General features: G+C 38.1%; 1 protein-coding gene across 1 annotated transcript; it reads left to right on the plus strand.

Annotated features, from left to right (window-relative positions):
• Positions 1-30094: 30094 nt before the first annotated feature.
• FGF10 (fibroblast growth factor 10) lies at positions 30095-105245 on the plus strand (the record flags this gene model as incomplete). The annotated part of the gene is made up of 3 exons (XM_079780648.1): positions 30095-30677; positions 100697-100800; positions 105048-105245. The coding sequence occupies exons 1-3, from the start codon at positions 30293-30295 to the stop codon at positions 105243-105245; spliced, it is 687 nt and encodes a 228-aa protein (XP_079636774.1). The 5' UTR covers positions 30095-30292.
• Between the last annotated feature and the right edge of the window lie 38934 nt (positions 105246-144179).

Below are 144179 nucleotides of genomic sequence, written 5' to 3' on the forward strand. Positions count from 1 at the left end.
TCCTAATTTTTAGGTTAGATGGCTAAGGCCTAACTAGTATAAATAACTTGTCCAAGCTCATGCAGCTTTTTGCTAGATGGAGAAAGATTGGAACCCAGATCGTCTGCCTTCCTGTGAAGTAGTCTTTCTATTCTAGTAAAAAAGTCCAATCACAACAAACTTTAAGAATAAATGTACTATATCCTTGCATCAAACAAAGAACACTCATGCACCACAAATTATTTATTTTACATAAAACTGTAAGCTCCCTATCATATATTCCACTAATCTAAAATCATATTAGCTGTAATATGCAGTGGTTAGAGGTTGGCATATCAACCAAAATAACTTCAAAACACTCACTGTGGAGTATAGATATGTGAAGGCATTATTACAATTTTATGTGCGAGATTTCAAAGATCTACATTATTGGGAAATCTAAAGTTTGTTGCCATTTTCTGTTTCTCTGTGGCTTGTGATCTCAAATATGAACTTGTTTATTCTTAGTATTTCTTTCAGGACAGGAATATTTGTATCCCTTGCAGCTGGAAGGCTCCTACACATACAGTAGCCAGTCTATAAAGATCGGTGTGCCTTAAAAGGTTAACACTGAGGAAAGCACATCAGATCCTTTTTAGATTCAGATAAGGAGTTAATTATAAACACAATTTTAACTAAAAGCTGTTGGCAATTACTGTAGAGACCTCTCTGCCGGTGATTGTACACTTTGACTCCCTAAAGTAATAATGCACACCAGTTCTTATATTTGGGGTATCAATTCTAAGACAGATGTGCTGCAATCTTGCCCACGATAGGGCTCCACATTATGGCCTGTCAAATAATATATCACTGAGTTTGTCTGTTGTTATTTGATTAATATAATTCCCACAGACAATATTCTTAAAGAAATAGATGTTCAAAGTAGTATCGGAATTGGAATTAGGATTCCTGAATTCAGGTTCCAAATCTGTCACTGCCAAACTGCATAACTATAACATTTATTGAGTAATAAACTGTGGGGAACAATCAATAATTTTCCCCAGCCTCTGCCTAGAGCTTCATTCCACATTGATTAGTGATATTTTGATGAGACCCCTTGGCTTCCTAGGTTTGTATGTAATACAAGGAGTCTCATTTTGGTCACTGAGACTCATTTTTCTATTACAAAACATAGTCCCATCCACTTTAAATGTCAATTCTCATCTCACATTCAAATAAAAGTATCTTCCTGCTTGCCAAGTTCAGGCTTGAATCATGCTGCCGAGGAGAGCAGCCAGGTATAATATTTGCTTTTTTACTTTTTCCAAATGTTTCATTCTTTATTTCTGACCCATTCCCCTGCCTCTAGATAATCCATTTTTTACATGAAGTAAAAGGGAAAAAGAATAAAAAGTCTTATATATTCATCTTCTTCATAGGCCGTTGTAGGTGACTCTTACAGGCAAGCACCCAAATTCACGTTCTTTTTTGTGGCATATACTTATGGATTCCTTAGAGGCCTGCACAGGAAATGTGCATGCTATTCTCCCACTGATGCCCTTTCTGGGTGACTATATCTGTCATATTTTGCTAGATTGTGCAGTGGCAACAAGCAATCCCATAACGTGGTGGTTTATATCTATTTTACTAGTACACTGCATGCCCTCTGCTGATTAGTCTCAGAGTTTCTCCCAGCATCTTCATTCAGGGACTCATAAGGAAGAGACAGGCCTAATCTGGGACCTGTTGCTGCCATTACAGAAGAAACACAAGATAACTCGAAGTTTTAATTGAGAAACATAACACACCACTTCTGCTCAAATTCCATTAGCAAAGCGAGTCACGTAGAAAAGCTGGGGCAGGAAGTATGATCCTCCCACAGGTAGGAAAAGAAATGTTTTCAATGAAGAAAACTGCCTTTGCACCTTTACTCCATTTATCTTCAGCCCCAGGTAACATTGCACAACCTTCAACTGTTGATTGAGGTAACACCATGTCACGTCATGCTTTTGGGTGAAATATTTTCAAGATGGCTCCAACATGGCTACCTTTAATTATATCTACTAGCCCCTAATATCTGTTCACAACATCTACTTGGTCCTTGGAATCTGTGATATCTACTTGGCCTTGGAGTCATAGGCTATTTTCATGGCAAATAATGGAAGGCACACTGCTTTGCTGTTGCCATCTCTTCTACCTTGTTATTAGAAGGTGTTTTTAAAATATATATATATATATATATATATATATATATATATATATATATATATATATTATTGTTTTTTTACAGAGAGGAAGGGAGAAGGATAGAGAGTTAGAAACATTTATGAGAGAGAAACATCAATCAACTGCCTCCTGCACATCTCCTACTGGGGATGTGCTTGCAACCAAGGTACATGCCCTTGACCGAAATCAAACCTGGGACCTTTCAGTCCGCAGGCTGACGCTCTATCCACTGAGCCAAACCGGTTAGGGCAGAAGGTGTTTTTTGTTGTTGTTTTTTAAAGCTAATTCACACACCTAAAGTTATCCAGAAATAAACAGGAGCCAGGATATATATTCTCCCTGCATTAAACTCAAAGTGTCAATTTCTCCAAAGTGCTTTCTTATCACGATCTACTCTGGTATACCAGGAGGAAGGCCTAAAAGTTTCTGATGCTCAGCAAACATTCACCTACGACTGAGATGCCCATGTTTCCCTGTTGAGGAAACTCGCAGTTTACTATCATGGATTTTCTTATGGCAGGGAAGCAACCACTCTCCTTTTCTTCAAGAGGAGAAAAGGGAAAATACTTACCACACTCATTACTAGGCTGAAAACTCATGAAATACATAAATCTATTCTTTATTAAGTTCCAGTCTTCTCTTTATTAGCCTGAGATTCATGTTGAGGAGTAGAGTTGAAGGACTCTGTTGGCCATCGCTTCACTAGCCCTGGAGGTGGTGCTTAGCTTCTTGAAACACCTTAGAATATGAATATTTCTAATGCCTATTATCCATAACTTGGGGAATTTAGCTGAAACCCAGAGACAAATACACACACACACACACACCCTACAATATTCTTTTTACATAACCAGGGACAAAAAAATTAGCCTATACAGGACTTAGTCTTCTTGTGGGAAAGAGCACTGTTAACTGTAGGATGCTTCTCTAAGTCATCTCAAAATCAATAGGAAGGGGATTAAGAGGTATAAACTTATAGTTACAAAATAAGTCTCAGGGATGTGATCTACATTGTAGGGACTATAGTCAATAATAGCTCCATAACTCAGTACAGTGACAGATGATTACTCCAGCCTTATCATGATGATCACCTCAGAAAGGATATAAATGTTGAATCACTATGTGGCACACCTGAAACTAATATTGCATGTGAACTATAATTTAGAAGTAATTTTTTTTAAATAGAAAAGGTGGAGAAACACTTTATACAGGAGATGGGACACTTTGATCCTGGACTTATTTACATATTAGCAAGGAACAGTAGAACTTATTTTGTAAAGCACAAAACACATATTGTGAACCATTGAACTTTTGCCTTCTTTTTTCAAATGACACTTCTGACTAAATGAAACACGCTTCCAACATGTAGGTCCCTGTTAGGCCAATTTTAAAGCACTTCCCAGTTTTGGGAAACCATAATGCGTACACTTCAGAATTTTCCATTCTTAACTATTCCTTGCACGTCATAAGATATTTACTTAATTTAAAGTAGAGAAAAGATTTTAAATTAAGTTATAAAAGATTCAGAGAACTCTAAATTCAGTCCAGTTTTTTGAAACCACAACTGATGAAAAAAAAGGTTATTTTGCAAACTTCAGTTTGTGTTACACTCTTAATTTTATTTAAATGTAGGTATTTTGTAATTTCCATTTCCTTTCATATAAGAAAAGAGCTGGTTTGTGCATCATCTTACCCTCTGGGAACAGCATAAGGTGCATCTTAGCTGATGCAGAAATTCTGGGGCGATTGTCTATCCTCAAACTGTGTGGATAGCACATAACTTAAAAGGAATTCACAGCTTACATAGCACAAAGGCCATTATAAAAGAAGAAGAAAAATCAATGTCCCATTGGAAATGCATATAACATTTTTTAGTTTATTTAATGCATTGGGTAATCTTATTTTATGTTTTATAGGAGATTATTTTCCTCTTTTTTAAAACAAAATATTAAAGTAAACTGGTCTCTCAGGAAGCATTGGTTGATTTTAATGCTCCCATGGTACCTTCTATACCATGTGAAATTCTCTTTAAAGAATCAGTTCTAAGTTAGGAATATGTAATTTGCAAACACATAGCAGCTTACGTGGTTCATAAACAGGCACCATACACCATACACTCAATAGCTAGAAGGAATGTTAGGAGTCAACTAAGAGCTCATATCACAGGTACTAGAAAAATAGGAAGAATAAAACAAGAGGAAAGAATTAGTGTTTTTAAAAGTGAATTAACTGATTCTATTTGCTGACCGCACTTAATTTAATAGCTATCAGCTCTGCTGGCATGGCTCAGTGATTGAGTGTCAACCTATGAGCCAGGAGGTCACAGTTCCATTCCTGGTCGGGGCACATGCCCTGGTTGCTTCAATGTAGAGCATGCAGAAGACAGCCAACCAATGATTCTCTCTCATAACTGATGCTTCTATCTCTCTCTCCCTCTCCCTTCTTCTCTGAAATCATTAAAAACATATTTTAAAAAATAAAATAAAAGCTATCATACTAGTGGTAACTATGGATTAAATTCACACAGGAAGTTCAGAAGGTGAGAAGGCACTAGAACCACCTAAAAGACCTCCACATGCCACTCATTTGCTCATATAGCTTTCCTAGGGGTGGAGGAGAGAGGTAATTTGGTATATTCTTCTAGTCTTCTTTCTATAAGTAATAAAAATGTATGTTGGTATCTGCAGGGTGACAAGAAATTAAATTAATGAAATTAAAAGATAAAAGTTAGTGTATTCTTATCCTTTGCTACATTGATTAAAAGAGAAAATTACTTCCTGGATAACAAAAAGAAGCAGTCTCAGCAAGAAGTGGAAAGGGAAGAGGTCTTGAATGGGCACAGGGCAATCCAATTAGATCAAGTCCAATGGAATAATATTACAAAAGGAAGATGGTAGGAGAAGGAAATTTGATCCACGACAGGGACTCTTTGGGGAAGAGATGTATAATTTCTGGAAAGAGAGCAATATGCCATCGTTTTTGAAAAGATAGAAGGGTTTTCTAACATTAGGAAATGGGAATAAATTAGTGGATCTACAAAGAAGAAATAGGGGAATGGAGATAGCCATTTATGTAACTTACATGGGCAAGCAGTAGCTATTTTCTTTTCCTAAAATTAATGTCATTATCTCAGTGTACAGTCCACGGGCACCATATTAATTTGCTAACTAACACTAGAACAAAGATCGGTCATTAAATGTAGTTTGAAGATGATCAATAAATGAATGAATTCTCTGGCTCACCTTAAATTATTTCTAATGTTGAATAGGGATACATGAAATAAATAGAATCAGAGCTCTAAGCAGGAAAGTAAATGATTTATTGATAGCATGATCTTACCCATGCTCCTATTTTAGAAGACTTGGGATTTTTTTGTAGATAGAAAAAAGAATGAAAAAAGAATGGTTAGTTAAATAAATAGAGGTACAGAACAGAATCTGGTCACTGCACCAGAAATCATTCTGAGAGACTAATGAATACCTGGCTATAGAGTATATTAAACTGAGTCATCGAGAAGCCCTCCAGATTTATACTAACTTTGAAATCAAGTCTATGGGGAAGGAGAACGTTATCAGATAACACTATAAAACTGGATATATTGAAGGACATTCACCATTACAATAAAACAAATTATGCAATTGGTACAAACAAAAGAATAAAATGACTAAAAAGAGGGTCAAGAATTCTACTATGTATTCAAAGCCCAGAGTATCAACAACTTTTGGAGTAAAATTCCAATTAGTAAATCAAGATTTTCTGTTTGAAACCATGATTATAGCAATAAAAAGTTACACTCTGTTCTAGTAAAATCTTGGAAGAAGAAGATTTAGATGAGCTGTACATGTCATGAAGATGAAAGGTTGTGTGGAACTAACTCCTCAAGTCATTTGAATGCATGAAAAAAAAATCAGTTGAAGGCACAAGAAGAGAGCAAGAGCAAGGTGAAAATGGTAGAGTGTTCTACAATCTAGTTACTGAAACAAGATCTTGTTCCTACTCTTAGAACTACAGGATTTTGAAAATGTGCTTAGTGATGGCCACAAGGTAGAAGTCCTGGGCTCATCTTATTAGGAACAGTATTTACCTAAGGAATTAAGGGACTTGTAATTGGAAGAAAAACCTGTATCTTATTTGAATGGAAAACAGTATTGAATAGCAGAGTTAAAGATCAAGGCAAGGCAAAAAAAAAAAAAAAAAATAGGAGTGGCCAGAAGCAGGAAGGATTAAGGGTGAGCTAGTATGTTATGGAAAAGTTTGTGACAAGCAAATTCACAATTAAAACAATAGACAGAAAGCAAGGAGCTGTTTGGATTGCCTTCAGAGGGGATGTTTAGTGCATAAAAAGAAGGCGTGGGCAGGAACATGAACAGGTGGCAGAGGCAGCAGCTTGTAAGAGTCAGAGAGCATGAATCTGGAAAGGAAGACAAATATAATTGCGTGGGAAATTTTCCACTTCCGGGAAATCTATTAAAAGGTGAATTCTGTCTGGAGAAAACGCAGTTTGACATGATCATGAAAAACACGGATTTCAACATCACATAAGCTTAATTTGAAACCTAGCTCTTCAGGGCTTTGTGATATTAGGCAAAAAAATGCATCTCCATATTGGCCTCAAACTCCTCACCCTTAAATCAGGTATTATAATAATGGCATCTATATCACTGTGATATCAGGAAGATTAAAGAAGGTGTTACATTTAAAGGGTTGTATTATGAACACAGTAATCTCTATATAAATGTTAATATGCTCTAGTTAATATGTAGCTAAAAGTAAACTATCTGATAAATTCTTTATTTACTTGGAAGTAAATGTTTTCCTACCAGAAGTCTATCAGCCTTGTTAAGGAAGACTAGGTCAGAGGGGTGGAAATGAGTAGACCTTCAATGGAAGTGGTCCTGCCATGTCATCAACAGTAACTCTCTAATTCAATGTAATTATAAGGCACCTGAACATGTTGTTGTTTTTTTAAGTATATTTTTATTGATTTCAGAGAGGACAGGAGAGGGAGAGAAAGATATAAACATCAATGATGAGAGAGAACCATTGATCAGCTGCCTTCTGCATGCCTTCCACTGGGGATCAAGCCTGCCACCTGAGCATGTGACCTCCTAGTTCAAAGGCTGATGCACAACCACTGAGCCACATCAGCCAGGCCTGAATGTTGTGTTTTTTTAAGATGCCCACTTTGATTCAGTTGGCCCTGCATGGGGGCCTGAGACTCTGCATTTCTAATAAGCTCCCAGGTGATGCTAACGCTCCTGGCCCATGTACCACAGTTGGGTTAGAAAGGCCATAGAATGCCTGAAAATGAGTACAGGAAATACAGCAGGAAATCAGACATGCAACATGGACTTCAGGAAGGAAGCCAAATTTCAGAATTAGCGTGATATATTGGTAAGGTGTTTTGGGTCATGGCCTAAAAAAAAGATGACTCAAATCCAAAACCAGTTCTGTAAGATGTAGTTTTCAGAAATGATATTCTGACTTTATAACCTCAAATAATCCTAAAGAGGATCTCTATAGAGCCATAGACATCAATGTAGAAAAAAAACATACAGAAAATAAAAGAAAAATAACTCAGGAATAAGAGAAGTCTAGGCCTGCAAAATTAATATTAGAAAGTTGATGAATTCCAGAATTTAATGAGGTTGACAAAGCCACCTAAAATTAATTTTAAAGGTATTTTTATACGCAGAAGAACACAATGAAATGGGCCCTCTATAAAAAGATTAACCTGTCATCAGATTATGGAAGAAACACCAAACTCGTTTCCAGCTTGCTTCTGATCATGATCTGCTATAAACTCTAGAAAGTAGAGATTACAATTGTTACAAAGGACAAGACGCTAGTACATGATGGGAGTGCCATATTATAGCAAAAAATTTCACTAAAGGAGCTCAAATGTTTCTGTTTGGGTAGATTACATCTTACACTAATTAAAGATTGCTGAACAAAATCTTTGCGAAACCATGAGGAACATAAAAGTTCTAGACAACTCTAAGTTAGCAAACATTGTCCTATTTGTTTTCATAGTGATTTCGGCGAAGTATTGTCTAATCAACATGAGGATAATCCTTGGCTGGATTTGAGACATATTTTTAAAAATATAATTAATAAAGACTAAGTGTTTTTTCCAATATTTTTGGGATTTTTTTTTTTTTGTCCAATGAACTCTTATTCATCCTTCAAGAACTTATCCAAATGTAACTTTTGATGACATAATTTCTCATTCTCTTACATAGGATGAGTTACATTCATTCTTTGTGTCCTCCCTAATCTCAGAATACATTTTTTACTTGACAACTTAACTGTACCTAACAGCATTATATTTTGGTATCTTATTTGCATGTCCATTTTTCAACTTGACAGAGAATAGCTTATTTTTATCCTTAAAATCCTTATGTTCTGCCTTAGCTGGTTTGGCTCAGTGGATGGAGCGTCAGCCTGCAGACTGAAGGGTCCCAGGTTTGATTCCGGTCAAGGGCACATGCCCAGGTTGCGGGCTCGATCCCCAGTGGGGGGGGCATGCAGGAGGTAGCCCATCAATGATTCTCTCTCATCATTGATGTTTCTATCTCTCTCTCCCTCTCCCTTCCTCTCTGAAATCAATAAAAATATATTTTTTAAAATCCTTATGTTCCATTCAGTATGTGATGTATAGATTAATAAAGGTTTCAAAATTGGAGTCTACACACATAGAACACATAGATCTAATTCGATCTTAAGCTGTACTCATAGAAATGCAGAATAAGGGAGCCATAAGCCATAGTCAGTTGGGTGATGCAGAAACTGTTTCAAGTGTAAATTTGTTAAAATGCAGTTTATCCCAGTTATGAAGAGCATGGACTCTGCAGCCCAGATTACCTGAATATAAGACATTTAAGCTGCATCATTTAGTTAGACAAGCTGCAGAATGTCTCTTGCTCTTAGTTAATTGTAGTACTATTGTATAATGCTGCTATGCTGATTGAATGAAATAAAATTAACTGTGTGTGTGTGTGTGTGTGTGTGTGTGTGTGTGTGTGTGTGTGTGTGTGTGTAATCACTTGAAATAGTGGCCAGCACATAACTAGCACTAGGTGTCAGCTGTTGTTTATTTGTTATTTGTCCTGGGTGCTGCCCTCAAATAGCACCACTGCTAAGTAACCCAAACCAGGGACAAGTGACCAAGAGAACAAAAGAGTCATAATAATTTCATAAGGAATGTTAATATATCTCAAGCTCTGAGGCTGGAACTAAGATTTGAGAAAAGTAAAATGAACAAGAGACAGATTAGCCCTCTTCAAAAATGAGACAATGAGCCTGGCTGGCGTAGCTTTGTGGTTGAGTGTTGACCTATGAACCAGGAGGTCACAAATTCCATTCCCGGTCAGGGCACATGCTCGGGTTGTGGGCGAGATCCCCAGTGTGGGCGTGCAGGAGGTAGCTGATCAATGTGTCTCTCTCATCATTGATGTTTCTATCTCTCTTTCCCTCTCCCTCCCTCTATTTTTTTTATGAGACAATTAGTACCCTGGATCTAGGACACTCAAAAGGACAAAAATGGGACCAAATTTGGAAACCACATAGAGAAAGATTTAGATTCAAATAAGGGAAAACTTTTCTCACACATTAAGTAGAATAGAATATTTCTAGAGGTATTCAAGCAGGATTTAGGGAACACGCAGGTAGAGTTGATAAGTGTGAAATTAAATCATCAATTGGCAGGGAGAGCTGGGTTACCTGGTTCATATGGTACTTGAGCTCTATCCCCCTCCCTTTACAGATGATCACCTGAGGTCCAAAAGGATAAAGAAATGTGACAATAGACAGATAAATCCTAGGCTGGAATCCAGTCTGCCAAATTCCCACTCTAGGGCTCTTTTCCAGGAAGTACTCTTGCTCACACAAAGAAAGTATTTTCTAGAACAGGTAGAGGTGTGCTCCCGAGTAGTGTGAGGCAAGTGTACAAGCGAGGCAGAGCACTTGAGAAAGGATGGGTAGAACAAACCATGTGGAGTAAAGCCACCGAGTCTTAGATACATGACACCTGGCGCTTCTCTGGTCACTTTATATAAGTGATTCCCAGACCAGACATGCATTTATGTGTATATATGTGTGATCAGAGAGCATTCTAGCATGCGAAATTTAATGAATATAAACTATATGAATCTGAGACTCTATTTGCCAATTTTGCTTCAGATGTCCCAAATTTTCATCTGAAATAAATGTATGCTAGGCTTCAGTTCAATGATCACATATATCATCTGATTTATATCTATGTATTTAACTATATAGGTGCAGTATTTAAGCTTTATAGGGAAAAATTTTTGAAAAATATGACCCTTAATTATGGAGACTCATTGGGAGAGATGAGAGGTCCTGAGATCCATAGCAATCATGGAGTTGAACCTCTGCCATTCAATTCCTGAATTTAGGGAAACTGCTTACCTTACCTTCTAAAATCTCCGCTTCTACATCTATAAAATGGAGGTAACAATAGTATCTATGTCACAAAGTTGTGAGGATTAATTAAGATGATTTATGCTAAAGTACTGTCTAATTTTCAGTTTTGTTTTATTAGAATTTTTATGTTAATTTTTCATTCAAAGATAAGAATAAGCAACTAGAAAATGTTGTCTTAAGCTAAAAAGAAACAAGCAATTAATCTAATACTATCCTGATGAAGTTTGTTGGTGTTGAGTCCAAGGGAATTCTGTGCACAGATGTTTTTTTCTACAAAAGAGTGTCTCTCTACGTATTACAGAAACTCATGATTGAAAGGAAGCTCATAGGCCATTCCAGCCACCTGCTCTAATCATCTCTGTAACTTCATTCAGGACATCAACTAGCCTATGCTTGAATATCTCGAGACATCACTCATTTCATCTGTATTTAACAGTAATGACAAAATTGAGTGAGGAAAAGGAGAGTAATTCCTTCACATAAAACCCAGTTGGTTTATAGAAGAGTTTATTCCACTTTTTCAGACATCAATCATCTGAAGAATAAAATAAACAACTGGTTAATTAATTGATTAATAAAATGTAAAAATAGATATTTCAAGTTTATTAGTGATAAAATGAATTACAAATTGTAACGGGGCCATAAACTATATATTCCAAGTAGGTTTTGTAATCAGAGATACCTTGTTCAGTGTAGAAAAATGAGAATATTTTGAAATGATCCATATCCCCTAACTTCTCAAAGTCTTCAGTATTATAAATTCTCCCCTTTGTCTTTCCTTTCATAAGAATATGTACCTTATGAGAGCAAAAGCTCTATTTGTTAACAGATATACCCCAACGTGCCTAGAATAATACTTGGCATATAACTGGTACTTGGTAAATGTTAGTTGAATACATGAGTACAAAGTGAATGAATTGACAAGTGGTAGTGGGAAGATAGCTCATGAAAGCTCCTTTAAGTTTGCCAAATTTAACAAATACAAAGGAACTTCTTATAGTAATAAAAATAAATTATTTTTATCTGAAATTCAAATTTAAATGAGCATCCTATATTTTATCTGGCAAGTCTACACTTAGGGGAAAAAAAACTAAGGGCAAATGTATGTGAAATACTAAAGGAATTACTAAAGGAAATACTAAAATACTGAAATACTAAAGGAAATACTAAAGGAATTGTCTTCCAAGATTGTTGATGGATATAAATTAAATATATGTCTTAAATATATGTATTAAAAATAAAACAAAACTTAAAAAGAATTAAAGGGGATTAAGACAAACCTCTTTAAAAACACAGGTTTTTTTAAACCTTGCCAGACTCTAAGAGATGTTATGATGTACACTATCATGAGTGTACGTGGGTGTGTTTTGGGATAAACTTTTAAATGTTTTTAAATGTTCCTTATACTTTGTCCTTTTCTACTTAGAGGTCATTAGGGATGAGTTGTTGCTATGGTTCCAAGCATGGTCTTAAACTTTGGGTTTCATTGCGGCGTCTTAAAAGATTATTATATTAAAAGTAAAATATTGATTCACAGTGCCAAAACCTCAAACAGAATTATTTTATTCACTGACTCTGGGAACTATATACCTGACAATTTCCTACATATTAAGCAAAACCTTGATATCCTAGGCTGGTGACTCTTAAGATCCTTCAAATTTCAATTTAGCAATTAACAAATGTGAAACAATATTAATTATTTGTGACATTACATGTCTCCCTAATAATATCATAACTTCTAGAAATATTAGGAACCATATCTGCATTGTCCACTTTTTATGTACCTGGAGTTTAGCATGGATCCTGATATATAATAGGTACCCAATTTAGGAGAAGATGAAACATAAATATGAGTGTCAGCATCTTTTTGTTTTTTTTTAGTTAACTTCTCATTACTATGTTTTTCTGTTCCTTGATACCTTCTTAGTATTTATTGAATGAATAGTGAAATAATGTCTCAGTTTCTTTATCCGTAAAATGGAGAAAATAGCAAACCTATCCCACAGTGTTATATGAAGACTAAGTTAATTTTGGTAAAGGGCTTAATATAGGCCATAGCACTTAGCACACAGTAAATGTTATTATCCATTATCAGCAGCAGCAATAACACTTACAGTTAGATTTTTTTCCAGTTAGCATTTCAGAGCTCTAAATTCTTTTGTCTTTATAGTCTGATGAGAAGCCGCATCTTGGTCTGAATAGACTCCGCTAGTTTTAACAGAAATGGCATCCCTTCTGGAGGAGTCTAGCCTAAAAGTCTCCTTGAAAAGCAATGTCTCCCATCTACATTTGATTGTTTACCCACCTGGCACCAACCCGCTTCTTTAGCACCCTCCCCTGAACATTGACTAGCACAGTTTAACTCTGCCTGTCTGGTCCCCGAAACTTTCCTCTCTTATTATAAAGGTCTATTGTGATGTAATTGTCTCAGCTGCTTTTCATCAGATTACATCAATGGAAAATGATCCTACAAAATGTCTTTTACAGACCTGTTTAACGCAGGATAGCATGTTTTGTACTATGTTGGCTATTTCACAGAACTTCCTATCATCTATTGTTTGAATAGGCCCAGATTAGCAGACCCAAGTTACATGTTCAGTATATGTTATGGTTTGAAATACCTTGTATACTAAGCTAATGTTCTTTCTGTATGTACACTAGCTCTCAAGCTCTCTTACAACAGTTATATTTATAAATGTAATTAACTTAAAACTCTGCCACAGGAATCTGTGGTTGTTGTAAGAAGTTGTTAAAATCTCTTTCCCCTGTGTTGCCAAAATTGCCCTCCTGATTCACCTGGCATAATGATTAAAGATGTAATACTACTTTTATTGGGCTCTCTTGCTAGAGCAACAGAGCTTTCTGATGAGATCATGTTCCAATCATGTTCCAGTGTTCAATCCCCTCCCTGCTTCCTCCTGAAGTCCAGGAATGGTGAGTCACCCTCAATCGGTCAACTTCATTTAATGCACTTACCCTTCAATCTGTTTCACATAGTGTTATCTCTTGCAATGAATATGTAAACATATGTAATTAACTCTAAAAAATATTTTTCAATGCTAACAAAATTTCATTTTTATAAAAATATGTAACACTACATCTTCCCTTTTTAAAATTATCCTCACCCTACTAGATACTCTAATCCAGCAACTCTCAACTTTGGCTATGCAGAATTTAAAAAATACAGATGTTCTCTACCCGACTCCCAGAAAAGTGAATGAAAATTTTATGGGAGAAAACAGACATTATATTTTCAGATAAGCTTTAAAGGACATTCTGATGATCAGTCATGAGATTCTTCTCATTCAGCCTAGCTCAACAAATTAGTAATATGATAATTTATTAGAGCCTGAAAATAATAATAAAAGTAATAATAAGATAATAAAGATTTAAGGCAAAATCTAGAAATGAAGAAGAAGTATAGACCAACCTTATTTCTTTACATCCTAGCACATCATCTTATAATTGGGAACACCTTGTTCTTGGAAAGTTTTGATCTCCGGTGAGGAATGACGGAATGGTAGAAAATTGCCTGTGGTACTCTTTCAAATACCCTCTAGATGAATGACATTAGTTCTTTGCTCTTCAAATGCCTTTTTTTTTTCTTTTGGAAGTATTCCACTTGATGAAAAGGGACAACTGATATAGAGTTACATTATGTAAATGAAGTTTTTTGAGCCAATTAGTAACAATGTGCAATGTGATTAAAAGATGTATTAATTTGAATTTTAATGATCAGTTTTTTATTTATACACTTTTAAAATAATTTGCAGCTTAAAGGAAAATAGAATATATAACTGCATTTTTTAATCTTTTTCTTAATCCCAAACATATTGCATACATTTTAAACACTTTTAGACAGAGGATACCATATCATGATGGTTCAATTATCCATTTTAATCTTAATAAAGATTCATAGATTTTGTTAATCAATATGCATCATGACTAAATAGACAAATGCCCAAGTAGTTTCAGAGCCAAACTTTCAGAAGAATCTTAGTAGGGGGGAAACATCTTTTCTTGGAAAGGTTGAACTCTTAAATTTAAATAACTGTGACTTAGTCTCTGAGTCATATAATAGACATTAACATCTATGTACCATAATGAGAACTTAAAATGAAATGTACTCTGTTGATTCCTAATATCTATTCAAACATAAGTTATTAACTCAATTATTCAGGGGCCTATTTTCCAGTTTATGAATTATTTATTTCCTTTGTTTTGAAAAGGTTATTACAGCTGTCAGGGCCAATGCAATAGTGAAGATCCAGAACTTGATGGGAATGCTTATGAGATGTTCAAGCCTGGAAGGAAGGCACTGATTATAAGAGCAAACAATTTTCAATTGAATGAAGAACCTAAGCAAAATGCTTCAGAATTGTGAAGGCTCATTCTACATTGAGTTCTGAACAGAGGCATCAAATGAATTGTCCATGAATTCCCATGTTCTTCTGGTTTGAAGTGAAATACAACAGATAGGATTTCTGCCAATATTAAATCCAGGAAAGAAGCTCATATCAAGTATTATAGCCACAACTTTTATTTGATACTATTAGCAAACCAGACCAAAGGTCTGACCATTGATTGGGCTTGGCTGCTCTGAGCCCACTGAATTCCAGGACAATTTAAGTTTTCCCAGAAAGGGAATATTCTATTTGGCTCTTTCCCATGGATTAAAATGGGAAATAAGCAATAGATGTAATGCATTATAGAAAAGGGAATTTTTGAACTTGATGTCAAAATAGGTTTCTAAAATTTGAGAAACTCTTCTCATAACATCAAAAATAATAACCAAGTCACTAACTATATCCACTATTAACTATCATTAAAATAGTATTTGTTGCTTTATCGATACAAGGCAGTATGCTGTGGGTAAATGTTATTAATGACTAGTTCCAACCTGACTCAGGGAAATTACATATGACTCACACTTCTGTGAACAATGTTAGGCTAATCCTACAATTAACTCAGCTTTGAATTTTTTAAGGATTTTGGGTAAATTTTATTACCAAAATGTCAAATACTTGTCTAATGAAGAAGCTGTGACATTTGTAACTACCCAGATTTTATAACTTTTTCTTTAAGCCATTTTATCAATGTCACCTCTAAGTAATTTTAAACATTAAGAAGCGTGATTTAAAACCACACATTTCTAATGGAACTGTATTTCTATTAGATAATATAAGTGACACATTCTCTATTGCAATACAATTCCATCAGACTTAACTTATGTAAACAAATAGCTGACACAATCCTGTTTTGGGACATTCAGCACCTCCTCCATCATCATCAGAATACCAAAATCTTTAAGGCAGTCATTTAAGTATGCTAAATAGCTACTTTAAATTATCTTGCAGTTCCTTATATTTTAGCATATTTCAACTGAGATATCTAACTGGGGAAGGTATAATATTCTTCTACCTCATAGTAGCACTCTTCCATGAAAAACAGCATAATGACAATAACAATAGATTGCTCATGAGATGAAAGAAAGAGCTGAAAAATAGGTCACATACCAGCTATCTATAATAAGTTTTATTGCTGACCAACATAAGCCTAGAAAACATCTGTGATGATTGTCTAATGCATTCTGGATTATGCACAAAGAACTTGATTTTTAAAAAATTCTTTTTCTGGCATTACTTCTTTTAAAGTTCATGGACTGAAACTAGAGATGGGTTTTACTTCTTTTATAGTTCTATTATCCCAACAAAAGTAGATACTTAAAGCCAAGAGTTAGCTACTATTAAAAAAAAAACACAACTTCAGCAATAAAAGGTCAATAACATCATTGCCCAAATCAAACAATTACCAAAATTTTCTGAACATTGTTACTGGAGCATTTAGTAAAATATATTGCGACTAAAAGCTAATGTAATTCTTAACTATCATAACTAGTTCAAGTATCTTCATTTTTATTTGATTCTTCTGTTAACCTGAGACTCTATCATTCCCCCCATCAAAATATGTCTATGTTCACCGTTTTTCAAGATTTGAGAAAAACAGCTGCTACTGTTACATGCACTCCCAAACTTCACATTCTTATTCTCCATCCCTCCACCTCAGTTTGTAATATATATTTGATGATAATACTTTATGGTCTAGAATTCAGGAATCATGAAGTCAAAAGCCATCAGAGACAGGGAAGGTACTGTACATTTTCAAAGCAGGAGTAAGGTAACAGAAAGGAGCAGGACCTGCAGTGAACTGCAAAATCAACTCCTGTTCTAAAACATTCAAATTAAAATTATTTTAAAAATAAACACAGAACTGACCCAGCAAGACAGGTTAAGAATCTGGCTTCACCCCAGTGGCTGCCATGGCACAACTTTTAGTCTAGATCTGTGGTTCTCAAGACTGGCTGCACATTACAGTCACTGCATGAATGAGAACAAATAGCTACACATGCCCAGGCCCCTCCTCCAGAAATCTGGATCAATTGATCTCGGTGGGGAGGAGTGGTAGATATCTCTGGAGCACAAGCTATAACTCACATTAGACCTTCCCAGGGCAAGACAGCTACCTTCAGAGCCCTGCACTGCCCCAGACCAACACTAGCTAAGGGTCACCCTGAACAAACAGCAGGCACTTCTAGCTCTCTTCACGGGCAAATGAATGTAGTCCCACCTTAGAACAGTCATGGGTACAAGCTATTGGAATCAAAAGAGCAACAAACCTTGGGTCAGGACCCGGTGAAGGAGCCAGGGGCATCTGAGGGACTCTGACAGAGACTGATAACAGTGGTGGTATGACAGGTGCTTTTAGTTTATGTGTATTTAAACTTTATTCCATTAAAAATATTTTATATGATAATATGATTAAATATTTTATATGGAAAAAGCAATGTTTCTTATCACAACTGAAGCAGCACAGGATAGAAAACAAAATTGCAATATCCCACTAATTTTCCTCTATTTCTACTCCCTCAAGTCACCAACATTAAAGTTGTTTATTCTTAACATCCTTACCCACATTTATATAAACATTAGAGGCCCGGTGCATGAATTCATGCATGGCGGGGGGGGGGGGGAGGCATGGGAGGTTGGTCGGCTGGCCCCACCCCCAATTGGGCTGGTTGGCCAGCCACAGTGTACATCATAGCAAGTGGTTGTTCTGGTCGTTCTGGTCACTTGGCTTATATATATATATAGATATGACATGCATGTGCAATTTGCTTTTGTTTATTAAAATGGTAACAGTATACACAGTATTTTTTATCTTTATTTGCCCACTTAAAAATATGTTACACAGCCATCCTTCCAGATAAATGATAAATTTGTAAACATTTAACTCATTTTCAAATAAGAGGAAATATTCAATTATATGGAAAACCCAAAATGTATTACATGATTTCCCTATGAATGGTGAACATTAAAGATGATTTTTTTTCTTGTCAAGTATAAATAATGCTACACTATAAAAATCGGGTACCTATGTCCTTATATGCCACTGACTTATTTTATAGTATAAATACTGAAAAGTGGAATTCCTGGGCCCAAGAGCATGTCATTTCTAATTTTAAGAGCTAAAACTTATATGGAGAATTTGGGTCTCCAATTCTCCAGCTCTTCACTTTATAGCATTGCTCCTCACCTTCCAATGGTCAAGGTCATCACTCTGTGTTTTGGTGTTTCAGATCAGAAAGCCTGTGGTTTTTCATCGAAGTTTTAGTCATCCCACCTGGCTGCTCACTGTAGTTTGCTCCTCCCTCTGTAAACACAAGTTCTACCACAGTTCTAGTGACCACACCTACACACGCCTTCAATTTATCAGCAGGTTGCTAGAGGCATTCGTCTAGGCCAGAACAGTGTCACATGTCCATCCTAAAACCAATCGCTAGCAAAGACAATGGTATATTATGTTTGGTTCAGTGAAAAGAGAGTTCAGTATGAGATGGACCTTCCAGTTCCACGATTCCACAATTACTCCATAAAATAATTAAGGTGGTAAGACCAGGCTTTCAGTGTTAAGTACCATTTGTGCCCAAGGGGGGCACCATTCTCTCTGCCATGCTCCTCCCCAAGTTTTCAGCCCCTTCCTCAGGAAACTCACATTTAGCATTGAGAACAGTGCCTCAGCTTCTCTCCACCAAGGAGAAGAGTGTTTGGGTCCAGGCCTGAGTCTTGCAGCTGCTGTGATGAAAGACAGGGACCTGAATAGTGTCCCTCCATTTTCATGCCCGTGGAGCAGCTTGCCTTGCCCAGCTTCCTATTTGGAATCAGCCTACGTAACAAAATATCTTACCTTCCCCTCATCCCCTCTCAACTGTGATGGACCTCCAGCTTCTACCCTTTCCTTGTTGAAGGTGGGAGGTAGAGCTTCCCTTTCCCCTCCACCAGCATGGAGTGAGCCACGAATTTCCCATGTTCCCTGGCAGTCACTCCGTGGAGGATTTGGAAAACGCACTTGGCAATAAAGACAATTCAAACAGGAAAAAAGGGTTCCCTCCAAATGACAGAAACCAGTATTTTTAAGACCAAAAAAATGATGTAAATGAAACTGGCTCCCAGCACTTTATACCATGATTAATTTCTTCCTAAAACGTTCATCCGCTGTCTCGTGGATACAGCCTTGTGTATTTTCAGTAGGCCTAAAAGGGTAGTGTTTATCAATAAAACGTTCCTAAGTACCCAAACTAATTACACTTTATATTGCTAAATCTGGATGTTGCTTTATTTTTCAAAGAATCTGAGTTCCTATCTTTACCAAATATGTGGCTTCCTAGCTGTCTGTATCTCATTTCCCTGTGTATTTACCCAAACACACACCAGTCACTTTTTCCTCCTGACCATGCTGGTTATAATTTTTTTTAAAACCTCTGGACAATTTTATTTTGGTCTTTGATAATGGAAGATGCCGTCCTTGGGCTCACTGTGCTTGTTCTCATTTAAATGTTTACCTGATTTAAAAGTGCATTAACCAAACTCAACTAACAAACTCAGCATGCAGAAACAGGGCTGAAGATGGCAGCAGTTGGTTACCTGAGTGCTAACTCTTCAGCAATGAGTAGAGATTTTGTTTTTGTTTTTGAAGTGAGTTGGCCTCATGTCTCAGGTCTGTAGTGGGCAGACTGGGATCCTGTGTGAAGAATCCTCACCCAAGAAAGTGTCAGAGGTTTCCTGGGAACACCCTCAAGTCGCTTGAAAAGGTTTTCCCTCACTAATTAATGTAGAACCAATGTGCAGCCATCCAGCCTTCGGTTTCTAAGCAAAATAAGCAAATTATTTTTCATCTTGGGACACAAGGCGCTCGGGACTCAGGTCTCCGCCCCTGGGGAAAGGAGGAGAGGGGTGAGGGCACAGAGCATAGCCCCCAAGTTGGAAAGGCTCTCTTCCCCGCCTCTGTGTCCAAAATCAAGCAGAAGACAGTTTAGCAGAACAAATGTCTGCAGTTAGGAAAGGAATTGAAGAAGCCGAGGACATGCTTTTATCTGAGCCCAGAATCCAGAACTTTCCAGAAGAAATAATTAAATCATGCACCTGAAAGAGAAAACTAGAAAAATATATCGCTGAAACGTACCACTGTCCTTAGCCCTTAGATCCTTCTAGCACAGACGCCGTCAAACTCTGCCAGCTGGCTTTGCTGAAGTTCTAAGTACTCAGTGCTGTTCTGGCCACAGGATCGTGTCAGAAGATGAGGGTAAGTCCTGTCTCTGCTATGTGGTCAGGTTACTTCACCTCCCTGGACTTCACCACTTATATCTAAAGTCACTACTCCCCTACCTTGTCTGTCGACGACAAAGGACTCACAGGCCTATTCTTGTAACACTTACATTTTTGGCGTAGGTCAGATATTCATAGCTGCCTTCCCATGACAATGGACTATGCTTCCTGCTCTGCAAAGTAATTTTTACTGGAGTTATTTCTGTATCTAAGAGTTGACTTCTAAATAGACAGCATCTAGCGCTAATTCATATCAATAACATAAATCTGTTGCGAGTAAATAGCGAACTAGTGCAAAAGTTGTATATGTATTTGGAGGAAGGTCGTGAAAAGATACAAACTTAGAGTTATAAGAAATATGAGTACTAGGGGTATAATGTATATATGATGCTAACACAGTTAACACTGCTAGATGAGACATAGGAATGTTGTTAAGAGAGTAGAACATAAGAGGTCTCATCAAAACAAGGTATTTTTTCTTTTTATTGTATCTATGTAAGATAATGGATGTTAACTAAACCTATTGTGGTAACCATTTCAAAAATATGTAAGTCAAACCATCATACGATAGAACTTAAACTTATAGAGTGAGTAATAAATGGCAATTTTTTTCTTAATAAAAGTGGAAAAAATAGTAAAAATTGGTCAACTTAACTATTGCCCATCTTCTCAATACTTTATTTAAAGTTAAAAAACATTTTTCAGTCACTTGCAAATGATCTGACAGGCTTTACTTTTCAATAATTCAAAGTGAGACTAGATGTCTAACAAGGTGTGTGTGTGCATATGGGAATACATATGCATGTGCATGGGTGTGCATGCATTTGTGTGTATCTGTGTGTAATGACAGGAATGAGAGGAGTAAGGTGGTTTCCCACAATTAAGTTTCAAATTTCAGAAAATATGAGATTTAAATATTTCTCATATATTTTCCTATTTTTAGGAAATCTAGATAAAACAATAAAAACAAAATCAGGTAAATAAACAAATCCAGAAAAATATTGCTATTTTGTGTTATAAAGTAGGAAGAATGTGCCCTAATCTTCCCACAAATTAACATGACTTTGGTTAAAGGCAAAACAGTATGTCGTCCTCACAAGTTAGTCAATGAAATATTTCTAAGTCCTTTCTTCCTCTGCCAATAAAATTTAAATATATCAAACCAAAATATCCAAACCTCCGCTGATCACTGAAATAGGAAGATGGAAGCCAGAATGGCATAGACACGAAGGAGCCATTACTGATTCCTGAGCAGAAATTAATTGGAAAATGATTTTTGAGCTGTTATCCTGAGAGCTGTCTCCTTATCCCGTAGCGAGGATCCACGTGATTTACTGAGATGCTCTCCTAAGTTAGGGAGAGCCTAGTACGTTCTCAACCTCGAGGACATGTTTTTCCACAGGCACATGTGGAAATAAACCCTGAGATTTTAACCTGCTAACGGCCCCAGATATTCTGGAATGTTCTCTCTCCCTCCCTGTCCCAGGGCCTCAGAAGGGCCACTGTTGCTTCTGCAAGTAGATGACAATGACACCCTTCAGGTCTGTGGAGGCTGACATTCCCGTGATTTCCTGACTGACTGTACACAATGTAACTCATCTCTACTAACCCTGTCACCCCAAGCCTTTTTTAAATCCCTTCTTCTTTTTTAAAAGTTTATTCTTTTAAATTTCCACCTGTAAAGTAAGGGCAGCAGGACTAAGGAAGTTCAATTCTATTGCAAAATGTTATCATTGTTTAGGGTGACCAGGTGAGAAGATAAAAGAGCTCCAGGAATCCCAGGCTGGATTGATTTCTGTAAGTTACTTGTCTGTAAACTTTGTGGAATTGTCTGGACAACCATCAACCCACAAAATGAGCTGTATCTGTATTTCACCTTAGCCGTTTTGGTACTATTCCCAGCTTGTACGCCTAACTGTAAAATTCAAGTCTGTATGCATCTCCATTTTTTAAAGAATTCTCTTTAGGTAAAAACAAAGCAGGCCAGGAAATAATACTATTAATTTCCCTCCTCCTTTTTAAACTAAACTACAAACAAAGGTTGATATAACAAATTTACTCACAAAAAAATTATTGATTTTAAAGATTAGTAAAAATTTATATTAGGAAACATTTAAAATTTTCATAGTAAAGTGAAAAGGGGAAAGCTAATTTTATTACAGAGCTTGTAATACAGCTTTCTACAAATGTGTCAGTTATGAACATAATTTTGACTTCCTAACTTCTTTTTTGAAAGTTATTTATGTAAAAGTATTTCATGGAATATTTAACAGTCAAAATGGTTTACTTTGATTTTGGACCTCAAAACAATTCACTAAACACAAAAATAATCAAGAATCAATCAAAACTCAATGCTAGATTATATATTTTCGAGGACAAGTGCTGTGTATCATTACCTTTTGTACAGCTCAAAGAACATAGCACATCGAGCAAGCACTCCATGCTTCGTAAGCACTTTGTATGAAATTACACTCCCCTGTCAGCTTGCATATGCACAAAGCCCATATTAATATGCGCTGGTTACTTACTGCGAGAGGTGTGTATGGTAGTTGGTGTCCTAAGACACAGAATGTACCCCAGTTGATTCAGGTGAAGAGGCTCAAACAGAGTCGCCAGTTACAGAGGTGCGGGCAGGTGAAAGGAACAAGCAAGGGAGAGATGACAGCTGATCAGCCACAGAGAGTAACTGTTCCCTCACCTTGAGCTTAAGGGGCAAGGGGAAGAATATTATTGCAGGGACTCCAGTGGGAAGTGTTGATCGGGAGAGGGACAGCCACTGGCAGAATAGGGACACTAAAACAAAGAGGAGGAAGAAATACCCAGAGTTCTCTCTCTTCGCGTGCTCTGGTCTCCTGAAGCTCCCATTTTCCCACGGACCAACCCAACTGCAAGTCATCTGCCCAGGGGACACTGGTGATGCAGAGATGTCAGCACAGAGCGGAGCAGGGAAGGGCGGAAAGTGGATCTGGGGACCAATCCAAGAAAAACCAGCGCCACAAATATTGCCTTCTCCCAACACGATCATATTTCTGTTAACAGTAACACAAAGTCAATAAATCTTCTTTGCCAAAGTCTAACTAACAGAGGCACAATTTGTCAAAGGGGAGAATGTGTACCAGGTCAAATTATATTTGATCACATGTATGTTTTAATAAGAGGCACATAGGACAGCAGATGGATTAGGGAACTCACTGGGAACTGATTAAAATAATAAGCTGGAAAGCATAAAAGATGCATCCCGTACTCTGAGAGCCGAATGAAAGAAGAGCAAGACTGGTTGAGTTGGTAGAAAGGGCCAGCCCGAATGCCCAGACTGGAACGGAGAGGGATTGTGCCAGGGACACAAAACAGAAAGACCCAGTCTTGCTCCATCGGGAAGCCAGAGGACAGATGTTGCCGTTTCCTTCAGCTCTTTTTGGACAGACTAGGAAAACCAGAAAGAAGCCTCAGGGTCTCTCCTTTCTCCTCCCAAATCTCTCCGTGTGCTTTCTGAGTCCTAAGATAGCCCTGTTAAGTTCCTCATTAATAATGATGAATGATTGAATAATAATTCATTCAATTCATTCATTCATGCTCATCACAAGGTAAGTTGCTCTGTCAAACTTATTGGTAAAATTATGCACCATGCACAATGCCTACCTGGCACATTATAGGTGTCAATAAACATTAGTTGAATAAAAATCAATTAAGTGAATGGATAAAGAAAGGAACACGCTCTCAATGCTTGTGGCTGTAAGACACTGCAAGTTTAAAGAAAACATTATGACCTGCCAAGTAAATCACAAACATAAATATTGTGACTGATATCAGGATGTTAAACATTTTTTTAAACATTTTTATTGATTTTTCACAGAGAGGAAGGGAGATGGACAGAGAGCTAGAAACATCAATGAGAGAGAAACATCGATCAGCTGTCCCTTGCACATCCCCCACTGGAGATGCGCCCACAACCAAGGCAAATGCCCTTGACCAAAATCAAACCCGGGACTCCAGTCCACAGGCCGACACTGAGCCAAACCGGCTCGGGCAGGATGTTAAACAGTTTGATCTAGAACACAGGACTAAGGAACCCAGAAGGCTGGGAGAGAAAGGAAGCATAGCTCCTCAGAGAGCACAGGAAACAAATAGAACTCTTCGGAAACTCTGCAGCTTTGTCGGGAGAAGGTTCTGTTTACCATCCGTTGGGAGGAGACGAACAGCAGCTTGGTGGAAATATGTTTGTGTTTGGTGCCAAGATGCAGAGTTCAGTTTCCAGGAATTTTTGGTGATTTAGTATATGATTTAAACATTCTTATATAGAGTTCTTTTTTCCATCAAATGATCTTTTTCACCATGGTGGCCTTTTTTTTTTTTTTTTTTTTTCCTTCTCAAAAAGACCAAGTCTGTCTGAAGGCTAGGGAATACAAAATTTAGCTTAGCCCTAGTACACTGCTGGTGGGAATGCAGACTGGTGCAGCCACTATGGACAACAGTATGGGGTCTCCTCAAAACATTAAAAATGGCCGAAACTGGTTTGGCTCAGTGGATAGAGCGTCAGCCTGCGGACTGAAGGGTCCCGGGTTCGATTCCGGTTAAGGGCATGTGCCTCGGTTGCGGGCACATCCCCAGTAGGGGGTGTGCAGGAGGCAGCTGATGGGTGTTTCTCTCTCATCGATGTTTATAACTCTCTATTCCCTCCCCCTTCCTCTCTGTAAAAAATCAATTAAAAAAAAAAAGCTATCATCTTAAGTTCTTCCTTATAAAAAATAATTTATTTCAACTCATAATTACTGTATCACATAATAAAAACAAAAATTAAAAAAAAAAACATTAAAAATGGAACTGCCATTGACTCAGTAATCCTACTTCTGAGAATGTATCCTAAGAAACCTGAAACACCAATCAGAAAAAAATGCATGCACCCTACGTCCACAGCAGAGTTATTTATAAAGCTAAGATCTGGAAACAGACCAAGTGCCCATCAGTAGATGAGTGGATAGTTTTAAAATTTGCAAATAAAATATTTAAGCCCATTTCTATTCTTTGAAATATCATCCTACCTTATGGGAATTTAATATGCAAATACAAAAAGTAGAATCAAATGATAAATCTACTTTTCTAGAAGATGCCATACATTTTCTGGAGGAGAACTTACAAATTGACATTACTAGTATATAGAAAAAAAATCCTTGAATATTCTGAAAATGTGTGCTATGTCTTGCTTTCTAATTGTTTCCATTTCACAAGCTTTGATAAAATATGTGTCTTTTCCAAATATGTGTCACTGGTACTTAATAATTCAATACTAAATTATTGTATTACTTTTCTCTGTTAATTTATTGCAGAAAAGATATATTGTTTTCTTTTCTATAAGTAAAACCTTCTAACCTTTCTATCACTTCTACCCCAGCATCTACTAGTAAGATATGTTGAGGTGATGAGTGGTCCGTGATAATGGGAAGAGCAGCAGACAGGGTGAAGAGAGGAAATAGAACAGCAGAACAGGTGCTTAATAAAATTAGGAGAACAGCCTAGAGCCCAGCCCCTGAGCTCTAAACTCGTTCTAACACTGACTGACAAGGGTATCCGTTCATTCACCTCTAAAATGAATGAGATGAATTCAGTCATTTCTAATACTCCATGACTTTGAGATATTGCACTAGTTAATCTCTGTGAGGTAAGACCTCTTGTCCTTGCACTAGAAATGCCTAACTAAAAAAAATAATAAGCTATCACTATTTAATTTAATCCCAATGTCACTGGCTCTAAACATCATCTCCATTTGCATCCTGGGAAGACCACAAGCCCCAGAGATGCTTTAAAACCGGCATCTTCCACATCCAAAGAGATTGTGGGCTGCGCACTCATACTCACATCCCTGTAAGGGATGCACTGCAGGTTTCACCAATGAGGCCTGCACATGTCTACGTCGTAGCACAGCCCGGCTGGCTTTTGACCTGACTTGGTTATTATTTGAATCAGTTTATTGACACCGTCAATAACATCACACGTAACCGGACATGCGTCTGTCACTGAGCCACAGACAGTGCCCAGGAGCAGAAAGAATCCAGGACATACAGACTTAAAATGTAAACGGCTCCAACAGAGTCACTGCCGCAGGATCTGCAAGTAGAGATGCAAAGGGCTTGTCTGAGGCTCCGTAGCCACATTTTAAGATTCTTCAATGGCTGGTGCCACGGCCTCACTTTTAAAAGCCTCAGTCATTTCTCAAGGAATCACACTGAACAAAAGGCCACATCTAGTTCCCCCCACATCAAGATTTAGCCTAATATTACCGAATCTGTTTAGGGCATAGAAATCAAGCAGGCCTTCCAGAGGTTGGGGCAAAAAAAGAGAAAAACAGCCTTTTAGCATGAGTAGGTCCCACTCTCATCTGAAGCTTGTACTGTCCTTTTCAATTGCTGCAGAGAAACAATTAATAAAGGAACCCATTAAGAGCTGATTATTGCTGCGAAAAAAGGAAGGTAGGGTTTCAGCCCTTTGAAGTAATTGAGAATGATTCAGGCCTCATTACAGAGATATAATCTACATTCATACATTTATGTTAGTGATTCAAATCTATTGGGAGAGATTGAGTTCCGTTAAATAGAGCATCTTTCCTGCCGGACTTTTCTCAGGCTTTCTCTGGCTAACCTAAGAGGTGACCTAACAATGCCGGCCGCGGAGTAGTTAGGGATTCGGCTGTGCTAGGAAAGAAAGGCTGCACAGAAAAGAAAAAGAAGAATGAGATATAATCTAAAAAGCTGTGTCAGCTTTTCCTTTGGGCTGTTTTGTAAATGCCCCTCCTGTCATCTCGCTGCACAGAACGGCGGAGAAAGGGCTCTAGAAGTTTTAAACGGTGCACCTGCTGGAAACAGCTTTTAGTATGGAAGTTCTGAGGGCGTGCGTTTCCCCATTTCAGACAGAATGAAATCAGGAAAGATCTGAATAGCTTCTTCCAATGGTGCAGAAATTGGTAGGAGAAAGAGAGAGAGAGAGAGAGAGAGAGAGAGAGAGAGAGAGAGAGAGAGACTGACTCCCTTTGGGGTGGGGGTGGGTGTCTCTTGTAAATAAATAAATAAATAAATAAGATCTCAAGTGGCATCAATAATGTTGATGCCCAGTGTAGAGAAACCTCAGAATAATGACTTCTTGTGTTTTGTAACTTTTCACGACAGAATTTTTATTGTATGTTTTCATCAAACGCAATTTTTTTTTTTAGAAAACATGAAGTTTTAATTAGTTGTCAATTCAAACATTTGGATTCTGCAGAACAATTGGGCTGAGACTCCAGTCCCTTAGAAACACTACCCTCTCTCTCAGGCATTTGTCAGCTCAAGTACAAAACTGTGAACTAGAGAATTGAAATTAGCACCCAGTTCATTTTTAAATATCCGTGCTGTCCTGAAGGAACATGATTTGTTTGACGTATGCCCTTTATTTGCCTAACTCCCCAATTCAAAGCTACTGAAATCAGAGCTAATTATATTAAATTTAAAAAATTAAAATGTGGTGTTCACCATATTGTCAAAATCTTCTGAATATGCGTTGCAATGGGCTGCAAATAATGAAATTAGCATCTCTGATCCCGGTATTCAGTGGTGCTCTTTCAAAGGCTCTGTGCACAGGGAACTATAAGGGCATGCATGTAAAGGCACTTTTCAGGCCACTAAACAACATAATTGGCAATCAGTCCCGATGCCCATCTCAAAAGCAAGATTTTTTAACTTCTGTCTCTTCTGTTCACAATGAAGACTGAGGCCAACTCCACATTACAGGGATTCAGGCTCACTGTACAAACATAAGCTCTTCTGGCTAGTTCCCTCCAAATCATAGTGGTAGAGGTCAAACTCTCAAGTTCAGCTTGAAGTTATGCTTCTTCCTAGAATAGCAGTTTAAATATTACGTGGAACCATATGAAATTGCCAGTTTGGGAGGTGGAAACCCATAAAAATTGGCAATTTCATGTGTTTCAACCCGATGCTAATGTCCAACTGCTTTACGTAATATGAATAGATGATACCAATACGTCTTTAGCCACTCCTTCCAGGCATACTGTCCATAGTTTAAAGTAATCCTTAAGGCAGTGATCCTGTAGGAACTGTCTCTTACTCAGACTGGGACAGAGGATCAGAGTATTTCTTTTTGTGACTCTTAATTCTTGGCCAAGACTTGCTCACTGTGGACTTGGTTATAGCACGTTTCCCTGGGTTTCATGCAAGTTTCTGTTAGCGATGAGGGAGTTGTGGGGCGGTGGGTGTGAGAAAGACAGAGACTGGTCGTGCCTGTCACATTGTAAAACAGAGCCCTTTAAAACGTAGATAGAGGCAAGAAAACGCCCCTTTATGGCAAAGTGCGGAGGAAATTGCGTGGAAAAGAGAACAGCGGAACAGTGGCCAACTTGTGTGGTTCAACCTTCGCAATCTCAATAAAGTGCGTCTGCTTTGAAGTGTAAACGGGATTCAGCAATTACAGGTCCCCGTCACTGGGGTCCCCGACTTCATTTGCGCCCAGAGAGGAGACTGTTAAGGGGGGCGATAAATCTCCCTGAGCTTAAAAGGCGGGGAGGGCCAACGTGTGAACTCTGTACTTCGCCAACGGAAGGGAGAAATCAGAGCTTCATTAAAGCGGAGACCTCCTTGGACGCTGGCGGAGAGGAGGACAGGAAGCTAATTAGGTCTCCCTGTTCCCTGCTCGCTGCGACCCGTTTATAATCCGCTGCTGGTCGGGAGGGCTTGTCCTCAGCATCTTCTTTCTCCCCCAGCCCTCCCCTCCTCCTGGGAGCCCGAGGGGGAGGGAGAAAAAGGCAGCCAAGCACCAGGCTCCAGGTGGCTCTCAAGTACTTCGCTGCCAAAAGGGAAAAAAAAAAAAATCCTACGCTGGAAAACAAGTGAGAAAGGGGCTCCCTGCAGGGGATTGGTTCAGGCTGGAAGGCAGCAGAATTGGGAAAGCCCGAGGGAGGACCCGGCCGGGCTGGTGGCCCGCGCAGGGAGCACAGGGGCGCAGTTCGCCGGAGCTGGAGGCGCAGCGGGCGGAGGCTGCACGGCCGGGACGCGGGGAGAGGACCCCCAGCCCCCCCAGACCCCCAGCCCGCGGAGGCGGCTGCTCCCTTCTCCTCGCGGCCCTGCTCCCCACTCTCGGCCCCCTCCCTCCGCCCTCTCCCTGGCGCTCCCAGCAGCCCGGGGTTTCAGATGTCCCACCGCAGCTTGACCCCCTCCCCCTGCCTCTCCACCCTGCAAATGAGGTTTGACCAGCAGAGGCAGAGCCCACCTCTGGCTCAGAATCCCTGACATTTCGACTCGGCTTCAACCTGTTTACAAGCCGGCTTTCCAGAGGAGGGGGGAGGGCCACGGGGCTCAACAAAACACCACCGCCGTCCCCCCCGACAAGAAGTGACTTTCTGCGGGGGCTTCCCATCCACAGGCGCCACCAAAAAAGAGAACGCGAGAGGGAGAAGCGCACGGTGCGAGCGGGCGACGGGCCTCCAGCCCTGACACCCCGGAGGCGCGCGTGGGGCTGCCGTCCAGGGGCTGGGCTCCGCGGAGAGGGGCCGAGGGCGCGTCCCCAGGCGCGCAGGCTCTCCCCAGCCTCCCACCCGGCCCTGTGGGTTTTGTTCACCGGCTGTCATCTGGTTTTTTTAGACTGTTTTGTTTTTTTTTTCTTTCCATCTAACATGGTGAAGCAAGGAGTGAAGAAGAGAACAAAGTAACTCCTGGGGGAGTGAAGGTCGCTGGTGACCGAGAGCGCCCGCGCGGCTGCGGCCACCCACAGCCACCCTTCCCCCGGGACGGCAGGGGCGCACGGCGGCGGCGGAGCAGCCGGAGGGCACGGGGGCGAGGAGAGGCGGCGGCCCTTGCGAGGAGTTATGGATGGTGGTGCCTTCAGCTCTGGCCAGATCCGCTCCTGGAGGAAGCTGAGCGGCGGCCGCCACCTCCAGCTGTCTCCCTGCCTCGCCCCGGGTCTCACCCTTCCAGCATGTTCCTTGTGATAAGCCCATTCCCAGCGCTGCGAGTTCCAGTACAATGTGGAAATGGGGACTGACACAGGGTGCCTCCGCCTCGCCCCACCTGCCCGGCTGCTGCTGCTGCTGCTTCCTGCTGCTCTTCTTGGTGTCTTCCGTCCCCGCCACCTGCCAAGCCCTTGGGCAGGACATGGTGCCACCGGAGGCCACCAACTCGTCTTCTTCGTCCTCCTCCTTCTCCTCCTCTTCCTCCTCCTCCTCCTCCTCGTCGTCGTCGTCGTCGTCCTCCTCCTTCTCTCCTCCCAGTGCGGGGAGGCATGTGCGGAGCTACAACCACCTCCAAGGCGATGTGCGCTGGAGGAAGCTCTTCTCCTTCACCAAGTACTTCCTCAAGATCGAGAAGAACGGCGAGGTCAGCGGCACCAAGAAGGAGAATTGCCCCTACAGTAAGTCACCCGGCGCGCGGTCCCCCCTCCGCCACCCACCCCCACCCGCGAGGGGGAAATCTGTTCCAGATGTGGCCGGCTAAATATTTACGTCCCCAACCCCTGTAAAATGATTAAGTGGGATCCTTTCACCCTAAATCACACCCCCAGCCCCGTGTATACATTGTGCCGCCGCACCCCTCCCCGCGGGGGTCCCTCCACGCACACAGCCCCCCCCACCCCCCTCCACCACGCCTGGTCCCCCTATGCGCCCTGTCTCTGGGCTTGTCACTGGACAGACACCCGGGAGTTGTTGCTGCGCACGGATGCCCCTCTCTGTCTCCATCGCCCTGCCCTACCTCACCCCAAGGTCCCCTTCCCCTCCCTTCTGGAAATGGCTCCAGTAAACACTGTGTTTCTTTTCGCTGGCAATCTTAGGAAGGGCTTTGGGACAGTTTCCTCAAGCTGAAAAGAATTAGCTGCTGTCAATTACCCGGGCTTTATGGAAACTTTATTTAAGAAAGAAGAGCCCATTCCACTTGCTCCCACCCCCATCCCGTTACCCCACTCACTACCTCGCCAGATAGGAGCGATAGTGTTTTTCTGGTTTTGATTTTTTTTTTTGGGGGGGGGGGGCAGGGGGGAGGTTGGCGGGGGGTGTCGCCCATGTTGCCTTGAGTGATTGCATGCAGTCCATGAAGTTGGCTTTCCCGGCACTACCGCTCTTAGTCCTGGGCCTGCCTTCTCTCTGGGTAACATGATGCTCACGTCTGCGTTGTCCACAGCATATGCGCTGCTTTGTGGTGTCCTGTTGTACAGTTTCTTCTGAAACCTCTCATATTGCAGAGCCCGACTACTACAGCGCTGCGAACATCTGGGGCTGGATTCGCACAGACCTCACACAAATTCCATTGTCATCCTTCTGTTTTCAAAGTAAAAGTCATAAGTCCGTTTCCATGGCTGTCGTTTATCCCCTAGGATGAGGTTTTCTCCTTAGTGCAAATTATGCCCTGGATGTCTGGATTTCTTTCCCCCCCCTTTTTTTTTTCTCCTTTCTTTCTTTCCTCCCCTAGCTCTTGTTCTTCTTTCTTGCAGGGGTGTGGGCTGGGAGGGGGCGGGAGAACTAGAAGAGCCCAGTGGATATTGTGTCTCTTCTTGAATCCGTCCAGCAAAGCAGATTACTCTGTTGGCTTCCTTTCCTAGTTACTTTCAAGTGGTGAGACTTATTCATCCTCTATTGATGGCCTTTTGAAAGGATCCGTAGGCTACGTAATGGCACACTGAAGATAGTAGACAAAGACATTTGAACATCTTTAATGACCATTTAGCATTATCTCAGTGGTACTCTCAAGTCACCTTTTTAAAGGGACCTTTTTGTGTCCGTTGTTTGGGAATTTGAAACATTATTTGCCAGCTAACTTAAATGCATTTCAAGATTCCTTGGCCCAGAAAGTATCTGGTAGGAATGGGGAAGACAGTTAACCAGAACTTGGCATTTTCTTTTTAAACAAAGATTGACAAGGATGAAGACTTAGTTTTCTTGTCTGGGGACTCACATACATTCAACACTAACTTCTATTCCGCCACAGCTGCTGCTTCCATTTACTAAAATTAGCGATATGTTTGCAAGTAATGATATTTGTAGAAGGATTCTTAAGTGTTCCATTTCATGTTTAACACTAAAGATGCTAAAAGCCCATTGCCTATATATTTTTTTTTCATTCTGATTTACAGAGAGTGGTTGGAATAATGCCATTTATGATAGAAGATGTTTTTTCAATTGTTACCTGAATTAACTAGAAACTATATGGACATGTTTTAGTTGATGAGAATTTAATTCCTTTGTTGACTTCTAAAACAATAGTTGTGGTGTCATCTAGGTAAGACCAGGGGGGAGAAGTGGTCCAAACAGTTACTGAGGAGTGAGCTGACAGGTTAAAATAAACAATATTCATGGCCTGAAATTCCTCTTCATATTTTTACCTCATGAAGTAACTCAAAGAAATATCATATCATTGTAGAGTTCTACCCTTGAGCAAACTTTCTTCTTCTTTTTTTTTTTTGACACTAACTTGATTTTGCTATTGCTATATTTTAAGTGTCTTTATGATGTGATGCAAGGACCAATCCACACTAGTTTAGTTTTGCAACTTAAATGACTATTTTATGAAATAATGATCACTGTGTGATTAATGGTTTAGTAAAATGATATCCAGAGTACAGGTGGAATTATATTTTTATAGTAAAGAATTATCTGCAAAGAGAAAAGTATACAACTTCATTGCATAGAAACGAGTGTGGAAGGAAACGTTGTATTCTAACTGTCCAAATATATTAATATCTCTTCCAAATGATAAAGTATACTCATAGTCCTTGTTAAAATTAAAGTATCTTACATCATAATGCAGTCTTAATCAGTGGTTGAAAATGGAAGGGGGTGGGCCTAACTCTGTTGAATAAAGCCATAAATAATTTAGGCTTTCCAAGAACATCTGTATGAAGACCTAGCACGTGAAAAGTAGAGGTTGGGAAAGCCTTAATTTCACATGTGGCCAGGTAATCAGAATGCTGCTACGAATCCCAGCTGGACTGATTCAGATGAACTACATGGTATCATTAAGATATTGTCTAAATGTTGCATAATTATATGTGAACAAACTTTTGCAATGCCTACAGGGTAACCAGCCAGCCAGCCCAGCAAATGGTAGCCTGTTAAATATTAGGGTATCTAACCTCTGAAGAGTGTCAGTTCCTTGTCCAAAAACCACATTTCAGTAACATTTTCCTAAGCAAGTTATTAATTATTCTCAATACACAAAGCTGTTCTTCTGAGGGTTTTTTTTTTTTTATTTGAAGCTTAATTTTCTTTGTTACTTTTTACCCTAATGTTAAGGCTGCTAAAATACAGTAACAGCTTATCTAAGAGGTTACATGTTTGTGATGTCCTGGATAATTAAACAACCGTTTTATTGGCTTTTTGCCAGCAAAATGCTAACAAAAGGGAAGTAAGGAAATCACCCTGAAGCATTGCAAAATCAATTTTAGCTTCTACCTCCAAAGCTGGTTCCCAGAAATTAGATGGTTCTAAAAATATTACATGTGCTAAAGAAACGCTTCTCAATTTGAGTGATAATTGTAATTCTTTTTTTTTGGGGGGGGGGGCGTATTTTATTTTCTTTTTGGCCACTTAGGATAGCAGAATGGAGAGCAGAGATGAATTATGTTTCTCCTGTTAGAAGTCTGAGAAAGCTTGAATAATTTAGAATAGCTGTGGTGTATCTGTCACTAGACATGCTCAGGCTCATTTAGGTTTGTTTTATCAGTCTTTACATCTAGAGCTTTGCCCTTGAAACATTACCACTCGGCTCCAGTTCTGGCCTCCTGGAAAGGCTGGATACAGCTGTTAGGTACCCTTGCAACTGGGACTGGTGGACTTACTTCTGGACATAAATAAAACAGCTGTGGCCTGCTCCCATGGTTGTCACTTGTAGAAAAGGGGAGTCTAGTGTAAAGAAAATGAACCCTAGATATGAGACAGTGAATGATGGATATTCTCAAAATGGAATATGAGCCCTTCCAGAAAAGAAGGATGGGATACAATAGAAAAATCAGTATGTACTGGCTATGTAGTATGTGCCCTATTTCTTTAAATCTACATATCATTTAACACTCATAATAGTCCTATGATTTAAATATAACTACACACATTTTTTGACTATGAAAACTAAGCCTGAATAAAAGTAAATTACCCAGGTCACCACTTGAAATTGGCAGAGCTGGGATTCAAGCCTATTGGGTTATATTCCTCCTCCTTGTTTTTTTCTACCTCTCTGCTACTAGAAACACTGATAACAATATATTAGAATTAGACACCCCAAAACCCTAAAAAACAAATTATCCAAAAACATAATTGCTATGAATACCTACAGTTCTCTAGATTGAAATGGGAACAGTAGTAAAATGATGGTGGAACCGAAATGAACTACATCAAAGGCATCACTGAAGGTGGCCCCCTGGAATCGGACTCTGTTAGGGCATCCTCCAGGTGAAATGCCTTTTTTTTATATTGTTTGGGAATATAATTGCTCTGGGTACACAAAATACACATACATCAATCTCACTCATTTCAACAGAGGGCATTAGAAATACATGACTACTTAAGAAAACTCCATGAATGTCATTGTATGGAGTAATTGTTTACAGCTGAGGGCCAAATGTTTAATTGCTTCCATGTGTAATAAAATAATTTGATTGTAAATACCAGTGTAAAATTGGGCTGTTGCAGAAACGTTGGGTATATGACCCTAAAGGGAGCAAAATCTTAGAGTCCTGAAGATAGATAGACAGAAAAATAGATGATAGATAGATAGATGATAGATAGATAGATAGATAGATAGATAGATAGATAGATAGATAATAGATAGATAATAGATGATAGATAGATAGATAGATAGATAGATAGATAGATAGATAGATAGATAGATGATAGATAGATAGATGATAGTTAGAGCTTTAAAATAAGTGTGCAAATAAAAAAAGGCACTTTACTACATAAGAATGAAAGATTACTGTCTAGGATTAAAGGCTTGTATCATTACTTTTTAATCAAGATGGGAGCTTATTATAGGAAGTTCAATAAAGTGAGAAGATAATTGTTGAGGAAAATCTGGACTCGAATATTATTTCCTAAAAATAATACAACAGTTCCCTGGGAAGAAAGCCAGTCTCCAACTTAAGGCTTCTACTGGTGTCTTATTTAAGATGTAGTTGTTTCTAGAGTTTGGCTGCATGATTTATAACCAGGAGCATTTAATCACAGCACCCAGGATTTATGAAGGTGGAAGGCACTGTATTTAATGTTTACGTGACACTGGTCCTGTTACCTTTACTGCATTCCTACCATATGGACCCTCCACTTTGATGGCTTTATCATAAATCCATTAAAAATACACAATTACAGAGAGTTTCCTCTTCATAAACCTGATTTATAACCATCTACCAGGAAAAAAAAAGAAAACAGCAGAAATCACATGCCAGGGTTGGAGGGTGAGAATTCAGAGACACCAGTCCCTAGGTCTGGGGTAATCTATTACCCAAACTTATGGACCACTCTTTCCAACAGGCTTTTCAAAATGATGTTTAAGCACAGAATTTAACAGAATCATGTCTTATACAACAAAGGAAACCCCGGTGTATGTGTATTTCTTATACATTTTTACTACACAGTTTAGAACAAAAAGTCTTATTCCAGATCATTCTTTTTAGTGTTTAATGAACTTATAGCATAACATGAAGGAGCACTTTAAATTCCTGCACAATTACCTTAATGTTCAGAGGCAAACCTCATTTGTTATCCAAAAGTCTGACTTTCCACAAGCCAAAATGTTGGGAAAAAAGTTGACAGCTCATTTGAAATGGAGCTAATGTTCCTCACATTTATGAGCTGCCTATGAATATCTATATCTTTCCTAAGCCTTAAACGTCTATATGCTTATCCAAAATTGTAGTACAAATGATATTTCTTTATTATGCTTCAGAAGGAAGATTAATGCATGTGTATTAGTTCAAAGTGATTTTAATCTCTCTTAACATTAATTCTGTGAACTTTGCAATGAAGAGTAATTCAGATGACGTTTTTAGTATTACTTCTCCAACATTTGTCAGCATTAATAGTTGATGTTTGCTTAATGTAAGTCAGTAAAATATTAGCATTCCCCTCCCAGAAATTAAAGTTCTCTTTTAATTTTCCAGTATGATGGTGCATGAGATTCATGTTTATATAATTTTAATGCAGCTTTATTTGTCTAGAAAAGTAATGAGCCTCATTTTGTTTCAAGTCCTTTCTGCAGAAGCACCATCATTTTCATGGTATATTGCAATGACTTAAGGTCATTTGCGTTTGCCTTTTGACCAATGGTGCTTGTTGCTTGGGCTTGCAGATTAAAAATGTTTACTTTTCATAATTGGCACTCTTTTTTTTTTCACTGCCTATTACTTTTACCCCTGTCTGTCCGTCAGTCTAACAAGGAATGACCTAGAAATGTGCCTTTAATATTCACGAAAGAAAATATAGCTACATCTTAGGAAGCCACCCGTGATACTCTGATACTGAATTAACGAATACAAAATGTTGATGCTTTACAGAATCCGTTTCAAACCAAGTGTTTAATTAGTATGGATTTTACACAAATAGAAAGTTTCAAGATATCTAAAAGGGAGCCAGGTTATCACAAAATAATGGTCTTCAAGGCTCCCTGGCTTTTAAATCAGGTCGGTTGTGTTCTTTCTTTGAACATTGTGTTCTAATTGGAACAATAAATCAAAGACGACACACAGAGTAGATTCCCATGTAAGGTGGACAACTGGACAGTGACTTTTTACTGCTGCTCACACGTGCATCCAATTACCATCTGATAGATCCATAGTGCCGGCACTAGAGCATGGCCTCGTTTTATAGCTCGCCTAATAATTCTTCACCCTAAATCTGTCCAACTTCACCTATATCTAATCTGTCAGTGCATGTGTTATCATTAATGAGGAATTTTTGAATGTCTGGCATGCTTCCTACAATGAGTAATGACATGGAGATATTAATGAATCATTTAGTTCATCAGAATAGAGGAGGTAAAGTATTAAGTCGTATATATCCCCAACTTCAAGTAATTCTCAACAACAAAAAAAACCCAACAATTAAACTACATCTGTAACTTAATTATGAACAGTCTGGTTTAACTGCAACTTAGATCTAAATAGTAATAGGTAACCCTACAAAATTAAGAACATTTTTAAAACGGTATTTTTCCATAATCATTATTTTCATTCAAGGTCCTTGAGTTTACATGCTTTACTGAAAAATATTCATATTAGTTCACCCTTAACATTTTTTATGTGTTTTTATTTATCTTTAATCCTCACCCTAGGTTATGTTTTCATTGATGAGAGAGAGAGAGAGAGAGAGAGAGAGAGAGAGAGAGAGAGAGAGAGAGAAACATCAATGTGAGAGAGAAACATCCATCGGTTGCCTCCCATATGAGCCCCAGACCAGAGATGAACCCACAACCTGGGTATGTGTGCTGACGGGGAATCAAACCCATGATGGTTAGGTGCACAGGACAAAGCTCTAACCAACTGAGCCACACCAGCCAGGGCCACCCTTAAACTTTTTTTGAGGCATTGCCCTGTTTGAGGATAACTTGACATATTCAAGACCCACCAACTTACGTCTGATAGTTCTGTCTCAAGGCAGTTTTACTTTTGAAATATTGACCATCTGTGACAACCCTGACTCCAAGGCATCCTGAATTCCTGACACTTTATCACCCCTTCACCACTCCATTCTTTGTCTTCTCCTTTTCTCCCCCACCCCTCTTTTCCCTGACTTCTAACCCACTGCGGCCAGGAAAAGTTATCATTATCATTGCTTGGCATCCCATGTTACAGTGAGAGCCAGTGGCCTAGCTGTGTTTGGATGTGCATCAACATAGTTAATATTCAAGCCTAACAGTCTTCAGCAAAGTAAGTTCAAGAGATGCCAACAGGAGCCTCTGTTCATTTTGAATCTCCGTGACTTCTCCCTTCTCCCAGCGCACAGGCCAATGTCTTACAGCCAGCATTGCCCTTCAGAGAAGTCCACAGCCCACAGCAAGAACCTTCTGAGAATGGATGCTGGCTGGCTGGTTACTAAGTCATCACTCTGCATTTTTCCTCCAGGTTAACTATTCCGTTCCCATAATAACTCTCCCTGCAGGTCCATGGATCTTTCTTTCAAGTTGTTTTAGTACAGGCAACACTTACCAGCTACTTTGTCAATGTCCTTATCTTTTCGCCTTTGCCTGGACTCCTATAAGAGAGAGAAAGTGAAGATGGTTTAGGAAATCAGACAGTTATTCCTCTTCTATGTTAGTCATCATGTATTTCACAGAAGATGAATGCTAATTTAGAGGTCTTTAATATTTCCAACTTCCGGAATTTCACGTAGATTATAAAGCTTTTCTGTACAACCCTGCTAAAAAGAGAAAAGATGAAAAGATACATTCATGGACACTCCGGGCTGACCCAATACAGAAATGTACATATCTTTATTAGAAAGGTATCGAGACACCGACAGCAGTTAGAATTTGAATTAATCACCTACCTGTGTTCACATCTTTCAAGGAAGAACTCTTGGCACTGACTGATGAATTATTTGTATTATATGTAGGAGCTGACTATTTACATATGTTACATTGGTTGTTATGGTGATAATAATTAAAAGCCACGCTTCTTTCTACCCTTGGTTTCAAATTAGATAAAGCTATTGATAGCTTTGGTTTATCGATAGAATTATTTAAAAAAATAGTATTCTGAGACTTGGAGAAAATGGTAACACATGGACATTAAGTTACATACTATTTATGATCTCTAGTGAAATCTATTTACAATGTTATGAGTAACAGCCATCGCTGTTGCAGTAAATCGGATTTTAGGGCCTTTGGGGATACCTCTGTGGAAGGATAGGATTCCACAAATATGGGGGGAAAGTGCTAGGGATGTGAGTCAGATTACGGTGTAAAAACTTGATGAACAAATCTACTGAAGTGCTTTAAAGCTGAAGCAAGAGAGATGGAGAAGGGCATGTTATTAGAATGTTGGGAGCCAGAGGCAGAGCAGAAGAGGCCCGGAGCATGTAGACAGGCTGTGGAGGAGGAGAGGCTGGGCGGGAGTGATGGAGACAAGGGTTTTGAACTCCCAGGAAAGAACTCAAGCTAATGAGTAGCACTGCTCCAGGGCTGACATGACAAGAAAGGTGTGAGGGAAATATAACCCAAGCCCTGGCGTGTGAGTGGCTGTTAAATGAACTGAAATGAGAACCTGTGATCTAAAAGGAGTCCCGCTTGAGGGATTTCGGAGTAAGGACAGTGAAGTCCCAGCTCCTGCCAGAGGTGGGCGGGTGGAGGAGCTGGAAGTATGGATTTTCATCAAAAGGGATCACAAGTCTGGACCTGGGTTGAAAGGGAGCTTTGAAGACACAAAAGTGGGTGCATCTGAGGCTCCAAACTGCCAGACAGTTGTGTATTATTTGGGCAAAGTGTCATTGATAAAACAAGGATATGCATGGTCCCTACCTCTTTCCTACGTGGAAAAGATTGAGTAAGGCCATTCATTCATTCAACAGAGATGTACTGAGTGCCTGCTTCATGTCAGATACTGTGACACTTACATGCAGTGCTGAGAGCAATGCTGGCTTTGCCCTCACAGAGCTTTCCTACAGTGTCAAAAAGCAGCAAGTACACAAAAAGATGCATGATGAGAATGGGGGATAAATGCTATGGAGAAACAGGTAGAGTTCCCTAAGAAAACAACTGGGAACTGCTCCAAACTGCATGGCTAGAGAAACCTTTGGAGGGGGGAGATGGGAGGTGGGAACTGCATGGGGCAAGTTTGATGCCTCCCCCAAAGGTACAGAAGAGGGAGACTAAGCCTGGGGCTGGGGGAAAGTTTGAAGGAGTCGAGTTAATGCATGTAATAGCTTAATGGTGCCCGGTGCATAATAAGCTCCCATTAAGCGGCTGCTATATAAAAAAAGTAACTACTAAGGAAAGCACCAGAAAAGCAACTGGATGACTTGATGAAGCGGGGATTAAACATATTGGAACTGAAGAAAGCGGCAGGAATGACGTGCACACCTGGCATTTTTTAGAAAGGGAACTATTAGAACTTCTGAAATTATTTAAGATTTGGAATTGCAGTGCTTATAACATTCTGAAGTTTTGAGGAAAGAGAAGTCTGGTTCATTAAGAGGCTGGTAGAAGATGTTTGAATATTGAAAGTCACATGAGGGGAGAATGAAGAGCTGGAAATAAACAAGATACAAATGTGTTCAAAGACTCAGCTATAAAAGAAAACAAAAGAACAGAAAAAAAAACAAAAATAAGGGCAAAGCAGGTAACTGTGGAGGTTGGGAGACGACGGATTATTGCATAAAAGGAAAAGTGGTTCCATTTTAAAATATTGCAGAAGAAATCTAATATTTCAAGTTACAATATGGTTTTGAAGCAGGATTATCACAGTTGCTCAGCTTTCAGTAAATGCAGCAGTTAAGTGTCCTATTTCTCATTTCAGCCCAGGCCCTCCAAGAGTTTGCAACCCAGAGATGGAGACAGGAGAACTTCCCAGGGAGCTGGGAGATGATAGAAGGCATTTATACTAAAGGCCAGAGAAGCAGGGCAGAAGACAGCAGCCCGCAAGGGAGGGAGGGGAGACGGCAGGAGGAGGGTCACGCTGAGGATAAGGGGCTTCAGCTAAACAGAGACTCTGATAAAAAAAAAAAAGGAGGAGTACTATATCCTTACAGAAAGCACAGAAGCTTCAGTGAAGTTTTCAGAAAACAGCAGGCAGGCCACCGGGATGGAGCAGGATTTCCCAACCAGGGTGTAGCTTACGAAGTAAAAAGCAAAATACACTGGCAGGTGCTGTCACATGGGAGCAAATCATGTAAATATCTTTAGGTTTGACAACTTGATTTTTTTTTGGGGGGGGGGCTAAAATATTACATTAACATGGTTATCACTTACAATTGGCCTTGTTTATTTATTTTGCTTTCTGAAGTAAAGAATAAAAAATAAAAAGAGAAAGCAGAGGGATATTTGAAAAGGATATAAAATACAATACAATTGATGTAACCTAAATATATTCAAATTGTACTTTGACAAAAAACAAAAAAAACCACCTCATTTTATATGTGAAGCATGAAAAATAGCTCTGATATACTATCATCTTTAGCATCCCTGATTAGCTAAATGGTCATAAATTTAAAATGTAAAAGAGTTCCTACTGCAGAGGTTAAACACACACACACACACACACACACACACACACACACACACACACACACCTCACTGGGAAGAGGGGTCTGGCCCTGCACAGCAGATTCCCAAAGGGAACTACCGAGGCTTCAGTGACCTGCTCCAGTTGTGTACTTTTTCTTGTCATTCTTGTTCTAAAGTGTCTCCGATTTACTTGGTTTAGGGGAGTAGAAAAAGAAACAAAGTTCACTACAGCTCTTCATCTTGCAAAAGAGTAGACTTAAGTACTTATTTTTTTTTTAAAAGTAGGAGCAGGATATAGACAGCCTGCTATGCTACTGCGTCCCCTGTTCAAACCTAGAGCTTTGAGACAAACTTCTCGATGTAGAAGCTGGGTTCTAACACTGTGTGACTTTGGATGAACTCTTCCCTGGGCCCTGGTCTTGGCACCTGTTAAGTGAGGATAATATTACCATCCCCACTCAATCACTTTTGGAAGGGGGGTTTGTAAATTTGCACATGAGACTATAAATGTAGAGTCCCATGTAGGGCCTGGCACATGTTAGGAGCGCAGAAGTGTTAGCTCTGTTTACTGATTTAGGCCATGACTACTGTGTTGTTTGTAATTATACCATTTGCTGAAAAGATATCTAAGTCAAGGGCTAAACAAAACATTTAGACAGAAAATTGATGCTCTAGCACCTTATTCTATTTTATAGATTATAAGGCACTTTAATGTTTTCATCAGTTGGTTGTCAAAAAAAATGTGTGAAATGGGTAATCATTGTTACCGCCATACTGTATGTAGATGAGAAAACGGAGTCTAACAGTTCTGGTGCCCACTGCAGGTATATACATATAGGCAGCGTGAGTGAGTCAGGATTCCCACCGAGGCCAGTCTTAGTTGGCATACCCTCTGTCCTGGTGTGCCCGGGACAGTCTCAGTGTGTACCTCTTGTTCTAGCATATTATTAACAGTCCCCTATTCCCTCTCAATGTATCCCATTTCAAATCCACCCTAGTCTCAGCCAGTCTGGTCTGCGTAAGGCACAAATCTACACAGGCCGGTTTCCTATTAAATACTTGAATGTCTTCCCAAAGTCTTCAGAATAATAGCTACATTTTTTTGCCTGTGATGTAAGGCCCACATGATTTGTTCCCTACCGACCCCCTGCCGCCTCATGTCTATGACACTCCCCATTACAGACACACTGAGTTGATTTTAGCTCCAGGACATGCCTCTCCCTTCGTGTGTGGCCTTTGCCACATGACTAGATCTGGCTGGAGTGATGTTCCTGCCTCATCATCCCCAGTACTCCTTGCTTTCAGGTGTCACTTAGATGTCATCTCTAGAAAGCCTTCCTAACCACTCTACTGTCCCACAAACCTGTGCTCCCCTATACCTGTATCTAATATGTTAACATATTCTCACATTTGATTAATTTCCCAGTGCAGTTTCCTTACACACAGAAAGCTTATTAAGGGTGAGGACTGGATGTGTCACATAGATCTTTGCATACAAGCCTTCAATACAGTGTCTGGCATATAATGCCTCCTCTCTATATATTTATCCAGTACATTGTTCTTTATAACTGCATGTCCTTGACACAGGTCATCTAGACTATCTTCAGTTTTGTCACCTGGTCTGGAAAGTGTGATTAAATACACTACCTACCTGAAAAAGTATGACTGAAGTTAAGTATCTCTGACAACCTCCATTCAGTTCTAAGTTCTACAATTCTGAGAACTTAGAAAATGAGTTAGGGCCATCATTACTCAAGTGAACATGAAGTGCTTCATTTCATACACTCTGGTGAATGGAAATATTGTGTAATTCTTTGAAATGGATTGTTTCCCATGTTTCTCTAACTTGCCTAAGGTTACTATTGGTTCTGTTCAGTGGAGATAAATGAGGACTTGATTCCTTTTTAAAATTGATGCTGGCTATGCGATAGTTATTTATGGTTTCAGAGTTATTTTTGGGTTCTGGGGTAATTTGGTAACAATTAAGAAATGAACAATTCTTGGTAATTCGTTTAGAGAAGAAGAAGAATGAGCTGCAAAAAGTGGAAGTAAAGGGATATGGTTCAGTCTTGGCTGTGTTGAAACATTTGCTGTGCGATCCTAGGCAGGTCTTTATCCTACCCTCACAGACTTTATCTGTGAAATGAGTGCAATATACACATTTTCTATATTAAGGACAAGATTCCAGGAGCATACCTACTAGGAGATAATGAATACAGTATGCTGATATCAGGTCCTAATCCCTGGAGCCTGTAAATGTTACTTTATATGACACATATTTTTTGTAAATGTGATCAAATTAAGGGTCTTGAGATGAGGAGGGTATCCTGAGTTATCCAGGTAGACCCTGAATGCTATCACTTGTTCTTGTTGTAAGAGATACAGAGAAAGACTACACAGAGAAGGCAGAAAGGGATTTGATGAGGGAAGAAGAGCAAGAGAGATTTATAGATGCAATGCTGTGGCTTTTAAGATAGATGCAGGAGCCATGAACCATGGGATGGGGCTCTAGAAGCTGGCAGAGGAGAGAAACAATGGAAGGAACTTGGCCCTATCGTCGCCTTGATTTGGATCCAGTGAAACTGATATTGGGCTTCTGTGAGAGAATAAATTTCTGTTACTTTAAGATACCAACTTTGTGGTCATTTGTTATAGCAGCCAAAGGGAACTAAGATAGACTATGATACTCAAAGTGGGGTGCTGCTAGAACAAATACCTAAAAATGTGAAAGTGGCTTTGGAATTGGACGACGGGCAGGGGCTGGAAGAATTTTGAGGCACATGATAGAAAAGGCCTAGATTGCCTTCACCAGACTTCCGGTAGGAATAAGGACATTGAAGGCACTCTGCTGAGGGCTCAGAAGGAAGTGAAGAGCACAGGAGAGAAAGCCTATGTCATCTCAGAGAATACATAGATTCGTCATAAACAGAATGTTGGTAGAAATGTGAATATTAAACATGCTTCTGGTGAGAGGGAATAGAGAGCATGTTATTGGAAACTAGAAGAAAGGTAATCCCTGTCACAATGTGGCAGACACGTAGCTGAACTGTGTCTTATGGTTGTGTGGAAAACAGCACTTGGAAGTGATGAACTTGGAAATTTAGCTGATGAGATTTGATGGATGATGAAGCCTAATTTCTTCTAGTTGCTTATAGTAAAACTTGAGAGGAAAGAGGTAAAGTGGAGAAAGAAGTATTAAACAAAATAGAACCAGCACTGAATCATTTGCGAAATTCTCAGACTATCCAGATTACCAAAGAGGAGATTTACTATTAGGAAAGTGCTCTAAAGAAAAGGCCAAGGATGTGGCTGAATGGCCTTATGCTAGTGCTGCAGAGATTAGGCATGTGACAGATGGGTTCCCTCTGCCATCTCAACAAAGGCTAGGAATAGAGATTATCCAAGAAAGATCTCAGGAGGACCCTCTTGTCTACTGACATGAATGCCTGTGATATACATAGGAGACCCACAAACTTTTTTAGAATGTTATATCAGTAGAAACACTGATGGCTTGGACTGAAAGAGACTGAGTTAGGACAAAATGAAAGAAAAATGCCAGACTCCCAAAATTCTATAGACAGCAAATAGGCTGGTAAAACTCTTCAGCTGCAGACACATTGAGCTTTCAAGCAAAATGAAGGATCATGGTGACTGCAGAGCCTTGGGCACAGAGGGCAGAACCATAGGTGCAGAGGCAGAGAATAGGACCACATAAGACCATTACCAGGCCTCGAAACATAATTGAATTTGTCCCGCTGGATTTTGAAATTGATTGAGACTGATGAGGCTTTTCTTCCTTCCATTTTTCCCTTTTTTTGTGATGGGAATATCTATAATTGTTGTACTATGCCTATCCTACCATTGTGTTTTATAACAGATACCTTATTTTATAGTTTTACAGATCCAGAATAGAAAAGTTTTACCTCAAGATGATTCTTAGCCAGAGTCTTGCCCATACCTGATTTAGATTATTTAGATGATGAGATTTGGGATTTTTGGACTGATGCTATTTAAATGAGATTTTGGACTGGAGAGTATGCTGTAATGTGTGGTAACTTTTTGGGATGGAGTGAATGTAGTTTAATATGGGATGGATGTGAATTTTGGGGTCCAGAAGACAGACCATAGTATGATGAATAATGGATATCCAAAGATATCAGGTCTAAACCCTGGAACCTGTGAGTATTCTATAGTAAATTTGTACTATATAAAACATTATATAGTTAAGTTTTCCACTTGGGATTAAATTAAAGATTTTTTTTGAGATAAAGAGATTATCCTAGATTATACAAATGAGCCCCAAATACCACCACAAATGTCTTTATAAAATAGAGGTAGTGGAAGTCTAAACATACACACAGGAGACAGAGAGTAATTTGATGATGGAAACAGAGAGAGAGATTTTAAGATGCTATATTGTTGGTTTTGAAGACAGAAGAAGACTCCCGAGTCAAGGAATGTGTTCCATGAGGCAAGGACTGATTTCTCCCCTCAGACCCTGACATCTTTATTTCAGTCCAGTGGAATTCTGGCTTCCAGGACATGAAAGGATAAATTTCTGTTGTTTTAAGCCACCAACTTTGGGGTCATTTGTTACAGCAGCCATAGGAAACTAATACTATAATGCATGACAGCTTTATGTGGTCCAAATTAAGGATAATCTGCCAAAACTGTATCTTATATAGAAAGCATGAAGCAGGGATAAAGTTCACTTTATCCACCTCTTATGAATTTTGTGGTTGAGATAGCTTAGATTAGAATAATTTATGTTGAGATATCTAGCAGAGTATCAGGCTCATAATAGAACTTCAAATTTTAGTTCGGTCTACATTTTAAGTTTAAATGACTACTTGTAAAGCATTGTTTGAAAGCATAGTGCATTTGTACATAGTACCTTGACTGCTGGGCACTATAAGAACAAAGCAATGACTTTGATTGTTTATGCAGAACCTGGCTAGATAGATGGTCTGTTTTCTCATTGGGTCATAAATTCAATCTAGATTAGGGGGAGTTGTTCTCTTTCTCCTTGTCGGTCCAAGAGCCTCTCCCCTGAAGTTGCATGCTAAACCCATAAGAACCTTTCCAGCCTAAAGAGGATTCTTTATAGTTAAGGGTGATAGAAGCTCAATTTAATAAATGGGTAATAGTCCAATTAAAATGTGAGTGCCCTCTCTGAAGTATTTCAGTGTTTAAATATGTTGAAGGTGGTGGGCATTTGTTGCTTTCCTTGAAACCCTATCTCATCTATCCCCTTTCACTATGGATAAAATTCACATAGCATCCTACGGTTCAGCCTCTCACATCTAAAAATGATTCCATAATAGTGCAACTCTCTCAAAATTTATTATCATGGCTATTTATATCACTTGAATTTTAAGCCCTGGAAAAAAAGCATGATTCTAAAACGGGCATTTCCTCTTACAGAAAATTAGTTTCTCGCACTAACAGGGGCTATGAAGTTGTAGACAGTAGGTGAATGTTTTGCGTTGTCTTAGTAATGGGGCACTGTCCAAGCTGAGGCGGACAGTAGCATCTCCTCATTTAGTGTTATGAGCTCACTCTTTTCCCCTTTAACATTCATTGTTAACTGAGTGCCGGGCTACAGTAATTTGAGAGGAGAGGTAATGGTGGTGATACTGGGAAAGTGGGTGAGATCAGGAATAGCGCTTTGCTGCAAGGGATGAGGTTAAAAGGTTGACCCGGGATTAGCTTGAGCACAGTGAGCAAGCTAGAGGTACAGATCAATCCACCAGCCCTGGTGTCATTCAAAGATTTCTACTTCTGTGCTCTGAGACCAGGCAAACAGCTTAGGTCCATGCACATCTACAGGAGGCTTTTGAAACTTTCCTAGCAATAGAATGGCTACCAAGACATTCTATTTGAGATCCAGCCCCTACCCATTTCTCTTAATAAAAACAAGCTTCCTCTAACAAGCACTTAGAAAACGGGCTTGAATCAAATGGAGAAAGAGGCCAGATTTGAAAGAGCTGATAACACCCAATGTGAGGTATTTCTCAAATTTGGGCCTGTGGACCCCATGATCAGAATAACTAGGGTGTTTGCCCAAAATACAAATGATAAGAGTCCTATTCGGAAATACTGCCCAGGGGAAGCGGGGTGGGTAAGAGGTGCACGCACAGAAATCTGAACTCTAATAAACACTCCAAGTATTTCTTAATCTCAACAAACCTCTAAGAAATAATAAAATTAAGGCTGTCACTAAGCTAAGTGTGGATGTGAGGGGATGAAAGGCCAAAGGTGTTTTGAGCTCCAGAAACTCGGAAGAATTTGGCAGAATGACTTTCTTACAGTCCATGTTTGCAGATTTGCCATTTTTCACATATTCTGGCAAAGGAGAAACTGCCAGATATTTTATAAAGAGGAAGTCATTTTGAAAGTTAAAACACATGCTAATATTTAAATACTCCTTGGTTGGTGGGAGAGTTTCCAATACATCTGAGATTAGGTCCGTCTTCAAGTCACTATTGTAAATATGCTAAATCTGGGGTGAGAGGCTGGAAGAGGGGGTCCCCCCTAAAGCTGGCTGTTGGTCACCATGTCGAGTGCACTTCCACGGCTGTTTACGTGGAAGGGCTGGGATGCTACACCGAATGACAATGGTGTAAACAAACTTGTAGAGATTTCGGGCTCCTCCCTATTTTTTTTTTAAGCCACAGGAATTTGTGTATAAACGCCTCTAATCCCAAGAGTGTTGGCAGGAACCTGGCCCTCCAAGTGAGCACTCGAGTTTGTGGCACGGCTTCCAAAGCTGCAAACTCGGTAAAGGGAATATTGATGAGATTCTCGAGTTTCCTTGGGAGCAGTCTTTTGAACTCAAGCAGCTCCTTAATGTCCTATCTGTTATTGAGAGACATTCCTCTTGATTGTGAGGAATCCTTGCTTTCGGTTATGGAGATTATTTTTGTTTCAGTTCCTGTAAATGACCCTGTTGTCAGATATGGGGACCAGCCTTACAGTAAAGCTATGACCATGTCCATCTGGGGTGTACCAGGAGTATGCAAATTAGAGGCCCCTTCTGATGTCAGTGACATTCCTTTACTTTTTTTGTTTATACACACACACACACACACACACACACACATACACACACATACACACACACACTCATATATATTGATTTCAGAGAGGAAGGAGAAGGAGAGAGAGAGATAGAAACATCAATGATGAGAGAGAATCATTGATCAGCCGCCTCCTGCATGCCCCACACAGGGATGGAGCCCGCATGTGCCCTGACCAAGAATCGAACTGTGACCTCCTGGTTTATAGGTTGGTGGTCAACCACTGAGCCACGCCGGCCGGGCAGTGACATTTCTTTATGCCTACAAAGGACACCTCAGCCCATGTAACTCAGGGAATATTTCCCGCAAAGTCACAGGGAATATGGATCAGGAAATGTTAATAAAGATTGAAAACACTTAGCACACTCTCTGATGCATCTTTTTTTTTCTGTGTGTGTGTTTTATACATATATTTCTTTTTTGTACAGAAGGCTTCAAAGTCATTTAATAAGATTAATCAGACTCTGTTCAGCTGAGCTTAGCAGTATGTAAGCACTGCCATTGCCTGTAATTTATTAGTCTGACATGGTTAGTGTACTGGCCAACCTAATATGGGGTGATAGGGTATTTCACAATCCAAGAAGACTTCACGGGGTTTGAAATTATTTGTTATATCCTGTTGTGCTATACAAGGCGTTGGGCCAGAGGCATTTTGCCCTAATGCTTTGTGCTCCAAAGAATACATCAAATTATTTCAACTATTAAGAAACCTGAAATTGAACACTACTGATTTTGTTCACCAGAAAAATGCCATCCATCAATTGTCATATTATTTTTCCTTTTGGTGACAATGATTACAGAATAAAAGAATGCTGTTCTAGACTCTCCTACCATTCCATGTCCTTATTTAGTGACTGGCCCTTTAATTGAATTAACAAAGTTTTCAACCAGTAACAGTGACATTCTGTGATGCAGTAGAACTGATACTAGAAGAAGAAAAATTAGAACTTGGAATAAGTTATATTATTAAATCCATTCTAATTTCATATTGAAACATTTAGTAATATTCCTACAATCTTTTAGATTAACTACATAACAGATCCTTGTTTTTCTCTGTTGATCATGAAACATGTTTTGAGGCAGTTCAGTTTTAACCAACATATAGGTTCTTCACGTGCCATTGTTTATCATTTTGGATATTGACAGAATCCATTGAATAAACAGGTAAAGTTTATTTTATTTTTAAAAACAATATAACATGGTTTGTTTTAGGCAGTTGAATGATTGATTTAAACTGGGTGAATAGTCTCAACTATTGATATCTAGCTCCATGGTTTTAGCTACTGGTTCAGTGCTGTTTTTAGAATGGGATAAAATCCTAATAACAGCTAATGATATTGCATGCTTAGTTAGTTCTAAACACTTCACACGTGTACTCATTTAATCTTCAAACAACCCTACGGTGTGAATACTAGTATCATTCCAGTTTATAGACAGGAACATCTAAAGCCACTAAGAGATAGAGTAACTTAACTGAAGTCTTCCATTACTAGGTGGCAGAGCTAGGATCAGAACCAAGTGGCTTCAGCACCCAATGACTATAACATTGTGCCCTTCAGGAAGGTAAAATATACAATAGGTCTAATTTGAAATCCTTTAGTCAAGCAGAGGCAAACTGGGCACTATGGTACTTCAGCAAATTAAATGTTATAGCTGGAAGAGCCTTATGTAGTATTCTATGCTTTCTTCCCTCAACTTTGCCTACATGAAGACGAAAGAATATCACGTCTTGCCCTTTACAAATTTGTATTTGAAGCTGTAAAAATCTGGCCCCTGATCACTTTTGTCTTGACAAAAGCAAAAACAAAAACAAACAACAACAACAAACAAACAGATAAAAAATATATGTGTTTTTCCAGTAGTAACCCCTTTAAAGAATGAAAAACTGGACATATTTTTAAAATAAAGTTTCACATCAATATTTTTCAGCTTAAAACGGTCATTTATTTAATATCAAAGATGATACTTTTGACCTAATCACATATGAGGAGAAAGTATTTATTCTGTTTTCTTGCAGTTCGGGAAATATGTGTTTTGATACCAAACTGACCAAAGACATACTCTTTCACCAAGAAAGCAAAGTTTTAAAGGAGTTTACTTTAGATTTTCTGATCTTTTTTCTTTTATTTAGTGTCCCCATAGTACCCAAATTCAAGACCTGAAATATTAAAGTCATTCATAGTAAACTCCCACATCTACTAGTACATGTAGCCATTTTTAAGCCCAAAGGAGAACTTAAAAATGATCCAAAATATCTAATCAAATGAAAGATTTATCTCATCTTAGCAAATGTCTTTCCTAATGAATTTCAACCAAACTAACCTAGAATCAACTTTTGGCATACCTCATGCTAATAGTAGATTTGCTTTCTACTTTTGAAGGCAAATTGATATTCACAAATCATATGTCACAAGCCACTAAAAGTGTCAGAATCCCACAGCAGGCCCATGGTGGCTTGTTAATCTCTCCTGTTTAAAGGAAACAGACTAATTCACTTACATATAATGAAAGCCATACCTGCTCCAGCCCAGTCCCTTAAACAGTGTCAGCCCATGCAAGTCCTGCCTTCTTTCTTCACCTCCTGTCCTGGTCTGACAATTAAACATGAAGCTAAGAAACAATGATTTCTTTAATGTTGCATGTCTGAGCTATTTCAGATGTCACATATGTACAAAATGTAGAAGGCTTTTTTATTTGCATTGAAAAATATATACAGGGAGGTATCTCTGCCCACCTTTCACCATTATTTTCAACAAAGCATAAAAGATAAACCAGGATGTTAAATGGCGGGGCCAGATGTGTGTGTGTGTGTGTGTGTGTGTGTGTAACCTTTTGCCCTCATTATTCTAATTGGCTTAGATTAGGGGAAGAGAAAAAATAATACAAAATAGGAAGTAATTGATAGAGAGGTGTGAGAGTGAACTTTTACAGTGGATTGGCTAAAATGTGGACATATGATCATGACAGAGAGCATGTTTCAAAAGGATCAAATCAAAGATTATTGATATAACATCAATAGGATGAAGAAAAAAAATTATTCTATGCACCCAGAAATTGTCCAATTATGATAAATTATTCCCAAGTGAATTATTTTTAACATTTCTCATATTGACATTTATTTTTGTATTTTGAAGAGTCAAATATTCCCTGACTTATTCGCCCAATACACACAAGTTGGGCTAATTCTGTTTGTAGTGAGTTTTCCCCTTCTAACCTTGTGTAGTTTTCCTTTGCAACAGCTTTGTCTGCTTTTGGTTCTCCCTGCTGAAGCTCACTGCCACGGGTAGCGAGGTAGCTCTTCCTACCAAATACCTTAGTGACAGAGGAAGGAACCTAGGCCTAAGATGAAAACTTCCTAGGATGAAACAGACTTTTCCTGTGAACATATGTCTTAATCAAGGCTTAGTGGCATAAGAGTGAAATTCTGAGAGTTAGGACATTTTGGGAGGGGAAGGGATTTTTCATTGAAAGCATACTGGATATGTATGTTAGACATGGCTTAGAGCAGTAGAAATTTTATGGAGCAAGAAGGGGGTTTGAGTTTCCTTCTAAATGTATTTTTAAGAAGCATTAGAGAAGCAGGATTTATGAAGAAAGGAAGACAAGAACAAGAAGAAAGTTTTTCCCTTGGCAAATTATTTGAAAACTGAACTGACCATCAAGAAAGGGCCATAAAGAAACCACAATGAGATGACTGGTTGAAGAGCTCCTGAATGTGGCAATGTCTGCAATCCTACAAGACAACCTGCCAGAGCCTGTGGACAGCTAATCTTGGGCCATAAAATCTGTGTGGAGGTTGTAGGTATGGAAGGAGCTTTCCAAGGTAACTTAAATCACCTCCACTCTTTCCCCACAAGCCACATTCTTAGTCACTTGTAATATCTCACACCCACACTGGTAATAGACAATAATGATCATAATTGGAGAATCTGTAGTACTCAATAGTCAATTCTAGTGTTCGAATATAATATCCAGATATAAGCATATTAAATTTTTTTTACTTAATCCTTTGGTTATATAATTTTAGCTCATTTTGTATTAGATTTGCCTCATGAAAAATGAGCCCAAATAACCTACTTAAAATCTTTACATTTTTCACTTATTTCTGTCTTATTTCATTAATGTCATATAGGCTTCAGTGTACATCTTCTTTATTAAATTTATTCTAAGCATTTTATTGGTTTTGATGCTATTGTTAATGGGATTGTTTTCTTTTTGAGATGGTTGTTAATATATAGAAACACAACTGATCTTGTATGTTGATTTTGTGTCCTACAACTTCATATTTTCCACATTAAAACCATCTACAGAAAACCATCCACAGAGACTATATTGCTATAGTTTTACCTTAATTTCCTTGAATCAAAAGGATTCATATTACCATTGAATTCATTTGGATATTTTATTTGGTTTACATGATACTTTTACATACATGATCTTATTTGATTTTACAACAGCTCTTTCAATTAGACAGGGTAGATGGTAATATCTTCATTACATATGTGAAAACACTAATGATATTGTACTTAAACTGGAATCCTTTCCTCTGATTTCTAATTAATAATATTCTGCTGCATTACTACATTGCTCCTAGATTAAGTTTTCTTAGCCACAGAATTACTGACATTTTGGGTCAAGGATAATTCTTTGTTGTGGGATACTGCCCTGAGAATTGTGGGATGGTTAGTAGTATCTCTGGTCTAGATGCCCCTAGGTGCCAAAACACCCCTCTCCCAGTTGTGACAACAACAAATTTATTGTCACAGGCCATGGACTATCAGACTGACAATCTGATCATATCTGGAGAATAAATATATTAAATTAGTTAGGTATTATGAAATTCCCTAAATGTAGGAGGAATCACAATAAGAAACATTAATTGGATTTTCTTTACTGCTTTCAAGTTTAAATTAGAAGCGCAGAAAATGTAACTTAAATGAGTTTGGAAGTCTCTTAGCCACCTAAGGCTTGGTCTACAGCCACAGTCTGAGCCTGTAGTCTTTCTTTTTTCAGTATCTGAAGCTGTGAGCTTCTGAAGTATATAGTGAATTCTACAATATAATTCAAATATGAGGAAGTTGTCCTTATTACCGTTTGCAAATTTGCTACCTCATTACCTTCTATGCCAGGGCTATCTTAATTTGCATAGTTACCAGCATATGAAAGAGATGGAGAGACAAATTAAGAAGGAAAAATTTATCTGTGAAAAACTAGAAGATAATTTATGAGAACAAAAATAATAATTAAGATTACCAATAGACCAAGACTGTTTACAAGATTATGAGTGATTTCAAGTGGATATGTAGACAGTAACACTCTACCTTCTAGGTTAATAATAAATTTCCTAATGACATAGAACAAATACCAGATTGCACCAAATTACTATCTTCATATTCTAAAGAGGGTCACATTAATCAATGAAGAAAGATAACATCAATGACCTTATTAGAAAGTCACATTTAAAGTGGACAAATCCTTCACATTCTATTTTCACTTTTCCACCACTTATCTTTTTTTGGTAATTGTTGGGTATATAATTTGTGGGGAACTTGCTCAGTTCAAATTCTCACAAAACAATTTATAGCAGTCAAGTTTTATTGGAAATGAATTTAAACCTTCCAATCTGTATTTTTTTAAAATTGCTATTGATTTTACAAATACCTGATTTTACAAATGGCTGAATCTTGCTTGGTCACTGCAAGTAATAATTTTATTTCCTTATGAAAGATTAAGTACCCATCTTATTCTATTTATCTAAGTTTCCTGATGACATTCACAATTAGATATTAAAAGAAAATTATGCTTAATTGAGATTCATCAATTATATTAATACAAGTTTTCACTTGAAGGGTCATTATCTTTTGCATTTCACATTGAAAATTATTAATAGTGCATGAAACAATGGACATTCAGAGATCCGAGCAAGTGAAACATAAATTTATAACATGTAATTTTGGGTAAGTTATATTCATCAGTTGTTTTTCCCTAGAATGAACTCCAGGAAAATTGGTATTGTTGTAGAATACTGAAAAAGTTAGAGAGCATACTTATTCAGAAATGTGTTCATTATTTAACAGATATTTATTGAGAACCTACTACATAGCAGGCCTTCTGAAATATTTGGGGACAGCAATATCAGTCACTGCTGTCTCAGACATGGAACTCATAGTCTATAACCAGAGCTAGACACCTAAGCACAGGATCATATACATAGAATAGCAAATCAGAGCAGTGGGGGAAGAGGGAAGAGTTTGGGGCAGGCACACTCAAAGATGACTAATGTCACTTCAGGTTTCTCCAGGGAAAACTTCAGCAGAGGAGAAAGAGTACATAAAATATCTCTGAGAGCTTAGGGACATTGTGGATAGAGGGAGAGTAACACATCTAAGGGCAGACCGGACTGAAACATTTTCTTCTATTTAGGTAAGCAAAAGAAACTTTACTTAGTATTAATTCTCCAGCACAGTGATATTCAACCTGTGCTAAAGCATGTTTAAAACATGCAATACCTGACTATTGTCAAGGGCACTGACATCTTTTCCCTTAGATCGTTAAATTTAAAAAAAAAAAAAGATAGCCAACACAGCTATCTGGTGTGAATGCCCTGTCTTGAACCATAAATATATAGACCATATAATAGAATTGTATCTTATTGGTAACATCATATAATAAGGTTGCATCTGAAATCCTTATATATAAGAATAGGTACCTGATTTTTTAAAAAGTCGCTTTGGAGCTAAAGGGGCAGGTAATTACTATTACTACTATTTTTTGTAAAGCAATCAAAATTATCCCAAGTTTTTGTCATATCAGCAAAAATTATATTTTTCTGATGTGCCACAGAATTTTAGTAATTAGTTTGTTTGCCATGAGATTAAAAAAAAAGTTGAAAATCGCTGCCCTAGCATGTAGTACCCGTTGATACTCCATGATACGTCTACATAGGATAGAGAAATGACAAAATGCTTAAAGGACCAGCTACTGTGATATGTTCATGCTGTCAAATTCAAGGAAATATAAAAATAGCTGCTGTGTTCAATGCTGTACTACAAAAGCTTTACATAGGATTTGGCTAATTCTGTCAAAAATATTATGCAGCAGGTGATATTTTTTCCATTTTTAAGAAGAACTAAGGAATATTTTGTCAAAGTTTATAAAGACGGTGAGTAGCAGAGCCATGATGCCAAGCTAGGTCTTCCTGAATCGAATCATTACAGAATGTTGTCCCTCTTCTATATGCGTCGTCAGGTGTAGTAAGTGGTTGTAGCAAGTATAATCTCTTCAAGGGGCCTTCAGGAATGGAAGCAGAAGGCAAAAGTCACAAGATTTTGGACAAAACAAAAACAGATCGCCTTTCTAGTAAAGGGAGCAACTGAGAGAGTGGTAGGGGGTGACTTTGTGTGTGTGAGTTTCTGAGAGAGAGAGAGAGAGAGAGAGAGAGAGAGAGAGAGAGAGAGAGAGAGAGAGAGAGACTTGTTTGCAAATGCAGATAAAAGGAATGAAAAATGGTATCCAGGTACTTAAGAAATGGAAACTACAAAACTGCTGAGCAGACAAACCAAAATCAGTGAACAATTTCAAGTAAACTTACAGAAAATATCAAATGCAGATTTATTAAGTGCAACGTAATAATGAGTTTGTGAGGCACAAAGAATCTGTAGAAGCCCTAAGTTCCTAAGTCTTGCCAGATCATGCAAGACAGGCTTCTCTCTCCTCCTTGGCTCAGGTCCTAAATGGAGCTATTATCTGGAGAGATAATTCCAGATGCTCTGACCCCTTCCAAATTCGTGTTTGATGATCATTCATCTGGAGTGGAACTCTTACTCTCCACTGGGTTTTGAGAATGATGCACCCAGCTTAGCTCTGCTAATTAACACTGTGGGTCATCTCCATGCACCCAGTAGTTCTTGGAGACTGTCAGATTTCTCAAATCTATGACATTGCCCTCGGGGAGGAGAGGGATGGGTGGACCTCTTGAGTGGCCTTCAAATGCCTCTGCATTAAAATAGAAGTCTCTCATGAGTGTCTGAAAAATCTCAGCTGTTATTTCTCCAACATAAAAATTTTTTGAACACAGAAAGCAATAAAGCACAAGCTAAAATGACCCAGAGAGCTTCTGTGGGACAGCAGAGCCTTTTTAGCTGAACCAGCAAATGCTGTGATTGTCATCATTCCAGTCAAGATTTCAACACTGAAGGGTAATCTTGACAAAGAGTGGCAAGGAGACTCTTCCCACTTAAAATTTTTATTATTGCTTATAAGTACATGGAGTACCTTTTACCATAGACATTTCAGGGCACTTTGGTTTGGGTTTTATATTGGGTCAATGAGATAACTAGGACATTTATTCAGAAAAAAATTAGAAGTCTAAAAGTTAGAAAAAATAGGAATTCATCCATGTTTTCATCATCAGCAGGCCTCCTTAGAAGATTCAAATCTTAAAAATATAATTAAGACAGAATATTTTCTAGATAAAGCCAGGTCCTCAATATCTTTGAAATCAGTCAATTGGGGATGGAATGGCTAAAGGTATCTTGCTGCTTTTAGTGGTAGTGATAATGATTATCATGTGTTGCAAACATTTATCTAAGTACCTGTAGGCATGTCATAAAGAGGTGTAACGTTCCAGCTCCAAATTTAAAAGTTTTGCAATCTAACTTAGGAGAAAAGGTTGATAGTATAATGATATGGATCTATAAAAATTCCTAATTATTGACTACAAAATCAATATAGAGACAGGTATGAAGGTAGGCCCTCAAAAGATGTTCTTTGAAGGAATTATGCAAATTAGAGAAGTGGCTAGGATTGCATGGAACTCAAGGTAGTGGCCATGGACTAAATATGTGGCCAGTATGGTCAGGGATCAAGGACCAAATGGGTGTGGCAGAATGAATGATTGCCTCTGAGACGGGAGAGTGCAGGATTAGCAGGAAAAGCTAACGGGGCATATCAAAAGCCTTCAAAAAATCTCAAATGTCAGGCTGAGTCAGAAAGTTCAACTAATGCATTAAGTGTCTTACACTTCAAAACTACTTTTCTTGATAAGAGTATATTTTAAACAATAAAATGAAATCTGTTTTGGTTAAAGATGATTCTTACGTGGTTAAGATAATATCATTTTACTAGAGGCCCATGTACTGGTGGGGTCCCTCAGCCTGGCCTGCACCCTCTCACAATCCAGGACCCCTGAGGGGATGTTGGATAGCCAGTTTCAGCCCAATTCCCCGCAGGCCTGATCCAGACAGGAGGGAGCCCAATCCTGTGCATTGAGCATCTGTTCCCTGGTTGTCAGTGCACGTCATAGCGACCGGCCAACCAGTCATTTGGTTGCTTAGGCTTTTTTATATATACTAGAGGCCCATTGCAGGAAGATTCCTGCAAGAACAGGGCTTTCGGCGAGCTTCCCTCCCGCCACCGCCACCTCTCCCGCCCCCCCCACACTTTCCCTGCAGCCTCTGCCTCTCACCCCCCACCCCCCACTTTTCCTCCCGCCACTGCCTTCCCCCCCATCCTCTGCGCTTTCCCTCCCGCAGCCGCCGCCCCTCCTTGCACTTTCCCTCCCACGACCACCACTGCCCTGCACTTTCCCTCCCGCTACCGCCTGGTGCTTTCCCTTCCCTCCCACCATCTCTGCCCCCACCCCACACTTTCCCTCCTGCAGCCGCTGCCCCCCCCCACGCTTTCCTTCCTGCCACCGCTGCCTCGTGTTTTCCCTTCCACTGCCGCCCCACACTTTTCCGCCGCCCACCGCTGCCGACCACCGCCGCCCACCCCGCCCACACTTTCCCTCCCGCAGCCGCCTTGCTTTCTGCTTTCCCTCCCTCTTCCTTCTATGCTGTCTTCAGTCTTCACTCCTCCCTCCCTCAGCGTATGCAAATTAACTGCCATCTTTGTTGGGTTAATTTGCATGCTCGCTCTGATTGGCTGTGGGCGTAGCGAAGCTATGGTCAATTAGCATTTTTCTCTTTTATTAGTGTAGATATATAGATAGTGGAATAATAAATTATAGCATTTAGACTTCAAAAGTCTCCAAATGTATCTTGAGAAATGATATCTCATGAAGTTACAGTATGTCATTGTATGAACCCAAACATTGGATGAACACTGGTAGATGCAAAACTTTTTGTGGTTTTCAGGACTGTGAGGATTGGAATGATCTGAAAGAGCAACTTTCAGCGTTCATAAAAGGATACAGCTATTTCAAGGTGATTCAGTTCAAGAAGAGGTCATTTGCTAAACAATCACAGGGCTAAACATCAATCACATATTTTCAAGATGGACTCAGGTTTTCTACTCCAGTCAAATTAGACCACCATTACCTAGCCACTCAAGCTACCTTGGGCTCTAAGGGGCCATATGCCAATGCTGTTATATTGATCCCTAATGACACTCTCCCCTCTGATTCAGTCTGTAGGATTGGCCCAAAAGACATTTATATAATTCCAACTTTTCTTCTCCCTGATAACTTGGAAGGTTTTGTTATTTCCCTGGAAAACTGTACAGACAAATGGTAGGTAGAATAATTAAGGATTTTGTACCTTAGGAGATCCAGAACCATGTTAGTGCTTTTGAATACACTTACAGTTTTTGCAATACTACCTTTCCAATGTGTATCAGTATCATTTTGCCTTGCAGAATTCCAAATGTAAAAATGTGTAGGTTCAGAACCTTCATAATAGCAGCAAGAAAACCCTCAAAACTTCACTAGAACATAAACTAGATATAAGCACACTATAAGGCACTATGGATAGTTCAAGAGAAGTACACGGTGGTACCCCAACTTTATAAGACTTTGCATCTTGTTAGGAGGCTTTCATTGGGGTATAAGACTGTGCATAATGGACTGCTGAAAGGCTTGTTCCGTTGTGCATCCTGAAGTTTGGAGGTTTGGAGCTGTTTATATTGCACCACACAAAATAAATGTACCACAAAAGAAGAGAGTCTCTCTTGGAGAATATCATTCTGAAATCTTCTATTTTGGTTGGCTAATCCTATTAATTCTGTGATTTCCATTTTTTCCCTCTTGGCTTTCAAAATAGATATATCAATTTAAGATACAATGTACTCACTTTTAGTGTTGTCATGGGTAGAGCATGTACCATTCATACTGATGTGTGGAGATAATATGCAACACATGGTTCCTTATGTCTATATGTCTGGCTTTAATCACAGATTCTTCATGAAATGTTGCAATCCTGGGGTGAGTTAGCTGTGAGATTCTTCTGGGGTGCAGGCTGGGTTGTGGAACATAGGTGGGACTGCATTATGAGGCTGCTGAGGTTAATCACGTCTGAAGGTTTCCAGTCCGATCCACATCTGTTGACACTCTGTGCACACTACATAAACAATCGGAGGGAGGGAGCCCTTTATTAGGAGAGCGAGAAAGCAGCTAGCTGCCTGTGCTCTATAAGGTCCTTTTGTTTTTTAGAGCTTCTGACTCAGCCCTTCTGTTTGCTTAATGTGTGCGTAGTCAAACATCTGCTTAGTAAGCCAAATAATTAAGAGCCAAGAAGATGAAAACGTTGAATATAGATTCTGTACCAAACAGAACAGTTCCTATTTTAAGTTTATGTGCTCCAGGACAGCAGTCTCCTGCATTCCCAGGGTTTACTCAGAACTTGAGAGGACCTGTGTCATGCTGGGAATCATTCTAACCTGCAGAAGCTTTATACGGAAGTTAGCCAACAAGCACAGGTGCCATATCCATTGAAGCTTCTGCCATGTAGAAGCCTCCTGATTCTCAAAGAGTCACAATACTCTGATCTGAAACACCCTTTCAGTCTCACACAGAAGGGTGGAAACACACACTGGGGGGCCCAGTAGTCTAAGCTGACCTGTAAACACCTTTGCCTTCCATGAAGCCTCCTGACTTTGAAGTCCTTCAGCCTCTGAAATACACCAACTCCACTTTCCCTCACACGGGCTCTGTCTGGTCATCATATGATTTAGTGGGTATAGTAAGTTCTGAAGGAGAGAGAGGGAAATGTATAATTCCTACCAGCTTCCTCAGTACTTCCATGGCAGAAAGATTAGAAAGCTTGAGGGTCCTGATAACCTTGTATGTGAAAAGGCACTGCAGTTTGCCATAAAGACAAACCTATATTCACCAACAAGTTGAGAAAACCGGAGAATGTTGCTCCATATTGTCATCTTTGTCATTAAATCTTGAAATGGCTTTGCCATTTAATAGGGTAAGAGAGACCTCAGGCAGGTTACTGAACCTCGGATGCTTTTTATTTCTCAGTAAAATAGATACTAATAGCATCTCATCCATAGAGCTGTTAGGTGGTTAAAGGGCTTCATATGTGTCTCCTGGTGAGTGTTCAACAAAATTTCAACTGGAGATTCTCAATTTCATCCTTTTTTATCTGATACCAAGTTCATTGTTAGTCATTTACATACAGATCAAATTTTATACCCCAAACTAAACTAATGAGAAAAGAAGCACACACATATTACAAGAGGGTCTAAATTTCTGCCCTACTCCAGCACTCGCGAGCTCTATGATGGTGCGATTACTCGATCTTTTGGGTTCAGGTTCCCTCAGCTGTAAAATGAGGAGGTTGAGGTAAATTACCTCTTTGGCCCCTTTCAGGTCTAACATCCAGTTACTTCAATTAGAGTTTTGTTGGTGCCAAGCCAAAATAACTCATCATGTTTCCAAATTGCATTAGAATGGTTTTTTCTTTATTTTTTTTTAATTTTTCAATTGCAGTTGACATTCAATATTATATTAGTTTCAGGTGTATATCATAGTGGTTAGACATTTATATAACTACTTAGAATGGGTTTCAATAAAATCTTAGGAAATTACAGGTAGTGTTAGTGATCTAAATGGCATCCCTCACCTACTCACGCATATTTTTTTGTAACAATTTATTTTTCTAAACGTTTTGGCAGTTGGATCAGGAAGAAGTGAAACATTAGATTTCTGAAAGTCAAGTATATTGCGGGGAAAGGGTTATAAGGTCACCTGGTTAGTCTGAAGTGTGTAATTCTTTTCTCTCTCACCTCATTCTTGCTTCTTCAGAGTAGCAGTTGAGTGATATTGCATCAGTCTGATAAGGCTCTCTTGCCCTCCTAACAACTAAAACCATCTCAGACACCTTTCCATGGACACTCCCTCCATTAAAGCATCAGAGAACTTTAGAACTGCTTTTAGAAACAGCAGAGAAATTAATTATTTTCTTGAGAAATGCTTTTCACAAGAAGAGTTTGACTGAGAAACAGTTGATAGTACCACATAAGATTCTTACACTGAATAAAGACACGGAACACGTCTGCCTTGAGAAAAATATCCCTGGGACACAGATATTAGAGAAGGAACAGACACAAACTCCACTGCATTTGGCTGCCAGTAAAGAGCTCGTTTTGTTTACGTTATTACTCTCCAAAGAGACAAGATGAGATTGCCATTATCCAAATGTTGTCCAGTGTTTTCCAACTCAGTTCCTGAACTAAAGCAAGAGATTGCCAAAAAAAATCATGTTTACAACATTGAATGCGTTGTGTAATAAAGTGTTAGGTAGATCAGCTAATAAAATTAGCTATTTTAGACTTAAATCTAAGTTGAATTTGGGTCTAATTCTCTTCCCCAAAGAGGACAAAGAGAGTTGACTTTTTGATAAACTGAAACGTACCCAACTTTTTGTTGATTTTAGAGGGGAGATTCCTTTTCCAGATATTGCCCTTGGGAACCACTCCCTTTCAGTGGAAAAAGTTGGCCAATCTCAACTGAATTGCTAATGGTCATTATCTAATTGATTTTGATTCTCAAATTTGTTAAAACTAAGTTGGCAAAGAATATTCTTTATTGTCCCTATTGGCTGACCTATGGACTCTGAGCTGGAACGGAGTTGGTGAAAGTTTAGGAAGGAACTGAAATTCAATCCTTAGATTCCCATCATTGATTTCCTAGGGGAAATTGTAACAACTTCACCTCCCACCCTTTCCTGACACTGAGAGTTGTATGATCAGCATTCCCTTGTTAAAGCATTAGTGGTTCAAGCCTCTTGGGAAAGGGGATGATGTGTTTTGAATAGTTGGTTTGGCCCAAAGTACCACTTACGATAATTTATCTCAATTTATTCTACTTACAAAATGCAGATTAGGAAAACTGAATCACGATGCTTTAAATATAAATGCACCCTACTCCCAAAATATCCGTGCAGAGTCATAAATAAGAAGTCTTTTATGCTAAGTTGTAGTTACTGTTATTACTTGAGTGCTGCTCGAGTATTTCAGAAAAATATGGGCCACTGGATTCTCCTTGTCTTCATGATACCTTTGTACACAAACACCTACTTAGTCGCACTTTGTTTTGAGTTCAGCAATCTGAAATGCTTGTTAGCCCTCTACTTCCTTAGTAAATGGTACCATTTTCCAGGTAGACTATAAGTATGGAGAGCAGGCTTTAACCACACTTTCGAGTTCTCAACAAGCTTCCTCTTCTCTGGTGTCTATTCATATCAGATCCTTAGACATTGTTTTCTCTTTCTGTTTAACCTTTCATCATGTTTACAACAAAGACATCATTATCCCAACTAGAAAGGGAAAACACTGACTTTTCCATAAATAGCCCCTTTTAGAAGATTATTTGTAACATTAGTTTGGGGCCATATACATCCGAGTCCAGGCAACAATGGCTATGCTTCCTGATTCAATCTTCCTCTTTCCCACCCATTTTTTTCAACCCTATGTGCAAGTGAACTACATGTGCTTGTAAGTCCTGTTTTCCTTCTCATGCCATCGAGGCCATAGTGCTGCACTATCTGGACACATAACTCGGAGACTGGCTACATGCAAGGAAGATGAAGTTCCTGCCTTTTTAAGACGTAGGTTTACGTGCACTCTGCCTGGCCAGATAGAAAGCCTAATGAATGGGAAAGGGAACTGGTATTACAACGGTAGTGAATCATGAAAGCTAATAAAACCAAGATCCGACCGAAGCCACATCTGGGAGTGAGGTTTTAAGGAGCAGGAAGGAATGTGCACTAATTATCAGATTGTTAATATGTTACATGTGTTTTGGACAGGAGATAGTGTGATTCAGAGCAGGCAGTAGCTGAACCAGTAGCCCTTGTGTTTGATCCACTGCATGTTTAGTATTAAAACGGGAGCTGCATTATAACTTTTATAATGGAACAAAGTCCTATACAGGACCTGGTGCTGCCACGGAACATACTACCACTCTCAGAGATTTTAACATTTATGTGGAGCTGGGGTCTGTTTAGACACCTTCTTAACAGGATGGAAAGATTAGATATATCCAATAGATGATGTTTATGGCTCCCCCATGACAATAAACAATATTTGAGAGCTCTTAAGGTCCTCATATGCAATTAGATTTAAGAGTAAATTGATTATTTGACTTTAAAAATCCAATGTAATTGCCCTTTAATGTGAACTATGGAAAGATACATTAAATATAATATAATAGGGGTTATATGTATATTTAATCAGCACTTCCAGTTAAAAATATAGCTCCTACTTAACTGATCTGAGGAATGTTAATAATTATAATATTAAGGCAACACATATACCAGGCAAAAATATTTTAGAAAGAACTGAGAACATAGATATTTAACTTGTCACCCATTCTTTAATTTATCTTTAATAGTTTTACTTGAAAAGGAGATTTAAATGTTACTAGAGATGCAATTTAAGAATCTGTTATGTTCTTTGTGGGCTATTTCTTTGTATTCTCCTAAGAAAAGGGAACTTTATAACTTTCAAAAGGTAAGGTAGAACCAACCTACTCTAATTCGCCTAAAGTAGGAAAAGAATTCCAGAGAATTATAGCTTGTCATTCACCATCTTACTTTATGCTTTGCTTTATTACCTAGTTCTATTGCTGGCACTATGAGAGATAAAAATAGAAGAAAACATCTGCAAATTATTTATGAAATAAGTATATTTGTTGCAATTTTATTTCAGAAATAGAACCATCTGATCCAGCTGGATAGATTAGAAGTGTTCTTTCAAGCTAAGTTGCATTCTAGCAAATAAAGTAGAGCCTCTTCATGAAAAATTACTGAGCTCTTCTCCGCAATGATGACTTAGTAGACAGCTCACTTAATCCTAAAGCTAGGGAGGGACTGTAAAAATGTCATGATTTCCCAGCTTCTTTTACTGAAAAAAAATTTTCAGATACATTCAATTTTACGAACAGTATCTTCCAATTTAGAAGATATCTAAGAAACTCATTATGATATGTGGCTAGTAGCCTCTGAATTTCTTTTCCTTATTTCTACAAAACTACTAAAGGACTTGAGACCATTTGAAATAAAATACAAGTGCAAAATGAAACCACTAAAATAAGGAAATAATAATAGGGATTATGTAATAAGGGCTTAATTGCAATAATTTTTATTAGAAACTATGCTGCGGTTTGCTATTAAGCATAGCATTTATCTCTAAGCTTGCTGAACTGCAGAAAAAACAAAACACACAAAATGAAGCATATAGTTCTCAACAAGAAAACAAAGAAAAACTGACAACAATAGAAGGCTTATCTGGTCAATACAAATGCGTCTTGACATTGGATCCTTTTGTGGCTACTAAAGAGGGAGGATGAGTTGCAGATCCGGAAACTAATATTAACAAGAAGGCAGTACCAACCAGACAAGCAGTAAATAGCATAATTTAATTCATAATCCTCATAAGATTTCTATGAAATGAGTAGTATTATCTCCATAAGAAAGATGAGAACACTGAAGCTATATGATTTCATTCCACCGACATATTGCACTATGTCATATTAAGGCAATTTTAATTTCAAAACATTTTTACTAAGAAACTATCTCTTATCTATTCTATGACAAGTATAGGACATACTATTAAGAAGCCTGAAAGTTTATTTTTAAATGTAACAAAACAATTCTGTGAGCATTTATTGAGCACATACTATACATTAACTCATTTAAACTTCAGAAAAACCCTCATTAAGTACTATTAATATCCCTATTTAACTGATGAGAAAAAAAAAGAGTCACAGAGAGATCAACTTGCCCTGGTTTACCATAATTACAGAACCCAGAAGTTTCCCAACGTAATGTCTGAATCATGTATTCCTGGTGATCTAAATTAACACAGGGGTGGGACTTAAAATACCTTGGCTTTAGACTGAGTCAAGCAGGGTTTCTGAAATGCTGGGTTGAGACTTTATTCCCAAAATACAAGAGCCTGGTTTGTCCCCTGGCCCACGTAGGGCCATGCCACCTCTGCATTGGTGTTGCCTTTGGGGGGCACGAAGGGTCAGGCCTGAGTTCCCTCTGTGGCAGGTTTTGCATTGTGTATACAAGCAGCTCTTTACTGAACCTTGGAGTTCGGGCAGTAGATTCAGTGCACTCTGCACTTGTGCATGGAAGGTTTCAGAAAAGGCCCTCAAAGCCCTCACCCTGCTGCCTGGGATAATGGCCTGGTATTATCTTTGTTCATCAGTCCTCCTGTGGCCAGTGCTGAATGACAGTCACCGGCCCACGCCAGTGCATCCCCAGATGTACTTCTCTTTCATGGATTAAAATTCTAGTTAATGGTTGGCCCGCCTTAGCTTGAGATGGAATCACCAACAATAGAATAATTGATTTATTCTACAAACACCCACTAGTTTCTGAATTTACCATCGAATTCAAATTAAAACATAGTACTTAGTTACTGGAACATTCACACTTCAAATCTTATCTATAATAGAGTGGAATGTGCATGGTTCAATCCAGTAGTAGCAAAATATCCATAGAAATGTTAGTATAGAAACTGAGTCATTGGTAACCTGGAAGCTTTCCTTTTTCCTTCCCCTCCCCTCCCTTTCCCTCCCCTCCCCTTACTTCCCCTCTCCCTCCCTCCCTCCCTCCCTCCCTCCCTCCCTCCCTTCCTTCCTTCCTTCCTTCCTTCCTTCCTTCCTTCCTTCCTTCCTTCAGAAGATAAGATTCCAATAATGACATGGCCTGGACATCTCATACTTCTGGCTTTCAGAAGGAAAGCACACCTTGTAGCATGTCTCCCTGCTCAAGCACATACAGTTATTTGTGACAATCTAACTTGTTTTACTTATATTTTTCATATAAGTAAAACATATAATTGCTGAATTATATGATATATATATAATTTTTTATAAATTATAAAGCAATTATCATATAATTATCACATAATTTTTTATATATGATAAAACAATTATCATATAATTGCTGGGTTATATGATTTTTTTTTTTTTTAGGATCTCCTTACTGTTTTCCAAAGTGGCGGCACCAGTTTTCAGTCCCACCAGCTGTGCACACGGGTTTCATTTTCCCCACATCCTCACCAACATTTACTATTTGTTGACTTTTTTATATATATAATAGCCATGTGACTGGTGTGAGGTGGTATCTCATTGTGGTTTTGATTTGTATTTCCCTTGATGATTAGTGATGTTAAGCATATTTTCATGTGTCTGTTGACCATCTGTATATATGTCCATCAATAGATGAATGGATAAAGATTTTATATATATATATATATATATATATATATATATATATATATATATATATATATGAAATATGTCACAGCAATAAAAAGAATGCAATCTTGTCTTGCCATTTGCAACAACATGGATGGACCTTAAGAGTATTTTGCTAAGTGAAATAAATCAGGCAGAGAAAGACAAACATCATATGGTTTCAATTCTATGTAGAATCTAAAACAAACAAACAAAACAAACTCATAGAAACAGACCAAAGGGATGGTTACCAGAAGGGATGGGGTGAAAAGGGAAAGGGGAATATAGTGATAATGTGAAAAATTTACACAGTAGCAGATGATTACTAAAATTAGTGGGTAAATCACATCATAAGGTATAAAAATGTCAAATTACTATACTGTACACCTGAAACTAATATTAATTGTATACCAACTATACTTAAATTAAAAAATAAATTTGAAGCCCTAGCCAGTGTGGTTGGGTTAGTTGCAGCACTGTCCCATGCACCAAAAGGGGGTGGGTTCGATTCCCAGTCAGGGCACATGTCCAGGTGGCAGGTTCGATCCCAGGTCTCCGGGCCCATGAGAGAGGCAACCCATTGATTGATGACTCTCTCTCTCTCTCTCTCTCTCTCTCTCTCTCTCTCTCTCTCTTTCTAAAAAATAAACTTTTAATAAAAGAATATAAGAATGAATCACTGACTTATTTTATCTATTTTCTACCTATCTACCTTTCTCTCTCTCTCTCTCTCTCTCTCTCTCTCTCTCTCTCTCTGTCTTTAGATAATAAGAGGTTTTAAAATCTAAAGAGAATTGACATTTCAGCATGGTCTAAAATGTATTAGCTGATTTTTACCAATTTAACAATGTCAGAGAAAGCAATCTAACCTGTTAATTTTTAACAAATGGATATTTATGTATTTTAATTACTTTTTAAATTTTTAGGCAAGGGCAATAAAATACATACAACAATTATCATTGGGAATTATTTTCTAAACTAACTAATGATGCAAATATGAACAAGTTTTCTCAGTATGGAAGTTACTAGAATCAACATTCTTCTAAAAAACACAACTGAAGCATGAAGCAAAACCAAGAATGTCCATAGTGATTCCCCAAGCTCTTATTAAACCCAGATACTGATTTATTTTTATGTAACAAACTAAGGATAGAATAAAAATATTGTCCTGTCATTTTGAAGAATTCTTATGGATCATTTTAAACTGAACATATTTCTTAAATTATATATAAAATAGATGTAAAATCCAAAAATATATAATTTAAGAGCATGTATATTATGTATAGTCACTGATGTGTTACACATATGTATTATGCATATTCATATATGTTTCCATATGCAAACATATAGTTTTAGTATTGCATGTCCACTGTTAGAAATACATAAGATAAAGAGGCATTAATACAATAACTACTCATAATTCCACTACCTAGAGGTGACCACTGTTCTATTTTGGTCACTTTTGTTTCATTCCTTTTTCTGTACCTATGATTATGTAATTTGCAGTTACTCCTAGCGGGTGTCATACTGTATATCGTACATGTATTCTTGTTACAGTTTTTTGTCATGGGCACTTTTTTATATTCTTAAAATTATTTATAAATATTAAAGACTCCTACAAGGTATGATCTATAGCCATGTTATGGTTTACTTAAGCATTTACATATAATAGATGTTTATTATATATATTTAGGGGATATATGCATATCGAGAGTTAAAATATTCAAAATAATTCTATGAGTGTAATATTCTTGCTATCTCAGACCTTCAGATAAACAAATGAGACTTTCATTTTCCATACCTAGATGGCAAAACTAGGATTTGAACCCAGATCTGTACAGTTGCATACACTATGTTCTTAACCACTCAACTTTACTGCCTTCAAAACCTAACTTTTTAGGTCAAAGCACATTAAAATTTTTAAGTTACTGACACATTTCCAATCAGCTTTTCAGTTTATTCTAAAGATATGTAACCAGAGAAAAATTAGAATATCAAACCATTTCAAAACCAAGTATGAGTCAAACTGATATGATATATACACCAAGGCCAAGTCTAAATTTCAAAATAAAGAGATTGTATTCCAGCAAGAGAAATAAAATTACTTCACCAATGATAATAGTGACTATATATATAGTCATAACATACATAGAAAACATTACAGAAAGGAAGCCCTATTTCACAATGCAACCAGTATTTTCCTCAAGAAGAGATTAATGAAAAGTGAGACATATTTTAGTGAACAGATAAGATGGAGGGTTTGATGCAAGCAAGAATTTAGATCCAGAGGTGATGAAGAGATGCATAACTCACTGCCTCCCAGCATCCTCCCCAAGCAAGGTTGCCAGATAAAATACAGGACTCCCAGATAAACATGGATTTGAAAGGAACAACAAATGATTTTAGTATAAATATGTCCAAAATATTGCATGGTATACTTATACACAAAAATAAAAGCCATTCGTTGTTTATTTGAAATTCAAATTTAATTGAGCATTCTGTATTTTTATTCACTAAATCTTGCAACCGACTCCTCAAAACCTCCAGAGATAATGAGAAGAATGGCAGGTTCTACTATATCTCAGATGGCAGTGATAGAAATTTGTGTTGAATTTTCTTTACAACTCAGAGGATAGGGCACACACAAAATGCATCATCACTGTCAGGTGGTTATAAAATCCAGATCCCATGTTAAGTACCTGCTATGATCTAAATATTTGGGTCCCCTCAAAATTCACATGTTGAAATCCTAACACCCAAAGGTGATGGTATTAGAAGATGGGACCTATGGAAGGTGACTAGGTCATGAGGCTGGCACCCTCATGAAAAGGATTAGTGCCCTTATAAAAGTAACTCCACAGAGCTCCCTGGCCCCTTCCACAGGAGAGGACATAAGGAGAAGTCTGTGACTCGGAAGAGGGCTCTCACCCGACCATGACCCCAAACTTCCAGCCTCCAGAACTATGAGCAATAAATTTCTGCTGAGTATAAGCCACCTCGTCATTTGTATTTGGGATAGTAGCCCGACCAGACCAAGACAGTCTCCTTTTCTCTGTTTCTAGTTCTTCTACAGTTTTGGCAGGACTATTCTATTGGTAAGTTTTATTACTGTCAGCTTTGTTTAATACTTACAGCATATTTCATCCTACTATTGCCATCCTACTCTTGGTTTCATTAAAGAAAATTACATTTTTAATAACTCACTGCTGGTCCACCTTTAAATGCACAACTCTTCAAAAGAGTTAGGGCACTTCCTCAAAGAAATACTGCAGTCTAGCAATGCCCTATCAACCACTTCATCCATGGTACAGCTAGAAGGCGGTAGAATCATTGGGATCTTCTGTTAACCATCCTCACATCTGTAAAATATTTTTGCTCAGACAGGTTCTGTTTACATTTTAGAGCAAATTATGACAGAAAGGTTGTATGGAAAACTCCTATATTTAATTCAATAAAAATATACCATGGCCCCAGCATGAATAAAATCATCTTACACAGACACTGAAAATAATTGTTCCATATAAGAAAAATGGAAGAAAAGAAAGAAAATTGTTTTTCTATAGGAACAATAAAAGCCTTGAGCCAGAGCCCAAGGTCCCATTCTGGTGCAATGGAATCCTGTGATAAGGATGCGAGCCAGGATTGATTAAAAATTATTGATGGCCCCGCCGGCATGGCTCAGTAGTTGAGCATCGACCTATGAACCATTAGGTCATGGTTTGATCCCTGGTTAGGGCACATGACCAGGTTGTGGGCTCAGTCCCCAGTAGGGGACGTGCAGGAGGCAGCTGATCAATGATTCTCTCTCATCATTGATGTTTCTATTTCTCTCTCCCTCTCCCTTCCTCTCTGAAATCAATAAAAATATATTTTTAAAAAATTATTGATGGAACACTTACTAAGTGGTACAACTAGGTCTTTTGCTCTGTACAAAGTAATTCACAGTCCCTGAAACCAAGTACAATATATTCATGTAGCAATCAAAACAAGGATATGGTGGGAAAGGTGTACAAAAAGAAAAACAGAAGACAAAGGAGTGATCCTCCACAAGTGGAGGAAGGTTTGCCATGGGAGAATCATCATAGCAAGCATTCCTTCAAGCTTCTGAAGGGAGTCTAGAGAGGACACGGTGATTAACAGTCTGAACCAGAGATATTATGACACTGGCCTAACTTCAGCAAGAAACAGAGGATGAACGCATCCATTTATTCAGTTGCCATTTTTCCCCAAAAATATTTATTGAGTACCTACTATTTGCTGGGCTCTCTTGTAGGCTTTCAGAAAATACAAGTGTTATTTTCCCCCAATGTATCTTCAGTTATTCTCATTTCCTCATTCTATCATTCATTATTTTCAATTAAACTATATATATATATATAATTCCCAACCCTTTGGCATTTGAAGACCATGTTTAAAGTTAAGATAATTTGCAGACTCACTTATAGTTTGCAGACTCGATTGTTATACTTACATATGAGAGAAAAAATACTAGTGTGAATGCTTTAAAAATTATCATTTTATCATAAAACATATCCACATGTATTTGAAAAATAATATATGTGCATGAGATATGATGCTTCCTGGGGTATAGCCAGTGTGTAATGTAACCATTGATCACAACACCTGAAATCCTTTAGGCATCCAAGGCCACAGATGGGAGGTCCCATACACAACAGGCAAAGAAATAAGCCGACAGATAATTGCCTGCACTACCGTAGCCTGGATGAGGGAAGTTAGTAGGAGTATACAAGTGCTTTCATCCAAATTCAAAAAGTTATTTTTCAAATGGAATCCTTTGAAAGTCCAAAAACTTCCTTTCCTTTACTGACCCCTAGAAACCACTGACCCAGTGCATACCATAAAATCAGAACAATGTTGAAACTTACTGTTATTATTAGCAAATGTTTCTTGAAGGAAACAGAAAATCATCTTGAAGGAAAACTTGTACTCCCTCAATTCTAAGTATTGAAAACACAAAATATTTGTAACTAGAAGCAGAAGTGGGTCAGGGAGTTAGTAAAAAGTAAGTAAAACCCTAAATTTGGTTAAGAAAAAACATATTTAACATTTGCTCAAATTATAACAGCTTAAATCTGACATTTTTATGTGTTTTTAATTTTTTTTTCAATTACAGTTTACATTCAACATTATTTTGTATTGATTTCAGGTGTATAGCATAGTGGTTAGATAATCGTACACTTCACAATGTGTTCCCCCTGATATTTCCAGTACCCACCTGGCACCACACATAGTTATTATTGACTATATTCCCTTTACATCCCTAGGACTATGTTGTTTGTTTTAAATGTGGAAAGCAAAAAACATTCATTTAATCTTTACATTTTTCAAATGTACCTTGCAGTTTTATAGCAGCGTAGTGAGACGTACAACTACTCCACATGCTACTTTGCTAAGAGTGCATCTTTCATTGAATTTATCCCCAAGCAGGGGTAAAGCATGGTTAAGCCTCAGAACTAGACTCTGACAATGGACTGCATTGAGGGAGCGGGGCTGGGAGGGGAAGCGTGCCTCAGCCTTGGAGCTGATTCTTTTCCTGTGTTCTCCACCTCACCTGTCTCATGTTCTCTATGGGTGTTCCTTTGTTTGCTCCCTGCCAAGATTTCTGATAGAAATCGTGTCCTCTTGGCTTGTCTTCTGGTCCCTGTTATTGCATCCAGATCTGTCCACCACTCTGGTTCCTTGATCACAGCCCGTCTGCTTGCAGCAGGATTTTTACTTACAGAGTAAGAAGTGACAACCTTAAGTTTGCAGGCTTCCTCCTCTAAGGAGCAACCTAACCTAAATTACTAAAATATCTCAAAGTGTGCAATTGACCTTTTAAAAATGTAGATGAACTTCACTGTGGGCAAGATGATAACGCATTTCACAGCATCTTCATTTCCTTGACTGTGAAGGTCCCTCGGCTCCCTCCTCCTGCCTGCGTTTTACTAGGTGCCTGACCTAAAGCTGGCAGTCAGTAAATGCTCTGAATAATGAATTCTGCTTTTTCCATAAAACCTTTTGTTACTTTCCTAATCCCAAATCATTTTCCCTTGAACGCCTATTGAACTTATTGTTCATACTATTTATTTAGCAACGTACATTATAGCTAGATTTGTGACATCTATATCTAACCTTTATTAACTTCATAAATGTTTTGCCACTTGAGAGAATGTGCCTGACACAGTGCCCAGTGAATCTCGGGGGCTGAATGAAGAGTAAGGTCTAGATGCCAGCGTGTGGCTGCTGCTTCTCTGTATCCTGCAGTAAATAATGCTCAGGCAGTACTTGACAAGCAGCCTGGCTTTGTCTGTGATGCTTATTAAGATCAAATTTAAGACTAAAATAATATAATTTTATACAGGAGACAAATAATTAAGGCATATACAGTGACAGGTGGCATGGACTGAAAATATAAATTCACTAACTTCCAAATAGGATTGAATTCACACATATTAAAGGCACAGTGGCATTATTAAGGGATGTAGACCTAGTTTTTAAAGTGTATTCTAGAAGGACAATGCTGCCTTCTCGGCTCTGCCTCCATCATCACCACCAAGTGCTATAGAAATACTGGATTAGTTAGAGTATAGGAAGTAGAACAGCTCTTATTTGTTGAATACTTCCCAGGCATTAAATAATTTATTCCTTATATAAACCTTATGAAATAGGGTTGTTTGCTATCACCCAACATAATAAAAGGCAGACCTGGGTTCAGGTCTACCTGATTTCAAATTCTATGATCAATCCACTGTCCCATGATTTCTCCCCTGTCACTTTAGGTTATTTGCAGGAATGTTTCTCTATTCTTACATTTAGGCCCTAAAATAGCATGTTCAGCAACCCTGATAGTTCCCTAGTTGATTTAGGTCTTCAAATAATAGTGTGAAATCTCTCCCAAGATGATTTTCTTATGACAGGGGTGGCCTGTAATGTAGACATTTACAGATTTTTATTTTTATTTTTTTGGCTGAATGTCTTGAGTTTTTCTAAAGATGGGGTGGTGAGGTGTGGGAGTAGCCCAGACCTTTTTTATCTATCATCTATCTATCATCTATCTATCTATCTATCTATCTATCTATCTATCTATCTATCATCTATCTATCATCTATCTATCTATCTATCTATCATCTATCTATCATCTATCTATCTATCTATCATTTATCTATCTATCTATCTATCATCTATCTATCTATCTATCATCTATCTATCTATCTATCTAAATATGTAAAATAATGAACCATACTATGTTGGTCTTCCACTGTACTGAGTAAATCAGATCCATGACCTAATAAAGTATGTAGTTTTATTTTAAATTCTTGCTTCTTTCTAATAATTCCTTCAAAGCTAAAACTAATCCACTTTATTTAGCCCACTATTCTATATCAAATTTCCAAGAAGACATGTTCAATGAATCTGCAGACTATAAATAGAAAAGCAAGTTATATTATAAAAACATGTAGTATAATATTTCTTAGATTAACACACATGAATTGCCATTTATTTCACCAAGAACTCATGTGCAAACTTTTGGTCTAGAACCTAGTGATCAGACAGACCCCAGAGATGCTAAAAATAAGAATAAGGGAAAAATTTATTAGAACAAATTTTGCTTTCATTAGATGGACAGCATTTTTCAGATGATCATATTAATCCATGCTTCATTTGGGATGTGTCTCATGTCAATTTCTAGGATTTATATAGGAAAATTGATTTTTTTTCCTTCCTTGGCTGATTGTATCTTTTACTTCTACATTTGGGGGTGGACACATAGTGAGGGGGTCTGGTAAAGGAGAATGCATAAAATCCTAATTCTCTTTACTCTGTCTTTCTGAATTTACCCAAAGTGATATATTCTAAATCCTAGAAAGATGACTAGCTGTGTATCAAAAACAGTTATTCTATTGGAGCCTAAATTTTCAAGAGGCTTTTTCTTTCAGGAGTTCCCATCTGTTGACACTCTGCACTCATAAAGTAAGAGCTACAGGCCAGCAATTATTTATCAATATTTCCAGAACAATGAAAAGTAAAATTATCTCCTTGACAAAAGATGATACCTGTAGCCATCATGATAAGAAACATTTCACTTTCCTGGGAGTAACACTTCTTGTCTTAATGCCTGCAGAGGCCGTGTTCTTAAACTTTCAAACATTTATTACATCTCATATTTTGATATTGGGTCACTACTGAGTGTGTGTGTTTTTTTTGTGTGTGTGTGTGTTGTTTTTTTTTTTTTTCTTTTAGAGGTAAGGGAGGCACCAGGAAGCTAACAAGGTGGGCACTTTATGAGTACAAGGCTAGATTTGAAAGGTTTATGACTCTTATTTAAGTTTATAATTTTCAGGCAATTCTTGAAGGGACTGGTAAAGAAGCCAACCCAAGGAATGTCATTCCTGTTCTTACAGTCACTCTCATCCCACCTTCCTCACTCTGTGCCGATGCATACCCTGCTTTGTCCCCACTCCCACTGTTTTGGTCTCATCTGCTACTGTCATGTTGTATATACCCCTCTCTTTTTTATTGCCACTCCTCCCTTCCCTGTCCAAAGTGGGAGATATGTGTGAAGTGGGAAAATTCATGCTCACTCCGCAGTAGTGGCAGTTGGTGAGTGAGGAAAAGATATGACTACATTCCAAAATTCTTCACCCCTCATCTCCCACAAATTCTGATTCCTTACCATGTTCTGTCCTATTAACCAAATAATGGAGAAACTTAAAAAGTCACGGGAAATGAACAAGGTAGCATCTTTTTTTAAAGAGGTGTGTAAGAATGGAGACCTAGGTCTTCAGAGGCAAGAGATGGGCGTTGATAGGAAAATGAAAAGAATGAGGCAGATGGCCTGCAGTGTAGTCCTTTGTTCAAGATAACCAGGAGACTGGAAGGGGGCGTGAGGGGGAGGTGGGATTCAGTCAAAAGGGAGAAGGTGAGGAGATGAAGAGCAAAGAGCAGAAAGCAAGATGTTAAAGATAGGGGTCAAATGGCCAGGGAAAACCTTTAAGATAAGAGGGCACCATTCAAAGAATTTCAAAGTGGAAAAAATAAATAAGTGGCAATTTCTCAGCATGGGCCTAATAGGTTGCTGTTTCACATCTAGAGTGTTGATAGGAGGTTATCAATGCATTTTTAGATCATTAGCAAATACACAGTATGGAAAATTCTCCTGTTAGGAAGGAATATAGCCCATTTGTATAAAGAATGATAAATTCTCTTCTAGGATGCCTTATATGAATTATTTTTATTTTGTGTTTTATTTTCCTCGGTCCCACGTTTCTTTCAGTAATATTATTTGTATATTTAAAAATTAAACACCAATTAAATTTTAATATGTGTAACAATGTTGAGGGGTGAATTAATTTACACTTACTTGTATTATTAAATTCTAAAATGATTTAACTATTCTATTCCTCACTTCACAACATTTAGAACCAAAGGTGTACAGGCTTCAAATAAAAATGAATATGTTTTTTAAAATGTTCTGTGTGCTTAGATTTCAATCTCTGGTTTGAGACAGATTAGATATTTGGGAAATTTTTAGAAAATACCCTCTTTAAATCATATTCATTGTTTGCTTTTATCACTTTTAGAAAAGAAAATAACCAAAGGAAAGGGGCCTTTAAAAATTAAATATACTTGGTCCTAAATGATCAGGAAATTAGAGTCCCGGATTTGACTTTCCATGAACATATATCCACATTCGGACATTCATCACATGTTTTAAATTCATTATTAAGTAGCTGGCTAGGTCATCTCAAATCTAAATATAGTTTGCTTTTCTACATTAATTCTCTCTGTTATCTTCTTACATTTCTTGCTGAAAAACAACAAAATGTCTCTATTGTCTTTGATACTTGAAATAGAGCACATCAGTCTCAAATGGCTAATGAAATTAAAGAGCGCTTTAACTCAGCTGTTAGGACATTTCTGATAAGTCAAGTTATGGATAAACTTTCCATTATAATCCAAAGCTGGGGAGAGGCTTTTGTTACAATTTAGCCTCTTCAAAATAAATGCTTCTTTGAACTTGTACTGCAGTGAGGGGAGGCCAGGGGAAAGCTTTGCTGATCTTTTAAACACATCAAAGCCTTAGGAAGCTAAACGCCCTGGACAGATGCTTTTGTCAATCTGAATGGTATCTGTGCCCCCTCTTCCTGTGGAGACGTGGCGTTTATCACCTCCAAATGGCCCCACAGAGCTCCTGTGACGGAAGGAACTCTGGGAGATCTACGCAGACCTTCATAATTTCCATTTCTTTTAGTTTCCCTCAACTCTGGTTATTAAGTCATCTTTTCTCAAAATCAGTTTTGTACTCAGAAAAAAAAGTTCTAAATACTCATTGTAGAAAATATAGAAGTTTATAAAGAAAAAGAAAAAAATCTACCAAGAAAACCATCACTCAGAAATAATCAGTTATTTTAAATTACCTTTCTCCTTTCTGATATATACTATAGCATATGATCCAGTATCATATTTAAAGCTTACATTATTAGCAATTCCTCAAAACATTAAATAATGTTATTTTGACCTTTTTTCTAACATTTTCTATGATTGCTAGTGGAAATATAATAATTATATATTCAATAATTGTACGCTCAGTAATTATTTACTTAAAAGATACTTTTAGTTGGACATTGAGATTGCTTTCAATTTGTCAGTATTAAATATAATGATTTCTACGTACTTTTTAATGCATAAATTTGTTTTTGGCATCTCTGACTATTTCTTTGGCGTAGATTTCTAAAAGTGAAATTATTGGGTTAAAAGGATATTAAAGTTTTAAGGCTATTCTAGCTTTAAAAATGTTACAATTTACAAGTCTATCAGCATTTTACCAAACCCATACCAACATTGGTTTTTATTAGTTCTTTTCATCTTACCTAATTTGAGAATCAAAATGTTTTTCTATTTTAATTTGGATTTCCTTTATTAATTAAAGCAAGCATGTCTAAATCGCGGCCGAGGCATACAGCCCACCGGCCGCAAGTTTGACATGCTTGAATTAAAGGGTTAAATATTTTGTATGATTAAAACTTGTGTGTCTTCTCTTGAATTGCATTTTTCTCCTTTGCCCAATTTTCTGTTGTTTTAGTTTTTTCTTTTTTTTTTCATTGATTTATTTGAACTCTTAATGGACTGGGGTTAGTTATCTTGTCAAACTTGTAGTATAAAATGTTCTCTTTTAAAATCTTTTCTTTATGTTTATCTATTATCTATTTTGGTATACAAACATTATTTTTATATTCAAACCTAGATTTTTCACTTTGAGAGTAAGTCCTTGTATTTTGATTTCTCATTCCCTGAGACTAGGTTATTTCCCTGTAGCTTTACTTCTGATTATATTTTGGTGTTGTTTTCTATGGGTAATGTTTTCATCGACTTGGAGTTGATTGTTGATTTGATGAAAGGTTCCAATAAAAAAAGAAAGAAATCTGCAGACTCTCTCCAATCGAATAGCACTTGCTTAAGGGTGGGTAGGCAGGACATTTCTTCTCATTAAGATCCGTGAGTGTCCCTTGGTGAGTGACCATTGTTGTAAATGATCATTGTTATTTTGTGCTACAAGGACTCCCACCTGCAAGAGTAAGTCTTTATAACTGATGACAAACTGTTCAGAATTTTAATTTATTTGCACTGTTATCCACCATACTTTACGTTGCAGTTAAAGTTTGAATTGGGCACTAGGTGAGAGATTAAATTAAACCAAATACAATATCATATCTTTAAAAATTCTACAGCATCAATAGGAGGAAATATTCAAGTGAGAATTATTAAGAAAGAGACAGAAAAAGTTTTTCTGGGCTATAAAGATTTTTCTTAAGCTCAGTTGTGGGTCCCCTCACTCCCAGCATTTATGATCACTCTCCACGGAGCCTTCCTGGGTTTGTTTAGGATCAGTGTTTTCATTGTCCAGCAGGCTGAGCAATTTCAGGCACCAGCTCTCTGTTCTCCTCATGGCCATCTCATAGAAGCCACTCGCATAGCATCATTTTTCTAGAGCTAATATTAAACTGGAATTAGAAAAACATTGGTAAACCACCAGTTGTATAAAGCAAGGTAATTCATTTAGTCATTGTGTTCACCCATTCTGTACCTCTAACTTATTTAAATTCTTTAATATGACCTCCAAAGCCACTCTTGTTGGTAAGTTTCCAGGGCCGTTTTATATGTAGGTGTGTTTGTTTGTTTTTTTGGTTGTTTTTTTTTTCTTTTGCGGGTGTGAAGTGATCATATTCCTCTTAGTAGCGGGATGACAAGGTGGCAGGCATTCCTTTTTAGTGAATTTGAAGAAAACATACGTTGGTATTGGGTTTTAATAAATCTTTGTAGAAGAGGCCTAGAAATATTCCAAACACACTTGAAGAAAGGGCTAGAAGAAGCAGTATTTTTCGAATGGATTCTCACCCTAGGGCACAGGGGTAATAGGGTAAAAAGGAAGAAGGTGAAAAACCTAAAGGTGAGGACATAGCAATAGAGCATTTTATCCTCACACAGAACAATAATTTGGGGCATCACAAAGACAACTGCTGCTCAGTGAAGCAGAACACTGGGGAGATGAATTGGGAATAACATGTACCACTGCGGTAAGGAAGGGGCGGCCCTTCCCAGATGTGGGAGCAGGAGATATAAGAACCCCCTTTCTCAGCCTGTGGCCATTTGTTTCTGGAAAGGAAGAGAATGAGGCCCAGTGGAGTTAGTGTAAGAGAAGGAAAGCTCTGATGAGGGAAACCAGATCTAAAACACAGAAAGCTCCTCCTTCTCTCCAGCCAGCTCCTCCCTCTTCCTATAGTCATACTCCCCACACGTAGAATACAAATGCAGAGATAGTAGCATCTAGATACATGTCATTTTCTTATTCCAACTGGCAGTCTTCGCATCATCTTCTTCCATTCCGCTAAATAGGCAGCTGTTAAGAACATGAAAATCAAATCCCACAGAGAGAAAGCACCCCCTTGGTCTGTTAGTCAACTAGAGTTAACATTTTGAAAAACAATGAAATGCAACAATATCTGGTGATGAATAGCCTACACATGTGATGTCTTGTAAGAGTCTGGACCATGACTCTGAGCTCTTTCAATTTCACCTTCCTTATGTATATAATGGGGGCATCAAGGTAATAACCACCATGTACTTAGCACAGGGTCAAGTACATAGTGATACCCCTTAAATTGGAGCTATTGTTAATCCCCTACACTTTATCATGTTTATATATTCATTTCCTTTCTTACTCTCTGTGAAATGCACTCATGATAAACATTACTTTTGTATTCCTTGTTAGGTCTATGCATTTAGTTCCCAGCACAGTGCTTTGAACATACACAGGTATAGTTTTTTTTGTTTTGTTTTGTTTTTATTTTGGGTGTGTGTGTGTGTGTGTGTGTGTGTGTGTGTTTTCCCTGCTAAACATAAAGCACACTGCTGAAATCCAATTATGCAAGAAATCAGTGCATCTGTCCATATATACTCATTGTTCCATCAACACAGCTTATTTCTATAATAAATTATACAGATATGGTGAATATTTTCTGTCTAGAGTGATTTTAATCCTGACTTAGGTTCAACTAGCTCTAATTTTTTATAGGCCTCTCTGTTAATTAAATTTTAATAAAATATAATAACACATTAAAAGGACACTATATAAGCCCAAATGCATATAATGTCATAGTAGACCTAGACTTAGACACTTTCTAGAGATGGCAATGATCATGACAATGTGGCTTTGCCTCATGAACCCTTTTAATCTGTTGGATTAATTTCCTCCTCCTCTTTTTCTTTCTCTTCCTCCTCCTTCCTGTCCTCCTGCCCTTCCTTCTCCTCCTATTTCTTCTTCATCTTCTACTAGCTAGAAACATGGCTTAGCACATGCTGAATATGTTTCCTTTCTTACTTGAACCAAATATGTACCGAAGAACACATTACTTCAACTCTTGCTTTTCCAAGTGTGGTCCTAAGACTAGCAGCATTGAACTCACTCGGGAGTTTGCAATTCAGAAGCTGAGACCCCCACCTTGAGTGATTTGTATGAAGCCTGAGAAGCTCTATCTTAAAAATATCTAGGGAAGAAATGGGTTCACCCACTAGAGGGCAGTAGGACATGTGCATCACTAGGCATTGCCATCTATTTCAAGAATGATAAAAAGTTCTTTTAAGAACCACCCACAGATGCCAAAGAGAGAGCATGCTGAGTTCCTTTAAAGAAAAAACAACTAAGTCAAACCAGGTTACATAGAGAAAGGCAACATGTGAGATTAATGAAATAAGCCATTCCATGGCACCAGCATAGTATAAAATCAGGTGCCAAATCCTAAATTGTAATGTTGGCTCTTGTTCATAGATCAGGGAATTGTAACGTGGGAAAAGACTTTGATAATCACCTCTTGGGGCAACCTCCTTATTTTATAAACGAGGAAGGCGATTCCGAGAGGCTAACTGGCTCTTCCAAATTCATACAGCTCACAATTTGCCAAGCCAGAGCTGGATTCCCTACCAAGAGTAAAAAGAGATTTTAATAAGATGCTAACCATATCTCTGTAGTACTCCTTGGTAAAAGGGAGTTCATACTTGTGCTTTACATGCCTGGTGGGTTTTTAATACTATTAGATGTTGTTTATTAAGAGGCAGGAAATAGAAACTGAGGCATTTGCCATTTTCTTTTTTCAGTCATCTTTATTCAGCTGCACTACCCTCAGAACACAGCCTAGAAGTCTCTAGCTTGAGTCCAAAAGTGTGCACATGTAAATATCAACCAATCACTAAGTATTGAGTAACCATAGCATTCATGGCACAGTTTCACATTCCTTTTAGCATGATTTGTGCTCTTGGTGGTCTTTGGTTTGTGCATTACAATCGCTTGGCTGTTGACTGCTTTTAATTCTCAATTCCATATGTTTTTCACATGCAAAATGGGATCAACAACATTGGATCACAGACCCAAAGACATAGAAGGTGATGAAAACTGAGCTGGTCGATCCTTATTCATCTAAGAAGCTGGGGAGGCTTTTCAGAGAAAGGAACCCTAATTGCACATGCAACACCATCAATACAACTTGCTCACATGTCTTCAAAATGACCTTTTAAAGAATGTTTTAAATGTCAATTTTTTTTTTTTTAAGAAAACACTGAACCAAACATGAAAATCACATGAGGAAAACTGCTAAATCTCCAACTAAGGCACAAGCAGCCATATTTTCAATTTCCTCTTCCTTTTTTCTTTCTCTTATCAATGCAATTATTTAATAAACATTAAACTCATATAAAATTAGTAGACAAGCATTTGGATGTTGATGGATATAATGTAAGTAGTTTCTTAGACCAAGTCCCAGTTGTTGAGTAAAGCTCCAAGATGAAAAATCTAGTGAAGACAATTCTTTGTGGGGTGACCCCAGCAACAGAGAAGCTCCTAAAAAAGTGTATATTGTTTTAAGGAATAGTTAATCTTGCTTAATTTATACCTTGACAAAGGAATTTAAACCTAACTCCCAAATATATTCATCAGAGTCACTTCCCATTCTCCCATCTCACCATTTACTTATAGCTATAGTTTATAGATGATATCATAACCAATTGTCATAATTTTACCAGCCATATCTGTTTATCATGAGCTACTCACAAGCTCACTTTTAATTATGAAGCATATAAATGCAAAAGACAGTCTCAGAGATTGGATTAGAGACTGAAGTAAAAGATCTACAGATTTTTTTCTATGTTAAACTAAATAGGCAATAATCTTAGAAAAAAAACCCATGATGATATCTGATGAATTGAGCTAGTAATCATAATTTATAATTTAAGTAATTTAAATTATTTTTGCAAAGGATAGACTGGATTATATACTATTTATATAGGGTATGTGTTTTCTCTACCATAACAACAGTACAATAACCATAAGTAAAAACAGTAGCATTTAATAAACTTTAATTTTTAGCATTCACATAAAAATGTATATGCAGCTATTTTGAAAGAGTAATATTACCATTTGGATTTACTCTACCTATTTCACCTGATAACATCCTTCCCCCCCCCCCCAGTATAATAAAAGAACAGTTCTCAATTATTGCCAGTAATATTAGTGGCATACTCATGTTTATATCTCAAATATGCTTTTAATTTTCTGAAGCAGAGGCAAATTGCTGGTGATATCTTAATGTTTTGAGGTAGTTAATGCCAAAAGGCTTGGACCTGATTTTAAAATGAATATTTCCCAGATGTGTGGCAGGGTGAAAGGTGGAACAGCTAACAGAAACCAACTTCCTATCCATGTTAGACTTACCTGGGAGAATTTTAAGTAAGGGTTAATTAGGCAATGAGACCTCATACGCAGTCAACCTCACAGCTCCCAGAGATAAAAGCTGGGGACCTGCTTGGTTGTAACATAAGCCATATGTTGAGAAAGAAAAGTATCAACTACCACTGTGTCCTTGCACTTTGTTTATCGTACTCTTTGAGCCAACTTGCTTTTGAAAATTCAATACTTTTGAGAATGCTGAAAAGCTACTCACTAAAGGATTAAAGAATTTAGTTTCTGAATAAGTATCAGATATGTATATTGAAGTAGCAAAAATATGTGCAAAATATTTAGCTCATGAGGATGATCTTATAAATATACCAGTAAAAGGACAGCTTTAGAATGACAAGAGGACCCTGCTATTAATGTGGCTCATCCTAGACAAGCTTTGTAAAAGCAGATCCCCCAGGGACACAAAGGCTCTGAAACTCCATGTGTCTTTAGGAAGCCAGGCTACCTCTTAGGAAGAAGAATTCGGTGCAAATTTAGTTTTCTGTTCAGATTCAGTAGAGACTAAAGATGCATTGGAGCAAGATCTTCTTGCCAATTACCCATTCTTAAGGGTCGGGTGCTTTAGCTTCATGAGAGTTTGCCACCTAAAACAGCTGTTTTTTGTTGGAGACTAGATGGTGATTTTGCCAGAAATACTTAGAAGGTATGAACCCGAAATGGCAAAGCAAATATTTCTGAAACAGTACATGCCCCCTTTTTTCTGATATCTTTGTTTAAATGCTATGTGGATATGAGTGCTGGTTTAAAGTGAAGGTATTGATGGAGAAGACAATGATGTCGAGAGCCTCTGATCAAAATATGTTAGCCAATTGAGAAGAAATCGTATTCAACAAACGTAACCAAAAATAGAATCGTTAAAATCAAAGGAAGCCAATGAGGTGTACTTATTTGCTAACAGTAATATCAATTCTTCAAATATGTCAAGTTATTCTGGATTGGAGTCTATTTGGAATAATTTTCCTTATATGGCTTTCTCATTCTTGGACTTTTTAAAAGTATTTACCAACATGTGTGAGATTGTCAGGTTATGGTAAGGAATAAGTGAAATGAACAGTACCTGAGAAAATATCTTGCAAAGGAAATAACTGATATGTGTGTGTGTGTGTGTGTGTGTGTGTGTGTGTGTGTGTGTGTAATATGCTAATTAGACCGGACAGCCGAACGACCTTCTTGACGTCCTTCCGGACAACCTTCTAGACGAAGCCGGGGCTGCGAGGGCCGAGCCCCTTGCACAAATTTCGTGCATCGGGCCTCTAATATATATATATACATGTATATATCTATATATACATATATATGTATATATGTATATGTGTGTATATATATATGTATATATACACACACATATATATGTGTGTGTGTGTGTGTGTATGTGTGTGTGTGTGTATATATATATATATATATATATATATATATACCTGTAATAACTTTGCCAGAAACTTTTGTCTACCAAACGAGTTAGTGTGTCAATGTTTTGCTTCATTTTAAAAGTCAAAAATATCTCTGCCTTTCCAGTGTGCTTGCCTTACACAGTAGTTAGCTAGCAAGGGCAACTGAAAAAAGAAAACTATCAGATTCCAATGAGTAGTACAATTCTTGCCCTACAGGGATGCCAGAATTTTTGGAGGGGTTGAATGAAGGTGAAAGGAAAACGAAGTGGAAACAATTTGCAAGTCTGGCCATTGAGCAGTATAGTGTGCACAGCCCTTGAAGTTTTGGGTGTGAGGACAGCTAAGAAAATGCCTCTGAAGCTCTCTTTGGAAATCAAGTTGGTGTAACTGGATAAGACATGTGGCACAAGTCTGTGCAATTAGATCACAGAGCCTCCTCGTACCTCAAACATAATTATTAGCGGCTGTTTTTGTCAACTGGCAGGTTAGAGAAACAATAAAAAGAGGAGCTGATGATGATGAAAGAGGCAGAACGTGAAATGGCTGTACTCTTCCCAGTAGCTTTTAAGTCTCAACATAAAGAAAAGACTTTGTCATCTGCTCCGGGCTCAAAGTGTTGACTGAGAAAGCAAAGGAATGACAAGGCTGTTTCTTGGCTGCAGGAATAAAGATAGGATCTCCCACCATGTCACAAAGCTGTTAAGCACTCAAGATGAAAAGACCCATCAGGATTTAGAGTCAACAAGCAATTGTTTCTATTTGGACATTTGCAACAGACCACATGACCTCAACATCCTTGACCAAGTTTCCGCAGCAAAGAACATCCGTGGACGGAGATACTAGACTTTGTGGTTAGGGGACTTTTTTTTAACCTTATAAAACAGGTTCTTATGACTGCACACCTAGGTAAGGAAGGGGAACAAAGTTGCCCTTGAATTTTGCTGTGGTTGAAGCAAGTGGACTTTCCTAGGAAAAGACTGAGCAGAATAGTTCTGGATTTAGGCTTGGGACTCCATTGTACCCTTTCTCTTCCTATAACATGCAAGTCACAGTGACTCTCTATGCTCCTTTGGTGACTTTCTTATAATGTGATTTTCACAGGGTTATATTTGGTAACAGGTCTTCGGGGTACACGTTCATTACTTTGAGTTGAATACACAAAATAAGGTGAGATCATGCTGAGGATGGAAGACCAACTGGGGCACGGGAGGGGGGGCGGGGGTGAGACTGGTGTGTTCCTCTGTATTCCTTGGCTTCTGATGTTACCCCACTGAGCATCCGGGATAGAGTTGGCACATTCAGATACAGAGGGAATATCTGCCAATGGAGATGAGCTTCCTTTTCCTCTTTCCAGAGGAAAATAAGTTTGCCAAAGTTGAAAAAGGAACTTTGCATATTACTTTCTTCAGATAAACTAATTATTATTATTCTGTGATTTGATATTAGGTACCTTCCATGGACTGGGTACTGGTAGCACAAATGTGGTCCACATGGAGAAATGGAAGATTCGTGCTTTCAATAAACTAGGGGCAAGTTGAGTCTCTTCCCACCTCCAGCCCAATTCTCTTCTCTCTTTTCACCATAGTTCTCACTTCTGTCAAATAATCAAAAACCAGATTTTTGAAAGAATCAGAATCTGCATGCTGAGAATTTTTGCTTGACATGGAGATATAGCTAGATCTTATATCAATGTATAAAGAAATAAATTCAGCTACATAGTAACCTATCCATAAGTAAAACTTGCTTAAGAGTCCTATTTCTGAATTCCATTTCCATAGTCTGCCATAGTTTAATCAAACTTTTTAAGCATTTTAAGAGCATGTCTATTTTTATTTATTTATTTCTGTTTTATTGGGGCTTTTAATTTTTAAAATTGTTTTTCTAACCAATTTGTTTGTATAAGACAGATATGCATGTTTCTGTACCTGTTTAATAACAGTAACTATGAAATGTATGCTGTATTATGGACCCTGGTTTCTGAGCCTGTTTTTGTAAAATATGGAAACTTAAAGTATATTCCTTTCTAAAAGTATATTGTGATATTAAATTTGACATCTATTTGGACTTCATTTATAAAGATCCTTATATGAAAACAAATTAACAGGGTTTACTTTGAATCTTACCCAAGAATAATCTACACTGAAATACTTCAATGTTTGTACTAATTAAATTATATTGCAATCGCAGTTTTTTCCTGACCTTCTAGAATCAGTAGTAGAGGAGGAAACATTTGAACTAGCCATTAAGTGAAACTCTTGAATGTTGCTCATTCTTCTTTATAGATATTTCCATTAATTTATTAACCTGACTTGCTAAAAAGCCAACCACTTTACTGAGAATTGTTTTTGCCATTTTTAATTGAATTTATTGGGGTGACATTGGTTAATAAATTATATACGTTTCATCTGTGTATTGTATTGTGTGTAAAGGAGAGACAAATGGTAACTGTAGATTTGACTTGGGGTGGTGTTTTTGCTATTTTCATGGCAATTTGACAAATTATTTTTAAATATTTATGGTCCTTTCTAGCTTCTGTTTTCCCCTGTCCCATTTTGATGCACCAAAATTTTAATCAACATAAATTATTATAAATGAGTCATTTTACTTCAGGTAAACTTAATTATTTGACAATACAAACTAATCAGAATTGAGCAAGTCATTTCAAGTTCCTTCTTTCAATTGATTATATTAATTAAATTATATTACAAGACTATTTCTTTTGGGAGAAATGCTTTCAGATTTTGACAAATAGATGTCAATGGAAACATTTCTTCAAACTTTAAGTAGAGTTTTATCCACTAAGGTATACACTACGAAGTAGTTTAAGGTAATTTTTCTTTGAATGTTATTCTTTTTTTCCCAAAATTTTAAAGGTTTTAACAATTTTTTGAAAAAATGGAATTGCGTAAAATGAGACATTTGTAATTAGCATGGTTTGAATGTGTGTTTAAATGCAAGTTATACAAAATCAAATAAGTCCAGTAATTTTATTTCTCTCAGTGTTTCTTCCTTGTTAACTTTTGTTTTTTGGTTTCCTTTTTTCTCTTTTTCTTGTACTCAGAAATATCTTATATTCATGAGAACTCAAGTACACAGTAGTTGCAATCTACTTTCTACTCTTAAATGCTAAGCTTTCATCATGTTTTATTCAGAACAGTTTTCTAAGACTTGAACCACGACTAGTATGAAATAATGTTTATCTAAAATGTGTGTGTATATATATATATATATATATATATATATATATATATATATCCATTTATTTGTCTCTGAGCATTTTCTAAAGCTTTCAAATTGTTCCTAACACTAAGTGATTATTTGAGACCATCACCCACGTATAATGTTCCCTTATCCATCAGTTTTCACTTTCAAAATTGGATCAGATAGATGTTTTCTCTTAAAGCGTTTGTGCCCTTTCTCAAGAGCTTACTATTTTAAACCAATTTAAGCATTTGTTTTTAAATAAGATGTAATGTTGAGACAATTCCTGGTCTTTGTCTACCATGGGAAAACAGATATAATGTGTCAGGTAGAATTCTTGTCTAGCAATTTATTTAAAGATAGCTTATCAACTCAAGAATTAATGAAACAACAAAAATGTTCACTGAGAGTTAAAACACAGATAGCATTCCATTTTCCATGCATAACTACAAATAACAATAAAGGATATATGTTGGATCTAATATCAATCTGTAGCTGCTTCTCATTAAAGAAGGAGTAGTACCTTCCTTTCACCCACATGTGGTTAAGGTAATAGTATCTAAGAAATCTCTTCCTAGCCCAGTGTTGCTTTTCCCATGTTGCCTATGCTAGAATGTTTGACTCTTATACTGAGTTTTAATATTGCTTTTGTACTGTCTCAAAATATAATGTTTAAGTGCCAGAAAAAAAACTTTAAATTGACTTCTATGAAAGTCTCCCCTCCAATGTACTCTGCAAAATACTGGCTGTGTGGTTTACTAGTGATTAGAAATGAATGTGATGCTGTTTTCTTCCAGTGCCAACCTAAGAGGTCTGTTTTCTTTGCCAGCTGTGTGTTATGGCAATGATAGGCATTTCCATGAACTTTAAGCATAAAGGATCACTTCCGCCTTGGTGTATGGCCAGAGGAGAGCAGTCTTCAGTTCAGGAGACCATGATTTTCATGAGTGTCTTGATTAAACTTCCCCTTTTCAGCCGAAGACAGAATTTCTTATTTCAATATCATGAGTTACAGAAACGTAGTTTTATACTAGTACAGTGGTCGGCAAACTGCGGCTCGGCTCGCGAGCCGCGGTTTGCCGCTCTGTTGACTAATGAGTTTGCCGACCACTGGCCTAGGGGCTTAATCACAAGGAACAACAACAGCCTGTAATTATTGGAATCGAGAGTCTAGGTCAGTGGTTGGCAAACTCATTAGTCAACAGAGTGGCAAACCACGGCTCGCGAGCCGCATGTGGCTCGCAAGCCACAGTTTGCCGACCACTGTACTAGTATATGGCAACTTAACCAGTGTTAAGTTGGAAGAACCCAGAGTCACATTTTATTTGCAAGAAAAATGCAATAAGATATTGGGTTACTTGCCTTTTGCACAATTAAATAAAAAATACACATACCAATGGTAATATTTATATTTCTTAGCAAGTAGTATAATTACCCACTCTCTAAGTAACTATGGAAATAATCTTTGAAAGAGTTAAGAAGCTGGTTATATATTACTAGAGGCCCAGTGCACAAAATTTGTGCACTTGTGTGGGGGGGTCCCTCAGCTCGGCCTGCGCCCTCTCACAGTCAGGGAGCCCTCGGGGGATGTCGGACTGCCCTGGAGGTGGGAGAGGCTCCCGCCACCACTACTGCACTCGCCAGCCGTGAGCCTGGCTTCTGGCTGAGTGATCCCCCCTGTGGGAGTGCACTGACCACCAGGGGGCAGCTCCTGCATTGAACATCTGACCCCTGGTGGTCAGTGCACGTCATAGTGACTGGTCATTCCACCGTTCGGTCTATTTGCATATTAGCCTTTTATTATATAGAATTCCATACTATGAAGAAAGATTGACAAATTTATAATATACATGTTCAGAATGAGCCTGGAGCTTGAACCTTAAGGCTTAACATACATTCAATATTTGAAACAACTGAAGGATGTTCATGCTTAGCTAATTTGTGAATACTTCAATGCATTGAGTAAGGTTTTTTCCTTGCCAGAAATTCAACATCAAGATGTGCTCTACTGACCCATTTTATTATTTTCATTAAACTGAGGGGAAAAGATACTCTATATTATATTTGGTTACCCTAAAGAAGGTCATAGAGGTTGAGCAACTGTGGTAGACATTTTATAGGAATATCTTTAACCTTTTGCACTCGGATGTTGAGTGTGACAGTTATTGAATGTATCAATAATTTGAAATATAAAAAAATCCAAATAAATAAGTTTGTATGAAAAGAAACTCCAGTTTTTTATTCTACTGCCGTGCTTTGTAAAATCTGGGGTATTTAAAAAATTAAATCCCGAGTAGAATAAAGGAATTGAGAAAAAAGCAAGCGAGTACAAAGGGTTAAAGTAATTATCTATATTGACATGATGATCATTTAGTGAAAGATGCCATGGAGTAATTCCTCGAACCCTTAATGTTGGTTTTTGAATTTTTCTTCCTTAATTTGTAAAATGCAGTGGTTGAGCTCAACTAGGATGAATTGTTTCTGTGTAATGAAAAGATAAATTAGCCTATGAAACATTAAGTAGATATAAAATCTTTGCCTGGTTGCCAACAGTTTATAAATGTTTATAGGAGCCTCGTTGTGGACTAGGAAAAAAAAAAAAAAACATGTACTAACTATTTATTCCAGGCTGTAACCTTCCAGAGGTGCTTGGATAAGTCCCTCGCTGTCCCTAGTTTCCAGGTGTCATCTGTGACAGCAAGGAATCAGAGAGGCACCAAACACCCTCTAGATTTCAACAAGCTCATCACTGAATCTACAATTTATTAAAAACCCAGCTATATCTTAAGCCTTACATGATCTGAACTTTTCTCACTAAATAAACGAGACTAGGTTTTTTTACTTAGTAATTTTAGTTGATTTTGAGGCTTTGAAATCTGTGCTCTGCATTAGACTTGACTAGAAGTTTTGATTGCATATGGAATATTTCTCAAGATAATTTATAATGACTTAGTCTTTTGCAGGGAGGGGGAAATTTTCACAATTGATATGCCTCCTGATCATAGTAGGTCTAATTTAGGGAGTTGGTTGGCGCATAATACCTTTCTAGTATCATTCTGAATTCTTTATAGATGTTTCTAGCAGCAATAACATTGCAAGTGACTGTCTCTTATTTCACATGGTTGGAATTTAAAACTCTTCCTTCCTATACAGAATGGTAGACTCTCCTTCCAAAGCTCAGTGACTAATGATCAACTGAAGAACCCAGAGTCACATTTCATTTGCAATAAAAATGCCCTGAGACATTAATCTTTAACACACTTTATCAATTAACTGACAACATGGGAATATTGTTCATAGACTGCATTGTTAGTTTCTAATACTTTTAAAGTTAGATCAATGACAATGGTTATATTACAAATTGAGAAAAGTTTTAGAATTTGCCACTGTGCATATCAATAAAGTCAACTTAATCACTGCATTTATTCTATTACTTGAAGTACCAGGTGAGACTGTAAAAGGTCATTTTGGTCTTTAGCATATTGGGGAAGATGTATCTTCTTATATAGAAGCGATCAGGATAGTCTGTGAATGCAGGTCCTGTTTCCATCTGCAATTCTAAATGAATGTCAAGGGTATCTGAAAGAACTGTGGCTAACAGAGAAACTAAATAGCTCTATTGCATTATGCTGAACAGGCAGTCAGAGTCTATAATAGTACAAGGTAGACCAGACATACATTAATGATTAGCCCACTCTGGTATCCTCCTTTTAAAGGTGGTGAGATCATTCTAGAGCAAGCATATGCCTTTAACTCTGGGTGGAGGGTAGGTGATCAAGTGAATCCCTACTGATTTGTAGCAATTTCTTGGCCTGAAAATAGCATTAAGCGGGCCTTTTAGACCTGTAATTCCTGGAGTGTCAACACAATTAGTCCTATAAGAATGTCTATAAGTTACTTCAAGGAGTAGTTGAAGGCACTTAAGTTTCCACCAATACTTCCACACTCTTCTTAAGTAGAGGACAACAAATAGTCTGATAATAATCTCATTGCAAGTCTGAAAAACTGACTATAGACAACAATGTAGTATATTTGTAAACAAATTCCAAGTCCATATATCACAATTATGCAGAGGTTAAAAGTCCCACATTATCAAAAACAAGCAGGACAAAACCCAGCACTTCTTTGCACATTCTTTATAAAATTTTCTTTGATGTTAAGCTGCTACAATTATTTGTGTCTATTCCTGTTTGTGGCTCTGCTTCTCTGCACATGTTCCTGTCAATACTTTTTTATATCAAAGGCCTGCTGTATCTCTGAGTCATAGTTTATAGAACAGTGTGTGGTCCTTGGACCAGCAGAATCATCACTGCCTGGGAAACTGCTGGAAAGTCAAATTCTCTGGCACCTTCTAGATGATTCTTACACATGCTCAAGTTTTAGAACCACTGGTATAAAAGACTGATGAACTTGTCAGCATTCCTGATTCAGCAGACAGTAAATACCTGTTCAATATCCACAACTGAGATTCTGTGCAATCCTGTGAGCTACAGGCAATTAGCCCAAGGAAACGAAGACTCTGGGAATATAACGGACTTTTCCAAGGTGACACAGCTAGTTAAGTAGCAGAGCTGAGATGTGAGAACTAAGACTCTAGGAGTATAAGGGACTTAACCAAGGTGACACATGTAGTTAAATAGCAGAGCTGAGATGTAAGCCAAGAGGGAGAGAGAAGGGGGAGAGACAAACAGACATGTGGCAGTAGAGTGGACAGAAATGAAACAGGGAAATATGCAGGCAATACAAAAATTACCTAGGTACATTTTGACACTCTTCCTAGACAGTTAAGCTAGATCTAGATGAAGTTTTTGAAAATGTTGAATCAAGCATATAGGCAATCCTATATGGCTTTAAAGTGTGTGGGGTTCTTAAGCTAAGATATACAAACATAGTTCTATTATCCCATAGTTCTGTTCCCCCTCAGCCAGGTCCTTTCCTTCCCGTTTTCTTTACTTTTTTTTTTTTTTTGCATGCCCCACTTGTGGAATATTTAACTGGGCATATGCTAGCCAGGTATTTGGTGGTAGTTTTCTGCTCCATAATCTCCACGATGTTTTATGAGCTCAAATTGAGAAAAGTTTTAGAATTTGCCACTGTGCTTGACAATTACCTTTGTCAAACCCAAACCCAGCACCACATGCTTGTTCCAGGGCCAAAGCAGATTTTGTTCAGACTACTGCAGTGAGGGAGAGAGACTGCAGTATTCACGGAGCTCAACTCCATCTAAGAAAGAGGTGGCTAAACATTTTAAGGAAGAATAGATAGGGAGCCAAGAGGGATCATGGAGAATTGAAAAAGGTGGGACAAAAGAGACTGACTAGAGGCTATGTGGAAATGAAAACTTACAGAACGGGGTAATGGAGGATCACTGGAGATGGTTTGGCAAGGGGGTTGCCACAATGCACAATTTGCAGTTTGATATCATTTAATTTTCTCAAGTAGAGCTCAGCATGAGGGCGGGGGTACCTTTAGGGACACAGCTTGGTTCAGGTGGAAGCCAAGCTAAAGTCTGGCCCAGTGTCTAAGCACAGCGTTCAGGAAGGTCCTTTGCATGCTGTGTGTTTGGGAGGTAGGAGTCCAACAGCTCACATAGTTTTTTTTTGAGGCTACATTTAATTTCGTTCTGTTTTGCATTAAAGAAAGATGATAACATTTGTTATTTGAAATTTTGTCTAATTATTATGATGGAAATTATTTAGATATTGAAAACTATATATTTATCTAGCCATGATCATATAAACCCAGAATCTACTGGACTTCCTAAATCTAAAGTAGAATTTTACTGTCAAGAACCATGAGTGGAATCATGTTTTTAACAAATTCAAGGGTGTCAATGAATTAACTACCAGCTGAAAAATAATTATTTAATTTTTTCAATACCAGTATTTATGAAGCAAATTTATACCCGATTTAAGCATTTGCAAATGATATATTATTATTTTTACAACAGGAAAAATTACTACATTTGCTTTATCATAGACATGAAAGATAAAACTAATACAGTTGGTGCTAGACATAAAGCTAGATATTTTTATGTTTCCCCTGGAGTTTAACATCACATTTGCATAGATGTCCACTCTTGGAATATACCCAAGAAACTATAAAAGAGAGATATTAGGGTTGCTACAAAAAACTTCATGTCCTCTATTCAGAAAAGAATATTACCAAAATTTTCCCATATTTTGACTCAATCCTAATAAGATTACATGTTAATTTATCAGCTCCTGAGAGCATTCTACTTTCACAGTAAAGTCATCAGACCTAATTTTGATGATGATGCTGAGTCATCAAGAAAAGCAGTGAATTTTGATTATCATCTCTACATATGAACAAAGAAATGAGTGAACTTTGTTAAAAATAACTTGGAATTTAAATTTAAATTCTAAGATCTATAATACTTTAGTTACCTAGAAAATTAAACTAAGTAAAAGTTAATCCCTTTGTGTTGACAAAACTATATGTTTCTCTAAAATACTTTTGAAATCTAAAAATCAAGTGTTTGCTATAATAAGGAGAAAAGTATTTAAAAAGGTAAAACTCTCTTTATCATTGCTTTGTCATATTGCTGTCTTCAAGTTTATTTAACAAAGCCTTCGATGTACTGGAAAGAGAATGGGCTTTGTATCCAAACACCAAATCTATACTATGTAGTGAGTATGTGTTCACCAATTCACTTAGCTTCTCCAAGGCTCAGTGTCAACATTTTAAGAATGTAATATTTACCTGATATCATTGTGACGGTTAACTGAGACATGAAAGCCTATGACACATGAGAGCCACTCTGAGTCAGTTCTTGATTTTTGTGCTACTACTGTCATTAAATTCAATTTACTCCAAATGGGGCTTTTTTAAAATATATTTTTATTGGTTTCAGAGAGGAAGGGAGAGGGAGAGATAGAAACATCAGTGATGAGAGACATCAATCAGCCACCTCCTGCACGCCCCCTACTGGAGATCAAGCCTGCAGCCCGATATGTGCCCTGACCAGGAATTGAACCTTGACCTCCTGATTCATAGGTCAGCACTCATCCACTGAGCCACTAGGGCTAGGCCAAATGGTGCTTTCTTAACCGAGAATGTTGCCTTGACTAGAGACCTCACAGTAGATAGCCTTTCTGATCCATGTTTGAGAACCTTTTCCTCACAATTTTAATAATAAATAGTTGCAGAGCCATACATCCATTATTTAGAAATTTTAAAGAAATTTCAGATTATAAGAATTTCCCTAGAAATAAATTTTAAATATTTATATTTTGTAATTCCTTGACTTTTCCTTTGAAGCATACAACATTTTGACATTTCCTTTTACTTTCTGTTTCATTTTAATTGGTTGTGGAGATATTAATGCATCTCAAGGTTTTACAAATATGATTCTAGTGACAAAAGCAAAAAGCCTGTATTTAATGAATACCCAGTTTTCCTGTACTCAGCCAGTCATTGAACCACTCATTGATTCATTTAATTATTCAGTAAATATATATGAACACATATTATGAACTATGCACTGTTTTTAAATAAATAACCAAAGACCACTGCAATTGTTGTGGTTCAAAGAGATAAGACCCACAGTGATTCTGAAGGAAGATCACATTTGGAGCCATGTAGCCCCATACTCTTCGGTTTGGCCACACAATCTCTGAGGTATATAGTGTAAATGAGACAACAAGCGCAAGGAGCTCAATGGGTTTTTCTATATTAGAATATAACCAATCTTTTTAGGATACTATTCATGAGAGAGAGAGATTTAATTTAGAGATGTTAGGATTTGTGTATTATATTTTACTAACCATGATATATTTCAGCACATTGACTAAGACTATCAGACTATATAGCATTATAATCTATTTTGAGTTAAAACGTTTAGAGAAAAATAACAGACGTGACTGATTCTGAATTCGTGAGGTTCTGACATTTATTGAGCTGCTTCCAAGTTTCACAACTGATTTTTTGAAAAGTAGATTCCTCACCCAGGAAAGCACGCTGTTACTCAACAAAGTAAAGCCCTCACTTTTACAGATAGTGGCCCCACTAAGTGCAGTTGGTGGTAAAGTCAACTGTGGTTCATGCACACGCTGAGCTCTCTTCCCTCCTTGTGCCTGTTTTTACTCATTTACTTTTCTCTGCCCAGAATATTCCCCTCAACTTTAGAAATCCCCACTTATTAAAATCCTACTCCTGAAAGGCTCACTTCAAATACCAACTTCAAATAACAACATCTTTTTAGGATGACTTCTTTACTACTTAAAGCCATAACAGCACATTTTTCCCTCTGATCTAACACTTACTATATTTTTGTATTGCAATTACTTTAGTTTTTTGTGTCATTATCCTACTCAGCTTTAAAACTCCTTGAATATAAAGACTGTGTGTCGTTTGTCTTTGCCCCCTCCAGAGTGAGAGCCAACACAAATCTTGCACATTTGTACTTAATACCTGTTAGCAGGATCATCTTTAGGATTCCTTCTTCTCTTCATATTCTGTTTATCTAAAAAAGATTAATAGGACTTTGCATTTATTGTTTACATCTACCTTCCCTGTCTATCCATTTTATTAAAGTTTTATTTGTCTTTTACTTTCTCCTGTTGTGTCCATGAAAAAAATACTAAAGGAGAAAGTTACTATTCAGTACAATAGCTTGTTTATTCTAATAGCCCAAATCATCTTGGTTCAATGACTTGCTGGGGAGAAAATGGATCAGATGTTTCTCTCCTGGAAATAAAAATCATAAACTAGGAAAGATACTTGTGAATGTCCACCTCCTTAGATTTATTACTCAAGCATTCATCAAAACATAGCACGCCCTGCAATTTCAAAGAAAAGATGACTTACATGGAAATTACAACTATTAGGTTATTTCCATTTGGAACAGTTTACAAAATCCTTCCCATTACTATAGTGATGATGCATCATTAGGTATAATTTGCCCATTAATAGGAGCTGATTGATGTCACAATCACTTTGTAATGTTGATTATCAAGCTTTACTAGTTAGGATTTCAAATATAATTCAGAATAAACTTTACAGATTGCTATTATTTACTAAAAGAGATTTGCTAAATGTTAGCTTTTTCTAATATGTTCTTTAAAAAGGTATATATTTTTAGGTAAAATACTTCCTATTTGCCTAAATTCCATACAAGATTCTTGATAACTTAAGTCTGACTTAACTCCCTAACTTCACTTCTTACAACTTCCTGCCTTGTTCCTTTTACTCTAATTGATAAACAAAACTTATAATTTTGTTTCTGAAAACACCATATTGTTCACCATAATGTTTTTGCTATGTCTTCCCCTTTTCCTTGGTTATCTCTTACTCAGTTCAGGTTTCATTTCCCATAGTTGGTCTGCCTTGGAACCTCAGCCAGTATGAACTGCCTTCATCTTTGCCTCCCTTGTCTTCCATTTAAGTACTCACTATCACGTCATATGTTTTATTGGAATTATCTCTGCATTTGTCTTATATTCCCAATAAAACATAGACTTTGCAAGAGGAGAGCCATAACTTGACTTTTTATCATTTCCTAAAAGGGTGCCCTTCTCCTCATAGGTCTTCCTATGTATGAAACTGTTCAAAAGCCCTTAAACCGATTTACAATACCACCTGTCATATTCATCTTTTGAGAGATAGCAAAACTGATGTGGTTGCAACTTAATATAAGTAACAGAATTTAACTATAAGAATGTCTAAATTTATAAAATATCTAAATTATGGAAATGTAATTCATTTTCTTTCTATTGATGATATAATTTTCAGGTGCTAGTTTCTTTTAGTGACAAAACAGTGCTTTTTTATAAGTTTAATTTTGAGATAACTGTAGATTCACATCAGTTGTGAGAAATACAGAGAGATTCTGTTTGCTGTTCACTTAATTTCTCCAAGAAAGCTGTCCTTCAATTGGCATTTAAATTTACATCAAGGTATACATATATAAAACTGTAAGTTATTAATCTAAAAATTGTCAAACAAAATTCTATTGCTCTTTTCCAAAAATACTTGTATAGGCAAACTTGATCATGCTCATCAAAGAACAGAGAACACTGGAGAGATTCTTTATGAAAAATAGAGAAGTCCTCTGGACTTGAGTTTCTCAGAAAATCACTCTCACATTCACATATATTTGTAACAAAGGCGGTCATTGTCCATCACCCACAAGATTATCAAATTATGACTTACTGACATATGATGTACCCAAAAAATTATTTTCAGAATTTGAATGAATCTTACATCACCTATGTCTTCCCTCTTTCTATTTTGAAGTATACTGAACCTTTCCAGGCTAGCTTTAACTAGTCATAGAGTGGGATAAGTGGTTAATCGATTGATGAATTTCTTGAATATTGAGTTCCTATTTTGTGCAAAGCAGAATGAAACCTACAGATTTCCAAGCTATCTATGATCTACCACGTGCAATACACTCTCAGAAATAATCAGTCAAGGATTTAGTAATATTTATATCACAACACGTTTCCTGTTCCCAACTTAGTCTGTTACTATAGCTTAATCCCACTACTTCTCATTCACCTTAAAAAGTCTTTGCTAAAATCATCCTTCATTCCTTTCCATTCTAACAGTTTCCAGTTACAAAATCATACATACATAGGGAACACCTTGCAATTTATTGGCAGTGTTTACTTGCCTCTTGAGCAGGCAAAGTAAATAGCAGCCTAAATATTTTTCCCAAGATTCCTAGCATCTGCCTTGCTCCATATCTTCTGCTTATGACATAAAGTCCATTAGGTTTCTTTTTCTTAAAATCAGACATTGTCCTCTGTGGTATTTCTGTTAAACACTATTATCTTGATGAGTCATTTTGTCAGATGGTTTTCCAACAGGATTCCTGAAACAGGAAAGAATGAGGAGATATGATATAGAGGCAAAATAGTCAGAGATTCTGAGCAAGATATTCTAAAAGCCAAGATTCAAATGTTGGATCCATCATTCCTGGCCTGTGTTGTTTTATGACCTTACATGTGAGTTATACAACCTCAGTATGCTCCATTTTTTTTTTCGTCTGCAACTGAAAATAGCAATACCTCCTTCCTTATAGGATTGTTATGAGAACTAAAGAAATAAACTGCAAAAAAAGTATGTCGTACAATGTGTAAATGCATGTGTGTATAGGAGTTCATACCTTGAAGGGAACTACCAGTGTAAAGAAAATAGATGTTAAAAGTCTCCTTCACCCTTCATCATCTTTCCTTATTTGAGTTTGTCAATAAAAATCTATCTTACTCTATTAATGAGAGAGTGTGCTGTGTCAGGCCGGAGGCTTCCTTCAGGTTACCTGGACAGAATGGTCCCTGGCATGTAGTTCTGGCACAAGTCTCTCTGGTTAGGCCAACTTTGCATGGGGGAATGCAAGCATGTCTATTGACCTCCACATGGCTCATCAATGTGTGAAAGAAAGGGAGCCATTCATGTCTTGAAAACAAGCCACTCTTTCCCATTGGGAAGAGTATAAATACACAGTTTATCAATCACATTCAGGATGGTATTTCTTATGCTAGGTAACATATGATGAATAATAACATATGATCAACTTCCAGATTGTATGGGCTAAGTCAATAGGAATTTGTGGGTTCTGTTCAGGAAGAAGTTCCAAAATCTAGAACTCTTAGAGGAAAACTTCCCTCTAATAATAATTAAGAAGTCACTAAGCTCTAAGCAAGTTTTAATTATTTAATATGTATATCTGATTTAATCCTAAGAGCTACTCTTAGGTTACCCATTTTACAAATGAAATTGAGATGCCAGGCAGTTCAGTGACATCTGCTACAGTCATTGACCAGTAAATGAGAAGCCGGGATTCAGACCCAGCCACTCTGGATCCAGAGGCGTTTGATCATCACAGTGCAGATCCCTACCCTGAGAAAGCTTTCCCAGGAGTCATAAAATAAGAAGTAAGTAGTGAGTACCCAAGGCCTACTTAACCTGAAATAGGTGGGCATTTTGAGTAGAATATCAAATGCCTTTTCTCTAGTTACCTAGAAACTTTTCAGATAAAAGTATCTCTAGATGCACCAACCAAAACTCGTGTATTAGGGGAAAAGGTCTCTTGTCTATCAGTTACTAATTCCCTCCATTTTTCATTCTTTCCAGAAAACAAGAAAAAAAAACAATAAATAAACAGAAAACTTAAATTTTCTTTCCAGAAAAATAAATAAAACTTTAAAAAATGCTGATGGATTTCCTCCCAAACCAGAGTAGTGATCCTGCTATGTTAAAGATAATGTGGGTGTGGGATTAGTCACTCTGTACCTCAAAATGTCAACACATTTGCCGAAAATCAATTTATCAGTTAAATGTAGCCAAAAGATTTAGTTTATCTAAGTGTCCTACAAAGAAGAAATAGTTTACCACTGTTTTTACAGATTGAGGCAAATCTGACATATTACTGACATATGCTACAGATTTAATTTAATACCATAATACAGATGTGTGCTCTGATAAGTTTTTGTGAAATCTAGACTAAGATGAGTAGAGTTGTTTCAATATTTATGGGGTTGAAAATGCAGAGTTAGCAAAGGAAGCATTTTAATTAAAACAATATTTTCCCATATGCTCAGAGTAAAATACAGGGGAATTCTTTTAAAGAACTACTACCTGTTTTTATACAGCTTCTGGGTTTTCAGGCACATTGAAAGAAGTTGGCATTTTATTTCCAATTTTTAAAAAACAATTTTGTTTTAGAACCATCAAAAGTAAACTCAGTCATTTCTTCTCATTTTTCTTTCTCTCAACTGAATTTATGTGACTCCTTTTAATGTAGCCTTTTGTAATTGTATGTTTCAGGTATCCTGAAGATAACTTCAGTTGAAATCGGAGTTGTTGCAGTCAAAGCCATTAACAGCAACTATTATTTAGCCATGAACAAGAAAGGGAGACTTTATGGCTCAGTAAGTATTCTGCTTTTATTTTCAAAATTCACTGCAGTAAATTACTACCACAGTTTTGGACTGTTTCCCAAAGACATTGAATAGCTTTGTTATCGTTCCATTGCTAATAAATAGAGCCACAGTGGGCTGCTCAGCACAGTTTCAAGGGCTGGCAGGGTAGCTCTTCCAACTCTATAACCTCCTCTGTTGTTCACCCATTAGCCTACCACACAGGCTGATGCTGGCATCCGTCAGTCAATGTTCTGGATTGCTCACCAGTCAGACTCTCACGGAAGCATCTGGTCAAACTGGCACGGGCACTGCAGACAACTTAGAAAAGATCATTGAGAACAAAAATCTTGAGTATAAAACCATATAATGTATATGTGTTAGAGCTGGACATGAAACAGAGACTTGGGCGTATTGTATTCTGTTAATATCTGAAATGGGGAGACATATCAAAAAATTTATCATTTTGTGTGCCATGCAATCAACTGCAGAATTTTGTCTACCCAGACAATAGTGATTCATTCACTCCATTATGGAGCTGGTATCCAGCCGGTGCTTTGGTTACGTACATCCCGGTGTTCCATAGCCAGAATCAGGAAATATCACTTTAAAATGTGTACATAAACTTCTTTTGTTAATGAACATAAGGATGGGAGTGCCAGTAGCTCTCAAACTTGACCATGTGTTCAAATCACTGGGCTTATGAAAACACACTCCCAGATTTTCTGATTTAGTATGTCTGGGTAGGATCTAAGAATTTGCCCTTTTAACAAGGTCCCGGGTGCTCCTGATGCTACTGGTTTGGGAACCACAATTTGAGAATCACTGGAACTTGATTCCATAATTGGTCTGGGTATAGAACAGCCTTGTATTTCATTCATATCAAGTCCACTTATAATTGGAAAGTCAGACATATGTTGGGTCAGGACCTTTGGCTGGGGTGGGGGGAGTCAGAGAAATTTCACTTGAAAATTTCCAATATATGTTGCTCTACTAATGAGCCTAGAAGAGTAATAGAGCATTTTAGAAAGTGATTTTATTTAGAGGTTCACAGCATACTCATCTTTGAGGCATTTTTTTCTTTTTCTTTTCAATGAATGTGCCCAGGTCTCTCCTTAATCTACTATTACCAGAATTGCTGGGTAAGAGGACCAAGTGTATGTATATTCTTTAAAGAGCTACTGATATGCATACTCAGTCAAAACCAATGCTATAAAGTAAAGCCAGCTAATATGAGTTTAGATTGAGGGAGAAAATGTAAAAAAAAAATGTAATTGCATTAAAAAGATTGAAGTAATTTTTAATTGATAAAGTATACTTCTTTAAAAAGGTGACATCAAGGAGAAATGAATAACTCAAATTAAGTATGTCATAGAAGTATTAAATACTTTGTCTCTCATTGCTCCACATTTTTTTTTCTATCCTGACACAGCTCATGGACTGTGCCTATGTTTCTTCCTGAGCTCTGAGGTTTATGAATTCGTACATTCTATCTCTGTATCTGAACTAGGTGTCCCATGCTTTCTATCACAGCACCCTGCTTAATGGTCTGCAATGGCTCTAATCATATATTTCTCTCATTAATGTATTTTTAATATATTTTTATTGATTTCAGAGAGAAAGGGAGAGGGAGAGAGAAAGAGAAATATCAGTGATGAAAGAGAATCATTGATTGGCTGCCTCCTACATGCCCCACCCTGGGGTTTAAGCCCGCAATCCAGGCATGTGCCCTGACTGGGAATTGAGCCATGACCTCTTGGTTCATAGGTCAACACTCAACCACTGAGCCACACTGGCCAGGCTCATTAATGTGTTTTTTGTTGACTGTCTTCTCCTAGTAGATTGTGAACTTCAAGAGGTCAGAGTCTGCTTTGTTCTCTACTATTTCCTCAGCACTTAGAGCCATGCAGTCCACTGAGCTGTGTAATGCGTAAACCTGACTACCTCTCCAATGAGCTCAGCTCATTACAATCTAGGCTCTCCACTTACAGCCAGTTTCAAAGAGAAACCCACTCTCTAACCATAGTGCATCATCTTGTGATTTTGCATTATCATTAGGAAGAGTGAAAAATGATGATTTGTTTAAATTAAATGAAAAATCTCCTCAAATTGAATGTCCTGTTCAGCATGGAACAGGTCTGGGAACTTTGCATCTAAAGGGTATACCATCAAAATTCATGAGCACACACCTGATATAATTCTGTATGTCAGAAGACAACTCTTGCAATTCATGTCTTCATTTTTTTTATTTTATAAGCTCTCTTAAAAATATCAGTTAGGCATCCAGAGTCATTGATTAAACGAGCTCCATATTCTATTCTTTTGCATATTTTCCTCTATTTCCTTGTGAGAAAATGTATACCTCTTATGTTTTCATTATTCATTTTCTGAACAATGCATCTATTGTATTATTAGTTTTCCCTTGATTGACAGAATTAAGAAAATAAATTATAAGACTGAATTTAAACAGAAGAGGCCTTCAAAGGGCATGATATAAGGACCAAAGAAATGTACCTGGTATCCTAAAGAAATTCAAAACCTTTTTCTAAACTCAGACTCTACTTTGAGATCTTGCTCTAGCCTAGATTAAAAAAAAAACAAAACATGCTAACACTTATGATTTACCTAAATGCTATAAACAATAGATTCCTGGGGCCTCCTGTGGAGACTCTGATACAGCATGTGAGCTATAGTCTAAATATTAAAAAAGCCTGAGATGAGGAGTCTGCTACAGGTGTACCTCACTTTAAGAAGCATTTTTGTGGGAAGAAAAAATAACTACTTTTCTACACAGCCCTGTTTAAAATATAAAATTATCTAAAAGTTTCTCTATCCTCTCAGTCTCTAAACTGCACCCCGCTTAATGAAATGAATGTAATTATGCATGTAAAAAATCATATCTGCTTTGAAAACCACATTTAAATATTACTTTATACAAGAGAAGCACATAGGATAAATTCATTCCAGGTAACAAAGCTTAAACTAACCACATTAACATAAACTATACCTGTTTATGATGATTCTGCTAATGTTCACAATTATAAGCTAGCCCACAGAAACCTGGATGTTTAAATATACACATGTTCAAGAATTATGAATTAAGTAGAAATTTCAAAAAGTACTGAAGTGAGAGAAGCTATTTGAACTACCCAGTCGACCCCTCAACTGAAAGATGCCTACATTGCCATTGGTTTGGATGGAGAAGGTAGAACCAGAAGAGCAAAAGCCCCAAGTCTTAACTTCTTGACTGTGTCATTTTGGGTATAAGGAAAGAAGGACATGTTTGAAGCCAGAGTCTAGAAATTAGTGAGGCACCTCCCCTTCATTATTAACTCCAGAGTGAGATCCTGGATTTATGGAATGAATAAGACATCAATCCTTGTCCCAAAAGATCCCCTTAAAAACACATGGTCACTTGAAACAAAGCCAAAGCACTATAGCTATAGAGTGGAATTTCCCAAGATCAAAGTCTTCAGGGTTATACAACATTGCCAGTGCTAGTCACCATATTTATAATTTCTTTGATATGGTAATTCACAAAGTAAAGCGTTCCACGTCCTAGTTTTCCATCATTCCTAGATCTCAGAATAAAACCTATCAAAATTCCAAAAAAAAAAAAAAAACCTATCAAAATTCCAAATTATGGACAATTGTAAATAATTTTACAAGAGTGAGAAATTTGGTGTTTAGAAGAGAGAAAAGCACTCATTTCTCCCCTGGCCGCATGGTTATCTGGAAATATTATGAGATCTGCTTTCTCATCCATGTGGGTGTGTTTATTGTGGATTTATAGGTAGGTAAAGTTTAAAAACTTGAAAAACCTACCTTTTTCTTATAATTCAATTTTACCCATGAGGCACCCTAGTCATTACTCTTGGGGTGGGGGGAAGATAATAACACTATTTTTGATCATTGACTCATCACAAATATTGTTAGTGGAAAGTTTATTTCACGATAATCATTCTAGGCACTCAAACCACGTCATATTCAAGGCATGCCAGCTTTGTTAAAGGGTCTCAGTATGTGTCTATGATGATCAATTAAAGTAAATAACCTGTCTTCACACATAGAATCTGCTTTGTAGTTATGAGTTATTAGTTTTACCCCCTGCTGTTGAATTTGTGTTATTAAGTGCACACCTTGCCTACAAATGTCAACAGCACACAAACCCTCGAACTGGGGTTCTACAGCTGGCTCCAGTCCATTGGAACCAAGTACCATTAACATAAGAATAAGAGATTTTGGGTTTTTCTTTGCAGAAAGAATTTAACAATGACTGTAAGCTGAAGGAGAGGATCGAGGAAAATGGATACAACACCTATGCATCCTTCAACTGGCAGCACAATGGGAGACAGATGTACGTGGCATTGAATGGAAAAGGAGCTCCCAGGAGAGGACAGAAAACTCGAAGGAAAAACACCTCCGCTCATTTCCTTCCAATGGTGGTGCACTCCTAGAAGCAGCCAGTGCTTGTGGGTGCAGCGGAACCAAAGGCTCTTTGGCCAGGAATAGTGGGTATTCTTCATGAACACAGTAGCTCAAAAGGCAAAGACGCATGGCAGGCGTCTGCTTGCTTGAAAGAAAGGAAGTCTTTAAAGGCTTTTGTACACACTGCTGATGTATGATGTTCCTTTCATTAGTTCTGTGTCATGCCTTATAATCCAGATAGAGGCGGATCAAATGGAATAGAAGTTACTCCTAAACGAACAACGTTGTGGCTGGGGTTTTTTTGGGTTAAGTTTTTGTTTATGTTTGTTTTTGTGTGTGTTTTTTTTAACCTCTGAGATAGAACTTAAAGGACACGGAACAATCTGTTGAATGATCTTCAGAAAAGTTATTTATGGAATATGAACTCATGTCAAAGACTTTCGTTGCTCATTCCAGCCGAGTGATTCAATGAGCAGGAAGACATGCAAGCATTTACTGGAAAGCACTTGGGTCCTGTTCTGTGCACAACCAAAGGAGCTTTGGGCGTGGCATCGTGGAGCATTGGATAGGGTTAAAAGATGTACACATGTTAGTGTGAAACTGTTCTAACAAAGCAAATAGTATGGTATGCTTGTGCGTTCTGCCTTCACCCCTTTCTATTTCCTTCTAAGTTATTTATTTAATAGGATGTTAAATATCTTTCGGGGTTTTAAAGAGTGTCCTCAGCAGCTGCCCTCTGATTGGCCTTTGCTTTTTCTTCAGCACACCACATGCATGTTCACGACAAAGTGATTTCAGAGCTTGGCAAACACTTCGAGAGCAGGAGATGACGTGGGAGGAGCAGTGTGAGTGCCCAGGGGCGATCGGTTGACTTAATCTGCACTTCTGCAATGACAACCGTCAACCCCCCCCACACGACAGTGCTGGGGATGGCATGAGTGACAGATGTCTGCCATCATTTAAAAACATGTATCACTGCTAAGGCTTTCTTTCCTAAGAAAATAGACCAGAAGGCTAAATGTTTCCCTTCCAATACATCAATGGGTCTCCAAGAATATATAAAACAAGGAAAATTGGTTGTTAAATACACCTTAGTAGCCTAGCCTCATTCTTTACTAACGATTGTCTGCCACCTGTAGCAGTGGTAGGTGATGAAGAGGCTGTCTTCGTACATAAGTCCCCTTTATAAGTCCCCGTTGTGCATCTCCCTCAAAGGAACTCTCGAGGAATTTGGTACGAAGTGCAACTCTCCCAGGGGCTTAATCTGAGCAAATATATCCTGGTATATGTGTAACCATATACTGAACAACCTGTTCAAGCTGTGTGATCTAGTCTCTACAAAACCAAATAAAACATCTTCTCTGTAAATTCAAAGAGCTTTGGAAGGTTCCATAATGTAACCATATCGAAATTCATTCTGTTAGAGCAGGTATAGAAAACAGGACATAAGAGTGTACCGGTCAACGCGCATTGTACTCCACTAAATAAATACTTAAGCCTTATTTGCAGTGTCTGTAGTGATTTTAAAAAATGTAGAAAAAAAGACTATTTGTTCTAACAATTTCAAGTGATAACTATAAGAGTATGTTGATGCTGCAGTTTTACCTTCATACTTCTTGTTTTAAAAAGGCCTGTTTATTGTTTGGACATGGTATTTTGGTGCAAGAAAAAGGCTCACTAAATGTGTCTCTTTACTAAAGTTTAACTTCTAGAAAGGCTGGTGTTTTGTGACTTTTTCTTATACCTTAATTGTGTCAATGTTTAACCAGCACTTCCATTTAATCTGTTATTTAACAATTAGCTTTCTTAAGAAACTTTCCCATAAAGTAATCCTATAAAAGGTCTTATTTTTTCTCATTTTTTAAAAAAAGTTGGTATTTCAAAAGAAATGCATTTGAGACAGTGAATAGGCTATGGCTAACATTGCCTTTCATGGTACCTGGCTTCCAACTTGCTTTTTTAACAAATGGGATACTAAAAAAATGTTAAGTTTTGTGGCTGGAATCTATATGTTCACATTTAATTGGTAACTGAGTCTGCAAGCTGTAGTGTAATGCATTCCTATCAGAACTAGATTATCTTGGTTCTTTTATTTTAAAATAATAATTGCACCTGACATATGAAGATGGACCACCCACAACCCAAATTAAATATTTGATGAGACAAATACAGTATTAGATGACCACGGTAACAGCAAAGAGGGCACAAACTGGATTCGTATTTCACACAGCCGTTTAGATTACCAAGGAGACCGTGTAAGCAGTCGTCATTATAGTACTCAAAACACTAAAACAGCTTCTAGCAAAATGTATCAAAGCTGGCAGAAGCCAAAAATAGAAAACATCTCCCTTACTTCTCCCCCCAAAATACACACACAGGCACGCACACACACAGCACAGAAAGTCTGATAAGGAGTAATGAGATTCTCCTGCATTTAAAAATGGCATCCTTGCCCGATATTGAGACAGAATACTGGACCCCTTTGCAGCTGAATTGTGCTACTGAAGGAAAAGCAGTTCCCGCCCTGAATATTGTACATATATTTTAAAAAGCATCATTATTTCAGGAGCTCCCCCTCACACCCCACCACAATGTCAAGGTACATCAGCCACAAATGCGTGTCTATCTGAGTGCTGGCCCTGGGGAGACTCCTCGTGACAATATACAATCTACCCTCCTCCCACCTTCCCAAAGGCTGCACAGTGTATAGCATGTTCCATTTAAGTAAACTAATAAAAATGCTGGGAAAAGAAAATTAAAATAGTGTCCTTGTTTGTTTTATTAGCCTAAAACGATACCTGGAAATACAGAGAGAAGCTCGAGTGTGCCTGGCAGGATGTGGTTAAATGCCCCACAGCCTCCAACAACAACAACAACAGAAAAAAAAAAACACATCACTCAAACATTTGTAAGATTTCTTTTAATGTTTTACATGTGTGAGTCAGCTATCCTTCCTCTAATAACAACCAAATGCGTTCGACTTCTCCTGAGTACGCAGGTCCACCTATTTACACAGTGGATAGAGAAGGATGAATTGAAAACCAGGATGGCTTGTGAAACAATGAGACGTTTGGAGGAAAGCCAGGAGGCTGCAAAATCTGATTTCAAGGGCATAGAGTAGGCCCATGAACTTGATTTTGAAAAGTAGAGAGAGAAAAGAATTCAACATAATAACTTGGATCCAGGGCCCAAGCGAGGTTACAGACACTATTTAAATGGATAAACATTCATGCTGCGCAGATCTAATAATTTTGATGTTGTTAATTCAGGGTTTAGGCTTAGTCACAAAAGTAAGTTTCATCTTTTCTTTATCAGTGAAGTCCAAACTTTGTGTAAATAAAGATGCCTGTAGGAAGCCATGACAAACTTAAGGGAAGATATCCAGTAGAAGGAGCCCATTTACATGCAAATATCCCATTCATTCAGAATTCCTGTCTGTTTTACTAGATAGGACTTCTGCAACTTAAACTAAGCAGTAAGAAAAAAGAGGGATGTTTGGGAGGAATTCTGGGAAGGAAGGGCAGCTCTGTGTTCCACCAGCACTGGACACGGAACAGCTATGGTCTGCTCCCTGTGGCTCTCATGTCCTCTGATCTCTGACTGGCTTTATGTTCTCCGCTATTCCTTGCATCCAATTTACTTCCTTCCAACTCCAAAACCCAAGGCCTTTTTCTCAAGATCCCACAATGGAAACAGCCCAGGTATGACTTGTATCAGCCAAGTCTAAATAACATATCAACCTCTAGAGCATTCTGTATGACAAGGGATGCGGGCACTGTGATGGACCAAGTTTCAATCACATGACCAGAGTTGACGAGGTATGGGTTTTGCAGCCCACATGACAGGAACGAAGGAAAAGCAGTGCACCAAAGGGCAGTGCTGGGCAGGGCAAAAGCAAAAATGGTTCTTAGCTACATCTATTTAAATGAGACTACTGACTTAAACATGCATCTTCTAATCTTGCATTTTTTTCACTCATTCTAATTTGCCTTCACCTATTTATTCAAATCAGAGATTTCGAGATCTTATTCTATAGTGCATTTTTTAAACGGGAAAGATTGTATTTGTCTTGTCTTGTTTTGTTTTGTTTTGAAGCCAAGAGTAGGGCCCTGACTGTAGCCAGGCTCAGTGTAATTCTGCAAACTTTAGAGAATGATCACTGAGATGAATGCAAGTTTTCACGAAATCAAAAGGTGGTCCTCCTACCATATATTAGCCTATATCACAACATGACGTTATATGTCTTTCTTTAAGTTTATCCCAAGGGTATGTACTAGTATTTTCAAGTATATCAACATGTAGAATAAAATCTAAAAATGAAATGCCATTCGTTTTTTTCATTGTAAAATAAAAAAAGAAATAAAAAGAAAAAACCTGCTTTACATCTCTTACTCTGTCTTGTGTACAATGGATGAGACAACAAAAAAACTTTATAACGTGCATTTTTCTTTTCTTTTGCTGATTTAGAAAACAACAAAACACAAAGATGCCCTTATAAGTGAATATCCACTAAAAACACCTTTACGAACAATATGTATTTGTTAACATGGAATAATCATGATCAAACTAATGAGATCAGAGGCATTGATCTCATTCCTACGTGGCTAATAGTGAACATTTCCATTTGTCTTTTCCTTGATAGCAGCTAAGGACAACAGTTCTAGACTCAAAGAGAAAAGCCATATGCCAACCATCTATTCACGTGGCATGGATTATCTTACCTATTTTATTAACCTCCACAAAAGAGTCTATGTTCCTGTTTTAATATAGGCAATTGCATCCTCTGGAGATGAGCGCAGCAAATGAAGAATCAAACCATCCCGTGTTCCTCATTACAACTGTAATTGAACATATGCCTTCGTACAACTTCAGCGGTGACCCCAGCTGCAGAATCGCCAATTGCAGTCAAGCCCCACCGCCCTGAAGTTTGGTTTTAATTACCTTGCACACGTCTTCAGTGCCTAAATGATCTCACAATTTTCTAAATTATTTCGTTATCATTTCTGTGGTCAATTTCAGCTGCTGACAATGCAAATATTCTCAGAGGCCTTTCAAGGAGAGTAAATGAAAATCCGTGTTTTATGAGGTGCTAGCAATAAAAAAAAAAAAAAAAAGACTGCTTTTTATGGTTATAGGAAGCATTCGGGTTAGGGGTCATTTATCGATTCAATTCAACATTAAAAATATTTTAGCATTTGGTATTTAAACACCAGACTTTTCAATAGCCTTTTTCTTTTTCAGTGACATGATCAATATGTTCTGACATCAATGTTATTTAAGCCAATATCTATAAAAATGATACAAGAAAATATGTTTGGGAGGAGCTTTCCTACTAAGAAAAAAAAAAGAGAGAGAAACACACTGAAAAATGGCATCACATATAAGGAAAGATACAAACAATATCTTATTTGTTTTCCTGATAAATTGAATATTGGATGTAAAGTGTGGTTTTATGATGCAGGAAAAAAAAGAAACTAAATAGTATGTGTGTGTTTTAAAATAGTATTGGCAACCAATCCTCCTTATCTTCCCCAGGAGAATTCTGCATTCCATCCTCCAAGATCTCCTAAGAAATAGTCAAATCAGCATATTCAACTGCAACAGTTTATCTTTCTCTTTCTCCTCATTTTTAACTCCAGGTGATATTAACTAGCTATGTGAAAGCTATTTCCTTGTTAAACGCACAAGGAAAAGATAGAGTTTATTTACACCATTACCTAATTGAGCTACTGCAAATGAATAAAAGACTCCACAGTAATATTAGCAGAGATTGTTGGAGGCAATTAATTAATATTGGGTACCTAGAATTATTGATACAGTCTCCTGGCTATGTTTTTTTTATCATGTTTCTCTCCATATATATAAATATTCCATAGTGATAAAATTCATGGTTTCCGAATATTTAAGTTTTTCATTCCTACTATTGGGAAAAATTAAATACAATATTCAAACATATGGCCTGTTGTGGGTTGCAGTCCTGACCCCTGTCATTCATGGCAGTTTACACAAGAGAGAGGTAACTGGACTCACACTGATTTATAATATAGCTCCCATCTTTTAGTCTTAATTTCCCAGTATAATTGCAGAACCAACTTTTGAATCCAAAGACATTATTGAATTCCCATGATCCTACTGTGTGAAACCACAAGACAGGTGAATAAGGGTCCCCTTCTCCAAAAACTGTAGTAAATCCATTTTTTTTTATTATACAGTTCTTTTGTAAACAGACATATTTGCCAAACATTCTGTCTTAATTTGTTCATTCCTTCTCTGCTCATTTACCAGTGAAGCAAATAAGATCCAGGATTCTCCATTTGTTACCATCGCAGCTTCCATCTTCTTTTCTACACCCGATAGTTAAACAATCAAGGAGTCACCCAGCTGGCATGGCTCAATGGTTGAGCATTGTCCCATGAACCAGGAGGTCACAGTTCAATTCTAGGTCGGGCCAATACCTGGGTTGTGGGCTAAATCCCCAGTAGGGGGCATGCACGAGGCAACTGATCAATGAGTCTCTCTCATCACTGATGTTTCTAACTCTCTCCCTCTTTCTTTCTCTCTGAAATCAATAAAAATAAAAAATAAAATAAGCAAGGAGTCGGCAGGCCTTCAACAAAACAAAATTACTCTGGGGGAACCCCCTGCTAAATCAATCCTGCATGTAACCACAGGAGCATTCAGCTTTCAACATATCTCAGGTTGGTTCTGGGACATCACATTGTTCTGTCACCAGAAACCTTGTTCAAGATTTGTCTCCTATATCAAATGCATTAAATTATCTAAAATGTTGATCTCTATCATTCTAATTTTATATCCCAATTTTATGAATGATAAAATTGAGGTCCATTTTCTTTTCCAGAGCTCTTTGCCAGGTAGTGAATGCAGGTCTCCTAATCCCAGAATCACTCTTCGCACTCTATCAAAAATAATTAGAACTACACCATGTATAGCCCAATATTTTTCAATTTTTCAGAAATGTAACTCTACAGATAATGACGGTATTTTATTTTAACAACACATTTCTCATTATGGATACTTTTCTTGGAGGAATATATATATGCACCTAATATGCAAATCATCCCTGCGGGAGTTCATCTGGGAGACTGATCGCTCACAAGATATGCACTGACCACCAGGGAGTGGCGTGGAATGAAGGAAGGCCCAGCCAGCAGCAGCCAGGGAAAGGAGGCCCTGGCTGGCAGCCGGAAGGCCCCGATTGGCCCTGATTGCTGGCCAGGCCTAGGGACCCTACCCGTGCAGGAATTTTGTGCACTGGACCTATAGTAGAATATATTTTTCTACCAGAGAGATCATTTTTAATCCTGGCTCTGCCATGTCTAGCAGTATAAACTTTTGGAAAAGTTACCTCAGGCAGTTGTAGGCAACCAGGCCAGCAGGGGGAGCAGTAAGGGGTGACTAGGCTGGCGGGGGCGGGGGGCAGTTAGGGGCAACCACGCTGGCAGAGGGGGCAGTTAGGGACGATCAGGCTAGCGGGGGGGGGGGGGGGGGCAGTTAGGGATGATCAGGCAGGCAGGCAGGCAAGTGGGTAATTAGGAGCCAGCGGTCCTGGATTGTGAGAGGGTGCAGGCTGGGCTGAGGGGGAACCCTCCCCTTGCATGAATTTCGTGCATTGGGCCTTTAGTTTAAAATAAAAATGAATGACCAAAAACTTTGAATATGCCTAACACTTGGGCAGAAGTAGAGATTGAATGTTATGTTATCATGTTTTTTAACTGTTTTGTATAATAACTCATTTCTGCCCTCATTTTGGTCAATTGTGAATATTTAAAAAGGTCTTAATGTGATAAAATAATGACTGAGTCAACTTCAATATCTCTACATTTACTTGAGATGACTTTACTATACAGATTTCAGATTTACTTTATGTATTATTTCTTCCTTCTCCAAAAAACTTTCTCTGACCATTGACTAGAGCATCACTATATATAAATTCATGCTACTGAGCACTGTGGGTACTGGGCTGTGGGTCAGCTCAGGAGAAGGGACTTGGTTTCTGAACCTCCTTCTCTCCCCACCCCACCCCCACACCAGGAAGATGGGAAGGCTTTCTGAGGCATCAGGCAAGGGAGGCAGAGGCCATGTGAAAAGCACCGCAGCGTGGACACAGCCTTCTCGCTGCAGATATGGAGGTGGCAGTGTCTGTGGGCGGGTAGGTACAATAGTTCCTTGAAAGAGAGGGGCACACACCCTGAGCATGAGCATATCTAGCAAAGTTGTGTATGTCTCAGTATAGCAGTGGTTTGTCCATTTATTCAGCTTTTGTTTTTTCCCAACTAATATAAAGCATCATTTTTCATAAAACGTGGAAGTGGTAACGGTCCAACCCACAGGAAACAGAGGGCATGACAGATGGGCAAGGATAGCTAGCCCATTCTGCACTGTGTGGCCCTCTTCTAGCAAAGCCTTAATCCTTTACAAATATATTGAAAAATAGGGGGAAATGTGCCTCCATCTTTGTTTCCAAGAAAGCAATTCAGCTTTTAGAACACTGCCTAGAAATGGGTGGAACACGGCCCAGATCACTTTCTCAAGACCCAGGCACTCATTCCCCAGGTGTTGAAGGCAAAGTTGCACGCCCCCTACTCTCCTGCTATGGAATCCACATGCAATGACAGCTCAGTGTCAGGTATAAAAGCCTTGCCCCTCTGCACAAATGGGATAATCCAATGGGGTCATCCCCTGTGGGATCAGCTGAGATATTTGTTGTGACTTCATCTCAGATCCACTTTTCTCCCTCTGCTTAACCCTGCTCCTGCCACCCCTCACAGGTGTCCCAGGAGCACGCTCCAGTAAACTTCCCACACGCAATTCTCTATCACAGTCTGTTTCCTCTGGAACTAGATCTAAGACACCTCGTATGTGCTGTTTGCTTGTTTTTAGGGTGGAGACAATTTGACAGAACCAAAGCAAACCAGCTAGCTACCCCTTCTTCTGAATGACGGTTGCCTCAGTTTTTGCTTAAACAGCACGTGAGTTTAATAAGTCCAGGGAGAAGCTTAGGACACACAATGCTTCCTGGAACAAACCCATGAGGGAAATGCTTAGGACTAGCTTGGAGAGTGCCAGCAGCACAGAGGAGTGAGAATGGGTTCACCAGTCTAGTTCCAGGATATGAACCAAAGGCAATGGGCATTAAGCCAAGTGCCAAAACGAGGCAGAGACCCAACAGCAATTGTCTAAAATCATTCTCTTTTTACTTTATGAAAGAATGAACAGAAAGAACCTGTGCAGACAGTTCTGTTGTGGATAACCTAAAGGTTAGAAAGGTATACTCAGACATTTCAAAAGGAACATTTCTAAATGTTTCCTTAAGGAGGAAAAAAAATGTCAGTATGAATGGTAAATGAGAGATGGGTAGGTATACAAACTTCACTGGAAGAGAGTTCATTTCAATTTCCCATGAGTCCAAAAACTAAAGGATAATATTCTCAAAACTAAGAAACTCCCTAAGTAGTTCCTCCAAACAGTTTCTGGGACCTAAGTATTTGTATTTTATAAAGAAAATCACTGATAACAATTTGCTATTATTTTTTTCCCCCAAAGTGCTCTGTTGAAATTCCATTACTGGGAACCTCAAACATCATTATCCAGGACAATTCCCTATTATTATGTTGGAAATGGAACTTAATTTTAGGTTTCCAATTCCAAGTCCCAAGTGGGAACTAAATGTCACAGAACAAAATGTCACGCAATGAGATCGGATACTAAAGTATGTGACAGTAAGCAGATGTTTCCCTAACAATTACCACATAGCAAAAGCCAGTCAAAAAATGAGGTACAGCACTTCTCACAAGTCAAAGGGCACCCACATCGTTATTCAGCATGTGGTATTTGCCAGTTTATATTCTGATGAACACAGAAATACAGAATAAAATGCAAAGCATGATTATTTCAGGAAAATTCAGTTTTAAGGAAATTATTCCAATAGGTCTCAAGGGGACAACTCATAGTATCAACAATAAAATCCAAGTTCTCATTAAAGTAGGAATAGAGGGAAATAGTCTTAATTAGTCTCCTAAAAACCTCATCACCACCATCCCTGCCTAACACCCTCCCATGAACGACTTTGCCATCTGTGACACATGAGAAGAGACAAAAGGAAGAGAAATGGGACTTATGAGACACATGTTCAGCTCTGAATAAAAAGGCAAAATTGGGAAAGACCAAAGCACAAGAACACCACTCCCCTTCCCCTTAGATACCAGTTGTGACCAGATCCCGGAATCTTAGTCTTTGGATGGTTCCTCCACATCAACATCAAATTGCCAATTTCAGGAAGCAAATTATTTGTTTCAGGGCAGATGTCCCCTTAGCCTCTTAATATCCACTTTTAACACTGTGACAATGTAGCCAGTAGTGAAACCAAAGATGAAAAACAGAAACACTCTTTCAGCCCCATGGAGATTGGTGCCCAGACATCCATGAGACAAAGGTAAATGTCAGTGAATGGGTCAGAGGAAATATTTCAATAACCCAGTCAGAAATAGAGATAGGGATTATAAAGCTTTGATGTAAAAATAAACTTAGGTTAAAACAAGTCTTAGGTCTGGCTGGTGTGGCTCAGTGGTTGAGCATGGACCTATGAACCAGGAGGTCACAGTTCAATTCCCAGTCAGGGCACATGCCCAGGTTGTGGATTCCATTCCCAGTGTGGGGCATGCAGAAGGCAGCCAATCAAGGATTCTCTCTCATCATTGATGTTTCTATCTCTCTCCCCCTCTCTGAAATCAATAAAAATATATCTTTTAAAAACCTAAGTCTTAGGTGTAATCAACATGTACAACTAATAGTTTCACACAAGACAACTTAAAAGACTACATACTTAATTCACACTATATGTACAATTTTTTTTTTTTCCTGGAGTCTCTATATTCTATGAACTAGTATCGTTTTTTATTACTATGCATGAGTTTAACCTAGGATAGGATAACAATTTGGGAATGTTATAAGTTCTAAAATATATCCTTGAATTTCAAGGCAGCTAAAATACAATATACGATAAACAGATTTTTTTTTAATTCTGAGTATGCTAGTGAATCTTAAAATATAAAAGTATGTAGTGTTCCTCTTTTTTCACTTTCACAAAAACAATCACGTTGAAATGTGCATTTGTCTGCAGCAGCCTCACTGATAAAATGCAGGAAAACAGATGACCTAGTCCATTTGGAGAGAAAAAGGCCACGCTGCCTCCATGGTTTTGTGCAAGTTTTTATTTAGTATGTGTATTACGTGCCATTGCGTCAGCTCTGACTCTGGGCAACCCTCTAAATGAGTGAGGTCCATACCACTGTGTTCTCACCATCCTGCTCAGCTCCTGTAGACTCGTGCCTGTGGCTTTTTTTAAATGGAGAAGGTCCATCTCATATTTGGTATTTTCCGGCTGCCTTCTATTTTTCCCAGAAGCATTGTCTTTTCCAAAAAACCCTGACTTCTCATGATGTGATCACGTAAGACGGCTTCAGTTTTGTCTTATTTGCCTCCAGCAATGATGCAGGCTTAATTTGCTGTAGGGCCTACCTGTTCATTTTTCCAGTGGTTCAGAGTACCTGTAAAGCTCTCCTCCAACACCATATTCCCAAAGAATCAAATTTCCCCTCAGCCTTCTTCACTGTTCAACTTTCATCTCCATACTTAGCAGTGGGAATGGGAGGGTGTGGATGACCTTAGCCTTGCTCTCTAATGACACAGCTTTGCTCTCGGTGATCTTGCTAAATCTTCCATTGCTGCCCCTCCGAGTCTCAGCTGCCCTGGATGTCTTGGCTGAAGTCTCCATCTGAACTGATGACTGAGCCAAGGTAACCTTTAACAATCTCAGTGTCTTCGCTGTCTGTGTTCAGGTTGTGTATTTATCCTGTAGTCATGATGTTTAACGTCTCAATGTTCAAATGCAGTCCTGCTTTGGCATTTCCTTTCACTGTCATCGAAGTCATTTCTGTCGAGTCAAATGGTATCGTCTGCATAGCTTAAGTCATGGATATTTCTTCCACAGACTTTCACTCCCCTTCCGCTGAACCTGGTATGCTTGTCACATGATATGTTCTGATACAGGCTAAACCAACAGGAAGATAAAATGTACCCGTGTGTGACACATTTACCTAAAGAAAACCATTCTGTCCCCAGTCGCTTCGGTCCCCAATACAGGTTAGGCATCAGGACAATCAATGCCCGTTTGAGGCATGCCGGTTTCTTGCAGAGCCACCCATAGTTTTTTCATAATCCATGGATTTGTTTTAGCTGCTCTGTGGCATTCTCTTTTATGAAAACAGCACGATTTATTTATCCATCCCCAAACTGATGCACGTACAGGTTGTTTCTAAATTTACATAAGTACAGATGCAATAAATGTCTTGTAGAATCCCTTTGTGTACAAGGTCAAAGGCCTCTTCACGGTGTAACTAGAGATGAGCATCTTTGAACTTTCCCACATATTGTCAAATGCTCTTCAAAGAGTCTCCAAATGAAAAAAATTTAATATGGTTTGTGTTTTCTTGTTATTTTAAATACATTCTTCCCCATCATAATGTAAAGATTTTCTCTTATAATTATTTCTAAAAGTTCTGAAGATTTCTTTCATATTTACATTTTCAATTCCTGTGAAATTGATTTTTGTTACAGTGTGGGACATGGATAAAATGATATTCTTTTTACTTCTAGGATAGCCAATGGCATCCCTCTTTACTTCTAGGTCCCCCTTTATCGTGTATATAGGACGATTGTATTTAATTTTTCATCCAAATCAACAAGCATTTGAAATTGAAAGGGGAATCTATAATAATAAAAGCATAATATGCTAATTAGACCAGACGTAGGGCTGCAAGGGAAGCCCGGGTCCCCGGTGCCTGCCGGGTGCCAGCAGCTGGGGGAAGGAAGGCCTACTCTTGCACGAATTTCATGCGGGCCTCTCGTTATTAATAATCACACTCAGACAACAGGCATGAGCAGGAATAGTCCCAGGCAAACTGAAACCTACAGAGTTGAATTTCAGAACTCAAATTCAACTGTGTGTGTGGGTCTATTATTTGACTACTTAGTTTCCTCTGTTAAAACTTTTATCTATTCCTAAAGCCACAACACAGTTTTAATGATGAAAGGTTTAGAATGCCAGATACTTTGGGGCAACTTTTAGCAAAATTTTCAAAAAGACAAAATCTTACAGTGCAGAAACTATTCCATGCAAAGTTCAGATTTGGAAAGGATATTTGCAGCACACATCACTAAGAAAGATTAGTACGCAGAACTCCTGCCAGTTTCTAAGGAAATAAACCAGTAAGAGACCATCAAAATAAGAAAAGTCGGAAATCCTGATGGCACTAAGTGTTAGAGAAGATTTGTTAAAATGGAAAATCTCGTGTACTGCTGTCTCTTGGCAGAGAGAGAGAAAAAAGAGAACAATCTACGTAATTCCTTCTTCCACCAAAACATGTTCCAAAACGCTCCCTGGCCCTATTCTAAATTGTATATGAGTTTTCTGATCACTTCGTCTTGTTCCTATAAAAATCATTTTGGTTTATTTGGGTGGTTTTTCTGCTCTCAACTGGCTACATCAGAGCTCGCTTGTCTAGAATACCAATGAATTAAAAGTATTAATCATGGTGCTTTATTGCACCATGGAATAAATGTGCTTTACTACACTAAGGGATACAGATGCCATGGAATATTCATTGCCAAGGTTGCCTTAACAGAAAGATCCAGGGGAAGTGCAGTGTGAGAGAGGAAGGTCAGTTGTGTCAAGTTGTCCTCTAGTACCATGATGGTTATTCCTTTTTAAACTTGTAAATTAAACTTTTCTTTTGAGATGCTCATGATCCACATGCAGTTGTGAAAATAAATAAACAGTGAGATGCTGTATATCTTTACCTCATTTCCTCCAATTGTAACATCTTGCAAAACTATAGTACAATATCTGAACCAGGGTGTGGGGATTAATAGAGTCGACATAAGGAACACTGTTCTTGTCACAAGCATCTCTATATTGTCCTTTTATAGCCACACCCACTTTCTTCCTATCCCCAACCCCTTCTTATCACCAACAACTAATCTGTTCCCTATTTCCATATTTTTGCCATTTTCCAAAATGTTATGTAATGAAATGATAGCACATGTAACCTTTGGAAGGAAGAGGAGAGGGAAAGGAAGGCAAGAGGAGGGGAGGGGCATTGGAGGCATCACTTGGGGGTTTTGATTGGACTGTTCAATGTGCATAGCCTCATTAGGGGAAATCATGTTTTCCAACTGTCGCCTTCTCTTGTTTAAACAAGCTCTCTGCTTCTGCTTGTATATTCAGGTTCCCTCCTTTTTAATTACATCCCTGCCAACTGTCCTGACAAATTTGGTGAAGGAAAGACCCTGGAAGTCTAAGCTTAAAGAGCAGAGCCTCGTTGTACTTCTAAATCATGATAGAACAGCAGCCATTTCAATGAATGTGCTGGTTACTATTTCATCCATATGTAAGGGTGCACCCTAGACTTGGAAACTGAATCTCTTCCTTGCTAATACTGTGAGAGCATCTCTTACCATTGTCTTCCCTGCTCAGTCTCCTCCAGCTCTTTGTTCTCACTGCTTATCCAACACACAAGCATGAGGGCACTTCAGCACTTCTGTACTCGCTGGTCCTACTATGTGAGACTCTTTCCCCAGGGCATCACCCACCCATTTCCAGAAGTCCTCTGCTTAAAAGTCACTTTTCAGAAAGGTCTTTCCTTACTATTTTGCTTAACATAATATCTAACATTATATAGCTATTTGTTTCATCACCACTGAAATTTAAGGTCCATAAGAATAGATATTTTTTCCACACTGTTACATCCCCAGAACTTAGACTAGCTCCCGACATGTAGTTGGCAGCCAATATTTATTGAATGAATAAATACTTGAATGAAAAAAAAGAACTTGCACAGCCTTAGAATGCCTGGATAGCCCTACTCATTAGGCTTGTGTAGATCTTACTGCTGTGCATTTTTAAACAGGAAAATTCCAAGAAAAAGCTTAAAATACAATCACAAAATTAATAGCAAAACAAAGGATACTGGTAGAACCCAAATTTCAGGATCCAAAGCTTAAACTCTCTCCCTCATCCCCATGAAGCCGCTGACAATGCCCTCCTGCTTTTGTTTTTTATTATCTGCAACTCTTACGTCTGTTCAACCCACTGGAGATTTTACAGACTGCTTCTTTTTAACATAAAATTTATAGCAAGAGTTGGCTTCCTCGGGTCAGGCCTACGTTACCCCAAGAATATACTTTCCCCGTAGTATTTTGGCATTTCCCTTCCTGGCTTCAGCCAGATCCCAGAAGCCGAAAGGTGTTCCAAAGTGAAAGTAATAGGAAGGAAAAATTAACCAAACTCCTGAAGTCTCCACAAAGATTGGTTTCAAGTTGCATCTGCATTTTAGTGTGAATTAGTCATGAGGGAAGAAGGGGAAGGGGAACTATTTAACCAGTCTAAGCATTCAGGTTTAAGCTACTCTCAGTGTGTCTTTGTTTATAGCTCTCCTGTTTCGTGCTGACAATTCATTTCTAACCAGGTTTCCCTTCGTGTATATTTAGAGAATTTTCTTAACAGCAGCCAGAACACATTTAACATAATCAGGATGGACCTAATTAAGTGGGGGACAGATGCTGATCTTTCCATAATACTTGGAAATCTTGTAAAATGTCTTTTTAATTGAGCATGAAATACACAACAGATTTGTTGCCACCTATGTAGAATCACATATTCTAGAATAAATATATATGTTGGTGTACACACACATATACAATAGTTTTTTAAAGATTCGGGAAAATAAAAAAGTAACACCTGTAGAAAATATTTTACATTACTTGTTATGCAGGTGAGCCTAACCCCAAATTTACCAGACAAGTTTGAGAAAGAACAATCTTCCATTTCTTCCAGTAATATAAAAGCATACTCTACGATGACGAAAATCATTATAATTTCTAGCCTCATTTTTGCCCCATTCCCCACCCTGCAAAATCCAAGGTAAAGCAACACAATACACCTTTTCCATCCTCTATTTCACAGGCCCATTAAACAACTAGCCCCACAGTCTCAGTATATTGGAGAGGATATGGACTTTGGGATCCCACATACTTGCATTCAAACCCTGGCTCGGTCTTTTATTAGCTGAACTTAATGTTAGTTTACTTACAATAACATAGGGACTAAAATTCTTTTCTTAAAGGTTGTTATAAAGATTTGAACAATACTAGTAAGGCTCCCAGCAAAGCTCTTGGTTTATGGGGAAAGTTCAATAAATGAAAAATCAACTGAACTCTGAGAAGAAATCCTAGTATTTCTTTCCAGTGGAAAACTGATTTGCCCCCTAAATTTTTCAGACTCATACACCTTATACAATGTTCACATTGAGAGGGATCTTAGCTATCAACTAGGTCAACCCACTCTTTTTGGAGATGATAAAACAGAGGCCCTGAGAAATTAAGCGATAGAAGGGATGAGACCCCGGGCAGCCTCGCTTCAAAGTAGTAACAAAAAGTTCAGAAAAAGCTGAAACCGGTTTGGCTCAGTGGATAGAGTGTCGGCCTGCGGACTCAAGGGTCCCAGGTTTGATTCCGGTCAAGGGCATGTACCTTGGTTGTGGGCACATCCCCAGTAGGGGGTGTACAAGAGGCAGCTAATCGATGTTTCTAACTCTCTATCCCTCTCTCTTCCTCTCTGTAAAAAAATCAATAAAATATTTTAAAAAAAAGTTCAGAAAAAATGAAACTCAGAATTCTACAGCCTATTGCTTTCATTTTTCTGTTGTTCTACCCTCCATCTCTTTTCATGTGAATATTTCTTCCACTGTGTTCGAATTATAACCTAAATATAATTTAACAGTTTTATTTAAAGTCTATGATGTACGAAGTGGGGTAAGGAGAAATGGAGTTGAAGAAAAAGTATATCCTGTTGAGAAATGACTGTTGTTTATAGACTGAAATTCTGGACAGCTGTCCTCACATTTATACTCATTCAGTTGGAACCTTCTTTTTCTTTCCATTAAAGTAAAAGACCACTAAGATCTAGTGCTAAGCTCGTCCTCCACCAGGGATAGTGGAGAGGAAGGGATATATTTCTATCAGTTGTGAAGAAGTGTTTTTTTTTTTGGTGATTCTCCATCTCCCCCTCCTCGTGGACAATCACTAGATTAATTCATAGAATCAAAAGTGGAGTGGGCAAGCCACAAAATTCTCTGTGTTCTGCAAGAGAAATTTAGTTATATATGTGAAGCATTCCTAATATCTAAACAAACACAGACACTGCTGACCTCTCATAGTCCTTTTGTCCAAGGCTGATGAGCACTCATGTAGCTGAGAACCCGAGTGAAGAGTAGGGTCTACAGTGAGACCTTCAAGAGCTATTTGCTTTTACGAAATTTAGTGGAATTCACATGTGGCCAACCAAGTGGATTTACAGGTTATATTACCTAGTTTTAATTAAACTAACCCTAACAAGAAAGACAAGCAGTCTGAAAGAGTTTCTATAAATATTCAGAATAATGGTAACATTACTAATAGAAACATAAGCAAACAGCTAGGAAATAGTAGAACTGGCACTTGTACTCCTAGAACAAGCTTTTAGCTGCATTACAAGGTTCAAAATGGTAATTGTACAATCCGATCCGACATGGTAAGCTACATGTAGTTCTTTTTTGAAAAATAAACACTATATTTCTTCAAAGTAAAGTTCAATCAATGAGCTTGAAAGTAAAGCTTTTTAAAAATATATATGCATATTGTGGTGAGAGCAATTTGAAAACAGAGGTTTTGAAATATTTCTATTGTTGCACAATTTTATGTTGAAAATTATATACATTGATTACTTAAAATTAAGACCTTATGATCTCTTAGAAATGGTAGTAATATAAAAGGAATCGTAGACAAGTAGGTAATCTTGTACAAAGCATAATGTGATATAAAATATAAGTCATATTACAGAAAAGGCTGTATAAATTCTGGAAGACGATCATGGACAAAAGGTACTTTAATTTGGCTATGAAAAACAGGATAAGATTTAAAAGGTAATTATTAGATGAAGAGAAAGAAGGCAAAGAGCAGAACAAATAGTACTATCAAAAAAAGGAGGAGCAGCACCTAGCTGGTTTGGCTCAGTGGATAGACCATTGGCCCTCAGACTGAAGGGTCCTGGGTTCGATACTGGTCAAGAGCATATACCTAGATTGAAGGCTTAATCCCCCACCCCAGGGCGAGTGTGGGAGGCAACCAATCATTGTGTCTCTCTCACATCGATGTTTCTCTCCCTCTGTCTCTCCCTCTCCCTTCCACTTTCTCTAAAAATCAATGGAAAATTTTCCTCTGGTGAGGATTAACAACAACAAAAATGACATTAAAAAAAAAAATGGAGGAGGAGCAGGAGTCTCAGGGAAAAGAATGTGGGGATAGGCAGTGCCTCATGTTCCACAGCAGTTATATCATCTAGGAATATATTCCTCAACATCCTGTTTAATTTAGCTTACTTTTGAACTTCATATAAATGAACTCAAATTCTATGTACTTTTACTTTTTCCCCCAAGTTTGGGTTTGAGACTCATCCATGTTGATAAATTGGTTGCAGTTCATTTATATTCATTGTCACATCTATATATGTATATAAAAAGCCAGCGACCAGAACACTGTAACGACCTGAACGACCAGTCGCTATGACTCCCACTGCAGCCAGCAAACCAGCCAGATCGGAGGTGGGAGGCTTGGGGGGGGGGGCAGCCGGCCAACTTCCTGCAGCCCCTCCCCCCACCTGGCCCCACCCCAGATCGGCCTCCCAGTCCAATCAGGGTCAGGGCCTGAAAATCACCCATGGCCCCTCCCCCAGGCTGTTGGTCTCTGATCGACCCCCCCACCCCATTTGGGGGCAGGGCCAGCCGGCTCACCACCCACAGCCCCTCCCCACTGCCAGCCCCAGCCCCAATCAGCCCCCACCACCCTGATCGGCCCACAGGCCCTCCACCCAGCCAGATATGCCTCAATCAGCCCCCCCACCCCAATTGGGGGCAGGGACCACCAGTCAATCACCCTCGGCCCCTCCCCCCAACCGGCCCAACCCTGATCAGGCTCGATCAGGGTGGCCCAGCCGGCCAACCTCCTGCCGTCTCCTCCTCCCGACAGGCCTGGCCCCAATCCATCCTTATTGGGGCTGGGCCAGCTGGACCCCACCCATGCACAAATTTTTGCACTTGGCCTCTAGTAGTTTTATAAAAATGTCACTGCTTATTTATTTATCCTAGTGTTAAGAGATCGAGAGGTCTTATTTCTTTATTTTTCCTTTCTGGTATCTGCTGCTATAAACACATGTTCCAGTACGCACACACACCTAGGAATAAGATTTCTGGATTGTGTGCATGTACTACCTTACAAGGCAGTATAAAATGGTTTCCACAGAAATGGTAATAATTCCCCTCCCATGGTGTGCCCATTACAACCCTCACCAATATTTTGTCTTTTCAGAACTTAAATGTTTTTAGCAACTTGTTGGTTTAAATAGTGGCTATTTTTAATCTTCATTTTCTTGATTATTAATAAAGATGAGCATTTCATAAGTATATAGGTTATTTTTGGCTTAAGGTCTGTTGTCCTCAATACTGTTTGTTAAGTTAATAAATAAATGAATATTCAAACAGCGTTATGTGAATTCTATTAACTTGCAGTGTTACAGCAAAAGCCTACTATTTTTCTTAGGGTACCAAGAATTTTGAAAACTAGCCCTGGCCGGTTTTCTCAGTGGTTAGACCATTGGCCCACTGACCAGGTTATGGGTTCATGATTTCCTTAGGTTCTAGAAATCAAAACTTATTTTTCTAATACTGACCCTAAACTGTGGTAGGCCCTTGCAATTACTTCCTCCTTTCTATTTTTACACAATCATATTCTACCTCATCACTTTTCCTCATTACTCTGAACACATAAAAAGCATGTAAAAAGCCGTTATTTTGAACTTACATTTTTCAGATAATCTTCATATGTTTAATAATATCCACAGAATCAAAAGAACCCATAGATTTTTTTTAATTAAAGACATATTTGAAAATAAACTTAATGGTTCAGTCATTAGAATCTTCTGTTTGTTCTTTACACTTTTAACATTTGGGAACAGTTATGTTCTTTCCACTACAAATTTTTTATATATTTTTTAGGAATACTATTTTCATAAATATATGTTTACTATTTGAATTAATCCCATTTGTGTTTTTCTGTCATACTTAATATATGCAATTTAAATAAAGAAGGAAATGTGTTTAATTAACCATTTTAATGAAAGTAGTAAAAAATAGCAATTTCTAGAAAAATAAATAAAAGAACCAAGTCAATGGAATCATGCTGACACCAAGTCTAATAATTTTATTTATTCAGGCATGGTCATATCACCCTTTACATGAAAACAAAGCTTCCCCTCTGAGGCCACAGTGCTTTTTCTGGGTTAGCCCTTCCCTCCATAAAACGCAGAGTGTGAGTGATTCTTAGCTCTTCACATATTGATTTGGTTTTCATTTGCTTCCCCTTGAAATGATCTATCATTTCCACATTTTAGACATTATTACGCATCTGCATCCATAGAGTTTAATATTAGAAAATATTCCATTTTGAAAGTGTTGTGTATATATATTTTTTCAACTTTACTCTCTAAGCATTTTCCTGAGCATAAAAGAAAGATCAGTGCTGCACACCAGAGGCAGAAATGTGTTTCATTTCCATCCTCCTACTCCTGACATTCAAATGCTTCCCCTAGGGTATAAGGGAGGCTACAAAACCTCTCGGTACTTCATTGCCGTTCTATTACTTTGAGTAATTATTGGTGTTGCCCTCTCTAAGACACTAGTCGTTCCATGAAATGAACTGTAAGTAGGGTTTTAATTCTGTTCCAGGAACGCCAAGGTTCACCCTCACTGCCAACAGCTTCTTCCAGGGGGAATAATGTAGATATTGTGAAAACAGTGGATCACCCCACGAGTAAAGGGGCATTAAAAAGAAACAGAGATGAGGGCAAAGCTCTCCTTTGCCCTGAGTACCTAATGTGAGGTGCTGATGTGGGGCATTGATGACTTCTTCAAATTGACCACCTCGTACCCTCTTTTCAAAACACTAGTCCACTTGATATCTTCCTTATGTTTAATCTAGTGAGTAATCTTTTTAGTCTGATCCCAGCATCCTGAAACAGAACTCAGGTTTTTAAAGTGTTTAATGTGTTGTATTTCACCCCAAATTATTGAATACTACCAATTAAAGCTAGATACAGAATTAATTATTTTGTTTACTATTTGGTAATATGGATATAGATATTGAAAAAGAAACAATATTATATGTGCTTTTTATATTAATTATGTCAATACATCTTTTTAGAGAAAGCATTTTGTTACCTCATGGTTTGATCAGGCTTTATATGTATGTCTGTAAATTATAGTAGTTTACACACAACTTATACACACACACTCCCATAAGAAATCCTATTGGCTGGGCAAAACCTAATTCTCTGCATGTTACATATTATTATAATTTCCATTGGAGTAATTTAATTACTTGGATTTTTTATTATTTTATTATGCTGGTGTTTTTCAACCCTGTGAAGGAATTTTGTGACTATTTTGTTTCAAGTTATCAACTAACTTTGGTGGTTATCAAATAATTTTGTGTTTTTGTTCTTATGTTTGTAGTGAATAATTATCTTACCATTGACAGGTAACCTGTAAAATGAATTTAAAAATCTCTCAACTACAAGATATTGCATCAAAACTTGGACCTATTAACTCCAGGAAAAGAAAGAATTTAGCTGCATCTCAATAGCTTGTAGAATAATTAGATGGAAGATTTTATAATTTCCCTGGGTCAATTGTATTCACTAGTGAAAATAGTGATAAGAGGTTAATACAGTACAGCCCACCTATGACCAATAAGAAAGACAACCCCACTATTTAGGGGGAGGTGTCAATTGAGCACCTACAGCAGACTTGACACAAAGTACTTTTATCTGATTATTAAACATGTCTCTCTTACGAGTTTCTCTAGCCATTCCTATTTAGGAATATGCCTAAGTAATCCATTTCAACTTCCTGAAAATGATTTATCCAAGTGACACAAAAGAGTGACAAGACTGGGAACAGCAAATTGAGAACTCTTTTGTTTTGCTCTTTAGACATTTGTTCCTAGCAAGAGTTAATGCCGTGGAAAGAGTATATGACAATTTTCTATTTTCGTGGCATTATTGGACTGGTATGGAAGAGAAGGAATGGAGATGAGACTGATGCAGGTGAAACAAAACTGAATGTGAATCAGGTCTCAGCCTAACATTAGCAACTAGAACGCGACATGGCCACAAGGACCTTCGCTGTCTTAGTGAGCTCGATCCTCAGGGCCTAGGACAGTGCCTGGTACATAGTAGCAATAAACTGAGGTGTGGACTGTCCTGACTATGGCCTTGCTTGTGAATGTGACAGGATGTGAAAGACAGAAAGTTCATTTGACCTGGAGTCCAAACAGCCAAACACATTCTAGAACAGTGATGGGCAACCTTTTGAGCTTGGTGTGTCAAACTTCGCCAAAAAACTGAGCATAACTCGGGTAGTGTGTCACTTTGAGGAAAAAACATTATTTCGCAAATGTTTCATCCTCAGCATGCGGCCGCCTCAGCGGCCACATGTCATCAGAAATGGCTACGCGTGTCAGTGCTGACACGCGTGTCATAGGTTCACCATCACTGTTCTAGAATGTTACAGAGCTGTTAACTGAGAACTCGTGAACATTTTTAGTGATTGATAAACAGCTTTCCTCAGCTGTACTCCTCTGGCTTCCAAATCCTTTATCACATTTGAAAAACATTTCTCATTCTCTTCCTACCAACACTAATACTGCTGTAATGCTACCACTAATGCTTAGCTTTTAACATGCTTATTTTGGAAATATTTTCATTCCTGGTTTTCCTATGCACAATTATTTCTTACTTCTATTTAATATATTTGAATTCCATTATCACCAGGTTTGTGATAAGGTGCTGAGAGTATAAATATGCACGAGACATGGTTCATTCCTCAAGGACCTCACAATCCAATATGCTTAAGATATAAATGCCATGTTTAAAAATAAATGCTAGAGCAGGAAGCAGCACAGCAAGAACTTGTATTCTGGGGGCCACACTTCATTGTGCTGACTACACTATACTACAACTTATACCTCGGGAATCCAAGTTTCATTGTACTGATTACCCCATATTGAGCTGCCTCTTACATCAATCTCTTTACTATCCCTCCTCTTCTTATCCCCTGGCATACTCTTTGGCATGAGGAAAAAGAAATCCAAAATTACTTAGAGCTTAGATACACTTTTTTAAAAATATATTTTTATTGATTTCAGAGAGGAAGAGGGAGAGAGAGAGAGAGAGAGAGATGTCAATGATGAAAGAATCATTGATAGGCTGCCTCCTGCACACCCGCTACTGGATCAAGCCCACCCCACAGGCATCTGCCCTGATTTGGAATCAAACCATGATCTCTTGGTTCATAGGTCAACGCTCAACCACTGAGCCACACCAGCCAGGCTTAGCTACTCTTTAGTAAGATATCTTTTGCATTCTAAAGTTTCTTCCCATGATCAATGAAACCTTACAATTTGATATAGTGACCACGTATTCTATGTTTTAAGAAATTCAGAATTGCTCTTGTATTAAAGAAGCTCTAAGGCATAACTCAAGCTGATTCAAATAGGTTTTTTACTGAAGATGCAATTAACTCAACAGGAATAGCTATTACAAGACTTCTGGGTGTTTAAATACATCCCCGGTGGCCACACAAGAGCCTTCACCAAAGAAATAATATCAAAGTGATATTTTCCCCCTTAAATCTGCTAGATAGTTCAAATACTTAATCTGTAAAATCCTATCAAGATTTACATATCTTTATATTGATTTTGTCTGAATTGAGTCTAACCACTTGTAGGTTTTTAATAATGTGCTCTGCTAACTAGACCCCCAAAGTTAAATTGTGAGTTAAAAACAACCTTATAAAAACTAATAGATGCCATTATGTGCACTAAGTCTTGTCTCTGATTTCATAAAAATTCTTTTTCCAACATCATCATTCATATAAAAGGAATAGATTTGTTTTAAGTTTTGTCCTCTCCACATTTGTGGTAACTATTCACTCCTCGTTATTAATATTATAATACAGAAAGGGTACTCCTCTGAAGAATGGTGTGTCTACTGTGGCTGGAAAAACATGAGATTTTGCTTACAAAGAATTAGCCACCAAAGCAATAAACTGGTTTTGAACTATACAAGCTTCCCACAAAATGTTTCTGGGCTTTTTGACCTTGTTTTTCCTTCGGGTAAACAGAATTCAAGGACATGAATACTAACCATTACTGACATAAGGTTCTTAGACTTCACTCGCTGAATTCATCCTTGCCCTGTTTCTGAGTTGCTGCTACCCTTCCATAGAGTGAAAATAATCTGACAACAAAGCTTCAAGGTCAATCTCACTTGCTTCCAGCTCCAGTGCATTTTAAAGTTATTTTGACAGAGCAGCAGGAGGTTAAATATCCTTTAATCTTTCCGGCAGCATTTCGTATTTTAAATGTTTTATATATTTAATTTGGTATTCTTCTCTGAAAAGAAAGTAGTAGGAAATAAAATTGGCCATGGAATTCAAAGTCACAGAGCTATAGTCTTTGGCCATGTGACAACTGTCTTTTATATAGATTCTCTCCCAGACAGCAGAATAGAAAGGTAACCTTATTTGTAAAAATAGGGAACTAATCAGAGTATTCATTGCCTCTGAATTTGAAGAGTTCATTTCTTCTGGGTTGACCAGTTCTTAGAACTAATTCTATGGAATTTTGTTTCACTTTGCTTCCTGTGCAATCACTTATGTATCTTGGTTCAGTATCTGACATATACTAAGTTCTCACATATTTGAAGAATGAATGAACAAATTCATAAAATAATATATAGGGACAGATTTGAGGAAATAAAATCACAGCATTATGGAATTATATAAAGGCCCCCTAAAATAACTATTTAACCAGCAAGTGGGTAGCTTTTAGTGTGGCTAACTTTCTACTAGAACAGAGGGTGTAGAAATACCAGATGTTTTTACTTAGGACACTGTGGTGGCCTGAAAATAATTATTTCCTCTTTTGAGGGCCTTGAGGACATGTGGTCAAGAAAAAATTTTGAATGCCTTGTAGCTCTAGTGGAGACACATATAATGGTATATCTATCATCAAGGCACCTTGGGGTAAACACCTTGGCAGCTTATGAACATAGCAATGCCATACTGTACAATGCACCTTGTAAAACATAGGCTGAAAAATCTGTACTATAGAGGTAGAAACCCACCACATTTAAAGTCAGTGGTTTGAAAAAAAATTAACATTTAAATTAAAAGTAAACAAAAGCTGACCATATCCAGACCACATCCATGCCTTACTTGCAAGTTATTTTCTAGTAATAGGTTCATCCTGTAAGCAATTCAGAGAGACATTTTTAATGAAATGCATAGTGACATGTTGGGTTCCAAGAGATCTGAAGGTCTTTTCAACTGACACCTTTCACAGGAAATCTTTCACTTTCTATATCTTCTTTATAATTTATTAAGCATATATTTTGGGGTGATGACACACCGTGATGCAGATCTATTGTTGAAAATAACAGTTCTTGTCAGTAAGTGCTGAGTTTTTATTGCATTATCAGAGATGTGAAAGATGTTGAGCCATGAGGGAATCCAACCCAATGAAAATATTATTTCCTTTGAAGGGCTTCAAAAATCCAAGTCAAATCCTGACCAGATGTTTTAATGACATACTGAATGGGAAAAAATAAATTAAGTTTACTAAATTAACGAGGAGCCAATCATTAAACTTTTTTCTAGATTTTCAGTTCAATATCAAATTGTTCATTACATACCAATACAATTGATTTTTGTATGCTGACCTTGTATTCTGTGACCTTGCTAAACTCACTTTTTAGTTGTAATATCTTTTTTTGTAAACTCTTTGTAGAGTTTTCATAGATAATCATATCCTCTCTGAATAGAGTTTTCTCCCTTTCTCTCCATTCTGTATGGTATTTATTTATTTACTTATTTACTTTTACTTTCTTGCCTTTTTTATACTTACTTTACAAACTTTTAATCACTTACTTTTATTTACTTACTGTTACTTACTTACTTGTCTTATTGAGTCGTTAGGACCATTATGATGATGTTGGACTACTAGTGATGTTTAGAGTGTGTATACATTTCTATTTCCCAATCTTAAGGGGAAGAATTCAGTCTTTCACAATTAAGTATTGTTTCTTTATATCATCTTATTGGGTTGAGAAAAAGTAACCATTTTTTCTAGTTTATCAAGAGTTTTATCATGAATTGATGTTGAATTTTGTCAAATCTTCTTCTGTGTAAACATGATCATGTGGATTTTCTTTAGACTGAGATACTGATTGCATTGGCTTTGAATATTAAACCAGCCTTACTTTACCTGGATAAATCCCACTCAATCTTGGTGTCATATTTTTTTAATTGTTGATATTAATTTTTGTTAGGGATTTTTGTATCTATGTTCATGGAAAATATTTGCCTATGGTTATGTTTTCTTATAATGTCTTTGTCTCATTTTGTTAAAAGGGTAACTCTGACTTCCTAAAATGAATCAAGAAGTGTCCTCTTTTGTATGGAAGAGTTTGTATAGAATTGATATGATTTCTTTTTTGAATGTTTGGTATAATTTTTTAAATATCTAAATCAATTCCACTCCACAAACATTATCTAAAGTCAACAATTTTATGTAAACCAGCACAATTGGCACCAGAAATGCTATGTGACAACCACCTTTTTTAGTAGAAATGCTTAATGTTTCAACAATGTCACTTCTTCAATTGACTTTTGGTTTTATTTAATTTAAATATAAATTGAAATAGTGTTTTACAAGGAAATTGACAAGTTGATTCTAAGTTTAAGTAGACGAACAAAGGATAGTCAAAGCTTAGTGAAGAAGGATAAAAAGATGGCATGATCCCACCACAAAATAGTAATGTTTACTGTAAAGCTGTAATATTTAAGACAATGTGGTATTGGCATTAGACACACTGACTAATGAGAAAGATCAGAAACAAATCCATACATATGAAAAATGAGACTAATGACAGGAATAGATTATAACTCCCTGAGAAAAGATTGAGCCCTTAAAAAATATAATTCTGGGACCAGTTATGATAAGACCATATGGAAAAACTAAAATTTAACTTCTGCCTTATACTATTTATAAAAATTAATTTCCAATAGATTAAAGAGAAATGTGAAAGGAAAACTTTAAGAAACCATAAACTATTCACAACATTGAGTAGGAAAGACTGCATAAATTAGATACAAGAAAAAAATTCTGACAAAGTAGTTTGATTAATAAGGTTACATTAAAATTAAGAATTCCTGTTAATCTAAAGACAGTAAGTAAAAATACAGACTAAAACTGAGACAAGTTACTTGCAGTAAAAAACTAACAAAGGAATAGTGTAGCCATAATACATAAAAATTGATAAGTACAAAATTGGTAAGTATAAATTGATCAATATAATAACTATAAATTGATAATATAAAAGATAGCCAATAGAAAAATCAGCAAAAATAAAGATATTCCACACAAGAGGGAATGTAAATGTGAATAAATATAAAAAAATGCACAGGCTCAGTTGTAATAACTTAAATTCAAATTAAGATGACAGTGAAATAGCATTTTATTTTTTTATTTGAGAGAGAGAGAGAGAGAAAGAGCAAAACATCAATTTGAGAGAGAAACATTAATTGGTTGCTTCCCATACGGGCCCCAAACAGGGATTGAACCTGCAACCCAGGTAGGTGCCCTGACCAGAAATCCAACCCACAACCTTTTGGTGTAGGGAACAACACTCCAATAAACTGAGCTGCCCAGCCAGGACAAAATACCATTTTATACCCAATATACTGGCAAAAAATTAAGTCATGTTTTTTGCTTCAATTATCACTCCAGTGAAACCAAAAAAACTGTTCCTTGACTTCCTCTAAGAAAACATGTTTAAAAGTAGATATTTTTAATATTTTTGTTCACATATATGTAAATATATATCATATGTATCATAATTTGAAGGTACAGGGTTTGAGTCTTATTTTTTAATTATATAATACTAGTAGCCCTGCGCACAAATATGTGCACCATTAGCTCTCTGCGCGGCCTGGCCACTCCGTGCCCACTGCCCAGAGGTCCTCCGTGGCCAGGGTGGAACGCTTGCCTTGTCTTCGCAGCAACGAAGCAAGCATTCTGCCAGGCTGCTCACGCTGCCCGCTCTCAGCAGCCACCCCCTGGGACTGGGAGACTCCAGCGGGGCTGAGTGGACTGGGTGCCGCCATCTTGTGGCTATGAGCACCGCCATCTTTGTGACAGAGTGATGGTTAATTTGCATATTACCCTTTTATTAGATAGGATAATAAATTAAAATATACTCTTTTTTTTAATGTATTTTATTGATTTTTTACAGAGAGGAAGGGAGAGGGATAGAGAGCTAGAAACATCAATGAGAGAGAAACATCAATTAGCTGCCTCCTGCACACCCCCCACTGGGTATGTGCCCACAACCAAGGTACATGCCCTTGACCGGAATCGAACCTGGGACCCTTGAGTCCACAGGCCAACACTCCATCCACTGAGCCAAACTGGTTAGGGCTAAAATATATTCTTTTTACTAAAGTTTCAAATATTCATCAAATTCAAAAGGGGCTGGCCACCAAGAAAAAATTAAGCATCACTGTTCTAGTTAAGAGATATATCATCTCTTATTGAATGAATTTTAATCAGCTACTTACTTCACTAATGCAAAAAATATAAGAGGTATCTTTTATGGCTGGAGAATTATAAATTGTGATCAATTACTTGCTGTTTTTATTTTCTGTGCAAATGTCTAGTCTCCTAAACTGTATAGCAATCCCCTCCCCCTCTCCAGAACGACTTAGGTATTTCACTTCTTTAGGATAACTCCTCCAGAACAATGAACCTCTATCTGGGTTAGCAAGATCTCTCTGGTGCCTCTAGCCTCTGAGTTTACAAACTGCCCAGATGATTCTATCACAAATCACACTAGATCTTCTAGTAGTTATTGATAGGTACTTATTAATTGATTAAATAATTTCTATTCAACACTGTCAATTTAACTCCATATTTAACACATAAAAAAGAATTCCAGTTTTCTAATAGGTAAAAAAAAAAAAAAAAGCTTCTTATTGTTTTGTTTTTCTTTACTTCTGCTTTTATTACCTACTAGAGGCCAATGCATGAATTCGTGCACCAGTGAGGTCCCTCAGCCTGGCCTGTGGGATTGGGCTGAAACCAGCTCTCCAACATCCCCTGAAGAGTCCCAGATTGCAAGAGTGTGCAGGCCAGGCCGAGGGACCCCACCAGTGCACGATCGGGGCTGGAGAGGGACACGGGAGGTTGGCCAGCCAGGCAGGGACCACGAGAGGGCTCAAGGGCATGTCCGGCCAGTCTCCCTCAGTCCTGATTGGCTGGACCTTAGCAGCAAGCTAACCTACTGATCGGAGCATCTGCCCCCTGGTGGTCAGTGCACAAAATAGTGAGCAGTTGAGCGGCCTTAGCATATCATTAGCATATTACGCTTTGATTGGTTGAATGGATGACCAGATGACCAGACATTTAGCATATAGGATTTAACAATTTGACTTTGGATGCAAATGGATAACTTTCTTGCATTAATGGTATCATCATCCCTCAATTTTTCTTGACACATTTATTATAAAAGAGGTTTAGAGTTATTACATGAACAAATACTATATAAACCTTCCAAAAATTCTCATTAGTTTGTAGCATAGCCCTCTTTTCATGAAAGAAAAATTATTCATGGTTATTAAGCATAAATCTTAAGATTATCTGTTATTTACTTCCAATAGTTCTTTCCATTTTTTTCTAGTAGTCACTCCATCATTAAATATCATTCAAATCATGATTATATCTTGAGAATATAATTTCAAATATGGAAAAACATAAAGTCTAGATTTAGCACCTATCATGAACCAAGTTTATTCAGGGGGCACACATTTTGAGAGGAGAGATGTGACACAGCTTTAAATGTAGCCCTTGAGCACAGTAAGATGTTTAGTGAGCTGTTATTTTCACAGTTCATCATAATGAGTAGTGTTGCCTTATTGGCTTTATAGGGAACATTTTATCCACCCCATAAAAAATCTTATTTCCCTCCCCTCCTCTTTAAGCAAGGGTTGATGATTAGACATTGAATTTTAATGAGTGTAAGAATATACAAGTTCACGGAGATTAGAGGCTTTCCTTTGCAAGGTCCCATTCTAGCTTTAGGAAAACTTTTCTAACACTTTCCAGCATAATATATTACTAGTGCTTTGACTTTCATTCACCAAATAACTCCATTAATTACCAGCAACCAGACTTCACTTCCTTGCGATGTTTTGTGCACCTGGTTTACAGACGGGCTGTAGTAACAGAAGCAGACAGAGCACACCCAGACTGCAGCACGGGCCAGAAGGTTGGCTACTCTCGACTAATTTTATGTGTCTGTGGAAAATAGAGCTTTGGATTTCAACCAGCTGAAGTTACTGTTTGCTGTTTTCTCTATTCAACACCAATGTTGTAATGCACAAAGACAGAACAAGAAAAGTGCATTTTCAAGATGTTGACCAACTTGCAGTTAGTTGCAGTTCTACTCAAATAACTATGGACTCATATGTTGAAATAGAAACGACATGGATCAAAGCCTCCCAATGATTTGGAGCTTTGTCACTGATTTTGCATATTAACAGCATGATATTATTCTAGTAATAATTTTATGATAAAGGCTGAGGGCACCTTTGAAAAAATAAACCAAAAAAAATGTTTTCATATTCTGCACTTTTATTTACCATTTTGGTCTGTATTAGTTCAGGGAGTTGAAATGTCTCCTTACAGTGAGTCTTGAATGACTTCTCGGCACGTGACATGAGCTGCATATCTGCACATGCCCAATAAATACTGGGTTAAAGAATGATGTTTGTTTTTATTGTGACATCAGACTCTCTTCACCACTATTTCTCTCACATGAACATGTTTTTCCATGTTCAGAGGAGGTTTATTGACAAGGAACCAGCCACATCAGCCTGTCTTTGGGTCTTGCTTCCCTGGGATCTCTCTAAAACCCCCCCAGATAAAACTAGCGATGGTGTTCTAAAGAACTGTGCTAGGATAGGGCTCATTGGGTGTGAGCAGCAAGCTCTCTGCAAGAGTGTGGGAAGAATACATTCCCTATTGTGACTGGGGGGTGGGGGGAGGGGGGAGGGTGGTAACACGGGGTTAAATATAGATGGGGCAGAGAGCCTGGCATATTTCCTCAAAATTCTCCAGCACAGCTGAGTTACAGTTGATAATTACCGACTCTTCTCAGGTATATTACAAAAATTGTTACTCTAACTTTAGCATTCCAAAATAAAATGCAAAAAGATCTAGGAACTCTTGTAGGAGCTTTACTTGCTGTCTTTGGACCCTGTGGACCTCAATTTAGAGAGGTCTCGGATTACATAAACCATCCCCAACTGCCTTCAGGGCCACAGTAGGGCATTCCAGGGAACTACCAGAATCTTCCCGTAATAATAGCAATACACTGATTGGCTCATTTATTTTACCTTCCACAACTCCATCAAGAAAACTAGATGAGGATATTCAGGGTGATTGATTTCATGAGAGGGCCAGGGAGAAAGGGGGGACATGATAGAGATGTTTAAAGCTAAAGAAAACTGAAGTTTTAAAATTTTTCTCTTTTGTAGATGTTACTACTTAATTTTAAAAATAATTAGTTTGGTTCATAAGACTATCACTTTTTTTTCTTTTTTACGTAAAGTAAGAACAACTATAGAGGTAGAAAAGTTGCTTGGCTACACAACAAAATAAAAACTACAGCATTTTCTCTAATATCAACTTCATCATTGAAGAAATAATTGGAATTTTTCTTCAAGAGAACAGACTTTGATAGAAATGTCAGAAGATTTTTGCTAACTTTATCTTTTAATCTTGGTCTTTGTGGCAATTATTCCCAGACCTTATTGTGGTTTCCTACACAAAATTATACCCTTAAGCATAGCAGCCTTAGATTTACTACAGACCCAAGACAATAAAATTCAACAGCATAAGAAAATATGTTTTATATGTTCAGTTAACTTTACACAGAACTGGAAAATATTGGCAAGTGATACTTAATTATGTTACTCTAGTTTCTTTAACAGGCCTCAAAAACTGCCAACCTCAATAGAGATTACTAATTTCTAGTTATTTGGAGATAAAATAAGTATTTATGTTATTAAAGACCTCAAATAAATCTCACTATGATTTCAAATGTTTTCTCTATTCAACTTTATGGCATTATCATTTTGTATTTTTAACTTAAATTATCTTCAAATATAAAATGAAGGAAAAGTGATTCTCTTTGAGACACATAAATGTATAAATAAACTGGACATGAATAATCCTAATTTTTCAGCAGTTTGATTTGGGACTTGTGTTTGTTTAACATCCTTTGGATCAGAGATCTTCCCACTGGTGGCACAATGCCAATGCATTCATTTTGCGTTGCTGTATAACGAATTACTCCAAAATGTGGCTGCTTGAAACAACATACATTTGGTATCACCCCGCTTCTGTGGGTCAGGAATCCAGGGGTGGCTTCACTGAGGGTTCTGGCTCAGCTCCTCTCATGAGGTTGCAGGCAAGACATCAGGTGGCTGCAGCCCTCTGAGCATTTGGCTGGGCTGAAGGATATGCTTCCAGGATTGCTCACTCTCCTGTCTATTAACAAGAATAGTCAGTCCTCGCACTGACCGGTTCAGTTCAGTGGATAGAGCATCAGCCTGTGGACTGAAGGGTCCCAGGTTCGATTCCGGTCAAGGGCATGTACCTTGGTTGTGGGCACATCCCCAATAGGAGGTGTGCAGGAGGCAGCTGATGGATGTTTCTCTCTCATCGATGTTTCTAACTCTTTATCCTTCTCCCTTCCTCTCTGTAAAAAAATCAATAAAATAAAAATAAAGGGTAGTCAGTCCTCACTGGTTCTTAGGCTTTTCCATGGGGCCTCTGGAGTGTCCTACAACATGGCAGCTGCCTTTCCCAGAAGCAAGCAATATCGGAAAGCAAAAGGAAGCCACACAGCTTTTATCACCTAGCTTCTGAAGTCACATTTCATCCCTTCCACAATATTCTGTGGTTGCACAAGTTATGTCTATTCAGTGTGGGATGTTGTGGATACAGCGAGCAGAGATTATTGAGATGAGGTGCAACAATCCAGTCCAGCCGAGAAGAAAAAATCCAATGGCAGAAAGAATCCCCGTACACACGAAAGATGGGCTGCATGGTCATAGACAGTAAGGATTTCATAGCAGGACTATCTGGCAGATTTTTAATATTAACACTACAAAACGAAGCCCAAAGGCAAGTGACTAAAACTATTTGGGATTCTAAGACAACCACCCACCTTTTATTCATTTAATTTCATTTCTCTTCCATCTTTTAATAATTGATACTGATGATCATTGCTTGGACTCCCTCTAGACACTGAGAAGACACAGAATAATAGGTATAAAAAGGGCCTCATGGAATTTTGCAAACAGAAATTAATTCAAATGATATAAATAATAAGTTGTTACCATTGGAATTATAAACTGATACCACTCTTTGCTATTAGTCTGTAGCTACGTAACTAAAAAGATATGTAAACCATAATCTGAATTTGTATATATAAAAATGAAACCTCTGCTGGAAATACCATACATGTACCTTGCATGTAATAGAGACCACAAGGAGGTATAAACAAAATGCATTTTTGTCCTAGTCAGTTTGGCTCAGTGGATAGAGCATTGGGCCTTGGGTTCAATTTCGGTCAAGGGCATGTACCTGGGTTGCAGGCTGGATTCCTGGTCCGGGCACATGCGGGAGGCAACCAATCAACGTGTCTCTCTGACATTGATGTTTTTCTTTCTTTGTTTCTCCCCTCCCTTCTTCTCCCTCTAAAAATCAATGGAAAAATATCCTCGGGTGAGGATTAACAAAAAGCTTTTTTGCAGTTTCTCAAAGTCCTTCTGGGTGACTGACTCATTGGTTCCACTTCCTTTTTGACAAGAAATGTTCAAAGGGAATATTATGGAGCTGGATTGGTTTTGTTTCTTCTGGACTGACTTTCTAGTTGCCTTCTAGGACACTTAATACCTCCAGAATGAAAACGTCCTTGACAGAATTCAATAAGGTTCCACACCATCTCAGAAATGACAGTGAGAAACATGCAAACAGTGAGGTCGAATACTTTACCAGCCTAAAGTCTGCCCTTAGTGACAGATGGCCAGGAAATGCACAGCCTTAAATTAAAGATAGACATTAGATTGCACAGAAATACAGTGAGTGTAAGTGCAAAAGAGGGAACTGACCCCAGTAGAATGGAAATAGACTTCGAAGAGGATGAGCAGAAAGCTGGGAGAACAGCAGCAGAGAGAAGCTGCAGTCACATGGAGCAATGAATGTAGGGCACAGCTCCAGGTGGGGAAAATGCAAAAAAAAAAAAAAATGAACATCAAGAGGGGGGGAGAAGCAAAAACAGCTATTCAAATTTGCATCCAGCATAGCACAAACCAAAAAATACATTGCAGAACACCAAGTACACCTAGATAGACCCTCTCATCCTCACAGAAACAGCAGAGAAGAATCAGGGATGGTCCTGAGGCTATTGGTGTCTCAGGAGTCAGAAGTGGGGGGTGAAGTTAAAGAGAAATCCAGGCTTGTACTGCGAGAGTGTTAAGCCTCATTCAAAAGGATATCGTACAAGGTGTGCGTCCGGGGCAGAGGTAGGAGGAGGTTCGCAGGTAGGGTTGGGGCAGGGGATAGAGTGTGGCACAAAAATGTCAGGAGGTTCCTAAAGCGAGAGGTGTCACAAACTGAGCAAAGGAGTTTGGAGAGCAGGGCCCAGGCACATTCTGAAGATTTGCTCTTCTGTTTTATTTCCCTAGACATAAATGACAGAGCTCTACACAAATCCACCTAATGGCACAGAGCAACTTACCACAAGAGAGTGAGCCATTAATCAAGAAACCACAAACCAAACATGCATTCCATGACAAGAGAGACTGTGGGACTCACGATGCCCAAGTGGCCTTACTGAAATTCTGAACTTGCAAAGTTCTGGATTCAGAGTCATGTGTGTGTATATAGCCTATTTCCAGGCACTCTATGGAGACTAATTGAGCTATCCATTTATTTGTATTTCCTGTGACTTCAAAATTATGAGGAGAAAAAAAAAGTAGTGCTACCTCTGGGCATTTTTAGTAGGAGGCTAAACAAATGTCAGTGGGGGTAACCATGCAGAAATAAGGATGTGGCTCAAAATATAGAGGTGGAATAAATTGAAGAGCCAAGTAGTTCTACAAATCTGTGGTTCTATTGACCACATTTGAGTATCACTTTGTATAAACAGTGCAGTTTTACTCTTTTGAAGTATTTCCACATATTTTCCATATTCCCTTTCATATCCTTACAACAGCCCAGGAGTAAGTTGGGTAGATGCAATTGTATCTGTTCCGTTAGCTAGAGAAATATTCACAGAGGATAAATGACTTGGAGAGGCCAGTAAGTGACAGAACTGTGGCATACAAGTACCCTGAATCCAGGCTGGGGTTTGTCTCCCAGAGACCGTGCTTCTGGAAATTAATACGAACAACTGGGACTTCTGTTAAACTAAGGATTCTGATGTAGCAGGGTGAAGGTAGGGCCTGAGATTCTGCATTTCTAACAAGCTCCCAGATGATACCACTGGCATCAATGGTTCTTTTTTAAACATGGATTCAAGAGTCCTAATCCAGAGGGTTCAGCCAGTCTGGAATGGGGCCCTGAGAACTGCATGTTTTTAAAGTCCCATGAGTGCCCTGACCAGTTTGGCTCAGTGGATAGAGCGCCAGCCTGCAGACTGAAGGGTCCGGGTTTGATTACAGTCAAGGGCATGTGCCTTGGTTGCGGGCACATCCCCAGTAGGGGGTGTGCAGGAAGCAGCTGATCGATGTTTCTCTCTCATCAATGTTTCTAACTCTCTATCCCTCTCCCTTCCTCTCTGCAAAAAAAAAAATCAATCAAATATATTTTTAAATAAATAAATCCTATCTAGTAAATAGGTGATATGCAAATTGACTGTCACTCCAACACACAAGAGGCCGCCCTCATGTGGTCAAAGATGGCTGTCCCCATGTGGACACAGATGGCCGCCACAAGATGGCCAGCAGGGGAGGGCAGTTGTGGGCAATCAGGCCAGCAGGAGAGGGCAGTTAGGGGTGATTGGGCCTGCAGGGGAGGGCAGTTGGGAGTGACCGGGCCTGCAGGGGAGGACAGTTGGGGGCAACCAGGCTGGCAAGGGAGGGAAGTTAGGGGTGACCAGGCCAGCAGGGGAGGACAGTTAGGGGTGACCAGGCCAGCAGGGGAGGGCGGTTAGGGGCAATCAGGCTGGCAGGGGAGCAGTTAGGCATTGATCAGGCTGACAGGGGAGTGGTTAGGGGGTGATCAGGCTGGCAGGCAGAAGCGGTTAGAGGAAATCAGGTAGGCAGGCAGGCGAGCAGTTGGGAGCCAGCAGTCCTGGATTGAAGAGTGTGCAGGCTGGGCTGAGGGACACCACCCCCTCCATGCACTAATTTCATGCACTGGGCCTCTGGTAAATAAAGTCCCATGAGTGATTTTTATTCATTACCAGGACTGGAAACTTTTACACACTAAGAAGTTATAGCACCTGTGCCCTGACCAGGTGGCTCAGTTGGTTGGGTATCATCTCCTGCACCTAAAGTTGCTGACTTGATTCCCGGTCAGGGCACATGCCCAGGTTGTGGGCTTGATCCCTGTTAGTTGGTATGCAGGACGCAGCTGACGGATGTTCTGCTCTCACATCGATGCTTCTCTCTCTCCCTTCCTCTCTCTCTAAAAATCAATAAAAACATTTTTTTAAAAGAAGCACCTATAATGTACCTGTTAAAAATTTAAAGTGAGAGTCTTTTCATTGCAATTTTATTGACTCTGATCCCATCCTAACTCACAATGAGAGAATTATTTCATACATTTATAGAATAGTAAACTTTACTTCTCTCAGATTTCTATCCCTCATCTTTTGATCTGAAGATCTTAATATTTCTCTAGTTCCTAAATTACAAAATATCATGGCACTCAATAATGTCACAGGATGTCAGTTTCACTCATTTTTGTTTAAAATAACATCACTTACAAATTTCAATCCCTATTTTCTTTGATCTTTTAAGATATCTATTCTTGGAGAATTTATTGTCAGGTGTGATCTTCATTATAAGGCAGGTTTTAGAAGTCAGTACAGAGATAAGAAGGAAGTGTTCAAGATATAAAAACTATCTCAAGGACAGCATTTTGAAAAGGGGGAAAATAAACATCAGAATGGCAATTAAAGAGAGGCAACCTCGCTGCCACAGTTAAGCTTCCCAAATGAGCATGTGGCAAAGGCAGACTGAGATCAGCTGATTTAATGTCAGGCTGACTTTTTTATAGCATCCCAAGACTTTGGGTATTTGGAGGAAGGGTCTACAATAAAAAACAAAGGTGTTGATTTTCCAAGAACCCAAAAATTTACCTCCTCTTTCTCCTATAATCTAGGCCTCGCTTTGAAGATAGCAAACTCTGAGCTATTCTTTGAGACAGTTAATAAAATTAAATGAGGATTAATGGACTTCTATCAAATGTATCAGAGTTTTAACAGACCTTGGTTACAACCACTGACTCATGTTTCTGTTCAAATCTCAGTGTTTATGCCCAACAACCCACACTGCTATTGTGCAGTTCCTACTCGTGTTGTGGTTTCAGCACTTCCAGAGTGGGGTAGGGCACTCCTAACCCAAATGCTAGGTTCATGCACCCAGAGATAATTACTTTCGGTTGCAAGGAGGATGCATACATATGACAGCAGATGGAATTAGACAATTATGGTTTGAAATGGCTGCTCCAAAGGAAAAAGTTGAAATGTATATGTTTATAAATAATTGTGGCCTCGTGCGTAGTGTAGGGCTTTTTCTCAATAATTTTTTTTAAGTTTCGCTTTCTGAGTTGCTGTGACATCAATTCTGTCTGGTGGAAAGGAGATATTTGGGGCAGTATCACTACCACACACAGTCTGATGGGTGAGTGAGAGTACTGCCTAAACAGACTATAGCAATATTTCACACATTGTACTGTGATTGCCTCTTCACTTAGCAGCCTGGCCCAGAGGCTATTATAAATGTGGAAGGGAACAATATTGAATCTTTTTTTCACCAGGTATCTCCAGTGCCAAAAAAGATTTTCAGAACACACAAAATAAACGAATGAATGGGTGTAAGGCTGGGTTAGGACCAATGGATGCCCTCAGACAGCCCAACAATGGTGCCCCCTCAGACCTTCAACTGCTCCAATTAGGAGCTTAGGGACATTTACACAAGCCAGCTGGTGAAGTAAATGCTAGCCATACTCACCAGTTACATTCTCTTTCTTTTTGAAATATCTACACTAATAAAAGAGAAAGATGCAAATTGACCGAACCTTCGCAATGCCCACCAGCCAATCAGGAGTGAGTATGCAAATTAACCCAACAAAGATGGCGGGTTAATTTGCATATGCAGGCGCTGAGTGGCTGCGGCGGGGCGGGATGCTTGCTTCGTCGCCATGGCAATGATGCAGGCGTTCCCCACCGCCCCAGCAGCTCCAAGCCCCTGGGCAGCGTGGGAAGGCAGAAAGGCGGCTCCAGCTGGAGCGAAGGCGGTGCCAGCAGCTAGGGGAAGGAAGGCCCATTCTTGCACAAATCTTCATGCATTGGACCTCTAGTATATATATATTTAATTGTATTTTATTGTTCAAAGTATTACAAGTAGTAGTACATATGTCTTCTTTTTTTCCCCACT

This window comes from Cnephaeus nilssonii (assembly GCF_951640355.1).
Source record: "Cnephaeus nilssonii genome assembly, chromosome: 2".
Taxonomy (NCBI): Eukaryota; Metazoa; Chordata; class Mammalia; order Chiroptera; family Vespertilionidae; genus Cnephaeus; species Cnephaeus nilssonii.